The sequence below is a fragment of the Thunnus albacares genome, chromosome 10, assembly GCF_914725855.1.
Source record: "Thunnus albacares chromosome 10, fThuAlb1.1, whole genome shotgun sequence".
Classification (NCBI taxonomy): Eukaryota; Metazoa; Chordata; class Actinopteri; order Scombriformes; family Scombridae; genus Thunnus; species Thunnus albacares.
The window spans coordinates 11,328,396-11,472,574 of record NC_058115.1 but is presented as its reverse complement, the minus strand read 5'-3'; the positions used below and the strand labels follow the sequence as shown (position 1 = coordinate 11,472,574).

Below are 144,179 nucleotides of genomic sequence, written 5' to 3'. Positions count from 1 at the left end.
ACAAAAAAAACAACTTTTCTATAAAGGTCTGTTACCAATATCCTGCCCTCACATTATACTAAAATATCCGAAAAACTGATTTGTTGTACATCATGATTAATGGTAAAAAATGGCAATGATTGACATACTCAAAAAAATGCAATAAGCTATCAAAAGGACCATCGCAGATCATGACAATGTCATCCACATAATGCTTCTATAGTTTGATGTAGTTGTGGAGGAGATTTTCAGAGGAGATGACATAATCATTATCAAAACAGGCTATATATAGGGAACTGAAGTTAGGAGACATTTTGCTGCCCATGGCAGTCCCTTTGCATTGTCTATATTGTATAAAGAAGACATTTTTAGAACAAGAACAATCTCAGTCAGGTCCCTCATACAATGAGTACTTGGTAAAGTCCCAGGTGGTCTTTCATCCAAAAATTGGGTCAGAACATTTCAGCCAACCTAGTGGTCGACATTGGTAAATAAATTCTTTATGTCCATTGTCACTAAGTGCATCAATACTTCAATCTTCAACTTTCAGATGTTAATCATGTCCATTGAATCAGGCACATAGGATGAAAGGGAAATGACAAAGGGCTTCATAAAAAGTCAGCATAGCTGGAAATGTTTTCAGTTAATGGCAGAAACAATTGGTCTACCAGGTGGATTTTCAAGACTTTTGTGAATTTTTGGTATGGTATAACTAACTAAGTGATAGGATGTGACACCTACATGAATTCACACTCTTTTTTTTGTAATTTCTCCTGCTTCCAAAAAGACCCTAAGTTTCTTGTCAAGCTCTTTTTCATGATTGAGAGTTGGATCTTTTTCTAATTTTTCATAATAGATGGGATCTGACAAGTATTGTTCAACTTCTTTGATGTTATCTGCACATTTGAGTATGCAAATTGCACCACCTTTATCAGCAGGTTTCATAACAATGCTGGTGTCATTCTTCAGTTCTGCCAAAGCCTCACGTTCCTTTTTGGATAAATTGTTATACACTTTATACTCTCTTTTCTTATTCAAAATACTCAATATATCTTTTTCCACATGTCTTCTGTAGATATAAGTGGAAGTGTCTCTAAATTTTAGGGGGCAAAAGGTGGACTTAGCCCGAAATGGAGTGGAAACCTTGTTAGGGATAATGTCTTGTTCAGAGTGGGGCAAGAATAGAAGAATTTTTGTTAATAACACTAGATTCAGTATGCGTGTCACATGCATTTATTGAGCTTTCATTACAAACCTTTTTGCATGAAAAAAACTCTCAGACTTTGAAAGGGCCACAGTGTGTAGTGGGGACATAATTAAGGTCCTTACAAAGGGCAGTTTCACATTCTGGGGATATTTGTCTCTTATTTGGATATTTGTCACTTAAGAAATCTTGCTGTGGGTGTTTTATTATGTTTTGTCTTTGGTCTTCTCTTACCCCGCTGGCACTTTTTCTAGGCTGGGGGCCATTCTCCACCTGACTGCCCATCCTCCCCTTCGACCTTTGCCTAAAAAAGCAGGGGAGCTTTCTCATGAGCTTCGGCTGCCATCTCATTTGCCATCCAGTGATGATGCGCTGGAGGTGGCAGGCTGTCTGGAAGGATCTCCTCTGACATTGGATCAGGGATCCCCTTTGTTCTCTGCATGACTTTTCCCACTGCGCCAGGGGTAGACTTTCTGTAGTTTGTTGTCATCCGAATCCCTTTTGAACTTAATTTTGTTAGATTTTATCTATTTTTATCTTTTCTATCTGAGCAGATTGTTTTCAGTAGCTGAGAGTCTTTCCTTATGTGAGGTTTCAGCTTCCAGCTCAGTTTTTACAGTTTGTATGTCTTCACGTATCTTAGACAGTTGATCAGTAGCTCCTTAGATTATTAGTGCCATTAGGTCTAGTGAACATTTGTTTGAGACTTGGCAACATTTGTTACAAAACGTCTCATTTTCCTGTCCAATAGTAGGTAAAAGTTTTGCAATTCAATTATTTTGTACTTAATTGAATTGTTAATAGTTTTGGTTTTATCACCTTGGGTGGTTTGGATGGTTAACCACACCTGCCATCATAGAGCTTGTCAGCCTATTGGTGTGCATGATGTATAAATATGGGCATGTCAGGTCAAACATTTTGACCTGACAAAGATCCAAGTAGGATCGAAATGTTGTCATTAAACTTTTGTGGCTCAGAGTAAGTGTGCAGGCGTTATCTTTTTTCATTGATGTGGTTTTCCTGATAGCCTCACACCTAGGCTACGTGATATGTGTATAATTACTCTCCTTCAACAAAACATTTGGTCCAGACAGTCATGGTTCCCAGACGATGTGACGTTGATGATCCTCTGATTTTTCCTCTAACACCACCATGAGGTTGACTTCTGGTCAAATTTTCCAATACTTTGGTTTATGATCAAATACCTGCAAAACAACTTATGAGATTTCCATCAGCCACAGCAGTACTGTGTTTAGTGCTAATTAGCAAATGTTAGCATGCTATCCTATTAAAGCACCACGGTGGAGATGGTAAACATTATACCTTCAGTGTGCTAGTATTATCATTGTGAGCATTTTGCTCTAGTACAGCCTCACAGAGCTGCTAGCATGGCTGAAGGCTCTCTGTCTTGTTTATCAGCGCTTGAAGACTCATGTATAAAAAGTCATAGCAGACTCAAGTTGACAAGTAAAATTGAAAATGTCCTTTTTTCATTGTTGGTCAAGTGCTAATATATTGTAAATAAGTCTGTGATCTAATTTGTGGACAATCTGTCTAATCAAATGAAATGACTGATTTTCATTTTATTAATCTTTTTAATTTGAATCTGCACTCAATTACATGTTTTTGTATCTTTCCCAGCACCACACACAACAGTATAATTTGTTTGTTGTGGTGGGTCCATCTTGGTTTGCTCTGCATCATAAGCATTTGCAGCAGTCCTTGTAATTCACTGTAAATGTGATTGATGCTTGCAAAAACACTCCAAGACAGAACTGTAATCGATTATGTTTGATTTATTGTCTTTGCAGTATCAGTATGCATTGTGTAGCCATTGTAACAACAGAAACTTTCTGTGCAGCCTCACTCACAGAACCATAATCATTCTTATCCCAACCCTCTATTTGATGTAGAATCAACGCTCCCAAGCTGTGCTCATCATATTTCATTACTGTAATTCACAGTGAAGGTCATTTTTATGAATTGACTGAGGAAAGACCAGTTTTTGTCCAAACTTAATTAAAACTCAAGCATAGCTTTCTGGCCAAGGCTTTTTTTCTTCCTTCATGATTCAATAATCAACAGAAGTAAATCATCTACAGTCTATTGAATCAGTTGCCAGCAGGCTGGAACAAATGCAAAAAATAAATAGACCTACTCTGGCATGCCCTGAGTTACTGGCAGGAGCTGCAAGGTTACTCTGTGAAGCACTCAGAGGCACCTTTAGACCACATGGCTGCAATTATCATAGTCAGACACTGTTCAAAGCACTGTGCCATGATTTATGGAGTGCTGATCAGCTGTGATATCAACTATATATGTTATTTTATCCTGTGATCTACTGCAATCACAATATATCCTCAGTGCTGCTGGTGCCACTATAGCTTCACTAATTACTAATGGTGATTTAATGTAACACCGTGACCATTTCCCCTCCTGTGCAGGCCCCATCCCTGCACTGTTGTCCTTGTAAATTAGGTGTGCACCACTGATTAATGGTTAACAGCCACTATTCCAAGAGAAGCATCATCAGCAAAGCATTTAATTAAATGGTTGTCTCAATTACTTAGCAAACTAATGTAGCTTAAACAGAAGCTAACTTTATTAAACCATATGAAATGTCACCCTCTCAGCTGAGGTTTTACACAAACATTCAAAGACTAATCTAAATGTTATACAGGTGTTATTTTAAAATTAGAGATTACAAAGGCAATAGAGGACATCAGAGACTTATTTTTTAGTTATTTATCTCCCCTAAAACAATTTAAGAAAAAAAGACTGGAAGGCCATGTACTTTTAGATGCCACAGCAATGGTACAATTTGCAGGATATTTTTAGAACCTGTGTATTTCCTAAATCAAAAACATTTCCCCCTCAAATTAATTGCTTCTATCAACTGGTTCAATTCCTGAGCTGCCCTGCAAAAGACAAAGTGCCGAGCCAAACATGGTGCCCCGTGCCATCAATCATTGCTCTGTATTAACTACCCCACCTCCCATTGCAAAGAAAAGAATTAAAGTTAAACTAGTTGATTTGTTATGGTAGACCATAAATCACACTGGTATGTGAAACCTACCATCTCCTGGGGCCCCTTTTCGTGTTCCTCGATCAGTAGGCTGAGGTTAGAAAGTACTGCTTTGAACTAGTCCGATGGTACTCATTTATTTATTTGCTTGTTTGTTTTTAATGAAATGATAGTTGCCTCAGTCACAGTAAAATATGCTTAATTAAAGCTCTTTATGTGAGCCTATAAGCACTGCACATGTACATATAGATAAAGCGCTTGCATTATTTGGAAAGAAAAGGGGAAACACTTTTCAGAGGGGGAGAGATACAGAAGTCTTGAAGATTATGCTGTCTGTATGGCTTTATGTTTCTTCTGACTTCAATACAGCGACAGGAGAGAAGTGTTGTCTTTTTGTCTCAGCTGGATGTCATTTTGAAACGTACAGTGACATATTGTTTTGAACAGCCCCAACAGCTAATGAGCTGTTCTCTTCTCATAATGTTCCATCTTTTCAGGACTGGCTATTGTTATTTTTTGCCCCTACATTTAGTCAATTTTTGTTTTTGTTTTGACAATACAAAAATAACAAATGAAGTTGTCAGCACTCACAAATAAGTGCATATCATTAAAACAGACACGTTTTAGCCCTAGGCTTTAATGCTGAGGAAAGGAAAACATGTCAGTTTTTTTGCTACTGTGCATCACTAAAAAAGTGATTTACACGTAGTTGTGAGTGGTGATGACTTCATTTGTTATTTTTGTGATTTTGGGGTTAGCACCAATTACACTCTAAAGACTGTGAGTTGAGCATGCCAGTTCTTTTGTTTGACAATACAAACATACTATGTGACAAGGGATGTCCCACGAAACCCGGTTCTGAATTGGAACCAGTTCTAAATTGTTACGAACCCGGGGTATTTTTAAGGTTGGGTTCTTTTATCCATATTTTTATACGTTTTGATGTAACTCATGGTACTACAGGCACCTTCTCTTCTTGGTCCTCTCCTCTGCTCTGTTTTGGTTTGACTGAGGGCAGGGCTCAGCAAAGCAGGGAAGCCGCAGCGGAGACAGTTGCTGCCTTTAGATGGAATTCGTGAGCTCATGGTTACGACATGAGAAGTCATGTACACGATATGCTTGGTGTTCAAATGGTTAAGTCATGAGAACACCACTGCCAGGCAACACGGATGCCAAAAGGCTCTTATTAGCGTTACCGTCAGCGTCTAGAAGCCGAGACTAACAATTCAGCTAACTAGCGAGCAGGTACTGTAATGCAGGAAATGCACAAGCATAATGAGGCTGTTGGGAATATCAACATTTTCCTCAACATATTTTAAAATTGCTAAGAAAAACTCTATATGACTAAAATTAAAATTATATTAATTTATATTATATGAACCTCCATGGCCTCCGCAATTTCTGAAAATGTTAACAACACATCACAACTCGTGAATTCAGAGCTTTCAGAAAATTTCCACTTCCAAATGTTCCATGAAGAGAGAGGGGGGCATTTATATGGACTCTTCTCGTGACACGGTAAACACGACCCCATTTGAAGGCAGCAAGTGAATCAGAAGATAACGTAGGCCTGCTTGAGTTAAAGACAACTATGCTCATTACTGTGACTGCAATAAAACCTTCACAGGTAAAAAGCCAGCAAGACTAATTCATCAAAACACCTGTTCAACAAGCATAGATGTGGAAAAGCGTTGTTTTGCCCACATTCTCCCATCCACCGCTGGCATGTTTTACACAACCACAGTGCACTGGTTAGGCTAACAGCTAATTGTTTTAGCTAAAACAAGCTAAAATGAAAGCCATCTGTATGTAGCCTAACTGTTTAGCTTAATTTGTAACATATATTAAATGGTGGCATATTCTTGTAAACTCAGCTGCTAGCTGAGACGGCAGCCTTCCCTCCAAACCAGCCCTTCCTCTCTACCAGCGGTACCTGCAGGCAGGTCTTCTTTCTACTCAGTATTTTGATGTCAGGGATATTAGTTATTTTATATTTCCTACATTTTAGATTTGTTTCCAGTGAGATATTACTGGGTTTATCTAGACTTCCTGAGGTAAACATTACTGTTTCTGCTCTAGAAACATTTACTTATGTTTAAAATATGAATTCTAATCCTGTTCTGAACTTATTATTTTTTTATAAAAACATATTTTTTAAGAAGAACAATTCTTTAGTTATGAAAAAGAACCAATAAGAGTACTAATAAAGAACTGAACCTAAAAGTAGTATGAGTAAGAGTAACAGTATCAATAAAATCCTAACAAAACCCATCCCTACATGTGACTGAGACTTTTCCATCAGTCTTGGCCACTTCTCAGAAAGCTATTCTGGTACTGGTGGTGCCTTCGTCTGCCAGCATAAAAGAGGTGGGCATTGTGATAATGTCTGGACTTTGAACAGCTGACTAGGAGTGAGTCACGATTTCCAAGGCTTTGTCTTGAAACATCCACAACACTAAATGTTTACTCCTTGGCAGCTTCCAGTCATTGTAAGCATTTGGCCACTGCTACTCGGTGTATACTCCATTTTTTAACAGAGGAAATGAGAGGGACCCCTTACCATGCAGCATAACTGGCAGGCTCATATCCCATATCCAGTGACATTCAGGGATCATGCAGAGAGCACTGAAATCCTCAGCATGCTACGTTATAGGACAGAGGAGTAAGAAGGGCCAATTTGATAATGAGATACAGCACAAGGGCTGTCTGTGGCCACTCGGCTTCAGCAGCACAGGAGACCTTGTTATTGTCCAGGGCAGGCCACGGGTCAGACAGTTCCTGTCTAAAAATTTTATGGATGGAAATCTGTCTGAAGAATATCAAGTACATTGTGTCTGCACAAGTAATGAGACCTCAACACATCATCAACTGAAGACACATCAAAATCTGCAGACAGAAGCCTCACCTTGTTAAATTGCACGACAAATTAAGTTAAGACAGCAAATTACAGGACTCCACAGTTTCTGGACGAATTACCATATCTTGTTAAAATCAAGCCACAACACTATTGTCTTAACTTTGATGTCAACAGTTTATGTAGTCTCTTATGGAATTCCCTTTTATCCAGTAATTGAATAAAAATAATATGCTTATCACCGTTTTTTGTACGCAAAGCTAATCTATTACTGGCATGGTTAGCTCTCGGTGGCTGGAAAAGCAAATTAAGTTGTTGACACAGGATATTCATGACAGCCAACCGTTTAAAAAACGTCACTTGTGTGGATTATAATTGTTTTGCTGGTGTCTATTAATCGTAAGGTTCACATTTGAAATAAATTAGATTCTGTGTAACAAATCTATTTGTGCTGAGAGGAAAACAAGATAGGAAAGTCAAATCCATTAAACAGCCATTCATACTGCTGTTCCACCTAATTGAGAAAGCAGTACTGTTTTCTGTTTACATAACTTTACAGTGGGCACAATATCTACAGAATGACTTCCATGGGTACTGGCAAAATCTCATCTCTCAACAATGCATTATTCACGCTTTACCAAAGGAGCAGTGTTGTACAGAGTAGTGGAGTTCACAATGTCGAGAATACTCAAGCGACCCAGAGGTCACAGAGACGGTGAGAAATTCTCCCTATCATCACTCAGAGAGAGACATGTAGGGTACATTTACAAAGCTATGTAAAGCTGGAAAATATACTTAAAGGATATCAGTATGGATTACATTCTCCCATACATACTCTACATCTACAGTGAATCTTGCCAGTTTAGCTGGAAGCTCTTACAATTAGGCGTTGAGCAGAGACACATTATTCATATCTAAGCCAACTATCATGGTGTGAACACACATACTGTATAGCCTGTTGCCAGTAAAGTCACATTGGCTGGTCCTGACTTTGATTTTTGGCACGTTTTCAGAGCTCCGGCTCTGTCTGGCTGAGGCAGCTTAGTTAATGAGCTAACCATGAGAAGTGTAAAAGCCTACCTGCTGGCTTTCAACTAAAAGGCAGGACAGCTAAGAGCCCTGCCAAAATGCATTTCTTTCAATTAGACTTTGAAGAAGCCCCGACTTGCTTCCACTCAGGCTCGCTTAGTTCACATGGCTTGGCTCAAAAGGATTCCTGGTTAATATTATAAATAACCACAGGTTTGATGTTTTGTAGATGACAAAACAAAACTGAGTAGGTTTTTGTTTGAGGACTTTGATTTGTTCAGCACTTACTCTGTGCTCTGAATCATTAGCAGCTAGCAGTATTTGTGTGCCAGCATCACTGCAGCTTCATCAGTTGTACATCAAATTAAGTGCTTTGTTTGCTTCAGATTTTACAGAAAGTAAAATCCTAATGACCAACTTCTTGAAGTTTTAGAGCTCTACAACCAATTTAGATCAGAAAATGTGTTGATATAAAGCCATAAAGCTTTGATTTGTGGTGAGACATTGGCACAATCTTTATGTACTTTTGGCTCATTGATTCACTATGCTGCAGGGGTCTGCAGAGAATGTCGACTATTTGGAGCTGCTCAGCACTACACAATAATAAGGACTGACTGAGAGAGATTTGTGCGAACAGTTCTGTTGGTTCTGGGAGTCTGTTTGAGCTGGGCACATTCAAACAGTGTTACCCAGAAGGCTTTTTTTTGTCTCAGTGCAAGCTACAAATCACAGCATAGTATATCTGCTGCAATTTTAGTAAAGAGAAGAGGAGGAGGATGGTGGGGGGAGGGCAGGAGGGGAAGCAGGGAATGTAGCCTCTTCTGTCAGACATGGGGTGAACTCAAAGAGGGTCATTTCACAGTGAGGATAGAGAAACCGCAAAGTAAGTATGATGAACTTGAAACTTTGATTTTTCTCGCATCTCTTCTCTGACATAGCTGACAGATACGTCTAAATCACCTCCTGCTTTAGGGCTCCCTTTACGGAGTGAATGTTGTACAATGTTGTGGCATAACTTTTTTTTGTTTGTTTGTTTGTTTTTTGAGGAATATCTGTCTGTTGACCACAGTCTCCTCAGTAATATCTAATTCAACTTAAATTGCATATAATTGCAGCAAATGCTACGGACAAGGAAAGCTGCATTTTTGGTAAATGTGGTAAATTATGTTTGCTTTGTGGCATATTGTTGTACAAGAGCCTCCTACTCATAAGGCTGGACTCTGGATAAGCTGCAGGGAGCAGAGCAGCTCTGCTACAGATTTATACAAGAGATTATACTTGTCTGCTGGAGAGTACCTATACTACCTCTTAACCATCCCCTCTAAATATGTGTGTGTGTGCATGCGTGCGTGCGTGCGTGCGTGCGTGTGTGTGCGTGCGTGCGTGCGTGTGTGTGTGGTCTATTCATAGATACACTTGTTGGTGCATAATTCTATATGTGTGAGTGAGGAACAGACTAAATGTATGTTTACACTGTAGGAATAGCTAGTCACTTGCTAGCAAGAGTAAAAAAAGCAACAAAAATTATACATAATTTACAATGAGGTAGTTAAGTTATATCAAGTTCTAAAGCAGATGTGATGCTGATTGATTGATTACATTTGCTAACATCAAGGTTGTTTAAATGTCTATTTTCTTCACAGCATCCACTGCACAGTAGGTGATGTCAGATTCCCATTGTATTTGAAGCAAAAGTCTGTTAATTTATTTTTCATGATGAAGAGGTGTATAAAATCAATCAGAACACATACTGGAGCCATACAGAAAGAAATCTCTCCTATCCAACATCTCAATATGGAGGCTGTTTCAAATGCACTTTGTGATTCATTAATTTGAGCTGACGCTTTCTTCTTCCATCCCAGAAGGAAGCACAGTGATAACCTGAAAATAATGTGTCAATGCTCTTGTCTAAGCCCCACACCATTTGGGTATAGGCCTGTGTATTGGCAGGAAACCATGCTTTGACAAAATAATCCGTCTCTGCATAGCGGACATTATCCACCTCTGATGCTTTCACCCGTTGAGCCGTATTCTGGGACTCTTCCATGTTAACCACCGTGCAGGATTGCCCCTCTCACAATTTTCTGGGATTCCTTTCTTTGCAAATTGAGCATTGCATGTGGTTAATGATCATTTATATATCATGAATGACTAATATTCCTTTTCTGTTTTATTGTGGAAATAGATTGATGATTGATCACTGTGTATCAAATCGCCAGTTACAGATTAGTGAAAGTATCCCATTAATTAAGTGACAAGCCCATAGTGAGTTTGTCTAAATTAGCGGAGGAGTTAAGTCTGCAAATGACTTATCCTGTCTTGTTCTTAATTACATGAACTATTGTATACATTATAAATTATCCTGATAACTAGACCCCAAACTGCTGATACCACAGATCTGTCTCCAGAGTGGTGAAACAGCATAAGATATGTGGATGAAATTATCACCCACTCCTGTTAGAAATCTAATCCCTGAAAGATATTTGAGAAATCTAGATATTCGCAATGGATCGTGGTGGAATGAAGCGTGTGGTTTAAAATTAATTATCTGTGTGTTCTTGGGGCATGAAGCCATAAGCTATGAAAGTGATATGATATAACTCAGTCATTAAGAAATAACTGCTTCATGCAACCTATCTCCTTGGTCTGCCCCCTTGGTGGTAATTTCTCCAGTCAAGGTCGTGGCCATCAGCAATCAAGCAGCCATCAGTCATTTCCTGACAAAGTAATACATATAAGGGCTAATCATTCATTACTATCTCTTGACATGGCCTGCTTTTTTGTTATAATTTGTGACAAAGGAGAAATCAATAATGTTTCAATGAAATAAATTGGGGACTGTAGGTATAGCTGACAGTTCGTTTGCACAAAGGAAAGTCACATCAAACTTTAAAGTGGCTCTATTTATCCACAGGCTAGGTGATTGAATATGATTTGCCCACTCCATCCCAGCGTTTTGCTGTTCTTTCACTTAATCCCTGGAGTGCAGATGTTGTCAACTCGATTACAACTCCTGGCATGAATGAATACACATGGCACGGTGACATTTTTTAGATAAATATCTGTGTACTTGAGAAGACACTTTTAAGCCTGGGGCTCCAACAAGATTAAATGGCCAGGCAATCGCTTGTGAATCTGCAAATGATTTGAAATAAAAGCAAAAAATGATGAAATATTTCTGTCCTCATCTTGTCCTTCCGAAGAGAGAGGTGGATTCATTCGGGGGAAAAGATTGGATCACGGAGCTCTTCTTTAATGTCTCTCAAAATATACAGCACATTTCATATTTCTGACAACTTAACATAAATGTATTCCCTTAATTTGATGGCCAGTTATCTTTTCAGAGCTACCCAAGGATTAAACACACTGAGCGAACAAGAATCTGTGGAATGACTGATGAGCTGACGTCAAACTCACTATCGCTCGCTGGAAAATCGCAGGAAGAAAAAAAAAAAGAAGAATGTCCTGTGTCATCAGACTCCCATTATTTTTTTTTTCCATCTAACAGCAACCTGATAATTCTCTTGTGTGGATAGCCCTACTAATTATACCCTGCTGCAATATGAAAATGCAATGGATGAGAAATAGGTGCAACAGAAAGAAGGTCAGAAGCTTCCCGTGCCTTGTTGCTAATGTGTGTACATTTTATTTCATGTGGTTTTGGGTGAAAAAAGGAGGGAGTGGAGGGTTCAGTATCGATTAAAAATCCAGAACAAATAGTGGCAGACGGACGACAGAAAAGAGCATGAGGGATGACGAAGAAAGAGGGAGTGAAGGAGAGAAAATGGGTGTCCACCAAAAGTGAAATGGTGGAGCAAGAGGAGGAAGAACTTGAGAGAGGGTGTGTGAGAGAGATGAGAGAGAGCAAAGAGGAGAAGCGGTGATGAGAGAGCGTATTAGTACGAGAAAGAGAGGGAGGAAGAGTGAGGAGTGATAGAGTCACAGAACAAAAGGAAGACAGAAAATGGGGAGGGAAAGCTGAGGGAAAAGTAGAGATGGAGGGAAGAGAGGGACGGACGACGGGGAAAGTGCTGGAGTGCCCCCCACAGGCTTGCTGACGTACCGCCATGGCAACACACACTGATCCATGTATCATTGCAATGCATTGCCTGTGTAAATTGAAACATTACACAGTGATCACCTGAATGGTTGCAGTCATTTCCTAATAAGTGCAGTGAATGAAATGAATGCAATTGCTTTCTTTCTGACAGACTTGTTTTCTCATTACATAAACTACTTCAAATTTATATCCAGCCAGAGAAAATGGGGAAACGCAAACACCGACAGTCGATGGCTTTCTATCACAGACAGTGAAAACTGTTGCTGTGCAGACATCCAGAGACTTACCTTGCTGCTAAATTCATGTGGGAAAGGAAACTCCACATACCCAAGGTCAATCAGCACATCACATCCTACTTGTGTTACCATGAGAACAAGAGGCCTAGCAGTCTTATTTATATTCACAGTCACACAGATGGACATTTGCAATAGCAATTAAATGCCATTTTGCCTTTGTAGGCAGAAACAAAAACATAGACGGGGTGATTACAAAACCTTTGTGATGCATCTGCAGCAAATTGTGATTTTATTTTAAGTAACTTGGCTTTTCATAGATTTTTCATGCAACCCTTAGAATACACATTTTAAGTTGTTGTGATAATGCAAGTTTCATAACTGCCATTCATTTCCACCAAAAAGTGCAGTCAAATTGAAATTGAAAGTGGGTGTTTAAATGCCAAGAGCACATTTTAAATAATTTTATGAGTGAACACAACTTGAATCAAGCTAAAAGCTAAGGAAGCTATTTTTTGAGTGTGCAAGCACTAAGTCCCCTCCATCTCTGCTCCTTGTGTGTGTGAAGTTTGCTCAGCACAGTGGGGTCACTGCAAAAACCTGAATATATGGATGGTAAGGTTCAACCCTGAGGGTTCAATCAGAGGCAGAAACACAAACATAACCCTCTGTTTGTGCTGCAGTCTCAACTGCGAAGGAACGGTGCCAGGAGCTGGAGGACCTTCAGGGAAAAAAAAGGTGTATTTGAAAGAGGGACAGGAGAAGAATGTGATGAAACGCTGATGAGAGATAAAGGTGAAGGTTACAAGGACACATTTTAGAATCCACATTTTTTCCTCACCTCATTTAAAAATTTCACTCCCCTCATTCTACTGCTGCTGCTGTGAGGTCAAAAAATATGATAGAAGCATGTTTGCAATGCTCAATTCAGTAGGCTCTGATTTAAAGGGTCAGGAGTTTCATGACTAAACATGCTAAGGCGCTCTATAAATAGTGCCGAGCAAATGCTTATAATGGCCTTGCAGAGCTGGGGAAGCATGACTGACATTTAGCATGTCCATATATAACATAAAACTCCCAGACCTGCCCGTAAGTTGTGCTCATCCTGTGGGTAGCATGGCAGAGTACTTATTGATCTGCAATCGCCTCATAAAGGCATTTCTCAGCAAATAAGGGACAAGGCGCAAATGGCCATGCATTTATTCATCCTCCTCATGACCCCACTCACCCAGAGAGGAGTGAAAAGAGAGCATTTGACCAAGCAATCAGAAAGAAAGTAGACAGAAATTTGTTATGCGTACTTGGTACAACTTGAATGTTGATCTTTTCTACTTAAATATTCTTCATAACCCTGAGTTGAGGTTTTCCATCATGCAGCTTTTTATTGAAGAGTAAAATGTAATGCACCAAAGCAACAATGTTAGTGTTTTCCACAATGCCTATGAGTTTGGCAGCTTAACATGATTGATAAGTATGTGCAAGCATCGTTTAACATAAAGCATCAATGCATTAAAATGTCCAATCAATCATTAGTAATAATGAGTAGAAAAATAAATCGAGTTTCAAAGTAGCTACTGCTTCACAACCCGATGATTAACTCTGCAAAAAATAGCACCACCGTGCCTGTGCAGCCACTGCCCCGGCAAGGACTTGGACAACAAAAGCCCACCTGGACTCTGCCATTCCAACTCAATGTAATCAAACGCTGTGTGCTCAGAAAATGCAGACATGTTAAAATCTGAAAGGATGACATTAAGGATGAGAGATGAACAGGATGACAGAGGGCTGTGTGAGACAATAAAATCAAGGCCATCCAAGAACCAAGATGGATTGATGAGTCCATTGAGTGGAGATGGCAGGCAGCCAGCTAGCACAGAGGTCAGTGCAGAAGGATATCTCTTGGAAGAAATGATGCATTTAAGAGGGCCAAGGCTGCTAGGGTGGGCTCACTGGCGGGGAGAGAAAGCGAGAGATATGAAGTGAGCGATGGATGAGGAGGCGGAGAGAGGAGGCTGGTATGTAGATGAAGTGGGGACGTGAGAAATATTTAAAATGAGAACAAGAAATGATGGAGAGTGAGAGAGCGATCGATTTAACAGGATACAGGTAAGTGGACAATGGGAGGGGAAATATGGAAGCGGGAGTGAAGAAGAGTGATGAAGGGTTACGACTCGATGACAAAAGGCGACAGGTGGAGAAAACATGATGTGACGAGCCAAGTTAATTTGAATTAAAGCTGTGAGAATTACTGATAAATTTGTCACATTAGCTGTAACAATGTCAGAGGATAAAGAACAATAAGAATTCATCCAACACATGAACACATACTGTACTAGAGAGACCCGCTTTTTCCATTGAGACACAAGGTTTCATACCACAGCGGGTGCCAGAAACATTATACCCAGGGAGACTGGTTTTATTAATCAAACTGATTATTCAGTGAGTCAGCCACTCACACAAACAAGGAAAAATAATGGGTTTGAGCCTTAGCCACCAAAAATGAAAAATATCACCCATCTGCCCATTGTGATTTGCTGCGATGGATCCGGCTAAGTGTCTGCTAACACCCCGGCTGGCTAATTGTGTTAGGGTTTATAACGGTGAGGTCCACAATGAAATTCATGCAACCCATCTGCCACATAAATAAACAATGCAGATGGAGATGAAGTGAATCAGTCGGAAGTGAACTGTATGACTTTTCAAAAGGTCTCCGCTCTATTCACTGTTTGGCATGCCATCTCAAGACCTTGACTTTATTCCCCTCCACTCTCCCCTTCTTTCAAATTCCACCCTTGACATTCCCCCCTTAGACAAATAGCTGCAGAAATCCATCCTGTAATGTGGACAGCCGTGGAGGTTGTCTCCCTTCATATTTTCTCTCTCCTCACTTGTCTGACAAGGAGCTAAATGCTGCACGAGGTATTAGTTGACTATGGCCTGATTGATATCCCATATGGAGGTGCTAAAATGCAACCCTTCACTTCCTGTTACAATTCAAGGTCACCAGACTAATAAATAGAAGTATTTCCACGGGGAAGTAAAGCAGAAAGCTTTCATAGATTTGTGATAATGCTGATTTAATATCCTTGTTAAAGTGAAACATGAGATCTTAAGAAGAAAGAAAGACAATGATCATTTGATGGAGGACAGTCACATCAAAAGGTACCATGAATGAATTCACTGGAAGGGTTTCAACAAAACTTCAAATCAGAGAGGTAGACATAAAGAGCTTAACTCTGCTTTTAACTTACCACGATAATGTTTGATGTGTCAGCTCATTGCATTTCCTTCTATTTAGAAATGCAGTCAAAGAATGAAATGAATCCCCTTAAGATGTCCCCAAGGGAAGTTCTTCAGATTTTTTTTTCCCTCCTCCATCTGTCAAAATCATACTTTCACTCCAATACACAGCCCGCGGAATATATAAAACGAGAAGGTTGTCGTAAATGTATATTAAGCATTTTAGAAGCACAGTTGACAACTACCGAGGGCTAAATCGCTCAGTTGAAGCAGAACCTGTTCTCAGGCAAAACATAGCATCCTCATAATCCAGGTCATATATATAGAGAGCTCTCCAAGCCACGGGAGTATCATACATACATGCATGTGCACATATTAGGAAAAGATAAAAAAGGAATTTGCTCTCAGGCGAAACTGGGTAGGTTAAACTACAAATGATACTTTAGCAGATACAAGTAACTTTTTACATTAAGGGAGTTCTATTCCCTTACCAAGAAAATACATACTGTTGCAGATGAAAAGAATTTGATTTAGCCAAAATGTAAAAACTTGTGACACATTGATCAGTTTTTTTTTCTAGCATTGTACAGCTCTGTGATGAAGTTTCTACACTGCAGGAATATTACTAGATTGAGTTTGGTTTCTGTTGCTGACCTTTGTTACTGCAGGTGCTCTGCTGTGCTTGGATGCTAGCTGCAAGCCAGCAATGTCATTTTGTATGACTCGCCAGGCAGGCAGCACTAGTAAGTTTAGGCAGCTTGTGTTCAGGTTGTTACTTCAACCTCTCCTCATTGGGCACACTCTCCATCTGCCTGCTCTGTGTCAGCTTGGCAAATGTCCAACAAGCTGTGGGTAACCCCTCCTTTCACTGCCACTGCATCCACATGGGAAAGAAATACCTACAGCAGTGCTTTGATATTTTTTTCTAAAGCACCGAACAGCGCAGCTGGCATTCTCTGGATGAGCGGTATGAGTGTGGTGATGCACAAAGAGCTAGCTCCCCTTGTAGTGAATTGTTGGACAAGTTAGACTCACCTCTTTTGACCACAGTAGCCTCTGTGCAGCCCTCAGCCTGTTTTCACTGTGACAGCTAAGTCCCATCCCATTTCAGCTGACAGGACCTGCTTGTACCAGGTTGTGATCCCTTTGACAAAAGAGCTTTAACCTACCTCAAGAAATATCAGAGTCCAGATAAGTTGCAGCTCAGCCCCCATCTTATAATTGTGCTGCAAAGGTGTGATTTCCCTCGAGGTAGCTCGGCTTGTTGCACCGTCGTGCGCAGCAGCAAACATGACTTGCGCTCACTCATTCCTCTCGTAGCTTCACTCTTTGTTGAACTCTGCAAAATTCCAACTTCCTGCTATATTTCATGCCCTAGTGTTGTCATTTTAGAAACCTGTCAACTTTTACCATCACAGCTAAAGAAAACTTACCATGTTAAAGTACTCATTGCCTCAGTCCTGAAAGGCATACCAGGCTTCTTGACATATAGAGACAGTCTGGGAACAGACTCCTGCTCAGCACACTATTAAATCAAGATGTAGAAATAAACACTATAAATTTTACATGCTATTCGTGACTCAACATTAGAAAATAATATAAAAATAATAAATAATATAAAAAATCTTTTTATTCAGCAGCTATCTGTGTTTACATCATTGGTATTGATTGTCACCGAGGGCACATCCTGGATGAAAGGTGCACATTGGTTAACACTAGTCTTGGGCGGTATCTACCTTTTCATATCTTCATACCTTCCTACATTTCACCGGGGTATACAGTATATTTGTATTTAAAAAAAACCTGTAAAAGCTGAGCTGCTGGTGAAAGAAGTCACTATAGTGTATTATTTCACATGTGTGTTTAGTGTTTTCAGACAATTTCCACAACAGTAGCATGTATGACATTGTCTATTGGATGCGCGGGTCAGAGGTTTTTTAATTCTTGCACCCACCTGACCCGTTATGAGAGCCAATCCGCACTGCCCGACCTGCAAAAATCAACCACTCAAATCTGACCTGACCCAGCGCCACTCTGCTGTTGCAATCCACATTGTGGTCAGAGGGGGGATTACATGCTGCCTTCAAGTGCTCCTTGTAAACTCCAGGTATACTCAGAGTTTGAATTTTTGAGGGTATTGAAAATCATACCTTCATGATTTCTAAATACCCTGACATACTGTAATACTGTGATACCGCCAAAGGTTACTTGACACCAGTTCAGTGTTATAGTTCTCTGCTGGGATCTGCCCTTATTGGTAGATGCACAATATGAGCCCCCTTATGAACTACAGGATTCAGCAGGTCTTCTTGTGGTATCTTAAACTGCCCTGTTCTTCACTCTCTGCTTGCTAAGATAATATTTGACTTTCATGCACTGTCGGTTCATTCCCTCTGTACTAACTCAACAGTAAATGTTATCATATATACTAATTTTGTATGTACTCACAAAGCTTTTGGCCTGTCTAACAAAGTTGTTGCTATTAATACAGATGTCTTCTTCACTCTTGTGCTTCTAAGGAGCAGAGGAGACTGACTGCCCTCTGCATACATTGCACTCACATACCCGGCTCTCGACTCATGCAATCAGCTGTTTGGTTGCTGTTTAAATCCAGCTCAGGGCGAGCACTGTCGAAACAGTCTTTGTGCATACTATTACCAGATCCTTCACTGCTAGGAGGGTTGATTGCTTGGCAACACTCAAATTCGCTCTCTCCCAGGAGTAAAAATGCATCTTGGAATTATTTAAATGACTTTCATTGAGAGATGTCATTGATGATAACTGTGTTTCACCCTAACACATCTATTAGACACTAGCATATTATGAGGGGTCCATATTATGCGTGGAGACTGCAACTTGTTTTTTTTTTCCTTTTAGCTGAACTGCAAGGGTTTGTCAGGGAATTACTTATATCCTCCACCCAGCTGGTGTTACACTGGATGAACCGACCAAAGTGGAACGCAAGCTTATCTGCATAACCCCACTTTCCTGAGAGAAAAGAAGTAAGATTGGCCTTACAGCATCCCTTAGGACTTGGTGAAGTGCAGAATTAAACTCTGGTAGTAAGCATGTTACATGAAATAATTATGCACTCCAAAAGGACACACATATATTTATCCCTCCTAAGGATGTTCTCCCACTCACACTGGACTTAAATCCTCTGGGACACAGAAATCCCAGATGATTTAACTTGTACCTTGTACCTGACAAGTACAATATCAGTGATATTATGCTATAAATAACCTCATGTACCATCTTTGGTATTTATGTAGTAAAAGAAAAATACCTTGAACAAGCAATAATTGAAGAAGATAAATGTTTTGTGTAGAAGTAACACTATGAAATGGAATAAATAAAACCATGAGGTAGTTTCCGGCCCATTCTAAAGCATTTATTTGGCGTCATAGCGTAGTAGTCAGGTTGTGTCAGGTTTCAAGGATTATTAGGTGATTATTTGTGCTGTCAGGGACGTGCTGTACTCAGGCTGTTATAAATGGTGTGTTTCACTCAGGGACCAAGTATCCTATCAATCTAACACTTTAGAGTATCATCAGTAGACCTTGGTGTGCTCTGCAGCTCAAGAGAATTGACTATCTTTTCAACAGGCTAAGTCATATTAATGCGTCTTTTAATTTTTTATTAGTTCACCAGCAGTTAGTTATAATTATGTACATGGAATCTGTTGCTTTGCCATATGTTTTCCCAGTATAGCCATTGTGGAATAACTCGTGTAATTTAACAGTAATGCCATGCATTGCTTAATGTCTTAATTTATTATACGAAATTTCCACGCTGGCATTCACAGATGCTTTACACTTGTGTTTGTTGCTGTTGAATCTGTTTACTGTTGGATCTCAAAATAAATATTTCCTTTGAAATGCAAATCATGGCATGCACAAAAGATAAAGAAATGTGTATAGCCGTGTTTTCTGCTTCTCTCCTCTTGCTGAGGAGCATGTAGTGTGTATCCTGAGCTTAAACATAGGGTTGTGAAGATGCTGTCATCATTTGCTATGATGTCAAGCTGTTTGCTCCTGGGAAATAGACAGAACGCTATGTGAAAGAGTATCTCATGATTTTCTAGCATCTTCTGACCACTTCCTTCATCTTCTGCCACTTAAAAAAACAGCATTTGCATCATTATTGCAAGTCTGAATAATAAATAAATTATGCTCAGCATTTCAGGATGAAATAGATAAATGCTAAAATCTGACTGTTTTTACTTGTATAAAAATGAATCCACTGTCCATAAGGAAGGATCCCTGCATAGCTTTATCAGCTTATTGAGACTTTTGATCTTCCAGCTGAGCTTTGAGCTGGTATCTCTTTGTACAATGACACTTGAGAACCTATTCATCTTTGGTGCTCGACGTTTCAGATGCCTTTTTGAGTGTTAAAAAGATGTCCTCTGAGTGTTCATCAGAAGAGCGCCTGATCAATTGTGAGAGAAATGTAATAAAACATGTATAAATGTGGTAAGGGGATCCTCACATTGGCTACCGCACTTCGTATCTCCCTGCAGATTGATTTCTGTCCTGCGCAGCAGCAGAGTCAACTAAATATGTAATAGGCTGGCTATCTGCTCAAGCTCAGGAAATTACGAATGGATATTTAATGAACTGGGTGGACTTCAATATATCACTTCAACATGTGCACATACTGTATGTGGGAGGAAGAAAAGGATGTGGAAGGCAAATTCTGTTGGTCAAGAAATGAATGTGCTTTATCTCATCATCGCAGTCTTAAATTAGACCATCGAGTCTATGATGTCAACTCCTGCGAGGAATTTCGTGCAAAAGTACTATACATCTTACATTTTATCAGACATTACCATGGAGGGTGAGATTAATGTCATGCTGCTACAGTCTGCAGAGATGCAAAGATAAGATTGTTCATTTGTTGTGGAATACTAAATGCATGGACACGTTCTAAATGACATTATTCTAAAAGTGGAAAATAAACAACCCATTTCAACCAAGATTCACATAATTTTATACACTGTAGGCTAAATTTAGACATCTCTATTCCTAGCCAGAGGCAAAAGAGTCGAGATTCTCTTGAAAATGTCAGCGAGATGACTCTGAGGACTGGTAGCAACAGTGACAGCTGACAATGAATGGATGGCTGACATTGTGCACAAAATACCAGTATCTCATATTGTGATGATGGAAAATGAAAATAAAGATCTCGGGGAAAAAAAAAAACTATGATTCATCACCGTGAATCTACATTTCACTTGTTTCACCAGTTTTGTCTCTTGGTGATGTGACAGAATTGTGCCGCAAGATTTTGTTCTATAGCTTTTGGACTAAATTGCTCATAAACATTGATTATGTGTCTGAGATCACAATTGCAACCCATTTTTTGCTTTAGAGAGCTTTAGCTAAAGCTGAGCTGCATTACTGTCGTTGAATGGATGGCAGCATTAGGAGTGTTGAAAGCAAGACTATGTTAAGGAATGGCATCAAACAAACAAGGCTATGCCAAGAGAGAAGATTAATGCCTCTGCAGCTTCATGTACACATAATGTACATTTCACTCAGTGCAGTACATGAAACAAACTGTTCCTGCTTTAAGTAACACTAAGCCTGATTGATGAATCATAAACTTAGTTGCCACTAGATGCTGTAACTCCCTAAAGATTCAGTTCTTTGTTATATTCACAACAGTCTATGGACTGCGCTCCGTCACTGGCAAAGGTCCGACAGAAAACAAAAAATATCAAAGGCAGACCAGAGTGTTTTATGAATTCCTCCTCCACACTCAAGTGCTTTCCCTTGTTGCTGAATAGAAATGCTTTTGATCTAAAACTTGAGGCCACTGTGTTCTCAGATGACAATGAATATTACATGGAAACAGCCTTGAGATGCAATTCTGCTTCCTGTCCTCGACAATGATGTAGCGTTTGTCAACAGGAGCTAGACCACAAGCAGGACTGCAGAAAAAAGAAAAAAAAAAAAACAGCCCGAGACTCTCCGCAGACTTTCACAGGATTAGTAGCGCAAATAGTTTAACTAGCCTCGGTGACAGCTGCTGTCACCTAATTGAATTCTGTAATTCATCATTCATTCTTGTTTACTGTCAACACAACAGGTGACAGACTGATGAGACATCTCCGAAGAATTTAATGATGAATGAGACCTACTGCTACTATCAGCGTGTGTTGCGGGCTCGCTGCCTACCAAATGACAGGACGTCTGTTTATTCCGTTACATCAAAGTCAGCATGGTAGTTTTCAGCTGAAATCGTGCTATTCTTTTGAAACTGGTAAACACCTTATCATGTCCTTTTTATGCAGTGCTCTATTATCTCCCACATTGCAAGAGAAAGGGTAAGGAGTAAGACATAACCATTATAAAATGCAATTATAAGTTGCTCAGGGGTCCGAACACCCACGTTGTGCATTACATCAGGCCAAAATTTCTTTTTGCCACGGCGAGTGGTTGCTCATACATATTGCACCAAGGAGAGATTATGATTATTTCCGCCAGGCTTTGACATCATTCGGCTGTAACACTCAAAAATTGATGTACCTGGATTCCAGCCGAATCCAACCCACAAAAAAAAGAAGAATTCAGAAGATAATTTCATTGTGTCTCTGTAAAATTAGGATTTCCTTTGAGTTCTAGTTAACAATTAGGCAATAATACATGAGAGGGAGTGCCATTCACCATGTTTTCACACAACAGAACAAAACAGTGACGCTGGTTAGTTTGCGCTGCCTTGTTGTCAGATGTGTTGCTGGGTTACATATATGAAATGGTAAATAAGGTGGAGTGACACTGGATTGATGCATATTGGCACTTGTGTTTGTGGCACATGATCTAACTGTGGTGTAATTCAATTTTTAAAGTGATGATGACAGTAAGAGTAGAATTCATTCTTTAAATTAAGCATCATTATTAATATTCTCTCTGTTCAGGTTTTATGTTGATTTCTTCTAAAGCTCCGGCATCTTGAAAGCATCTGCAGATGCAGTGGCACCTGATTACTTTGATCAACTCTTCATTAGTTATGCCTTAATCACAGATCATAGCAGCTGATGCACCTGGGAGTGAAATGGTCTTAATATGGCTGCTGGCAGAGATGAGCTCTCCAGCTGTTTGCTGCCCTCCAAAAGCTGTCAGCCCTCATTTGAGCCAATTGCCCTGTGGAACTCAATAATCAAACCTGTAATAACCTCACACAACCTCAAATGCACCGGGCCAGCCGCTGCACATCCCATTTCCCTCTCTCTCGCCCTTTCTCTCTCTCTCTCTTCCTCTCTCCGTGTCTTCTTTTGGCTCAAATCGAAGTGTTGTGCAGATCTGTGTGTAAATGGCCAACCGAGTACGATTCATTTCACACTCGCTTATCTGACTTCAGAATATGCCAACCTGAAACTATATTTTTCAGGGTAGAGCACATGGCTTGGCATAGTGGTAAAGTGTGCCTCTCCGTTTCTTGAAATTAAGCGAACATATAAAAAGGAGATCAGACTTTAATCGTTGAGTTGTATTATTTTCCTTCTACACATACTGTATCTTGAATTGTTACCCTTTAGGTTGCTTCCTTTGCTGGACAGTAAATAAATTACATCATTTTATACAAAATGTAACTTGCATTCTCTAGATCAAGATTGTTCACAACAGCAGTAAAGAGTAACAGAGATGAGGAGCTCTTTTATATGCAGATTTATATTTCTCTACTGAAAATATTTTTTTTTGTAAATCAAGCATTAAAAACATTTGATTATCCTCAGAGATGTTTTCCAGTAAAACTTTACCCATCAGCTTGAAACAGACACTAAAATGTGTTTTTTTTTTCAAGCAATAAATTTGACTGGTTCCTCTGACAGTGGAGTGAGTTATAAAAAGAGAGTCTTTTTTTCTAACAAAGTGTTTTCATGTACTCGGATGAAAATGAGAGTTTACTGTATAGAAGAGTAAAATGTCATGTCCTGCAGGGAATGTTTTGCAAAGGATTTGCTTAATTATGATTTACGTGCAACAGTGCTATAGGGAAGTCTCACTTTGGAGATCCCACGTCTCATTACATTTAAAGGATGCTCTCATTAACACACTTGATCTTTGTGTCACTTTGTTGTCTATTTCAGTTATAAATGTTTCACAATAAGGATTCCTGTAGATGATATTAAACAAGTGAGTGAATAACATAATGCAGTCTGTTGCTCTCAAAGAACTGCAGTCTTTTCTGTCACATGACAATAACTTGGAGGCACCGCCTGCCTTGTCCTGTAACGTTGTTAATGAAAAGTTTAAGGCTTAAACTTTTCTGGACGGCTTCCCTTTTCTACTTTGCCTAACAAGGTAGATATTCCATTTCACTTGGGAGCTTTCAGATACGTTTTAGTCTCCATGGTGTGATGAGGTGCCAAAACTACCAGGGGAAGGCAACTCTGTGGAGAGTCTGTCAGTGTGCTAAGGATCAAAGGCATTTGCAAAGAGCACACACACATCAAACACTGCCGTGCAATGTGTTACCTAGCAACCCCAGACCAGGTGTTGCAGAGAGTAGGAAATATTAAAGCCCACATTCTTCCTGTTTTCTGCAAATACAATTTTAAAGGAAATCGATAAAGCGGCGAATGTGTGCTGCATGCGAGAGGAGAAGTTCTTTTTTTTTTTTAATGCACTACGGCAGACAACAGGGGCGCAAAGATAAGAGTGTAATATCAAAACCTGAGACCAGAGGAAAGAAAATATGAAGGAGTGACGCATATCCTCTGATGAATCATCCTAATAATGCCCATATCCTGTCTGTATAACAGAATTCACACCGACGTGAGCACCAGAAAGTTGTGGAAGAAACTCACACACATACATACATACATAAGCTTGAAAGGCCCAATTCCACTGAGTGGCCATGTCAGAATGGAGTTAGGCAATTATGTGTGATGCAGCAGAGTACTGAAAGGGAGCAACGCTTTGAGCACTAAGGTGAGGCCACTGGGTCCTTATGCATCACAGGCAGCCCTTTATCATGATTACAACACAGCTGTCATATTAGTAGGAAATTAAGCAGTGCTGTAGTCCTACGGTTTAACAAGGCTGAGCAGCAGGTATCCATGCCTGCTGTTACTGGCAACAACAGTATCAAACCGCTGGCAACATGTGAGGTCAGATCCCCCCACAGTGAAGTCAAACATAAGTCAACCGTAAGAGATGACGACGCTGTTTGAATGTTTTTCGAAATGCATCAAGATGCAGGTGAATTTGTGATTTACGGTCATTAATAACAACCGTGTCCTCATTTGCTCGCTTCTTGTCACGCTGGGGCAGGTTAGCTTTATTTACCTATAAATGGTGATGGTCATTACGGGGAGCTAATGCGAAAAGCATCTGCAACAATATGTGCGCGTAGCCCCCTCAGGAACACTTGAGAGAGTACGGAGAGTGATGTGGCACTGCTTGTCTGTCTTAGCCAGCAGAAACAGGTGTAAGCTGTGAAAGTGCTTGATGAATGTTCTCTTTAGTGCCGGTGACTGACTGCCCTTATTCACACAGCAGACAGCTCCTCTGGCTAAGTACTCTGGGAGCAGATACTGTACATGGCTGAAACAGGCATATAGAGCAAACCAGGCAGAGACACACATACACATAAATGAACATGAGTAAAAATGTAAACAAATAAGAACATTTTTTCACACGCAGCCCAGATTGCTCCACTCGGATGAGAGGACACTCACCGGAAACATGACCACTGATTGATTTTGTTTGTTGATGATAAGAGACATGAGGACCCCACCTGTAGCCTCCCTCGGAGTGGCATATGTGGGCGTGTGTGTGTGTGTGTGCATTAGATGCATCCATTCTGATAATTATTACAAGGATGGATAGGCTGCGAGAGGATACAGCCCCACACATGACAACTTAATCAAGCCGCACAAGGACAAAAATAGGATTAAAGAGGGTGAGAGAAACGTGAAAGACAGCACTCTTTTCATGATCTATGAATAGGGTCTGAAACAAAAGGACAGCAGTGGATGGAAGGCTTGCGTGATGAAGACAGACTGTTCCCCTCTGGGTTAAAGGGATGACTGACAGAATAACAGGGTCGCGATCTGACTTCCCCCTGACAAAGGAAATAAAGCATCACATTTAAACAAAGAGCTTGCCAACGAAACATAGCTTTCATCGCATCCAGTCTGACTATGAGAAGCATGATAGGAGAGGCACAGAAAAAAACATGCACACACACAGACCAATAGCACAAGCAAACAAATCAGCAGACACGTACTTTTAGAGCCGTGCATCCTTTATTACTTTTGGGTTATTGCTTTTTCTTTTCTTGGCTGGCCTCTGACCCTTCCTCTGCACTGAACTGTTATTCTGTTTCCTTTTGGGTTTTTTTTAATGCTACATGCAATTATATGAAATATAAAAGCTAAAAGTGAAAGAACTCAGTGCAGTTACTGTAGGAAGAAGATGTTTTCACATGTACAACATCTAAAGAGGTTACTTTCTCCAAGCGACCTGTAAGGATATTGATGAAATGATGAACATGATGTGAATGGTTGATGATGAGGGATTCTTAAAAATTGTCATTGGTGTCGTGGTTTTGGGAGCTGCATGTCTGATGGTCTCCTGTAACCTTTCATTTGACACCCCGCCAGATGTCCCACAGAAACCAATTACTCCACTGTCTGAAGCTTTTCCACAGCTCGATATGCCAACTTTTATCCAGGCATGCTTTGGTCCATGGCAGTAGTTATTCACTATTTATTTCACTTTTTTTTTTTTCTTTAATGTAACTCATTTGTATGGAAGCAAATCTGTCTCACTAGATTTTGAAATTTAAAAGCTATTATATTTCTAACACTGAATTGTTTTTGCATTGAAATTACAGTATGTATCTGATTTTTTGCTTCTGAATGCAACTCTTCAAATTTTCAATAACTCATAATCACTCATTCCTAACAGCAAGCATCCAACTATCGCGTTGCATCGAACGCTCTCTGTCCACACTGAATCCATTAAATATGCACTTCTGTTACGTCATGTAAACAAACCACATACCTATCAACCATGCCAGTTTTTCTATCGCCGAAATTTAGCCCAACTTTAGAGTGTTATTTAGTCCCTTTCCGACAAGAATGACATGGTCAGTCCCAATGGATTCCTTAGGTTGCCTAGTTTCATATGATACAGGTATCTTCACTAGCTTTAAAACTGACTAATCTTCTGTAAGCTGTTGTGCTATAGTCAGTCATTTATCCTGATGACTAGTAAAGTCAAATTAGATTTTTTTTTGTTGATGATTTGATTCCTTGTAGCTATTTTTTCAATCCATTTTAAACTACCACACAGCAAATCCAACCAAATTGACCAATCTGGTCAAATTCTGGACTGGATGGGAGATTCTACCAACAAGTCTCTCCGTAGAGGTAGTCAAGGGCAGATACCCCACAGCCTCCACCTGCTTTGAGACCTTGAACTTTCCAGGGCATTATAAGGATTACACATGTGATATCCTGGCCTGTATTTGCACTTGCCAGACAAGATTTGATCTTGTACTAAAAGATGTTGCTGTAACCTTTTAAGCTTGTTAGCTGTTAAAACTGTTCTGTTAAAAATGTGAATGTTTAAAGAGTCATTGACTGAGTTGTTATACTTGTAAAACTGAATGGAGGTGTCACTTGAGAGGGAGTGCTTCACACGCCGTCCTTACCCTACCAAATTAACACACCTGATTAGTTAAGTGATTTTGCTTAAGTATGCATATTTTTGGCATAAGCTTGAAACATCTGAAGTTTCTTATAAACAATCTCTGCACTCAAAGAAACCATTCAAGCAGGAGTTGAAGGTGAACTTCACTGTACTGGTTTTATTTTCTCAGACTATTACAGCTGAAGGGGATGAAAGTGTTTGCAGTATTACTAAACATCTGTCAACTTCAGCTTTCACATAAAAAAAAACTGGTGTGGATGTAGAAGTTATTTCTTTTAGGTGATGTAAAACAAATCAGAATAACAGAAAAATTCTGGACAGATGTGGCAATCAGAAGAACTTTTGAAGGTGCAAAATTGCTGCAATGTCTTCTTGAGGCAAATATTTTAAATCCCTTAAGGAATACAATGTTACTTCAATTTTTCCATTGACACAGGTTTACTTATTGAACAATCTAAATATGTGATTATAACATAAATGTGACATACACAGTAGGCACATTGTCAAATACTATGTGCTCTTTGCTGCTATTTGAATTGCTTAAACATGTGAACCACACTATTCATTAAAATCACATTATATTTGCATGTATCTCTGTGTTATCTGGTCCAGGAGTTGTACGACCCTGCACCCTCAGCTGATTAGGGGTCATGACTGTATCTTTGGTTCTACTATTTGAGATGCGTGCATGTGTCTACCCACAATTAATTAATATGAGTGTTTTTCATGAACTTCACAACATATCAGAATACAATATACACTCACTACACGCCACTTCATTAGGTGCACCTGTGCTATCATATGCAATCCAACAGCTCTGTCAGTTTTGTTGATATTGTCAGAAAGGTGATAATGCGACTTTGTGTGATTATTGAGGTCATAGTGGGTGGTGCTGGTGTAGTGAAGTGCATTATACTGAAAAATGTTCCTGATATTTTCCCTTCCTCATGTATGTAAATGGAGTGGACAAAATCTTAGAAACACCATTCAAAATAATGCACTGAAAACAGAAAATGTACAAGCTTTGTAAATGTAGAATTTACAGCAGAGCTGTTCTATTGGATTGCATTAGATTGCACAGGTGCACCTAATGAACTGGCCAGTGAGTGTACAATATATGGATTCTCGTTTTTTGTACAGCTAGCCTAAATAACTAATTGCATGTTATTACCTCCTCATGTGTAGTGCTCTCATCTCAATGAGCAGTCCTACGGCCCAACCCTGCCTGCATATTGACTATTTGCTCCTGTTCTTTTAAAGTATTTTCACACTGCTATGGCAGCAAATAGAGAGCCACTTCAAGTGGTTTAAGTCTCTTGGCAGGAACAAGATTTGCTGCAGGAAAGCACCTCTTTCCTCTGCCCTTGGTAAAAATACCTGGAAAAGACCTATACAAAATAAGAGTGTTAAAACATGAACTATCACTACTATCACATTATCTGTTTTTTTCTAATTATATTAAAAGATGACAATGTTAAGCGAGCATATTTGAACATTGTCTTGCATGATATAGATGAATATAGAAAAACTTGGCACTTTACTCCATACTCTCACCAGGTTCCAATAAAGTACAATAGGCAATCATTTAGGCCTTCAAAATCCATGACTTTTTTTTTCTTTTCATAGACAAATTTCACATTAGCTTAAAGTGAAACAAGTCTTTATTCAATGGTCACAAAACATCAAATGATTTCTTCCAACGTTTACTTAGATTTTAATGTCTGCAATATTGGTAAGAAGTCGAGCGTGCAACAAAATGCTATGACTATCATTACTTACTGTAAGTAACCATAGACTGTAAAAAAATATGGACGTAGTCACCGTGACGTCACCCATTGGTTTGCGAACTGCCTTTTTGAAGCCTTGAGTGTAGCAATTTGACCATTGCCATCTTGGATTTGGCCATCGCCATGTTTGATTTTTGGAGCCTGAAGTGACCATATTTGGACGAGAGGGTGGAGCTGACTATGGCGCTAGCTGCTAGCTTGGTTAGCGCGGTGTATTTACAATCTATGGTTAACAGTGATCATGACAATGCTAATGCTAATTTTTGCTAGCGAAAAACAGGCCTAGAACCATTAAAACAAAATGCACTCACCGGAAGAAGTGATCATCCATCTCATTGATGGGTGTTTTATTACAACCAAACAAGACTGAACACACTGTGAAATAGCAGCAGCTACGCCTATATGCAATGGTTACATTACATAAGCAACGCTGTCACTGTGGTAGCGCCTTGTCAATCATAATGTCGCCACGCCCTAAAGTATACGCTGCCTCATCATCTATTTTACTCTAAATGGGACTATAATTTACAAAATGAATATCATGCTGTATTGAAGAAGACTTGAAACTAGCAATTGAGACCATAAAGTCCTTAGGAAACAGTTTACAGAGGTAATAAATCGAGAAGTAGGGTTATTTTCTCATAGACGTCCATACAATCAAGCTTCTTTTTGCAGCCGGTAGAGTCGCCCCCGGATGGCCATTAGATAGAATGCAGGTTTTTGGCACTTCCTCATTGGCTTCATTTTTTAGCCCTGGAGGTTGCCGCTTGTAAGTGGTGGAATTTTGCCTGTACAAAAAATCTAAATATTTGATTTGAAGTTTGCATTTAAAATAGCAAACTTATCCTTTAAGTTTTTACCTGATCATCTCCATTTGAAGTGATGGTCTTTCTAGTTTTCTTTCATTTCACTTATTCTTAATTTTTGCAGGGACAGTGCCCTGGGCAGGTAGTTGAAGGGCTGAACTGTCATTGTGACCTCCCTGCCTCTGTCCTCTGCAGGATTGTACAAGGATATTTATTAACCATCAATAAATCTAGAATCGGTAAGTAAAAATAATTATATATATATTATATATATATATAATTATTTTTACATGAATTGAAGTTTAACACTAAACCCCATGTCTTGATTTGTGATATCACCACTGGCTGCGCCCCGTTGTCTTTCAGATGATAGTAAGTGCAGTAAGCACCTGGCTGACTGTACAATATCAGCCTGACTACCCTATCATCACAAATACAGCACATTACAAATCAGTAGCACAAAGATGAAGTTTTAAATGGCCAATAGTTACTAAACTTTGGTGAGGATGATATGAAGAGGTTAGGTACAGCTACATTATTGCATTATTACATTTGTGCTTTTTTAAATAGTTTTGAGTAAAGTGAAACAGCCAGTCACATAACTACCCAGCTGTTAAACATCTTTTTTATTGCTTTTTTTGTCAGTCAGATCATAAACACTGCATCAGAACTGTAAGTAATGTTAGTGACAATGAACCATGCTCGCATAACTCTGTGCTAACAAAATTTGAATGAACGCCACCTCATTAAAAGTTCTGCATATATATTGTCCAGTAAATGCTGTTAATGTGCAACATGTCAGGTATTACCTGTTACTGACTTTTACAAAAACAAACAACACAAAAGGCAAATAAAGGAGTTAATACACTCACTGAAGTTTGGGTCGTGGATGTCTGGGTTTGTTGTCGTTATAGCTGGTAAATGCTAGATTGGATGAGCCTGAGGGACAAACTCTCACAAGTGCAGTTAGGGTTAGGTTAAGGTTGAGGTAAGGGTTAAGGTTAGCATACAAATCTCGCAATAGTTTCGCAAATCGTCCCTTTGGCCCATCCAATCAGTTGGTGCTAGATTGGATGGGCCAGAAAGATGATTTGCGAAACTCTCATGAGATTTGTACACTAACCTCAAGTTCAAGTTCATTTTTATTGTCATGTGTATTAAAAATACAGTGAAATACTTGTGCTCTGGCTCTCTCTGTCTTAACACAAAGGACAGACCATCCCAAAACAGCAAAAAAAAGACACTACAGACATACATAGACTCTGTACACAGTGCATTCATATGTATACATTATAAACACAATATACAGTGCACAAAGTGACATGTAACACGAAAACAAACAAAAAGATGAGAGATGATCTTCCATAAATCACCACCTGAACCTTAACACAAGCCTAACCTTAAAGGTGCAGTGTGTAGAATTTAGTGGCATCTAGCAGAACGGACTTGGCAGAAATGGAATGTAATATTCACAAGTACGTTTTAATTAGTGTATAATCATCCGATAATGACAATTGTTGTATTTTCGTTACCTTAGAATGAGCCCTTTATATCTACATATACACTGGTTCTTTAAGCCTACCCCTAACAGCACTGGTGAGAGTTCGTCCTTCCTGCCCATCCAATCTAGCACCAACCATTATAGCTGGCCTTCCTGTAATTTCAAACATCGGTGTCACGTGACCAATGGAGCATAACTTGCTTGGCTAGATGTTGGTTCGATATGAGACAGAATCGAGTGCTTATCCTTGGTATCCTGTATGTTTAATCTGAATTTTTTCACTCAAATTTTGGGATCTGAATTTTGCCTATTGAATTTGGGCAACTTGAATATATATTGTTTGATTTTTTTTTAAATGTGAAATTTTGATTCTGAATTTGTTAACATTGAAAAATAAAAGTGAAAATAAGTTATTGAAAATTTTAATTTAAGTTGAATTCAGAGGCAAAAAAAAAATCAGATACATACTGTAATTTCAATGCAAAAAAATCCAGTGCTAGAAATTCAGTGGCTTTTAAATTTCAAAATCTGGTGAGACACACACATATGTTGCTTCCATACATTTGGTAACACATGCATAACATTTCTTGCTTTTGTATTTAACTTTTGCACTGACAAATATACAATAATTTCAAGCACAATTGGATTCATGAACATAATGGGCAATTAGGCAACATTGAGAAGGTTTGTCATGTGCATTAATGTAAAAGTAATTTGTGTGTGGGGCAGTGAAGCAAAGACAAACAACTAACAGTAACATAACTGGTTCACTTGATCCAGCAGGACATCCACATACAACACGTACAACAGACAGGAGACTGCCTCTAGTACATGATCCTGCATACAGTAAATACATTCAGCATTGTCACGCTATGTGTATTCATGCAGCGTGTTGTCTGACAGGATGGTGAGTGTTCAGCAGTATGGCTGTACTTCATTGATCACAGTTGTATCAAATTCATTCTTGATACAAAGAAAAAGAGTTTGGCCTGCAGGTTGGAATGAAAATACAATAGTAGTAGTATGAATGTAGAATGAACACTATACACACACCACCTTTTGTTTTGTTCAAAAGCTTCTCATGGTCTCTAGCCTTAAACCCTTTGAGGAAAAGAATCTTCTTGATCTGTCTTGATGCAGCCAAGCTTTTCGCTCAGTATGCTTTGGTTATGACAAAATTCACACTTTAGAACTAGCTAGCAGCATGGTGCCTGGCAGGACCGTCTCAGTGTATGTGTGTGTATGTGTGTGTGCGTGTGTGTGTGTGGATGATAATGTTTCTCAGTATTGTAAGTTTGTAGCTAAATAACTGTTTTTTTAAATAGGTATTTGTAAGACCTTGAAAAGAATACATGTATTCTCTACAGTATATTTTCATATTAAAGCTGAAATGTAATGGGTATATTCAACCCATAAATAGTACATTCAGCTTCTTCTCACAAGTAAATTATAAAAATGACCGCTGATGCCACAAACACAAATCAAATCTTACATAAAGCAATCTAACTAGGGCTGTATATTAATGCTGTGTTAATGAATGTACCTTAAATTATGATAAATAAAAGAAAACATACTACATTCACAGGCTATCTTAGTAATATGGTTCCATCAACTTGAGTCCTCTTTTTCCTGGTTCATTTGCTCTCTGTCATTCCTCTTTTTCTGAAGTATTCTTCACCTGAAGTACAACATGATTGAAAGCAGTTGAGCTAATTCTCAAACCAACTCCTTATTCAAGTACTTTCTGCCTCTTTTCCCTGCAGGTCATTGTATGATATTAGATCACTTGAAAAATGAATATAGGGATTAGCAGTGTTTCTGCTCCATATATCTCACTTTAATACATCTTTTTTCTTCTTTGTGAAAGAAAAACACTAGAAACTAGAAACATGTTTTGTGTCACTTGGGTAGAGTAACCAGTGCAACAACTCAGAAAAAAAACATTTGAAAACATCTGTGAGCAGACACATGCTTCATCAAACTTGAATCACTCCCAAGTGGTTTCCTCCTTTAATCAAACACACTCATTCCTCTGCCCAGTTTGTCACTGAGAGGGTGGTTAAAGTAGAAAGGTGATGGTTGGCTCTCACAGATGTATTTTTATTGAAAAAATTTTAAATGATTTGACATAATCTGTAATGTACCTTATGACTCCTTTGTCATAACGACATACTTTATGCTTTCCTGTCATAAGCTTTCATCAACTAATGGCAACATTACAATTCATGGTATAAAACCACCTGGGAAATTTGTTCTGAGAGACTGTGTATCTTAGTTTATGAGATTTGAAGACAACGAATAACAATAATACTAGCTAAGCTCATCAGCTGAATGAGAAAATATTTTTTTTCTTTTTTGATATTCTGGTATTTTAGTATTTTCTAGTTTAATTTTTGTACATTTAGATTTGAAGTGCTTATTGTAGCATTTGGTTGCATGTATTTTTGCTGATCCCTGACTGAAAAAATTACATTTAACCTCCTAATTGGAGCATCCAGTGGCCTACAGGTTAAGACATATAGCATTTAACTGTGGCTGGGGACCTTTGTTGCATGTCTTTGTCTACACTGTCTGCTTTTAAATAAAAGGCCAAATGCCAATAAAAAAGTTCAACTGCGACTGTAAGACTGTAAAAGTGCATCGAGGCAAAAATGTTTAGAACAACTTATTTTGCCTGTGTCTGTTGTTGCATTAGCACAGTGTTTAGCTTTGTCTCCTCACAGTAAGAACCCAAACCCAGCCAGCTGGGTCCTGTTTGTTCTCCTCAAGTATGCGTGGGTTTCCTCCGGGTGCTCCTGTTTCCTCCTACACTCCCAAAACATGCAGGTCTTGTGAATTGGAGAATCTTAATAGCCTGTAGCGGGTGTGAATGTGAGTGTGAATGTGTTTGTCTATACGTGTTAGCTCTGTGATAGACTGGTGACCTGTGCAGGGCATATAACACCTACAGTATATGCTGCCGTCCCCTGAGACGCATGTGGATATAGAAGATAGATGGATGTTACATGTCAATGTGCATTGATTTGATACATCAATGAGATCCTAGTGAAGGAGGAGCTCTATCATGTTTATAAGAGTCACATAACTCAGACACATCAGATAAAAGCATAGTGTCAGTTGTAAGAGAAATAGACAGAGAATGAAAGTCAGAATAGATATTTTGTGTTTATCACCTTTAAGCTTGCACATGAAATATCACTCAAATTATCAGGTATGAATAAATCTGAAACTGACAAAACATGAGACCTAAAAGCAAATTATTCTTCCTTTCAGCACCTGTTGAATGCCTTTTAGCAGTGTTTATAATACTGAATTCAGAGGCTTTGACACATAGTAACAAAGACAGTGTTCATGGAAACTGTAGTATACAGAAGGCAGTGATGGAAGGATACATGATTATTTACTCAAGCAAATATAATGTAAATATATTACAAGTTTATATTGAGCATTCAAAATGTAACTTAAATGAAAGTACAAAGCATTAGCAACAAAATAAGTATGAAACTAACAGTACTTGTAATTTTAGGTATTTCCTTTTTAAGTGTTAGATTGATGCACCTTATATAGTGTTTACTGTATAAAGTATTTTGAATTTCATAATAATCATCATAATGTGGCATAATCAGCATAATATTTTTAAGTGTTTTACATATAAAACCTTTACCTGCAAAGTAACTATACAACCATCACATAAATTTAGTGGAGTTAGAGCCTCGAAATCTGAAATACTCAAATAAAGTTGCAGAAAAAATTACCTTCTACTTCTGGTAAAATGTCATTTGCTTATTCTATTTTGTATGATTGGCCAAACCTGTGTACTGTATTTGCAGGAAATTTTAATTTTGGCTAGCCTCTAAAACTCATTTTCAGGATAATTTGGGTGAAATGTAATTTTCAGGGAAATGTTTAGTCACAAAATGTATTACTGGCACAAGCTGAACTTACATTATCCAGCTGCATTCAAAGGAATTTTGTTATTTCTTTATAATACAAAACATTTTCTGAAAAATACTGAGAAGTGTTTCCAAATTTATGAGTGAATTGTCATTTAACAGCAGAAAACTGGCTAATTTGCATTAGAGATGTGTGACTGCAGTGCGGTCAGTGGGTTTCCTGTGGCTTCTTGATCTAGAATGGCAATTAACAGCCATCTAAAGAGATGGCTGTTAATTGTGTAGCGGTTTTAATTGCAAACGGTTGAGTGCTTTGGACACAAAGAGACACAATTGACACACATGTGCCTCCCCACACCAAGAAAGCCCTGCTTCCTGCCACTCAGGCTACACCAGGAAAATAAACCAAATGGCCACTTGTGACCATGTAGCGGTATCATACAATGTCAACAATCACGTCTGCATTATGCAAAAAGTGGGTAAACAACAGACTGAGGGACACAAATTGGCTCAACACCAGCTGTCTAATTAGCTTTGTGCTGATCTTGAAAAGCAAACAAACACTGAAAGCGGGACGTCTGAAAGCCGGCCAGGCATCGGTTCTAAGAGTTCTGTTCCCCCCAAATCAGACGGGGCGCTCCAGTTCCGCTTGCATGGAGAGAGAGGGAGATTTTAAATAAGACACATGGATAAGATCATACGTTAAGTTCCCAGAAGATCTTCGCTCGGTTATTTTGGAAACATTGTAAAGACTCACAAGAGGCTCGGGTAGAATTTACATTTTAATGAAGCCTTAGCTGATTGCTATTATGCTGAGTTCCTTGCAACTGCCTAGTTTAAGGTTATGTGAAGCACAAAAGAAAGCATATACTCTCTCTCACACACACACACACACACACACACACACATACAGAAAAACAGCCTGATGCACATGTGCCCACACAGGCCTGCAGATACACACACGCCCCACTAATTTAACACACTCCTGCTGAGAGGTTGTTGCAGAAACAAACTGTCCTGTAAACATAGGGAGAGAGCAGAGAGGACACCCAGGGGTGCATTACATTCTCTCCCAGCACAATGTGGCTGGAAAAAAACATTTGCAACAATTTTCCTGCATTAGAAAAGGTACAAAATAGAGGCTTTTTATATTATACAGGACACAGGGAGAGCCAGTCAGAAAAATATAGGGGAAGAGGGAAAGTGGTCTTCTTTTTTGTTGTAACATGAGAGTGACAGGCACAGCGATGAGTAGCAGGAGCACCGTGACAAGTGGCACGGTGACGAGTGTTACTGACGAATTTTGCTCGGCGAAAGACAGCATGTATCATGTCAGATCAGAATCGTCAGGACTCGTCACTTCGCTGTCATTCAGCAACAGCCTGTGTGGGAGTGTAGACAAATCCGCATTCCTGCGTCGTTATCAGGCACACTGCAGTCGGAGGCGTGAGTAATGATTAGTCACATACAGTGGTGGCTGCTATTCACCAGTCATCACTTAAAAAGATGGCAGTAATGGCAACTTGAAATTCCTGCCGTTAATGACATTTTTGGGGAGTAACATCAGGCACATTACAAAGACTGTTTCATACTGTGAAAACCAAATCCAGCTTATGCTCTGGGACTCCTGGCAGTCCTGACGCTGCTTTAAAAAACGATTCCCTCCCTTGTTAAATGTCCTGGCACACCCAGAGTAGGAGACATCTTATCTGCAGCACCCTTCTTATCGCTCAGCCCCAGTGGAAACTATTGCCAGGTAGCAGGTTGTCATATGACACACAGCGCTGTGACAAGCCACAGCTCAGCATAGTTTGCCACACCGCTGGCAGCTCCTATGTGATAATACATAACACAACAGTACTGCAGGGTCTCAGATAGCGCCAAGGGGAAATATGAACCCAGTGGTGATTTGTATCTGCCTTATTAAAGAGCTGACCTTGACCATGGGGAAAACTGGATTAGTCTGATTTTTAACAAAGAGGCGGGATGATGTTATGCTGTTGAAATGAAGAGCTTCTTCCTTTTCATGCTCTCCTCTTCTGTTCCCCCCCCTCTCTTCCACCTCCCCCCTGCTGTCTGTCTTACTAACATCCAGTGTTCATTGTCCTGTTAAACAAAAGGAAGGGCTGATGCAACAGTCTGTGTCCAGGCGTCTTCCTGGCACAACATAAACACAGAAGACACCAGCTCGCTGTGGGGTAACACTGCTCAAGCAAACACACACAAAAACGCGCGCCAGCCATGCTACTTCCATCACAGACAAAGCCTGATGAGAGGATCCTTGAGGTGATTGAAGGGATAAGTACATCCTGCAAACTGCAGCTCATGGCAGGTATAAATCCATTTTTCTCCAATAGAAATACACGAGCATGTAATTTCAGACTTTTAGAAGACTTGCGTGAGACAGCTTTCTGTCCAAGACTGTAATCATTTTGGATAGGCCTACATTTAACTACTTTTATGGACATTTCATAAACATAATTAAGCTTGGGTGAAAGTACCCCTTGGCTCTTTTTATCCAAGCAATTTGTGACACCTTCAGAATACGAAGAGCTCTGAAGCGAACGGAGAGACAAATCCTGACTAGCAATAACCTTGGTGATGGTGACCTGGGGTTCGGTTAAAATCCATTTTGAACACTGGTAATTGTAGAATGAGAACTGATAGTCCCAGAGGATGAAGGCCAGTTCTTGAATAAATGAATTGAGAGGTATTTACATCATTGAAGTGACTGTGGGGACATTGAATTGACCCTACATTATAGGGTCACTTCTCTCCTTTCTCTTCTCCCACATGGAACATTAGTGCTCCTTTTTTTCCCCCCTCTTCATCTCCTCCTCTCCTCCCCTTTCCTTTCTCATTTTCTCCCCTGCTCCGGTTCCTCTACACGGCACGCTCCTTTCCCTCACCGTTAGACATTATCTCAAAGACCAGATCACCATGGCAACATTTAGTCACATCGTCATCGCCCACACTTGTATTTGATGGCTGTTTTTATTTTGGAGGGTTTGTCGATGCACCCATACCTCACTGGCAGATCGCCAAGTAACCTGTTCTGGTGAAGAAGGAACAATGTTGCCATCTGTTGGTTTGACGTGTTTGTACATAGCGAGCGACAATGAAAAACATCCAGCCTTCCTGTGATGACTCATGACAGGCAATCACATGCCAATTAAGACCTTCGGCTCCAACCGAGATCTGTATGGCTTGATAGTATTCCATAAGATTGAAACACATCTAAACTATAGATGTCCCTCTCTGAAAAGGTCAACATGCACCATAGAATTTCTTTCCCTTGAAAATAATAGAAATGGAAAATAGGTTTTGAAAACAAAGATGCTGCCTTCCTTTAGTTTCCGGTATAACAAGCAGCTGTACACACATAATGGTGGTTTGATTCAAGCACAACTCAGGTCAAACTTGATGGCAGCTTGGTTAATTAAACATGGAAAATATTTGGGCATACAACCAGGACTTACATTTATTCAGTGCCTGCCATATTGTATATCTCTAATGAAAAGAGTGCTCTGTTGCAGCAGGGTACCAACTAATATGAGAGATAATATATTGGCTGAGATTTTGGCTGAGTGTTACCCTTGAAATCTTGGATCTGTTTCTGTTCTCTGGAGGCGCTAATTGAGTTTTTTTTTTCCCCCCTAAGTCTTACCGTTAAGTGATGTAATACTTCATAGTCACAAATAATTTTCCATGTGGGACAGATCATTGCTCATATTATTTATTCTGCTCGCTCAAGTCCGTGCCAAGGAAAGGATGTTAAAATGTTTACCTACATTATCAGGATTTCTCCCACAGATAGTGCGAAGAAAGATATTCCTCAGCGCTGAGATGCTGGAACAAAGCTGCTTCTTCAGGGATCAGATAATGCAGTATTGGAGGTAAATAAACTCAGGTCTGCTGGAGGCGTTTCTGCACTGGCACCATAGGAGGGGACCCCTGTGAAGACACAAGCCCAGGGCTACGTCTTAATTATTATTCTGCAGAGCTGTTTAGTGAGAAATCTAATTCAACATCTTTATAGACAGATTTTACAATATGGATTGTGCTCTAAAGACAAATGAGCATGTCGCACTGACCAGTCACTGGCACACAATTGTGTTTGCTTTCAGGTCCCCACCAAGGAAAGACAGCAGCCTTCCAGTTCTTGGACTGTAAAACTCTGCTATTGCTTGCCAGACAGTTGGAAATAAAAGAGCCAGTTGGCCTGCAGATGCTCAGTGGTCTTCTGTAAATTGAGTGAGTATTGTCTTCATCAGCCCTGCAGCAGTGAAGTGCCATATAGTGAATTCAAGCAAAGCTGTCGTGTATAAATACAATGTTTTTACAGTTATAAATGTGTATCTGATTTAAGGAAAACATATACTTAATATAGGTAGATTCAGGAAAAGGTAAGATATATAGATAAAGAATTAACTGCACGGATTTCTTCAATATGTTTCTTACATTTGGATTCAGGACCAAGCCTTTACTAAATAAAAAGGTTGTGCAGTGTTTTCCATTTCATTTACTGTCACTGCATTTTTAAAGTTTCCTCACCAAAGCATCGCTATATTTGGCTTCATATTGTAACACCCTGCCGTGAGGTAAATGATCCCCCCCAAAAGCTTGGCTTAAAACTCAGAGAAATTTTCTGCATTTTATGATTTGCAAATTAATGCAAGCACCTCGTTTCCTTTCATTATTTATTCATTGAGAGCAAATGTTTTTCTCTGTATCCGTGCAGGAGTGTCTTTTCCCTTCAGAGGACAAAGATACAGTAACCCAGGTATTATTTTATAAAATAAAAAAAAGACCATAAGAAATACGGTTTTCATATACCCTCCCTACAAACACCAGATTGAAAACATTATCTTAAAACAAAGGGATAAAAATAGTTTCTGAATTGTTTCTCCATTATTGCTGTGTTTTCCATGTGAGGCTAAAAGCTTTTCCCTTTTTTTCAGGCAGATTTGCATAAAGTTTTATGGAGATTACAAAAAGCTTCAACTGTTGATCCTTTGCCAGTCAGTGTTACTCAGGAATCGGACTCAGATATCCTCAAATATCCTGAGTATCACTGTAACATTATGTAACTGTAATGAAAACCAAATGAAGACTGCTTTGAGTTTATTGTGATTTAGGACCCCTTAGGTTGCAAACATTCATTATACTGCCTGTTTTTCAGAATGTATTGAACTGACACTGATCTTTAGGAATATGTTATGAAAAATCTGTAAAAAATATTGTTTATGTGCTCTTAATGAGCTCTTGGTTAAATTTGCATTCCTCAGAACAGTTGCTTTTGCCAATAATTATCTACAGTAACTCATCACACCAGTCACCAGACCTTACACAACCCCATTTAATTAAGCTGGATTGAGATCCTAACATAGACAGACTGCACTCATTGTTAAAGCCTTTCCTGAAGCTTTAAATGTCTGTTGTTCTAGGCGTCCTCAAGACTGCATTGATCCTCTCGGGTACATTAACCTATCAATGCAGTAGGCTCTGTGCATTATGATTAAGCACATGGAAAACATCCACGTTCCTCACTCAGAGGTCAGAGAGAGGCAGATACAGTAAACCACAAAGCACAGCATGGAGCAAATCCCGACATTAATATTGATGAGATGGAGTTCATGCTATGCTATATCTATCATGGAGCAAAGATATCCTGATTAAGTGCGGCCGACAGTAACGTGAGAGCTATTAAGCCTATGGCACATCTGGACTATATAAGTGGGTCCGAGGTATTGATAGGGACACATGGTTATATAAGGGATGTGAGGGGACGAGGAAATAGCCAGCCGTTGAGGTGCAGTGTAATTAAAGTGCAGAGGGCTCTTTTGACGTTGGCGGGCTCCTTGCCACGTTTCCCATTGACTTTCAACTGGACGAGGAAGGTCACCAGCAAGGTGTTTAGAGCAATCTCCACAAATTGTTGGACTGAGGCTTGATAATCTCCAAGGCTTTAATGGATCTCAGATCTGTTTACCAAGTGAGTGCACCTTACAAAGTCATTTGGCAATTGTTTTACCCTCTAACACAATAATAGAACTGGAATTGGCTTTTTGATCAATGACATCAGTGGTTAAGTTGATATATTCAATAAGCACGACAACCTTGAGCCTCATAGAATTACTGTGTGCGTTTATGTGTGTGTGTGTGTGTGTGTGTGTGTGTGTGTGTGAATTACAGCGACAGTTGGGTGGTCTGTGTGAACTGTACTCCTGAACTGTACAAAACATTACCAGAGGAAATTATACTTCTATACTGAAGACATTGGTTTTAAATTTCTCTTCAATATCTCATTAAATTGTTTTGAGGGTGTTTCTCTTCAGTAGTTTGACCTATAGAATATTTGTGTGTAAACAGATATTTACATGCATAAAGTGTATAATGAGTCTGTTCAGTGCTGGATGTTTATCCCAAACTCCCCAGACATTATTACGTTGAAGTAGCTATAATTAAAAAATTAAACTGCTGAGCATACAGTAGTTTAAAATAGTGAGGAGGAAGATATGGAGAGTGTGCTGTACTGTCTTGTCATGTGTAAGAATTATTGAGTTTGGCTGGGCAAAGGGAGCAGTGAGTTCGAGGAGGAAAGGGACCCTGGTCTCTCTGCCTCAGAGTTGATCTGAGGGCTGTAATGTTTCCTCTGGTCTACTCTCAGGCATTAATGGTTGAATGGATAGGATTGGACATGCCTGAAGACTCAACCAGCCTCTAGATTCGCTCCCAGCAAATCTCAACAGCCTGCATCTTAAGCTCAAATAAGCACTGTGGTCACTGCCCTCCCAATAATTTGAACAACTCCCAAGTGTAAAACCCTTCTCTCATTTGTAGCTCATTTATCAGATAGTTATGCGGTTTTGTTAAGACAGAGGCAAACTGAAAGAGAGAGGGAGACAGGGAGAGTGCGAGATGACTACCACACAACCAAACAAATAATTTCACTTCTACGGCAACAACTCTAATATGCACATTATTATTTGAGGAGCCAACAGCTAATAGTTACAGATGGTTATTGCCCATAAGATTGCAGGAGTTCAGCCTCTCAGACTGACACAAGGAGAGGAGGGAAGGAGGAATGAGCAATATGGTTTCATAAGTCTTTAACAAGAACTACTTATGACTTGTTACGCCGCATTGCAGCTCAGATGCAGTTGTGAAATATCCACCCTTTGGAGCCTTTTAAGACAGGATTCTTTTTTTTTTCCTGCCATTTCTTTGTCATCTTAATTTCACTGCAGCAATATCCATAATTCACAGTGATTTTCCCGGCCTCCTTGTCTTTCCCATGTGAAAAAGTTGGGAGATGGATTCCCCCAAGTTTCATGAAAAAGTGTCAGATTCTCAGGCGAACAATGAGAACACTATTACAAGACTTGGCACAGAAAAGCCTCAAAGGCCTTGACACAAAAGCCTGTACAAATTGAGAAGATAGAAGTGCAAACTCATTAGCTTACCAGGTTTCCAATCACAGCATTTTTTTATATGCTGGATGTCTCTGTCTGCAGAGCTCTCATCTTATGAGAGCCATTTTGCACGACTTCAAAGGATTCAGTTCTGCCTCAGAACTCGTGGATGATGTTTCCAGCACTGATATATTTTGTCAGAACACATATATGGCAAGATATGTTTCACCTTTAAAAACTCCTCTGTTCTTGTTAATGAATTTGGCCCAAAACCTCCATCACCAGAGCATGACATCCTGCCTTCTACTTCCATTTTAGTGAGCACATAAAATGCAGCATTTTTATCTACGGCCATCCGCTGTTCCCAGCCTATTTTGTGCTTTTGCTACAGTGTGACAAACTTCCTTCACCACACTTTCTTCAAGCACTTTTGAGAGTGTGAATCTATCTGCTCCCATCCAATATAGAGCTAAAAGACAGCCAAGATATTTCCCAAATGGCATGCAATACGACACAGAAACAATACTTGACTTTGTGTTTAGGGGCAGAGGCAATTGGAAACTTGGATGAAACAGCCAGTTTGATCTCACTTCAACATGCACTTACTGCATGGCAAATTTGAAAAAGGCCAAATCTGAAATAGCAAAGTGATTCAGTGTTGTAACAGGTAGAGAGTGCTTTGTATTTGACATCAGAATACCTATGAAATCATATGCCAGCACTATGCACAACAAAGCAGCGTTTGATGACACAAAAAGTCACAAATCCCTCTGTAAAATATGCTCTTTGTGATGCAAATAAGCCACATTTTTGACTTATCACATGTAAGCACATTTGACATTTGCTCTCCTCCTTGTCTGCTTTCTGTAAACCCAACTGGATGTCTCTGCCCCTGCCGTATCAAGTATTTAGTCTGCAGTTTGAATATTATGATTGCACTAAATCCTGGATTCATTTACGTAAATGACTGGATTCAAAACTGCAGCCATACGCACATACATTCATTGCACCCCAGCTATCAGTGTGCTCCACTTTTAATCGTCCCCCTGGGTACACCATATGGGAGATGCTGAAAGATATACTGCTGTCATTCCTGATTCTGTCTTTTTTTAATGTGCTGCCTTGCACAATAATGGTGTAGGTAAGATATTACCCTATTATCCCATTAAGGTTCGTACCTCGGAATCTGCAGCGTTCATTTTCAGACAGCTCGTCTCCTGCACCATTTTCATCCTGCTCTGAGAGATGCTCCTCTGCGATGCTGCACTACCATCTGGTGGGAACCAACAGGCAGTCAGTCGCAGCAAATGTTCGACTCTCCTTCGCCCTCTCCCTCATTGTAACAGAGATTGATTTCTCTGTCTGTCACTGATGACATTGTACGACTACTGTGTTTAAATTAGCAGTAGTCTGATAAAAGAATATAAATGAATCAAATCTCTGTGGACTAAAAATCTTACAATTCATTAACAAAATATACTGAAGTGCTGTAGCAGTCACAAAAACCCCATTGATAGGGCTTAAAATTGACAATGACCTGCGATAGCTCCCATTTATGATTAAGCTGTTGTCTGGCAGTGTACTGGAGGAGAGTGCTTGACTCTGTGCACAGCAGAGACAGCCAATAGCCACAGCTGTTTGACTCCTCTAAAAGACAGCACAACACATTATGTAATGCAATTATGCATCAACATTAATAGCAGGCAATTGTGCAGACAAACCAGCCAGCTGGGATGGGTTTATATAACTGCCAAAAATTGACAAATAAAAGAAAAATGGGCAGCGTTTCCTGTAAGGAGCAAATTCACAGAGAAACATGCACACATGCAGGCAACCCATAAGTTATCCTTATGTTCATGCGGTCAGCCTTGAGACAGTTTAACAAATTGCTATGACATAATTGTAATATTGCTTCCAGTATGTCACATTGTTAATCTGTATAGCTTGGCTTACGTTCAAGTTCTGTATATCGAGTTCAATCATTGGTGAAAGTGCTCTCACACAGATTCATTGAATTAAGCCTGCATGCATAAAGAAGATGGAGAATAGCTCTAAGCACTTTGTATGTACAATTTGCATAATGTCTTTAATTTTAGTACATCCTTTATTATACCCGAAGGATAGTTCGATCAGCAGACTATAGACATGCACACAGTATGTATAATGGATACAGTGGATAATGGATTACTAAAACAAATATGTTAACAGCAAATGCTACATAAATTAACACACATTATCAAAAATGTGGGTGTATTCTTAAGAGATAATGGAAAGGTCACAGCTACATTTTTTATGACAGATAGATACAAGGGTGTGTAGCAGACAAACAAACAGAGTGCAAATCCTCTCCAGAGATGTTAACAGGGCAGATTATGAAAGTCATGGTGAGATAAGGTTACAGTATTTGTGATGAAAGCGGCCCGACAAATATGTGTTCTTTTTCATTTTCTTCCTCTATCAGTGTCTTGATTGTGAGATGAGAGTTCATCTTGAGCCATTTTGGATGTCGGTGCTAAACTTGCTGGTCATACACACATGCAAAGACACACAAAGAGCGCAGACTGTTCAAGGTGATGACAGCAGCATCCTGTTCTGTAATAACAGCTACACTCAAGCTCCGCGGAAGTGTCATATACAAGTAAATATTTCATTCTCTGCAAACCGCGGGTATACATTAACCTGAATCGATCCATGTATGTCCTGGGTTGATATGTACCCTGGTTAGTGCTGTGAATAGTAATCACGCTCCTCCAGAAGATAGACAGTCTCTGCTGCCACCTACAGGTGTTGAGGGCTACTCTGCTGGATTGCTCATTCTTAAAAATGTCATGAATGTTTTCTACTAGAAAACCTGCAGCTAGCAGCCCCCTCCCTTTTTTTTTCTTACAGTTGATGGCAGACTAAAGAATATTCATGCAATCTGATGCGGTAAATGTACCCAATCATTTCTGTTTGCTTCAAAGAGGGAGTAAAACTCAGATTTGAAATCTCTCACAGGCAGGGTTTTATTTCCACTCAGCTGCAGAAAGCAGATGCAGTGTGTATGCAGATGCCACGGGGAAATGACTTGCAATCTAAACAGCTGTAAATTTCAGCTGTAGCGCGGCGTCGGCCTATGTCAAGATTTTATAACTCAGATTGATTGGAATTATCTGCTGTGACTGACTGAATCCACAATGGATCTGTAAAAGGAAAAGCATCATGCAGGAGCTCAGCTCATAAAGAGGCCATGATAAATAAAGGTGGATTCACTGGGGGCTGAAAGGACCACTGCTCAGACTGAGAAATCAGACTGTGCTAGCCATTTTGGAAGTGCACACAGGGAGCATTTTATTTCACTGAATATAACGCTTGAATCACTTTTATTTTTGCCTGCTGAGTCTGTGGAACCTGCATTCACTACTACTACTACTACTACTACTACTACTACTACTACTACTACTTCAGATATGCTCTGCTTCTCAAACAAAATGTGCAACCATCGTCTTCTGCTGTGGGCCACTGGGCATATGTTCTGCAAAAATTGGAAGTTAAGAAGCAGATATTATTCAATTTTCATGATTTTGATTTCAAATAAACTACAGCTCAGGATGAGAGTGATTTGCTTCAAAGTGTTGTGCAAGTTAATGTAGTGTAGTAAAAGGGTGTTTTGTTAAATTGATTGGAAAACAGTCCTCAAAGGCTGAACACTGGACCCTTATTAGCAGCAAACAGCAAGCTCCTCTAATTGAAATAAGGTAAACCTGCCTTACAGGGTGGTATTCATTAAGATGCTGTTAACTGAAAGGATTTTAGGATCTTTTCACTGCAGGGAGCCAATCAGGACCATATCCAACCGTGATGTGTTTACTAGGATAAGTGATTCCCATAAATCTGAACTTTATTCAAGTTGCAGAAACTTTAACCATTAAATCTTAAATTTTAATTGCTTAGGGTTATGTCTCGCAAACATATCTATAATAATTACCTCTAAGACACTTGTATAAGAATACTTTGGGGGGCATTTTACCTTATTGGACAGTAGAGACCTCACAGGAAATGTGGGAAGAGAAAGACAGAGGATGACATGCACAAAGGTCTCTGTGGGCCGGGGATAGATTATGTGGCTAGTGAGCTAAAGCCTGAGGCACCCAGGATGCCCCAAGGCAACTTCAGTGATGTTGTCTGTGAAGGTGTGTGAGAAAACCGTTACAAATGGGCTAATATGGACAATCCCAAGTAGGTATTGGGGTATTGATGTAATTTGATACGTTTATCAGCTTTAGAACCATTTCATAATGAATATGCACATATATTTAAATTAGAATAATAAAGACTTTAACTCATTATTAGTTTGGAAATTGTTATAAATGTGAAAACTACAAATCATAAGCTTGACTGACAAACTTATCAATTTACATGTTGGTTTTGTTAAATTGATCATGTGATTTAGTGAATGATCAAATGAGCCTTCTTTCAACTAATTTAAATCACAAGATTAGGACTCAAGATAATATTTGCATATTTTAAAATGTTACCTTATTTGCATGCAGTACCTCTTAGCATGCACTGCAGCTTTCTTTCAATTTTAATAAAATTACATGATGTAGACTTATTAGATGTCTTTCCGTGTAGGGATCTCAGCTGAGTCATGGGTCTTAGATCTTAATATCCGTTTCAACACCAACTCCCACATTTATTAGTCACCCCAGCCGCAGATGTGACATCCACCTTTCATCACGAATATTGATCTGAATGTGGCTGCTAACGTTACAGCAAAAGATGCACTGATTTGAATGTCAGGCACACGATAAACTAAACCTGAAAATTCTTCTTGGAAGAATTAAGGTAACTGGAATCCAAGTCAATCGATATGATAAAATGATTCTTGTGTGGCAGTGGTTGTAATTAATGGTGCACTCCACTGCTTTTACATATGAATTCATTTTGCTTGTCATAGGGAATACTACTCAGCCTGTGAAGCGGGTTGTATTTTGTGTTGTATAATGTCTTTTGTGAGCCAACAAGAAAGAACAACACAAGATAGAGACCAAGTGTGGCACATTTGAACCTCCCCCACCATTTTGGCCAATTTAGCAACTGTATCACTAGATTTGTCAACTTTTAAGTTATTTTAACAATGGAGCCTGTTGAAAAAACTGCCAATTTTGTGGCCATACAACAGCTCCTTTCCTTTTAAGAGAGTTGCATACACTTGATGAATGTTGATTAATCTGCAATCTCCTGCTTGCTGTGTCTGTGGCTCAGCTGCATCCGGTAGTTGTTATAGAGTTGCACGTAAAGTCAACCACACAGCAGCCAGACTGAAACAGGTAACTGACTGCAGAGTATCAGAGGCAAAACTGCACAGTCACCCAATGTATCTCAGCAAAGGGCTGGGCTGGATTTGTGTTTTAATAATAATTTTAAGCTCAAATAACTCCATATTTTTTTACAGAGAATATTTACTTAACCAGCATGGTATCACAATTGTAAGCATCTTATTTTCACAAGACCCTGTTGAAATTAAAATTAAAAAGAAGACAGTAAAGTGATGGTCTAGTTATAATCTATGAGTAACATTATCTGCAATTTTAATGACATTATTTTAAAAGTTATAACCAGCTGAAATTCACTGCTTCCCAGCTTTACAAAGATGATGGTTTAAATTGAAAAACTATATTTAGTACACAGTTGGACTGACTGAGACCAATGAAATGATAGAAGACTTCCAGGATTTTTAAAAAAAACATTCAGTATTCCTAAAGTGTAATGCACAGAGTAGTATGAGTTAGACAGCTCCTCAAGTCTGAGCTCAGCAAGTTAATTTTGACAAAGAGCTCTCCCTGATGAGGTTAAACTGAACATAATTGTGTTGTTATAATTAATGGCATGTATTTGGTGCATTAGTAATATTCTTACAAATGCTCAGGTGGAAGAACTCTATGTTTGCTGACAGCTAATTGAGGAGTGTCTCTGTTGTTATTATAAGAACACAATTGTGCGCTCTCACAAACAGCTCTTGCATTTAATTTCCTTTACAGCAGTTACAATTTCAGTAAATGCTGCTGTAAATACAAAATGGTCGCCATTATTACAAATGACCACAAGAGGGCAGGTGCGGTTTACAAGTACAGCAGTCAGTGATGAAACAAGATCATCTGTTGTACATTTAAGCTGAAGGTACTTCCTTAAAAGACGACTGGATTACCTGTATGTGGAGTTTTCTTCCACTGTGTTGATGGAAGACATCACCTCCCCTTTTACTTGCACCCCACCCTGCAAGGCTGTCTAACGTTGGCTCAACAGATCAGCACCATGGACAGAGACACACGTTCAGCACCCTGGACAGCGCCTTATTCACTGCTGAAGGCTGAGATAAGATGATTCAGTGGTAAGGCACGAATCACACATAGTATGTAACTGGTGGAGGGATAAAAAATAAAAAAAAAAAACAAGCTCAGTAGGCTGTTTGACACGATGCTGCCCCACAACAGCAAAAACATGTTTCCTCTTCTGATTAAACTAATACATGGGAGGTGAGTGTTATAGTTTGCGCTGTTACAGCACATAAAAGCTGTATTAATTTTTTTGTTAGGACAATATGGTGGTCATATTTTTTGTCACAGTAATGAGCAGAGCAACAGCCTGCCTACTCGTGCTCGCAGAGACCAGATGAGACGAGACAGGACGATTCAAGGAGTGGTAGCTATCTGGGATTTCCTCAAACTGGAGGGGGGAGTTGGGGGAAGAAGGAGGATTTCGCAATCACTCGCCCACTACAACCATTGATGGCGTCACTACACATACGTCAGACAGTGGGGGGGAAGAGGAGGAGGAGGCGGCGGTGGTGGTGGTATTTAACCCTTAGCTGAGGCTGTAAATCGGCTCAGTGAAAGGTGGGGAAATGTGTAGTATCCAGTCACAGCACAAATAACGCAAATCGGTATGTGATGGTCTTCTCAGGTTCTAGTTTAGTCCTTATCAAAGCTACATAACCTGCAGGGATGTTCGATCTTCTACCAGATGGAAATCGGGACTCGATCTGTAGTCATCCTCTACTCTGATTGGCTGAGACATCTACGTTCGCTGCAATCGTAAAATACACGATTGCAGCAGTTTCAATTAACTACACAACTCAGAAATCATCTGGTGTTTCAATAAATGGTCTGGAAGAATATGTTAATATTTATTTGCTCATCTAGTATTATAATTAAGGTTATCAATAATTATATCGATCAACAAAATGCGTGCTTTTCTTTTCAAACCATCAATTTACTCTTCTAGCTTGTAAAAAAAAAATCAATATACAGCAAGCTTCATGTGGCTTCATGCTAAACCAACACACCCCCATCTCCTCCACAAAATGGTATCACCCTTGGATCACAGTCATGTTTGGTTAAAGCAGATCGTAGTATGTCAGTATTGGCACACCACATAGGACTCAGATGTCTTTAATGTTCACTTCCTCATGAGAATAAAGTCTATAAGAGGGCAGAATTAATGAGCTACTGGCTCATTGTAGCAGTTAAGAATAAAGGCCCAATAAACTATGGGACATTACAGTTATTACATCTACTCATATCTTATGAGATTCATAACAATGATAGCAGTTTTCAGTACAATACGGGATGACAGTGGTAGTTAAATTCAAAATGGGGTCCAACAAGAATTCATCTGGTCATAGTCAAGTGGATCAAGTACTGAAAGACATATTTAAAAAACAAAAAACAACCCTCATAGCATTATTTTGATTATTGAAATTTCACAATCAGTAGAACCTATAGACACAGTAATAGAATGTAGTGTTCATGAGTCCATATCATTGTAATCAATGATATGAATAAATAAAGTATTTATTATCATGTCATGCATACATGCCCAGCGTGCAGTGGCTCACAAGACACAGCAAACTCATGTAAGCCAGATCCATAGTGCTGCATATTAATTTTCTAACAACAGCCTATAGTGCAAAAAAGTCAAAATATTAAAGGAAATCTACTTGAGCAGCTTTCACAATCAAATCATCAGGACATTGTCTACACCAAAATCCATAGGTCACTGATTTAAACATTTAACACTGCAGAAGTCATCAGATTGAATACTAATTAAATGGCTAATGTTCCCTTATTTTCTAGCCTTTTGAGACCAAGTTACAATAACAATAACAATTCCACAAATTGATCGTCTGTACACCAGAATATTTTCGGATTTTATCGAGCAATTTCATGCAAAATTTGATTCTTTGATCATCCTTGTGTGTTTAATACAAAAGAAAATGGCAGTCACTTCCCATATGTGTATAACATATAGTCCAATTACATTTTTCGTTATGGACACTGGGTCTAAACTGCAGCAATAGAGAAGGAACGAGATGTCTGCTGTGGCTCTGTTGAACTCATTCTGCTCGATGTACCAGTTGACATGTGGGGTGATCAATAGTGGAGGGAGCCAGTGATGGTGGAGAGAGTGGAGGTGGGGCGGAGGGGAGGTGAGGGAGGGAGAGAGAGGGGGGGGGGGGGGGGGGGGACGTGATAGTCTCAGCCGAGCTGTGAAGGGGGCCGTCCCTGTTGGTGGAGATCATCCCGAGAAAGGCCCACCTAGTGATCATTTGAAGATATCTCCCCATTTAGACGATACTTTGACTCGACTGTGCGACAGAATCATAAGGGGACAAGTCGAAGGCGATTTGTAAATAGGTAAGGACTCTATTTTCCCCCTTTGCATTATATTGTTATTTTTTTAAGCATATGGAGGTTACTACCATTTGAGGACCATGCAATCCATGTAAGCGTCGTCATTGGAAGACACTGGTTTGCACCGTGCGTAAAATAAGTTAAAGCTTTTAACTCACATTCATAGAAAAAGCATCTCAGTTTATCACCAATTCGGACTGTGTCGCAAAAACTAAGAAATTCAGTCAGAGACGGATGCAAACGTGAGAATCGTTCAATTGGTGTGTATAGTAATTAAAGGTTTGACCTGAAACATCCAGGATGGGACTCTGATGGTTTGGTGTCTAATGCAAGAATACCAGCCGAGCTGCTGGGCTGCATCTGGGGCTGATTTACGAAAATGTTCCCTGTGTGTGTGTGTGTGTGTGTGTGATCGGACAACCTCAGATTACATCCACATAGTTCTACGTAAAAACCGTGATGCGTGCAGATATGATAGTGTAGATCGTGCCTCCCTTCCCCCAGCAACATTGTGTAGCTCTTGCAATAAATGCCACCTTCTAGTATATACTGTGTAGTCCCTTAAAAAGGCCTGTGCTTTTTTTCTCAGGCGCAGTCCTGTCAGCCCGCTGCCACTGAGAGTAGCATTACAGGCGAGCAATAATTAATGAGCGCCTCCACAATTAACCATTTCATTGAAATCTTTTCGCTTTTGAATATTTAATGCATTGAGGAGGTTGTGAAAAGGGGGTTGAATGCATGAGTGAACAGCGCGTTTTTACTACAGCCTGATGGCTGGACTGCAGCTGTCAGGATCAACCACAGGAGGCGTTGCTGCCTTCTTTTACCAAGACGTATGGTCCTATGATAGACTGAAATATACAGATGTTTGTAGAAATATATAGAAACAATATACTTGAAGCTGGCTATGAATTACATGAGCTATTTAATGACATCATCCCCTATAAATAAGCTAAAATCCACATGTGGACACAGTGACAGCAGTGATGGTGACTGACAGCATGTATGGTCCATGTCTCCACAGTAGCTCGGCCAAGATGGATGTGTTTATGAAGGGTTTGTCTAAAGCAAAAGAGGGGATGGCTGTGGCTGCAGAGAAGACCAAGGAAGGAGTCGCAGTTGCAGCAGAAAAGACTAAAGAAGGCGTTATGTTTGTAGGTAAGATGATCACAATTCTCTGTTGGCACGTTATGTACTGTAAATGCATATCACAGGCCCAGTGAGATTGCCTGCTTCACGCAGGAGCAGAGAGAATATTTTATGACTTGGGCTCATGCAGCATTCCCATATGTCCTGAAACAAATGGTTAAATTATACAGTAACTTCCTTTAATGGCTGAATAAATAGCAGAATCCTGCTTGTCTTATACATCAAAGAAACCAGCAAGCTGTAGCTTTAACCTCTTTGTTCGCTGTTGTAATACAGTTCAGTGACAATATTATAGCTGCATGGCTTCCTCTGTATGACTACATTTATTTTATTGGACTATACTGTGCGGCACAAGTTAAAATTACCAATATTTAACCATATAGACTGTGATATAGTGAAGTCAGTGTAGGTTATTACAGCAGCAGTAAATCCATTAATCACTCAGCCCCTCAGTTGATCAATATCTTTGTTTTACTTATGCATGCTGATGCAGTATGTCATTAATTATATCAGCAGTTTTACCCAATATATCAAAATTATAAGCATTTCTGTACTATTAATATGAATAGTTTAGATAATAATGCAGTTAGGTAGGGAGTTATCTTTGGTGTAGATGATGTGATTCGAGGCTGTGAATGTCCTTCTGCCCTGTCGCCTGACTTGACTGGGTTACAGGCAAGAGATGGGAGCAGGGTTGGGGGTGGGGCAGCAGGATGGTGAGAGCAGCTCTTGCCACATGTCTGTGCATTGGACGGCAGCAGATTGTAAAACAGCCTCATCCCCGCGGTCACCTCCTGGAGACAAACAGACTAAAGGCCTCTGCTTTTGTCCTTTTCAGTGCAGCTTAATTTGTAACAGACACCATTACAGATATCTGCACAGATTAGTGACTCTATCTCATGGTTTGGAGTGTAGTTGCGAAGTAGACAGTCCCATCAATTGCTCTTGATTTACTTTGTTGTTTGAATAACCACACGTGACAGACTTCTGTTAATATTGAGGGAAAATGATGGTAGATGGACACCTGAAAAAAATAGAAACTGGCAAAACATAGTCTCAGCCTCTTTGATCATCTTGTGTTCATAACATTAAAAGAAGCTAACTTCCACAGTTGTCATATTCCAGTTGAATATCTATAATGCTTTTAAAGGCAGTGCTATAAATAATTTAATTATCTGTAGTAGGGCTGGGCAGTAATTCAGGATTGTTCGTTAATGGTGTCAAATCATTATGGAATAATGAAAATTTAATGTCATGATAACCAGTGATAACCAGTTCTATTGTCTAAATAATTAATACCAAGCTCAATAAATTCAAATGTTGAACAAAATTACATCGACTGTGTTTTAGAGAACCTGAATGTGTTTTAATTAGGACCCGACCGACGCTGGATTTTTGGGGTGCTGATGCTGATACCAATATTAGGGAGTAAAAAAATTCATATTGTCCGATAATGTTACACATACAGAATATATACATAAATGTACATTTTTTGCAGTGATCCCTCAAATGTTGTTATCAAACACTTATGACAAAGATATGTAATGGAGGCATGATATTTTACAGTTTAAGAATAAACTTTATTGTATAAAATGACATCAGTGCGCTGAAATAATAAACTGGGAATTTAATAATAATATTTAATATTTAATAATATTTAATTATTTATTATTTCATAATAAATAAAAAACAAAAAAGGATCAAATATACATGCCTATATAACTTTTATATATATATAGGTACATATCAGACAACATATACGATACGTCAATATCGATATATCTGTAATAGGCCAATATCACCCGATAACATCAGCTGACCGATATATCACGTCAGGCTCTAGTTTTATTTTTAGGGCTGCAACTAACAATTAATGTCATTATCTATTAATCTAAATATTATCATCTTGATTTTTCAATTCATCATCTGATCTGTAAACAACTGTCCAAAAACCAAAGATTTACAGTTTACTGTTACATAAGATAAAGAAAAGCAGCAAATCCTCACGATCAAGAGGCTAAAACTAAGTAATGTTTGGCAAAATGAATTAAATAATAAATGAATTATCAAAATAGTTGTCAATTAATGGTCTGTTGATTAATTAATCCATTAATCAACTAATTGTTTCAGCTCTAAATATGCACCATGTCATGCACCGTGCGCTCAAGTGTAATGAACATCACTATTTTATTTCATGTGATTTCATATATTTCACCAACTCTATATCTACATTACAAACATCCCCATGATGTTTGTGGTAAACACTTTCATACATATCAGCCAGCTCTGCTCGTTAGCCTACAGTTGGTCTGTCAGGGGTGAGTGAGGGGGAGGGCTCGGTGACTCAGGCGACCTAGAGCTGGGCTGAGGCCCTGGAGCCTGCCAAGCATTACAGAGGGCCCAAATTTCCAGTGACACCCCTGCTGGTTTTACAGTCACCAGCTCGTACCATTGATTCATTGACGGTGTGTATTGGATTAATTCATGAGATGTTGGGTGTTATCAGGAGAAGTTATCAGATGTGTCTGCAATAAGATGAAATCTAATTACCCTACATACTGTATTTAGCACTGTGTCCCTGTCACTCATCAGCAGAACTAAACATGTCAGGCTGCAGTCAAAACATGTGCAGGCTCATTTAATCTTCTCTATCATATGTCTCGGCTTGTTTTATGCCTGTGGTACGCAGAAAGGGAAAGGAGCATAACTGTGGCATCTCTGAGCTTCTGCGTCCTGCTTGTTGAGCGTGGTCGGTGCCCTAGAAAGCTGCGTATGATTTGCTTGAAGGCCCCTCTTGGAGGAGGGGTAAGAGTGATCTGATAGGTCTGTGACCCACCTTTTGACAGCTGCTGCTGCTGCAGCCCGCCCACCCAGCTGAGCTAAGCAGTCAGCCTGACTAAGGCAGGAAGGAGAAAACCCTGTTGTACAAGATGCCATTTAATGTCACAATTAACAGTCTCATTCATAGAGTATCTAATCTACCCCATTATGACACGGTGAAGTGTTACAGTGTTTACAGTATACAATGCTGCTTTAAAAACAACATTATTACTTTTGTGAAACCTTGCACTCAAACCATATCAGTCTCAGTTTAATTTACACAATTATAGATTTTACTAATATTTGTCAAACAATAGCTACAGCCTAAAATTGCATTATAAATAACAATCTGCACATAATCTGTTTCAATCACATCATTATCACTGATGCTAATCAATGTTTAGTTCACAATTATTTATATATATATTTAACAGAGGAAGTTACATTTGAAATTAACTTACATTCATGTGTTGTGCATCACGCTTTTCTGTGTTAATTTAAAAGTCGATACCACTGAAGTGATAAATAGCAGCTCTGCTATTCTCCTAGCAGGCGCCAGCTAGGAAAAAAGTAATTAACTTTGAAAATGGAACATTTGTTCTAATATTTTTTAGGTACTTTAATAGCCACCTAAATGACTTAAATCTTTTTTTCTCTTACACAGGTTTACACTTTCACTTAACACTTACATGAGCCTGAAACAATTCTCAAAAAATCTTGTGTTGAAGGAAAATGTTACAGACAATCATTTGTCAGTGGGAGTTATGATTCTTTTTCTGGAGAACACAAAGCTTAAAAATAGGAACTGTTATTTGTAATTAATATAATATTAATACTTATAATTTCCTTTCACAAAGAGAACCATATAGTACTATAGTTGTAGTTCAGTTGCTGCACTTCACCAAAGCGAGGCTTTCAAATGGATGCATCTCTTAGATGTATGTTTTTTCCTTTGAGGCTCGCCTTTTGTAGAGACAGTTCTGCACTTCATCATCATTTCATCTCTCCTCAGTCTGCTTTTAAAGGCCCTCAGGGACCAATAAAGCATATGACTGCTGCACAGTAAAGAGGATGACAAGGCTTGAGTGACCAGGACCAGTGGGCACACAGTAGATTGCCCAAATAGCTCGATGGAGTAAAGTGTAGATGGATGAGGTCTGCCAAAGGTCAGAGAATTGAACAATAACGTGGTTGTAGTTTAAAGCAGCTACAAAGTTTAATAACCTTTGTCTAGAAAAGTACTACGAAACTCAAATGCAGCAGACATGATTGTTCTCTTGTGCCTCTATAGCTGTGGCAAACTGTGAGTAATAAACAAAATCTTTGAGAATCATCACAAAAGGAAATAATAAGATCCTTATAAAGACATCATCTTACAGATATTACACAACCACAGTGGTCAAGAGTTCACTTATACATGTGACACTTATTCAGCTGATTTTCTTGGACGTTACCGCTTCACTACCTATATATAAAACTAATTGGTTGGTAGTGACAGTTCAAAGTTAATCATGTTAGTTATATCTGACAGTTTATTGTGTGAGCTGTTATGGACAGGAGGCTGTAGTCAGGATCATGCAGTTGTACTTTAATGATATTAATATTTTTATAATATTTTATTTTATATTCAGCTGTATCCAGTTGTTAACTCAGTTTCCGGTCTATTTCATGTCATCGTGTTATATTCTGTCAGTTTGTAACTTCACATGAACACTAGTCCCTGTTATGTCTTAACCTGGTTTTAATCATGTTAGCTGTGTGAATATTTTGTTTTTCTATCATATTTTATAGTTTCTTTTTATAGTATTTTCTACAATATCCACACAGAGATGATGTCATTGTGGATCTGTTGTGGCAGAAAGGTTTGGACATGGTTAAGACAATTAAATCTCAGCATCCTCATAATATTGAGGCTTTCAATCAACACCATCACTTTAGAAGTTTGGTTCACAAAGTGTAAGATGACTGCTCTGCATGTAGTTGACTGCTTGTCCTGTAATTAATGTTATGACAGCAAGTTTCAGCTCCTCATAGAAACATAATCTGCCTGTAGTCTCCTCTCAGCATCAGGTGCTTAGTGCAGTGTGAGCAGCAGATTTGTTTTAAGCAATGAAATGTGTGTGTTGCACATCAGTCTGACAGACTTTTAAAAAAGTAGGCATCTGAAATTAATTATAAAACATTCTTTCTCCTTTTTGGCGCCTCTCCAGCTGGTGGTGCCTTAGTCGACTGCCTAGCTCACTTATGCCTAAAAATAGCCCTGTCTGTATTGCGTTGTCTTTGAATTAATTCTGTTTTTCTTCATGTTGGCATACATAGATGATGTGTGATGTGTCAGGTTAGAGAAAAAAAAGCAAGTCGCTCAGAAATTGTGCATTTTAAGTACAAGGCTGCCTGAAAATCTGACTGCATGGACTTTTTGTTTGTTCCATTCAGAGTGAATGATAGTAGTGCTTCAGCAGTTAGGTAGTACGTTTCTGTATCTGTATCACATATGAAAGAAGAGTAATCTTAAAATGCAAAATGTTAAATGGTTTATTATTTTCACAACCTGCACCTTTTCTAATTAATTTCTTTTTTGTTAACTCAGGTAACAAGGCCAAAGACAGTGTGGGCACAGGTGAGTTTTTTTTCCATGTTTTTCAAAGCTAAACATCATTAATTGTTGCAAGAAGCTCAGTTTCATTACAGAGACAAGATATTTACTGCTGACTGGAAAATGGTAAATTCATTATAGGGATGGGGGGGTGGGTGTAAGTGGTCATTATGCACAATAATCAGTTGGGAAACAAAAGAGGGCTAACATCATGTGCATGCTTTTAATCTGTCTGCAGAATCTGCAGAGATAATGTTACATGTGTGTGTGTACATGATGTTTGTGTGTGTCTCTGCAGTGGCTGAGAAGACCACAGGAGCGATGGGGAACATCGTTGCTGCCACTGGCCTGGTGAAGAAAGACGAGTTCCCTGCTGACATGAATGTATGTACAACATTATATTCACCATCAGCTCCTGATAGTTTTCACTGTTTCTTTTTCTTCAGTCTGCTCCTGTTACCAGACCATAACATATTAAAGCATGTTCACATACAGCTGCAGGAAGTCAGATGTCCCTTAACTGTGAAATCATATGAGAGGTGTTTCATGGTACATCAAGGATTGCAACTACTAATGGTTTTTTTATTATCATTAATCTATCAATTGTTATTTTATGATTGTTCAGTCTATAATACGTTAAAAAATAGAGAAAAATGCCCATCACAAAGTCCCATAGCCTAAAGTTAAAGTCTGTGTTAAGTAATAATAAATATGTGTTCTGACTTTTTTTCAAAATTTAATGATTAAAAAAAATCGCCAAGTATATAAAATTGGGTTTCAAAATTGTGTAAAAATAAGCAGTATTCTCTGCTCTGAAATACTGGAGGTGTGTCTGCTGAAGGCGCTGAAAGCACGGCCCATACCTAACTCCTGTATAAAAATACACAATTTAAAATAGGCCTTGTTTGTAGGTGTAAGGCAAGCAACATGGATGATGTATTTAAAATGAAGTAACACCAGGAGCCACCGTATGATTCGGCACCTTTTTATAGGTAAATGTGGACTTATTTCAGTAAAAATGTAACTTAAATGACTAGTTAACAAGCGATCCATCACAATCATCATTATGTTAAATTATCATTTTTTTCAATGTAATTTGCCGCACTTACGTTATACTAACATTACTCACTTCTCTGCTGAAACGTCCTTAGCAGCTTCATTGTGGCTGTCACCCTTGGAGCAAAAGCCTCTCAGGCTGTGCTTTTTGGTGAAGTGCTGCCCTGCAAATGCTCTTCCTCTGGCCAGAGACGCCATTCACCAGTAACAGCAGATCATCCGAACTGAATTTAACATGTATAATGTATTTAAAAAGAAATCTCTGATTTTCCTTTACACAGACTTCTTCAAATTGTTTGTTTTGTCAGACAAACATTATAAAACTATCCTGACTTTAGACCCTAACACTGTATGGATCGCCTACATTTCCCATAATGCAATTCAATAGTGTCTTTCTTCAAGCCCTCCCTGCTTGGTAAACACCCATGTGATACCCGTCAAACCCCACACCTCCACTTTGTAATGCAGGCTTTCCGTAAAAAAAAAAAGCCCAATCTGAAAAAATCAGAAAACCCTGATGACATTATCAATATTTTATTATTTCATCTATTTTCTTATTCTGCTGCCAAGACAAATATTCACTGTACTGAGGGAACCTGATCATGCTTTTTTTGTGAAAAGCTGAATAAATGTGTTCTCTTTCAAGAATATAACAGAACAGAGAGGTTAAATGCCTTGAACTTACTTATTTACTTATCCTCTTCATCCAGGCTGGGACATAAGGCCGCTGACCCTAATGCCTTTAACGCTCCACTGTAAATCAGTGAACTTCTAATTGGCATCTTTTAAAATGAAAATAAATCTTTGTTAAGTGAAACTACGCTGAGGCCTCGGCTTGGCACACAGAGCTGCGTTCACTCTTTCAGATCTATAGTAAGGCTGTTTCAATCTTCAGGTGTCTCTAAATGACTATCAGCTCCCGTCAACACACAACTATTCCATCATTGCACCCTCCCCCCCTCTGATGACCTGAGTCAGATTTGACTTCCCACTAAGATAGAAGATGGGCAAATCTACATATAACCAAACTCAAAAATTTGAGTGGGTAATGTTGGGTCTCTGTAAATTAAAGAGTCTATACCTGCTCTATGTGAATAGTGCCCTGAGATAACTTCTATTGTGATTTGGCCCCATATAAATAAAACTGACTTGACTTAAATGACCTGACCGTGCGTTGTCAGCATGCTGTCATTTTGTCTATCTCTGTCAGACTGTCAGTGAAGCAGGGGGAACCTCATCCTGTCCAAAGCCTTCATCCCTCAGAGTTGGACCCTCTCCACTGACTCACTAATAGTAAATTTGACAGCCTGCTCTAACAGGCTTCTTGAAGGCACTATCTGAGTGATAAGGCTACTCATTTCAACACTCTGACAACAGACTGTTAAACTGCTGGCATTGTTACCAAGTGTGCAGAGCCATTTTTTTTATTCATTTCTAGCTTGCTGAATATCCACTCTTTGTAACTGTATCCTGAAGATGTTTTAAAAAAGAAGAAAATGCATTTGTTTGTCTTTAAAGCCAGTATGTGGAAATTTAAAACAGCGCTCATATGTTTTCTCTTGTGTTTGAGTCTCAACTGAATTCAAATGTGTGACCAATCAGACACAGAACTTATCCTTCTCGTCTGTTAAAGCCACATAAACAGTCCTTCTCATGTTCACTCTTTCTTAGGCAATGATCCGTCTGATTACATGTGTCTTTATGGCGGTGTCCCACTGCGCAGAGTTTAAGGCCATGCTAATCGTGTTGGTGGGCTTACAGCAATAACAGCAGCTCAATACAGCGCGCAGGATTATGGTCTGTTCTTCTCCGACCTAATTGACTTGATTAGTGCTGGGTTTAAAAATAAATGTGTGGTGACCCACTGGCTTTGTTTTCAGGGCTCGTACTAGCAGGTGCAGCGATGATGAGCACTGTCTGCTTTATCAACCTCTCAGAAAGACGTAGAATATGTTTACACCGACTGTGTCGAGATATCAAGTTATTAGATTTTCAGTGTGGCCTCAAATATTGAAGGATAAGAGGGTGATATTATATGTTTTTCTTACTGTCAATAAATGCCACAAAAAAGCCAAAACCAACACTGAGCTGAAGAACTAACAAGTATTGTCCTTTTGGCCAAAGCTTGATAGAGATTATAGGCCTTTGTCACTGTAGACATTGTGACTTGTCATTGTCGGGAAAGTACAGGTGTTTCTAATAACATTAACAATGGCTCTGTTCTTTTTAAGTGTCCCAGTAAGTCATGACAGTGTGACAGTGAGCCAGCATGCACAATATCCAGGACTCTGAATCTGAAGCAGCTAATTGGAATAAAGCCACCGTTAATTTTATTATTTACATCTGTACTTTTCCACATTGACACGTCAAACGGTCTTCTGTGTAAAAGGCCTACTCATCTGTGTGATAGACCTCCCCCCACACACACCCCTGTTGTCCAAAAACTATTAAATATACATCAGTGAGCCAAACTATTGCACTCACTTTCATTCTCCTTCACTATGATTAACATCAGTACTGCAGTTTATTTTGAGTCAATCTTATATAGTATTTACATCCTGTTGTCATAAATACTAGACCACTAATAGAACTATATATTTGTGACCTGTTTTTAAACATTTATATCTACAGTAGGAACCAGTTAGCTTGGGTCTGAGTGCCACAGGCAGGGTAGGGAGGTCAGAAAATATGAAGAGAAAGAACAGATTATTGGTTTTGGTCTTTTTGTGGGATTTGTGTGATTTATTCTGCAATGTAGAATATAACCATTCTTATCTGTCTGGTTTTAAATCCCATCTTAAAACACATCTTTATTCCTTGGCTTTTAATTCAGTATGAGAGTTGCCTTTCTTTGTCTTTTTGTCTGTTAAACTGGTCTTTGTGTTTCTATTGTGTTGTTTTATGGCTTTTGCTTTTTTGATCGTACAGCACTTTGGTCAACTGTTGTTTTTTTTCCAAAAAAAATGTGATTATAAATAAATTTGACTTGACTTATCCTTTAAGTTCAGGTCACTCTAAATGTGTATCTGTGCTTCTGTTACTGTGCGTATGATCTTTCTTCATCTCTCTGTGTTTCTCCCTGTGTCTCCATGCAGCCTGAGGAGTACGGGCAGGAGGCCATGGAGGGCCAGGGAGAGGGAATGCTGGAGCCAGAAGGGGAGACATATGATGAGACCCAGCAGGTAATCAGCCTACACGACACAAAGTGCATATATGTCTCTGCTCTACATCGGTGTATGTCTCACTGTGTGAATTTAACAATATGTTTTATTGTAAATATCTTTTTGCATGTTTATTTTAAAGCCTGTAAAAACTGTAAAGGCTTGGAGTGCAGTCATGCATCAGTCCATTCATGTACAGTAGCTGTAGCCCCGTCAGTATTCAGCGGCTCATACACATTTTAACTGTATTGCATTTCAATAGCACTCTACACTTGCCCTCCACTTCTGTCCCACACAAACACTACAGCTCATGCTGAAGCAATTCTTCTTTTCTCTGGAAATGAAAACAGAGGGGCTAACAAGCCAATTGCCACATAGCGAGTAGAGTGAATATAGCACCACCTACCTACATTGAGCTTTGGGTGTGTGTCAGTGTGTGTGCGTCGAAGAAGGATGCAAGTCTGACACAGATGGGTATTTTTGGAATTTGGCTGTTAGGGGCGAGACAAACTGTGCAGAACCTATTGCTTTGAAAACAGATTTGAAATAGCTAATGGAAAATAAAGATATTATACATTAATGTTGGTTTAATTACTAGTATATATAATTATTTAAAGCATTGCAACAGTTATGTTTTTATCCAGAAACCTATTATGTTCTCTTAAATTTTGCTCTTTGGTGAGTATTAAAATATCCGGCATCATCTTCAGTTAGAGGAAAATTTAAGACAAGATTTTGCATGATCACTTACAATGTTCAATTTATTTAAGTCCATTTGGTCAGATTTTCTTTTCATTCCTGTTTCTCAGATTATTCCATTAATCAGTTAAAGGAATATAACAGGGACTTTCCCTGAGATGCAAATTAAAAGTGAATTTCTCAGAGGCAGTAGCTTGTTCCATCCATCCTCCATCTCTCTCTCCTACTCCTCCGCATCTCTTTCCCCTCCCCCATCCTTTGCTACACCAGCGATGCACGAGCTCTCTCTGTCTGAATGGGTGTGGTGATGACGCTCACTGCTGCCATGCATTGTGGGTAATGTCAGGGTCTCCCTGCATTGCTGTAAATATGGAGTCTCAGTGCTGCGGAGTGAACAAGCCTTCTCAGGGAGGATTTGGAGATAAAAATCCTTCCAGGTCCATTATCAGGCCAGGTTTTGTGAATACATCAGATGACCTGAGTGTACTGCACATTCCTGGAGGCTGTGATATTTCTTCATGATCATGTGTGTGGAGGAGGCGTGTGCAGGGTTACAAGGATGCTGGGAATGTGCTCACGACATGTCCTTGAAGCTGGCATAGGCTTGTGCTGCCCTCTGCAGGCTGGAGAGAGACACTGAACCGGCACACAGCTGCGATGGAGTGACATCATTACCTTCAGCAGAAAGATATCCTGTGTTACTATAAGCCCTCTGACATATATGTTCTTAAACCGATTTAAGTCTAATTTAATACGATTAAGTTTTAATTAAAGTCTTACTGTTGAATTTAACCTGAGGTGTCCTCTGGGCTGCAGATGTGACTTGCCTGTCTCTTAAAATCTGTTCTTTTTTCTCTCCCCCAGGAGAGCCAGGACTACGAGCCAGAAGCATAAAAGCATCAGTCCAAGCCACCATCCAACCAGCAGCACAATAATATTTCTAACAATAAAAAGGACAAATGCTGAAACTATTACAATTATACCCCTGTTGCAAAAAACAACAAAAAATCAAGCATTCCCACTGAAAAATGTTCTTCCTTCAAGACAAATCTTTTATTATTATATATTGTAAATGTCATGTTATTAATGTAATGTGTTGGGTGTAGGTATTTATTGAGATGTAGGATCGTCCGCACAGTCTCATTTCCTTGATTCCCTCCCAATGAAATGAGACCAGAGCCAGGGCTTGTGACTTTGTACTTGTGTGTATCTGTATTTAGAAAATGTGCAATAGATGTTCATCATCTTCCAATGAGACGTTGGGAGTGGAAAAAATAAATATGTCCGGTTGCAAGCAGATATTAATACAATAATATCCTCTTAAGTGTCGACAATGCCTGTTTGTGGGGTTTTTTTTTTTCCTTTTTGCATTTCTTTGGAAAATCCATTTTTGAAGTAAGAGTTTTTTACATTGTATCTTTATAGTTGCTTGTGAAATCATTCCAGTAAACTATCTGTTAGAAATGGACAGAGTATACATGTTTGTGTGTGCGTGTGTTTGTGTGTACTGAGATTTTAACAAGTTAAAGTCAATATATTACGTCTTGAAATCATAATGGTTGTCATATCAAAATGTGCTTTAAATTGCAGGACTTGTCAGTATAAAGGTTTATGTGTTAAGCCAGACATACAAATCCTCTGTAAATAAAAAGTAAAAAAAAGAAACCATTCCTTAGTGTTGTTTGATAATGTTGAAAATCACTTTTAGCATTGATCACTTGTTAGATTTTCAACCACTTGTAACCAAGTTTTTTTCCGCCTGTTGATCTAAATGAGTATCCATTATGCATCGTCCTTGCATGTTTCCCTTTTTGCTCGCTCTTGTCTGGGGGGTTTGATTGCAGGATGTGTAGAATCTGCTGAGCGGGCTCTGGCACTTGGCAGGACGCTGCCATAGCTGGGATGCCAGTCTGATCGGGCCTCTTTGGGCGGGTTTTGTTTGGATTAATCCGGCTGGAACGTGCAGGCTCGGTGCTGTCAGGCTCAAACAGAGGGTATTAAACAGCCGCTCCAGACGCTGTCTGCTCAGATGGATGTGTGGACGCTGCAGGGACAAAGACAGGAGCCATGGCCTCATTCAAGAAGTCCTTTGAGAGCCTGAAAAGCACGAGCCAATCAGCAGCAAAAGGAGTCACAGACACCGCAGGTACGGAATTAAAGCTAGAAGATGACACAGGGCCCAATGTGTAGTCTGGTAGATAGAGAAAGAGACAGATTCATCTCCCCCAAATGATTACAATTCTTAAATGCGTAGCACTTTAAGAGAAGTTTAAAGCATTTAGAAAAAAGAATTTATATTACAAGTTAAAGTCTTCCAAAGCAAAATGTGAAGTGCAAGAGCTTTTTCCTCCTGAGGTCAGTCACTGTAAGCTCTTGTGGTGTGTTTTCAGTGCAGGCAGCTCAAGATGCTGTGCAGCAGGTGGCAGACTCCTCCAAAGAAACCGCCAACACAGGTACAGTGCACACTCTGCTGCTTTGTGAAGCTTCATGAGTACTTCTTTTCAGCAGATAAGTGTTGACACAAGCAGACAGAGGACATAAATAACTTTGTTACCAAATTAAATGTTTGACGGTTGATGAAAGATAAGCTCCTAAAATCTCATATCTATAATATGAAGAGGTGATAGTAGATTTATTAGACCGAACTTGTTACAAACCTGTTATTTGACTTATGCAACATTGTGTGTGATACTGGATGACAGAAATAAACTTGACTGAAATAGAGCTTGGTTGAATCTGGTTTTAGAGACTGAATCCTCAAAATGTTACAGGAGTAGAATAATAACCTGAAACGGCTTCTTCTTCGAAATAGACATTTTTCTGGTAGTAAAAAGACGCAGCTTTTTACAGATATGTACTGTTGATACATACTTGCACTAATAAGTGTATATGTGAGTTGATAACAAAAGGTTGAAAGTTTTGATGTTTGACTCCCTGAATATGTCTTCTCTGTTTCACTCTGACTCTTTGAAGCTGCTCAAGAAGCCAGCAAACAGACTCAAGCAGTCTTAGGAAAAGCTGCGGACAAGGCCACAGACACCATCAAGGAGTTTGGACATAAGCTGGAGAGCAAATGATCCCTAAAATACAAACTGTTCCACCTGAAACTGGAGCCAACTTGTCTGATTTTAGACAAGTAAATTTGTTTGAATGGAAGCATGTTGGCATCCAATCACCTGAAAACGAAGATATATCCAGTATATATCTCCACACATTCCAAAGAAAACCTCTATAAATTGTCCTTTTTTTCTTATTTTCCTCTCACCTTTTTTCACTTGTGTTTCTTGATTTATTATAGATTTCATTATATGTGACTATTTTGGGAAATAAAAACAGATACCAACTTGTTTCTCAGGCTTTAAATATGTCATACCCTGCAACATACAGTAGAGATAACACTGCTAGTAGCTGCAGAAGCCCTCTGTCTGTGATGCATCCTGTTTTGTTCTGTGGAGAGCGCTCATCAATGAATCACCACGGTCATTATTATCAACACATTGCTGAGAAGATGGCCTTTGGCAGCCTGATAGCTCCTGATGAGAATGTGATCAGAGCTGTCAACCTTGGTCCTCAGCAGCACACCTCCCTCCATCACACTACGTGGTTGCTAGGCAACAGAACTCTGTGGCAGCCAGGGATTGGTGGAGGTCTTTGAATTAATGGTGAGAATACTCAGTACAGTCAGTACACAGTGTTCTGGCCAAGCTGCAGCCCACCGTTACAGTACTGTATCAAGAAAGGCAAGATTCTCAAAATAAGAGAAATATAAACATCCTCAAGCCCACACAATTACTCGAGGCAAGCAGAATTACTGAGGCTCTAGAGAAATATGTGTCGCAAAAGCGGAAAGGTTGGAGGGAAGAACGAGTATGAAAGACGTGGTGGTTTACAAGTGTGTGTTTGTGTGGGAGGCATAGATCTGCCTCCTCCAGGCTCCTTCAGCTGATATCCCCCGTTGTCTTTCATGCACTTTTACAGTTGCAGCAAAGCACTGTTGTACTAATATTTCACAAATTTCCTCTACAAGACCTCACTTTGCATTTTACATACTTTTCTGGTCCTGTAATCCAGTGGTTCTCAAAGTGGGGTCCCTAAGGGTCCTTGAGGGGGTCCCCAGCAAAAAGGGGAATCATTTATTTTCACTATAATGCTATCCATAAGTAACACAATGAAAGAATGTACAACTATTTTGGTCATGGGTTTCATACACTTTCTGTAATAAAACATCTAAAAGCAAAATATCTTATCAGATGGGGTACCCTGGGACAAAATCTCATCAAATGGGGGTTTGTGTCAGTTTAGGGGTCCTTGACATGCAAAAGTTGGACAATCACTGCTCTAATGAGCCTGTAATGTCCTGCCTCCACAAAACAAATTTTGGTGTAGAGGAAGTGCCTTTTAAAATCTTTTCAACCTGCTTTACATTTGGTCCTCAGCATTTTTACACTGAGCGTGGTCAAACAAATGTGACCCTAACAGATTGTATGTATTACTTAAAAGCGGTGATCCATTATTAAAGTGAAAATCCCACCTCTGCATATTTCACCCTCCCTCCAGAAGCCCTCATCCCGATTACCTGTACTGACATGAAAGCTTTTATCACCAACTAATGCCTTTTCAAAAATTTCTTTAGCAAAGCCAGTGTATCAATTCACATGTTTATCTCTCTGCACACAGTTGCCATTGTGTTGCTATGAGAACCTGGAGTTAATTACTATGATTTACTGATGATTAGAGGGCTGAACATAGATTTTGTCATTACATTACCACTCACTGCCAGAGCCTGACCGTGGTTTCCAGGGAAACTAGAAATCTGAAGCTTTTCAATAGACACAGCCACAGCTTAAAGAGCGAGGATTGCCTGAGATAGATTCTTCTAGAGACAAACCTGTAGCCACTGCAATCAGTACCAATCAACAGGGGGGATATACGGACAGATGAGGGTCTCAATCAGCAGTGAGATTTATGATGTTTGACCTAAATCTGAGAGAGAGTTATGGAGAGACTTCAGACTGACTTGGACTGCTGAGGTATGTCTGTGGCTCGTGATCTCCCGCAATTTGATTTATCGTGTTTGTTTTCATAGTTCAAATTTGAGAGGTACACTGAATTCTTGTGCATGATCTTGGTTTCTTGTGATTATGCTCTAAAACAGAGGTTAAATATAAACTATGTGGATGTATTTTAGGGTAAAGTGCAAAGAGAGAGATCATTACAATATGAGACATAATCACAGTAAAATGTTGGAAGGAATCTAAAAATTTGACATTTAAAATGCAGTTAAATCATGTGTTTGATTATAGTAAATACCCCAGTTAACAGTGATCTAATATACTAAATTAAGCATGTGATTAATTTCACTCAAGTAGTAGCAGTGACGTAACTTGGTTACATATCAGTGTTTGGATACTTGACATCCATATCGTGTGAGAGGATATTTTTATCACAAAAACAAACCATCGTTCTGTCTTCCACTCATGCTGGGGCTGTTTTTGTAGTTACCGATTACAAACAGTATGTCACTGCTGTGTTATTCCCTGCAGGTACGTCTACCAATTTTATGCAGAGACAGAATGGGAAGCCTTAAGGATGAGATGAGAGGTCTCAAAGAGGACCACCAGTCTTGTGAGAAGACAGATAATGGAGAGCATCCAGGCAGCTCAGATGGCAGCACTGTGCCTCAGGCACCTCAGATAAACACCAGTCAAGACTCTACAACTCAAGGGGATTATCAGCCAGAAATACACATGAATACCAGCTATGTTGAGGAGAGTGATGGAGAGCCGATATCCAAAGATCAAGTGCTTTCAGGAGGGGTTTGTGACAGCAATGACCAATCAGACTCTATACAAATTAAAGACTGTACGCAGACTGATGACATCCCTCTGATGCAACAACCTGAGACTGATAAAACAACAGCAGACAATGAGACGACAATCTCTAATAAGTTCCTGAGAGATGGAGAAGCTGAAATTCAGAGGGGAAGGTCTGAGGAAAAAAACATGGATCAGGAGAGTGAAAAGGTGGCAGAAAATGAGAATATCTTGGAGCCTGTGCTATCAACTCCAGACCCCTCTGACACATATTCCCCTGCACCTTTCGGGCAGCACCACATGCGCACACAGGTCAGTCTGGAGGTGGTCCAGTGTCGCTCTGCAGCCACTAGCCCCATGACGCCTCCTGAGGGAGAACATTCCTTCTTCTTCCCCAGCTCTTTTGGGAGATCCGAAGCTAAAGATGCTGAGCTGCAGGTGGGTCAGCAGGTTGAGTTCTGCTCTGTCGCCACGTCCCCCATGACCCCAAAGATGCCTTCGACCACAGCTTTCCCAGAGCTTATCGGCAGAGAGACAGTGCAGAAGGAGGAGAAAGTGAAAAAGATTGAGGGGCAGGGTGGGAGCGGCCGACAAGAGAGTTTCCCCGCGACAAAAAGTCCAACAGAGGCTGAGTCAGAGATAACTGGAGCTTTGAAATTTACCACATCAAAGGAGCTGACTGAAGTCTTCAGCTGCCCTGCTGCTGGGTTAAGAGATTCACAAGTAACTCTGGAGGATAGTAATCACCAGTGTAAGCAGCAGAGGATGGGAAGCATGGACCAAGACATTACTATCCTGGTGACCCACTATGGCAACACTGAGGAGGAAGAGGGAGAAAAGGCTGAGTCATCTTTTTATTCCATTGAGCCAGAGATGGTCAAGATAGATGAGTTTGAGGAACTCGGAGAAAATAGCAGTGATTTAAAGAAGGAGGATGGGAAGGAAAAGATCTCCTCAAAAATTGTTGACCCTGATCAGATCCAGGACACCTCAAACAAGATCAAAACTGAAGAAACCTCTGTTTCTGCAAATGACCAACCAAAAACAGATGTCAAATCCGAAAATTCAGAGGTCAAAGAAGAAAAAGAAGCATGTGAAGAGTTGAAAGACATTTCAGTGACAAAGCCTCCTGTGCCTGAATCTCCAGCTCCCTTTGGCTGCCACAACATCCGCACGCAGGTGAGCCTGGAAGTGGTGCAGTGTCAGTCTGCGGCCACCAGTCCCATGACCCCTCCTGAGGGGGACCAAGCCTTCTACTTCCCTAGCTCTTTTGGGAAATGTGGGGGTGTGAGTACAGAAACTAAAGATGCTGAGCTGCAGGTGGGTCAGCAGGTGGAGTTTCGCTCCGTTGCCACAGCACCAATGACCCCAAGAACACCCACGACTACAACTTTTCCTGAGATCAGAAAGGAAGCTAGCATAGAGGAGAAGATAGTGGAGGTGGAGGAGGATGAGAAGGAGCACGTGGGTACAGAGAGAGCTGAGGAAAAAGAGGAAGCAGTTAAAGAGGAGGAGAAAGTAACTGAAGAGAAAAAGTTGGAAGCAGCTGAGGAGGAAAACAGTGAGGAAAGAAATTGCAAGGAGAAAGGTGAGGAGAAAAGTGAGGAGCCGGTGCAGGAGGTGACCTGGGATGAGAAAGGGATGACGTGGGAGGTGTACGGGGCAGTGGTGGAAGTGGCCGTGCTGGGCTCAGCCATCCAGAAACACCTGGAGAAACAGGTGAAGAAGCAGAAGAAGCAGCCTTCCTTGCCTCCCCCGCCTCCACTCAACCCCACTGCCATACCTCTAATCCCAGAGCCCACCCAAGGATGCTCGGGTTCAGGTAAAGGACGGGCGGGGAAGAGGGGGGAGCAGGATGGCAAGGTGAGTCGACGCAGAAGAAACCCCTTCCGCCTGCTGATGGAGAACGTGCAGCAGCCACACTGTTGCTCCAGAGCTCATACCACCGAGTGAGTCATGTCAGAAGGCAACAATTAGCTGCCTTGGAGAGAAAAATCTGTGCTGGAAAATCATATGACAACTACATCTGATCTACAGCAACCTGTGATACAATGCTTTCACTGGTTAACTGGTGTTGAAAGTGTGAGACACAAATCCTCACTCAAGACAGAAAAAAAAGGACAAAAGTTGAAAATCAGCCATACAAGATGTTTATGTGTTTCTTTTTTCTTGGCTCAATCTTTTTTCATAAATTTCCTGTGACTTCTCGCCACACAGACTGGCAGTTTAACATGTCCACATATGGAAAAATGAGGGTGATATATCAATTTCATCGTTGGCTCTTCCCCTTTAATGTTTTTCACTCAGACCATTCAGATGTCCACTGAGTCATTTTTGCTGTTGATGCTTTTTTTGATGCACCTCAGACAATATGAAGCCATGGCAACAAGCTTATCCTCCTCTTGGTTGCTAAAAAGCTTAACGCAGCTCGGACAGAGAAAGATGATAGTAGAGTTACAGTTTTTGATTGTGATTCATGACCTCATGGTTAGTCGTTACAATATGGAGGTCGTTTTTTTTAGGATGTGTGGGAATTAAAATGGATCTAAATGTTGCCTTGATGTGTGTGTGGAAGGAGTCCCTACCATTAGTGCAGGTGTTTGTATGTCTCATCTTCTGCTTTTAGATTTGGCACAATGCTTTGACTTGTTTGTATTGTGAAAAGTATGAAAATGTACTTATGACAAGAGCACAATCATGATCATTCTACTCCCGATAGGAGGGTAGTTTTAGTCATTCCTAGTTAGTGTAATTTAATGCCATGATTAGTGATTCAGTTGTAAATTACATGATGCAAATAATTTCTAATGTGTTTTATCTCAGAGGTTGTTACAGTTTCAGTGATGTTGGTGTTCACACATTAATTCCATAAAATTGGGATCAAATCCACATTTTAAATTTTGTTTATTCACAGATTGCACTTGTGATACATTCATTTAGATGTCAGTATATTTTCAATCTGCTGCTTGTACAAGCTCACAAGCTCAAACTGCATGAAGTTTTATTTCAGCAAACAAGAATCTCAAACCCAAAGCAAACACTGACAACAACATGCTTCATGTTAAACCTTTTGGTTGTGATTAGAAGTAAGGATGTTCATTAACAATATTATTTTCTCCTTGATTTTCTTTTGAAGAGTAGAACAGGCTGCATTTGTAATTAGCATTGTATGTTGACTTAGCTTATTTATAATTTATTTCAAAGCAAACCAAACAGTTTTTAAAACATTGCTTCATATATTAACAAAAATAAAGTGATTCATGTGTGCAACAAAATAATGTTTTGCTTGTTTTCCCATAGATGTTGTCCAATTTTTATAATCTTGATTTTGATTTGATTGAAGTTTAAGTGTGAAGACAGTTTTAAAGTTAAAAGTTAAAGTTTAAAGACACTTTGGGAAACATGCTTATTCGCCTTCTTGCAGAGGATTAAATGAGAAGATCAATACCTCTCTCGTGTCTCTGCACTGAATATGAAACAACATCCAGCAGGCAAGTGGTTTCAATTTTTGTCATCTAAGTCTCTGCAAGTGGATAAACATATTTCCCAAAAGTATTCCTTCAATTGTTCAACAAACAAAACAGTTCTCGATCAATAAATCATTACATTGTTATTATCACAGAGTAACACCTTCCATTTTGGTTTTCCTTTTTGCTTTACTTGAACTGAATTTTTAGACAACTCATCATTTTAGATGCCATGAATATTGTGCATAAGCCATACTAGAAGCTTAATAATACATTGGTACAGAACAGAAGGCTTTTTAAAGACGTATGGTCTTCATCCAACACCATCAATGCTTGATTGGCAATTTGGTTAACCTGACTACAGAGAAGCAACATATGTCCATCTGAGGCCTCTGGTCAGTGTCTTTATCATGATTATTTCCATTACAGGTCTGTAGTGCTGAATGCAGGGTTAGTAAAACCCATATGCACATTGTTGGAGCCTTTCTTCTGGCCCTGCTGAGCCAGCGCAGCACCCAGAGGCTCAATGTAATCTGGTAGCTCATTGTCCTCTTCCTCCTCCAGGATCATATTCTAATGAGCAGCAGACAAGTTTTAAAATTAGACCACATTCTAATATTCATAAGTACAAATGAAGATGAGTTGTAATTCAGACTCACCATGGTGGGTTGTGAATTCTTTTCAGACATGGCTATGTCATCACTGTAGTCCAGGGAGTTGAGGCTTCAGTGGGAAAGGGAGCAAAGTACATACAGTATGTACAGTTAATCATTTGAGAAGAAGAGTGTTCAGGTTTTTCATTTGGATAAAGGTCACATGGCATTGCTCAGAGCCTAAAGACAGCTCTCCATCACAACACTATGATAAAACGTTCACCTGGAAACAATCCAAGTTTATTAACCAGTACTGCTACAGCAGAGAGGAGCGTGAGCCACCACCTTCTCAATCTGTGGCCAGCATGAAAACAATCACCATCAACAGATGGTGAAGATAGTCAAGGGAAGGTTTTCTTTACCTGACTTTGTCAACATCTGAGCACTCCTCATCTAAGTCCAGGACCATGGCTGTGTCGAAGTTGAGGTTGAGTACAGGGTTAGCCCTAAAGAATAACATGGAGTCAAAATAAGTCCTATTGTTCATTCATTCATATTCCTTTGTTACTGGAGAGGCTATCGTCTTCTCACCCCTCCATGGTGTACTTGTTGGTTCCAGGCACCACAGCACCGCCTTTCTGGTTGTCAGAAGTCACCATGGATGCAGAGTTCATGGCTTTAGCTGCCTTTAGCTTCCTCCTGTAGCTGTAGAGTGAAATGAGAGTGAAGTGAGTTGATTAATAAAACCTTTCATAAATGTTTTTATATTGACAATACTTTGGAAACAGGAACGTGGAGCCACTGGGATTAACAATGCGTCCTGTCCCGTCCTTTCCTGTTTATTCCAAATGCGTTTCTTACTTTCTGCGAGTGCACACCAGTGAAGTGGTGAGGACAGCCATCACGATGACGAGGCCTCCCACTATCCCCAGCAGGATGTACTGCAGAGGGTCTACTTCTGGACTCTGCACAGAAGACTGCCCCTGAAACACAAGAAAGAAATCTTTCTTTAGTAAAACAAAACCACCTACTATGATAATCATTTATTTTATCTTTATTTGTCTATGAACAATTTGACTATATTTCAAACATGAAAACAATTAACTGACACCTTGCTATTCTGTAAGTCCACCTGCCCTCAACTGTTAATAAAGTCTGATTATTGCTGAAGGACAGTATGATTACTTTGTGCAAATAAACATAAAAATGTTTTGACAGACTAACAGCTTTGTGGATGTTGCTGAATCAGAGGCTAATTATATCATCAATATGTTGCACATTTGGAGCAATCTCTCAATCTAATTACTGTTTTTTCCACAACTCACTTGAGTGATTGATCACTGCATGGAAGTTTGTATACTCTATTTTAAATCAGATACAGTGACAATATCATGAATCTAGGCTGTAAAAGGGACTGCTGGCTAGAAGAAACTACTGCAGTTAACGGCAGTCTTACTCACTTTGATTTAGTTTAACTTGGAGTTCATTTTCAGAGATTCACTGTCTCGGATAAAACATAATCTCTTCTGGTAAAATGCAAAACTAGGCAGCAGCGGCAGTGGGAGAGGAAATGATAGATATCTACTCCAAAAAGTCACAAGGGTCATGTACATACTGCTTTAATTAAGTTATTGAATGAAGTGCAGCTAGGATTCACTACAGAGAAAAGACCAAAGCTTTCAGAAAATGAAACTGCTCGTGACTTACAATGTACGTGAGGCCCAACTGTCCCAGTACAGGAAAATGTTCAGGATCAGAGAGCATCTTTTCCACTTCATTGGAGGCGAGAGCACTTCCGTTGGAATAGACAAAATATGCCTCCATGATGGAGCCACCCGCTCTGAGAGAGGAGAACAACTTACTTACACACTTAAAAAAATGAAGCTAAATGAACAATTTCAGCTTTTTAAAAATCTAAATATTACACTGCTATAATTATCATCTACTATTATCAGTAAATATTTCACCCTCAACAATGTGATTGTTTAAAGGAACACTGGCACCACCTAGTGAACAAAAACAGTCCATGTATGCTAGTGAAAACACCAGCCAATAATTTATTATCTGTATTGGTATTTACAGACTGTGTAATTAAAATTTAGAGGTAATCTTAAAAGTTACTTGCCTGGTTTCTTCAGAAGAGTCAGGCCCAATTGAAACAACTTCAACAGCAGCCTTGGTGGCAGCAGTAAGCGCCCTGGCAATGTATAGATGAGAGAAAATACCAAGTCAGGTTAGATTTAACTAAACACGTTAGAAAAACTTCTTTCAATTCCCTGTCATCAGATGCAAACTCTCAAAAATAAAACCAGGTTACTAATTTACAGTATAGCATGAAGATATGTACCTGATGATGGTACCCAGGTTTTTTTCAACTTCAGCTTGGGTTGATACAAATCGAAGTACAACTTTATACGATTTGTCAACTGTGAAAATCTGCAATATAGAAAGAACAGAAATATTGACAAACGGTGCAGTCTTACTGTCCGCCTGCTGTTTTCAGCTGCATGATTTCAGTCACTCACCTCCAGTACGGTGTTGGTGGAGAGGTCACCAGTATCAGTTGCACTAACTGTTACCAAATACTTCCCTTTTAGTTCCAGGTCAAGCACTTCAGTAGTTCTGTGTGAATGTGGAGAAACCATGAGTGCAGCAGTAAACAGCAAAGCTCGTGAGAAAACATAAACATGTGTTTAGACCAGAATGAGTTATGGCAGCATGATGCTGATGGATGACTTTGTACTCACTGAATAATCCCGACATAAACATCCCTCTGCTGTGTGGTGACGGCCTCAAACAGCATCCTCTGGGTAGTTGTTTGATTCATGGTGTTTTCAAAGAGCACTGATGTTACTTTAAACTCAATCTGCTTATTTACTCCAGAGTCACGGTCTGTAGCCTGAGAGCAGCAAGAGACACGAGCAGAATGTCCAGACATCATGTCACGTACAGTATATCAATGACAAGCTGAAATCATGTCAGGCATTTGCATTTCACTCATACTCACAGTGACTCCTGCAACCGATGTCCCCTTACTTGCACTTTCTGACACCACAACTTAATTCCAAAAGAAGGAAAATCATTATTAAACTTCAAATTTAGTGGAATAAATCTTAGATTATTATGTTCTCAAAACAGTCAAAGTGACAAAAATGATGAAATTCAGCCCCAAAGTTGTATGATTTTTACACCTGTTCAAAAAGAAAAAGTTTATTTATTTAAATGACTTGCTCAGAAGAGAATTTCTTGTAAATTTGACTAGTGTCACTTTAGATCAGCGGTTTGGGACCCTCCCAAGATTAGTGTGAGGGGTCACCAGACAATTTATAGGACAGGGGGAAAAAAACATATAAACAGAACTATCTTTTTTGTGTGTGTGTTTTTAATAATTATTATTATATAACATTATAGCACATCAACAGATCTTTCTCTATGACAACTGAGCAAACTCCATCCAATGATGAAGGTCATGTGATACGATTAAAAGTTTGTAAGTGGACCATGAGCTAAGATTGCTTTGTCATAATCCTCTAATTAGTTTTTTGTTTGTTTGTTTGTTTTTTCTTGAGAATTCCTGGATTTTTTCACAGGACAAAACATTATTAAAATAAAATGTGTAAAAAAAAGAGAGAGATATGCAAGTGCAAGGTGTCACAAGGTTGGAAACTGAAAAATGTTACTTACAATCTCAGATATACACTCACCATACACAGAATCTGAGTAGATAAATTCTGGAGCGTTGTCATTGATGTCTTCAATGATGATCTCCATTCGTTCTGAAATGATCCGAAGAAAAACAGTGAAACAGCTTGTGTGTGGGATGTGTGTTTGTAGATCTGTATTTGAGTATTTTCATGCTTTCACTGATTATACTTGATGCTCTAATGTTTTTGTTATCTGTAAATAACCCAGTGCTGACCTGTAGTGACACTGTTGTTCTCTCCTTTCTCTGTGTGCTTGTCTACCACCTGAGCCTCCACCCACACCTGGTCACATAGCTCATAATCCAACACGTGCTCCGGGTTGAGTCTCACTTCCCCTGTCGGTTCCAGGATAACATAGTCGCAAGGTGCCAGAGAGCCGTTGCATCTGCAATTGATGGATTCCAGCTCGTAGATCAGTGAGTGGTTCCCGTCTTTGTCCTGCGCTGTGAAATTCCCAATAGCCTCGCTGATGGTGGTGTTCTCTTTCACTTTCACAACAGGCGAAGGCGGCTTGAACTCGGGCCTCTCATCATTCACGTCCAACACTTCCACCTCCACGTCCTTTACAGCTGTTTTCTGCTCCAGATCTGTGGCCTCCACTCGCAGCTTGAAGTGCTTGCGATTGCTCTCATAGTCCAGCTCAATGTCTGGGTCCACGGTGATGTTCCCCCTGTAACCCCTCTCCTCTGCAAAGGTGCGAATGATAAAACTGCCAAAGCTTCCCTCAATGATCCTGAAAGAGATGCGGTTAAAGTCTGTCGTTTGGTCCAAATCCTCAGCATAGACAGAACCCACAAATGCACCTGATTGGATGGAAAAATAAAATGAATACCTTAACAACAGTTATGAAGACTTGAAAGCTCTTTGCAAAGTGAAATACTGACCTTTTACTCCTTCTTTAACAGAGAATTTGTAAGAGGAGGCTTCAAATTCTGGCTTGTTGTCATTGACGTCCTGGGATGCATTAAATGGAAACATCAGTAGAGGCAGCATCAGTAGCATCACAGCACCAATAATTGGTTACAAGACTTACCTCTACATTGATGATAACTTTGACCATGGTGGATAAGGGGGGAGTACCCTTGTCAGTAGCTGTAATGTTAAGCTCAATCCTTCCATCCATATCTGGGTCCAGAGCTTCACGGTCCAGTTCACCGCTGTTTGTCAACACACCTGTGTCAGGGTCTATGGTGAAGTTATCGCTGTACTTGCTCGGCACAATTGCAAACACAATTTTGCTGTTTTCCGTATTGGGTTCATCGGCATCAGTAGCCTATCCGAACAAGACAAGGTGGAAGAAACAGTAAAGACAGGAGTATATAATTCAGTCAAGTTCTTCCACACCAAACAACTGTTGCCACAATGTTGGAAGAGCATTACTGTCCACGTCTTCCATCTCCAAAATCATGAAAATTAGTCCACAGTTTTGCCTTTCAAATAGCTTTTTTGCAACTTTTACTATTTCCATCTACCAAAGTGAAGACACGCAATCACATATTTTTCATTAAAAATTTGTGTGATTTAGGTTTTTATCAATGTATTAATACAAAGAATCAAGGAAATAAGAAGTTACCTCTATCTTAAGTTTAAACTCTCCACCCTCTTTAACAAACTCAAGGTAAGAGTCTCTGTTGATGACTGGATGCTGGTCGTTGATGTCAGTCACGGTGATCTCCAGCACTGTGGTGCCGGGTTTGTCGTCAGTGTCTATGGCCTGCAGAGTCGCTGAATACAGAGATCTGACCTCACGATCCAACAGAGTTCTGTTTTTCACATAAACTGCACCCGTTTGTGGCTCCACATCAAAATACAGAAGTCTGGAAAGCAGATATGGCCTGTTTAGTGGTGTGTCTTGATATTCAAGTAACCAGAATAACTGCAGTTTGGTTTAAGTGTAGACATACATGCTTTCTGGAAGAAGTCTGTAGGTGATGTTGCCTTGATCCATCGTGTCAGGATCCTCTGCCTATGAAAGAGTTTTAAGAGTATTTAAGAGTTTCTTACATACAAGTTCAAACTGTCTGATTAAAACTCAAGGCTGTAAAGGACTTACAGTAATGTTGGCCACTATTGTCCCAACTGGAGAGTGTTCAGCCACCTGCAACTTGTATGTATTTTGTGGGAACTTGGGGCTGTTGTCATTGGTGTCCTTGATCTCAATAGTAACTGTGGCAGTGGAGGGGGAGCTGTGAGTTTCTTGATCTTCGGCAATCACCTGCACCACAACACAGAAAACACCTCAGACTAGTAAAGCACTTTAAAAATCACAAATGTGACAACGAAAAAGATAAAAGATGTCACTAATATTATTATCACAGCACCTGCAAAACCATTTGCTGTTTTTCTTCAAAATCCAGCTTTTGGGGCTGCTTGACCAGAAGCTGAACAATGCTATCTGACGAGGTAAATTGAGGTTCCACAGAAAACACATCCTTGTCAGGCCCTTCCAGGGTTAGTTTAGTATGTGCAACCTGTGAAAAAGCCAAGAAAGATTCTGGATACTTATTATACATACATTACAAGGAAAATGCACCTTTTAATTGAAGAATGTTCTCCATTTGTGGAGTTTCTTTTGTACCTTATCCAGATCTCTGACAGTCATGTTGATGGGAATAGCCCCCAGCGAGTGCTCAAAGACCTCTCCTGCGAAGTTATTCGCCCTCACACAGGAGAGATCATCGTCTGAGTCTCGGCACTTGTAAAACTCTGGCTTTTCGTCGTTGACATCGATGATGTTAATCTGTACATGTGCAGTGGTCTTGGCTTCGACCCCGTGGATGTTTGGTTTAGACTCAGTGGCCTAGAATAGAAGAGTTTCACCATAACCAGAGGTTTTGTTCATTTCCCATATTCCTTTTCTTCCTCGTCATGGTTGTTTTCTTTTTCAGTAAATATTTTGTCATAAATGCTTTGAAATAAACAATGTCTACATGTTTTGATATCCTCAATGAGGGCAGTAATTCCAGGTGATCAATGTAAATCTACAAGAGGGATTTTGCTTACCTTTACAATCAGGGTAACAGTATCACCAGTGGATTCTCTGTCAATTGGTGACAGTACAGATATAATGCCATTATTTGGTGAGATTTGAAACAGGCCATTTACTGTGGAGTCTGTCAAACAATGGGAAGAAAACAAAAACCTTTCTTACTCCCTCACTGCAAACAACTTATTGTTTATCATTATCGTTATAATTGTTGAAGCTCACTTTCAATGCTATAGATTATTTTATCATTGACTCCTATGTCCTGGTCCATGGCGGTCACTTTAAGCACTTCAGTGCCCTGCCAAAGAAAAAGGAGATTTTCTGATCAGATGAATGAGATTAAAGTCTCCTTATTTACACATAAACATTATAACAACTCTAAGCAGCCTTACTGCCTGCAGATTGTAGTAAAACTTTCATTTCCTTTTCATTCACACTTTGAATATTAATATGAATCCATCTTTTCCACTCTGATTAAAATCCATCAGCACTCACCACAGCAGAATTCTCTACAACTTTCTCAATGTAGGGAAGACCGAGGAACTGTGGGTCGAGGTCTGGGACATCCACAACGGTAACAAAGGAAAAAACCGAGCTTGACTGGAAATTAGTTACGTTGTAATAACACTGGCCTCCACCATCCTGTTGTGGGACACACAATGTTGTTGAAATTCAAAAATGTTGTCCTTCTTGTAAAAGAGGATTTTGTTTGCCACAATAATAACTATAGATTGGTGAAGTGATTATTATTGATTAATCATAATATCAGTTAAAATATAATGGATGATATTACTAATAAACAGGACACTTATTTCTAATTAACTTAAATGTATAAAACCAGTAAGTGAAATGCAATTAAACTGAAAAATCAGTGTGATTATTTTTAACATTTGATTCTGTGTGCATGACAGTGTTGTTTGGTAAATACAAAAAGTAGTGTTTAAATTTAGCTCCGCATTTGGTGGTATAATCACTGAGTAAAGACAGAATGAACTTTGACATAAAATATTGATTGACTTGTTCAAATACTATTTTTTCACTGTATCAATTGAATAATTAATATCAAATAAATTACTCGTGATTTTCATATTAAGATCATGGTAAATGTAAAAACAGCTGAATTCAATACTCAACAAACCAAAATGTTGGCTGTAAATGTTATAGCATGCTCCTCAGTCTACCTTGAAATTTAATTATTAGTTAACTTAAGTGAACTGTCCCATATGGAGTAGTCTGCAATTAAAATACACTAGTTAAATTTCTTGTTGAGAGTCAGACAAGAAGATTGATACCACTTTCACGGGAGTTGGTTAGCTTAGCTTAGCAGAGAGGGCAAAACAGTTGACTAGACCTTGGAAAGTTCCAGGCTAGCTGTTTTCCCCTGTTCTCAGTCTTTATGCTAGGCTAAGCTGCTTAGGTTTGCTGGCTGTAGTTTCATATTTGACGACAGATTTGAGAGTAGTAATAATCTTTGCAAGAAAGCAAATAGCAAAATATTCAACTTATTCATTTGGCAGACGCTTTTGTTCAAAGCGACATACAAATGAGGTAGAACTATTGCTCTAACAACTGGTATTTCTTTACAACTATTGCTTTCAAGATTCAAGGAACCCTGACATTATGTTTATGTGTTAGTATTGATTATCAAGGCATCTTTAAGGGATTCTTTCCCAGTAGTTCCACTTTTCTTGCTTGTGCAATGATTTTTAAAAGTTGATTAATTTTTTTTTTTAATTATTTAAAGATGCTGCACTTTTGGCAGGTTTTGCACGTTATTAGCAATCCATACTAAATATGAGAACAAGCTGTTATTGAAAGCTTCAGAGGGTTTAAGTGGCAAGAAAACTGTATATTCACTTTCAAATCAGCTCATGTTTCACTGCACATGCTGCATTGTCATTCAAACTGTGTTTAGTCAACAGCTGCCTGGCAAAGCACTGTCAGGTCGGTATCAATGTTATTATTAAGAGCAAAATTATAAAACCCAAAGTCATCTATAAACATAATACTTACAGTTGCGTTAATCTTCAATCGATAGAAAGTGCTCAGTTCAGTGTAATTTAGATTTCCATTTAATTTGACTTCCCCAGTAAAGGGTACAATACTGAATAGATTGAATCCTTCACTTGGAGTAACCTAGAAAACACGTGTAAAAGATAATGTTAATAACATTCATAGAACATCAGAATGTAATATTAATGAGTTACATGATTTAAGAAAGAAACTTACTTCATCTATGCTGTATCTAATCACAAAGGCGCTTCCAGTGTCTGCCTCAGTTGCCTCCGCCTTAAATAGAGTTGTACCTATTGGGGCATTCTGATAAATTGGATGGAAAAAAAGAAGAGAACCAAGAAATCAAACGCAATAATCCTGCTCAGTATTAACAATTGTTTTGTTGTAATTTTGACATCACAATTAATGCTTTTCTCTCACAGAGACTTGGAGTATATGGTTTAACTAAAGGAATTTATACAGGGGATTTAACAAGACACACACACACACACACACACACACACACACACACACACACATACATACATACACACATGTCTATATAAAAGTTAAAAGAATTAAGTAATGAAGGAATTTAAAGATGTTTGACTCACTTCTGCGATCTCAGTATCATACTCAGCCTTCACAAATATAGGTTTGTTGTCATTGGCGTCATCTATTACTAAAAGTAACGTTCCAGGTGTCTGAAAGACAATTCATGATGCACTCTGTGAACATAATGAACAAATTGATGGGGAATGGATGATTAAAGCTGTCTTAAATGTGACTTACATCATTGGAACCATCAGAGACAATAACTCCAAGTTCTATTGATGGAGTACTCTAGAATAAAAAAATGAATTGATAAAACACACATGCAGAACCAAAATGAAGTCAGTGACAATTGACGGGTTTCTCCACCACATCACACCATACCTCTCTATCCAGCTGCCTCTTGACTGATACGTCCCCAGTATTTTCGTTCACACTGAAGAGTACGGCATTGGCCTCAGTGAGTTTATAGGTTAGTCTGTCATTTTCTGGGTCTGATGCATGTATAGTAAACGCATAGGCACCTATGAAAATAACATCAGTGGAACATATAAAAATGTTTGCTGTAAACTGAGGCATAATATCACCAAAGTGAAATAAAAACAGTTTTCTGTATTTTACACATAGATACCTATGGGGGTGTCTTCGCACACGTGATAAATTTCTGTATCGATTGAGGGACTTTTATTTGCTGTAGAAACACACAATATTTAAATGTTAAGTAGTGATACAAAGATATAATGACAAAATTACAATAAAAATAACTAAATACTCACCGCTAGTTAAGCTGATAAGACACAACAGTAGTATGCTTCCTGTGATCCCCTCCATGCCTGCAAAGAAAAATACAGAGAAATCTTATAGCCAATAATCAATTCATTTATGAGGTCAATCGACAGAAATTAGTTGGCAACTATTTTAATAATCAGTTAATCATTCAAGAGTCTACAGCAGTGCTAGTGACTCTGTGAGGCTGACACAGAATGCTAACATGCTCACAGTGACTTAAGCTTTGCTGCTTTTCTGTTACTGTAAGTTTAATATTTTGGGGTTTTAGGACTTTTGTTTGGACAAAATAAGCAACTTATAGAAGTCACTATGACTTGAATGGACATTTTTTTACTACATTTTACAGACTAAACGATTAGTTGAAACAATAATTGACAGTTTGATTAATAATGAAAATCATTAGTTGCAGCTCTACGTAAAAGGTAAAAAAAAACCTATTTTAGTTATGAAATTTTAAAAGAGAATCCAGGAATTTTCATCTTTTGGCTTATTTAGAAAATTTGGTGAAATAAATCAACACTGATATTAGTTCCAAAACATTTTATGGAAACGTTTTAGATCACAACCAGCATATAACAGTGTGAATATTGTTTATATACGAGGTAGTAATTAAGTTCTTACTGGATACCTACTGGTAGGTACAAGGTAAGAAGCGCAGGGATATTGATATTATGGGATAACAGACGTTGTGTTCAGGAGGGACATAGAAATAAATTTCAGCATAAGTACTTTTTAATTACCTGGTTCATATGAAATAATTACAGGGTACAACATTCTTAGCCTATATGTACTTTCACAATAGCATAGAAAAGGAAACAATCTACATGTGGCACTTTTACTTGGTATAAAAAACTTTATTTTAAACCTTCATATAAAATGTGATATATTGACTTCTGATGTCATGTTCACAAATGAAAAGGTGCGTTATTGCTGCATTATTCTTTATACTGTATGTTGTCCAATAAACCACAACGGGCTTGTTTGTGACTTAAATTATATTTTTTCTGCCTCACTATTGTTTGTGATCTGACAGGTCTAGATTCTGCTCTAACCTGAGGAATCCTATATTGGATCCCAAAACTACAGTACTTGTCTACAGCATTATATAATTTTAAAAACATACACAGTGTACTTTTTAGCTACAGTTGCAAAGGTACATACCTCCCAGACTTTCAGCAATAAAAATGACTCCATATTTTAAAATGTTTAACAATATAATTTCCCAAAGAAAACCTTTTGTAAGTCTATCATAATGTAACAATATTTATGTGCTCTATAATCAATGAATGGACATTTTTTCTAAAGCATTAAACATTTTTATTCCTTTTGGTAGAATTTAACCACATTGAAGTTACTTGAAGGGAATCACAAAGGGAGAAAACTGCATTTTGCCCTGATTTCTATGGGTTGAAACTGAACAGCACGTTGCACTTTGTCTACACCCAAATTATAGCAGGTGTTCTGCCTCATGTGAAAACACCTGCTGTGACATCACTGGGTGGAGTGGCGCCAGAGGTGCCATAACATGCTTGGCAGTCTCAGTACAGAGAGAAGAGCAGTGTCAGTTTTCTGCCCTGCATGGTTTAGTGTTGATTTCAACTTTGATACTCATAAAGCTAGAGGTTTGCTGTAAGAGAAGCAGACGTAGACCTACACTGTGTAAAATGATGTTAAATTGGATAATCTGTCGTGTTTTCCAATGTGAGCACAATGAAACCAGCAATTGCTCAGGAGCAACATGTAGTATAACATGAGTAATTCTGAGTCTGAGGACGTCTTTGAAATTTTGCCTTATTTTCACTACAGCAACAAAGCAGAACCCTTTTATTTCACACAAATCTATTTAAGAGGTAAAAACAACTGAAGTTAATCTTCAAGTTCAGTCTTCAACAGTCCAAAATCAAGTCACACACTTCACAGTATGCATCTCAGTCTGATTTTACATTCATGATTCAGTTCCCCTTTAAGGATTTAAGGAACCCTGAATCTATATGAATGAGGGTTTTGTCACTAGTCCATTGTTTCTACTTAAAGACATAAAGTTAGAATCTGGCTTTTGGTTGGTTTTATCTTATGCAGATATTTTACTACGTCGGATCAAAGAGAGCGGCACATGTATTTCCTATTTCTAGTTTTTATTAGCAGATTTAAGCACACATATTTTAAGGAGAACTGCATTTGTTCTTTTTGAGATTGTCACTACACAATCAAACACCACACTAACACTTTAAAAAGGTAAATAGAATTAAAAATGCAGCAGTCAGACTTACCTGACGACGTTGACAAAGGGCTTCTCACTGACTGATGTCTAGATGAGACCTTTGACTCTTGGTCCTCCTAGTGATTATCGTCTCACGGTTGTAAATATAAATGATTAACACATGCAAGAAACGCACATCCAGTACAACGTGACAAAACCTTCTCCCTGTGTTTGTTCCTCATAGAAACCCAACAGCAGTAAAACTGTAAAAAGTGAAATAGATCAGCTTTGCAAAATTCAAAATGTCCAACTGTTTGCTCTCACACATGGCTACATTATGGCTGTGTAGTAGTGAGAGAAAAACTCCTCACTCTGTCATTGGCTGGCCGGCTCTGTCACCAGGACTGCATAGCCCCATGCCATAGTGGGTCACCAGTGTCCATACCAGAACCCCAGAAGCATCTGAATTGCTCTTTTGTTTGAATGGGCGCTTCTGTTGTCATGGCAATAACAGTAGTCTCTTTGCATGAGCAGAGGCCTTTCTAAAACGTGTCTCATCAGAACCAATCAGTGGACCGATGCCTTTTTTCAGAAAGCACAGATCCATGCACCTCCCTAATGAGCTCTTCCCAATAAAGCCCTCCTCCCTTTTTGGCCTGCTGTCCTAATTAAAGGGTTCCACACAAAGGATGATCTTCTCTGGTGCTCACTGGCTTCATTCACAAATGATCACTTTTGCCTCAAAACAAAAGCACAGCAATCCACTTCAGACAGAAAACATTTGTTAGTATATTTTATTAATTTTCCACAATTTCAAATGAAGTCTTACACGTAAAAATACACTAGGAAATCATTAAAAGTAAGCTACAAGCAAAGTGGTTGTTCTATAAAGTAGGGTCCAAAAGTCTGAGATCACTTTCCCATTCATTTGAAAGTGGTCTCAGACTTTTGGACCCTACTGGGGGTCTTTGGATTTTGAAAAGAATAACTTTTGATGCCATAAAATTGATTCTTTCTGTTATAAAACAAATAGAAAATCTAACTAAAAAGTATTTTTATTCATTGAAAGACACTCAGCTGACTTTTCAAAAGGGACGAAGAGTCTACCATGATAGTTAAACGTCAGCTTGCTAACGATGACATTGTGAACATGCTGATGGTATGTTTACCATCTTGGTTTAGTTTAGTGTGTCAGCATGATAATTTTACAATTAGCACTTTACACAGAGTACAGCTGAGGCGGATGGGAATGTGGTTTTGCAGATATTTGCCCAAAAACCAAAGTATTGGAGAAATTTAAGTTTTGAACTGATGAAAACTGGTGAAAAGTAAGGGGATCACTGAAGTTATTACAATTTTTCCTGAGGGGAAAGAATGTGTCGGTACCAAAATGTCATGGCAATCCATCCAATGGTCGTTAAGATATTTCAGTCTGGGCCAAGGTTTGATATCCCTAGAGCTGTGTTGGTTAAAAATGGTTTAGGCTCATTAGATTGAATTAGCAACAGAAGCAAAAAAAAGAGGATATGACTTGCTACAGTTTGGACCAGGACTTGTGACATCTTGAGTTGCTCTCCTGTGGGTATGGTAGAGCTTGGTCTGCTTAATGTGGTCCTTGAAAGCTCATTTGACATTTATTTTAAAAATATCAAATAACTACTCAGAAGCCCATGTAGTTCTTTATAATCTGTAACATTTAAAACTTGAGCAGTCTAATCAAAGTACATTACTGAAGGAGAATAAAACTATGAGTTAATTTGAGTCTTTTTTGTGCATGAAAGCGGGATCATGATGCCAATTTGTTGACTTGGTCTTTTAATGTGTCACATGTCAGAAAAAAAGTAGAGCGGTGAACAGAAGGCTCAGGATTAATAGAGAAATAATTCAGTTAGTTGAAGAGAATATTTGACTTTTTATGAGACAACCAAAGGTTAGTCCACAGTAATATTATCATTTACTTATGATAACAATCAGTGTAGATATATCACAGCCGTACCAGGCAACTATTCCCAAAATCTTATCCAATTAGACTTTGGTTTATTATGCAAAGTACTGAACACACCACTGCACTCTTGATCTAGCAATACAGCTATATCAGTGGGTGGGGATGTAATAAAACAGTGAAATTAATTCCAGTAAACAGAAACTTATATATGAAATAGATCTAGGGTCAGTCAGGGTGTTGTCTTTCCATAAACAAAATGATGTAATAAATCCTGATAAAGTAATGATGCACACTGACTCATCAATTAAAAAACATAATTTTGTAATGAGGATGACAGAAGACTGTAATTATATTGCACACACACTTGTGCCAACACAGCAACATGTTGGAAAGTTTTGGAAGGCTCTTTTACTACCTTACTTTTTAGGGTTATGAGTTCCTATATTTCATACATTTTTGTCTATATTTCCCCCTTTTTTTGTTCACTTCTTTATTATTTATGCATTTGTTTTTGTCTTTCAGTACTCATGAATGTTATCATTTTGTTTTGGGGAGAATTGCGTTTGTACTGATGTGTGTTTTGTCACTTCCTCAGGATTGAAGACGTCTGTCTTTCTGGCTTTTTTTGGGAGGGAATTAGTGTGTCTTAGGGTACATGATGTTTTCACTTATTTCATTTTAATACCAAAATGCAATAAATAACTGGCACACAATATAGGTAAATTAAAATCTTTTACATGGGTTAAATCCGTACCCAACTGATTGCTAGCAAATACTTACTTATGATTAAATGAGGTCACCACACAGTCAAATGAAGAGAGAATCACAGAAATCACAAGACTTGCTGTAAAACAATCCCTTAACATTTAACCTCAGACTGAATACTGCAAACTAACAGTTCCAGCTGTTGAACAGAAGTGAAAAATAAAGGAAGTGTGTAAAAAAAAAAAGTCTCTGTAAGGTTCCTCTTTATTTTTATTAGTGTAGAATCACAAATAGGATCATAAAGTGAGTTAGTATTTAAGTAGGTTTCTGTTCCCATAGAATAAGAAGTTAGAGAAGTTGAATATAAATAGATGTTATTTCAACTCTTCATATTAATCCTTCATGGCGTTTACTGTAAAGTCAACATATTCTACTACACAGACATTACTGAGGAGAAGATGTGGGGTATAGTGTAATTACTCAAGCCTGTACCAAGGAACAATTTGGGGGTATTTGTACTCATAATTACTTTCATTTCCAGCTACTTCATATTTCTACTCCACATAATTTATGAGGGAATTATTGTACTTTTGACAGCACAACATTGATCTGACAGCTTTGCAGATGAAGATTTTATTTAAAATAAAAACAAAATATGAAGCATTATGGATTAAACTTCCCAACAGTAGTATATAAAGTAGTTAAAGTTAGGTCCACCTCGACCAGCTACAACGTTGCATTGCTTATTTATATGTGACAACTTGTTGAATAGTCCATTCTGTATAATGAGTACTATTACTTTTGATAATTGAATATTGTCGGTAATACGTTCCGTACTCTTGTAATATTTTGAATGCAGGACTTTTACTTGTATCACAGTATTTTTACACAGTTAAACATTCTGAGTACTTCATCCACCAGTGCTGAAGGTTTTTTCTCCTCTTTTCACCAAATTCCCAGAATACAAATGAACGCTTTTCATAGGCGACGCTGAACTTTCGAGACAGACTGACACTTTTTCTGTCCATTACGGTAAAAATGGCAGCATGGAGTGTGCTCTCTGCTCTGGAAATACGCAGAAATGGGGGTGTAACAGGGAACCGCAGAAACCCAAAACAACCGTGGGGCTGGATTGCCATTTCCAAAACGAGAAAGTGGCGAGTACGGAAATAATCTGGAGGGGTTTCAAAGCCATAAACCCCCTCAGCACACAGACAGAGTGCGCTCATACTGTACGGATCTGATGTTTAGCACCTTTTTTACAGCAGTGGTGAAATCCACGGAATGTTCCACACGGGAACAGCTGACCAGAGGATGCCGCACTTAGCCTAACGAGATGTGAACATTACAAGGAAAATAATCAGTGATCAGATGTTTGCATATTAACAATCAGGTAACTCCACTGCTCCTCTTGTTGTTGCTTTGTCTCGGTTGATTTTCGGGAGATTTGCGGCGCATGTTTACGGGAGATGCTTAGACGGGTTATTAGGGCTGTCATCTAGCTCAGCCTCCAGCCCCTCCTTGTTTTGCTGCTACCGAGTGCGATGTTGTAATGTTTACATTTAGTCTATGTTGCATACCACTGCTCCTCTCCTTAGTCAGCTTTTCATTAGATGCACAGCTTCGGATGCATTCAGTATGTTCTAATGCTTTGCAGTGAAGCATCTCACACCCGGCGAATACATAATTTATTAACTCTTACTGGACAAATTGGGCCTGAGAGGGATATATTCTGTATATATATACATGTATACAAGGCCTAATAATGATTGATAATCAGCCTAGTGTAACATCGCATGGCAGCTTTTACAGCTGCATTATAAAAACATTGTTTAAACATTTCAAATATCAGCTGATGAGGGATGTGTCCTCACTTGATCATGCAAGTGCAATATTACATAACCGGCTGGGTAGTCTACAGTAGGACACTGTGGCCTCCAGTGTGAAAAAAACAGACTGTGGCTCAGTGGAGTTAACCAACTAAACAGTGTGTACTACAAAATAAACACTTACTGTATGTTTTCAGTGGACAGGGTCTTATTTGTTTTAAATGCAGTTAGTTAAAATTGAACAGATGATAATGTTTGTGTTTTTGTAAGGAGTCAGTTTGCCACAAGAGAGATGCTTTAGTTGGGAGATTGACAAAGTGTTCAGGTCGGTGATGGCTGCTTAAATGGTTAAGTATTATACCACAGTCCTCGTTTGGAAATCTCTTTTGACAAGATTATTTAAAGTGACTGTCTGTGTTGGAAGAAGTATTTAGATTGTTTACACTACTTAACTAAAAGTAGCAACACCGTGTTATGAAAGTCCTCCTTAATTTATTCAATTAAATGTATCAGCAACAAAATGTTCTTCAAGTATCACAACCGAATGTAATCATGTCATATTACTGAGTATTATTGGATCATTACTATTGATGCTTTCACATGTATGCAGTATTTTAATGTTTTATTTGCTTGAGGTGGAGCTAAATTTACTGTTTTATATCAATCTATAACAATGCATTATATTTTATAAACTGATCATCATGTTTAGTATGTAAAATCTTAGTAACTATGGCTTTTACTGTAGTATGTATAGTTTCAAGATTCAAGATGTTTATTGTCACTCCAGTTATAGAAGTACAATCATGGGAAATACTTTGGCTGGGAGGTTCCATCACAGAAGAAGCAGTAAATAAATATGTATAAAAAGTATATATATAAATATATATATATATTTTGAAAAATATATATAAAATACTGAATCAGTGAATTTAAACCCTATAGAAAGTATGTAAAAAGTACATTTCCCTCCTAAATGGAGTAGAAGTATAACATAAAATAGAAAAAAAAGAACCTAAAAATTGAACTAAAGTACATTACTCAATTAAATGTACATGGTTATTTTCCATTATTGGTGACTAACTATTATCACAGCAAGTACTGTTTAGCTGTCTATAGAAAGAGTAGGCCTACTTTTTCCTTTTCTCATTGGGTTGACAATTCATGTCATAAATGTTTAGTTAAAGTCCTCCACTAAAAAAGATGGGTTTTTTCTTGTTCTTACATCTGAATGTTAGAGCTTCACTGTGCAGAATGATGCGTGTGCAGAGTTTGACACTAGAAGGCTGTTTTTAAGTCGATCTGCTGAAAGTTGAAAGTTTCTCTGTGCTCATTGAAAATCTGAGTTGAAGGGGTGGTCTACAGTCATGATTTGTGACATCACAAATAGTTTGGAAGCCAATCATGGTCCAGTATTCAACTTGCATACACAAGTGTGATGTAGAAACTTGAAGCCTCTAGTGCACAAACACTGAGAGTGAACCTTACAGTGAAGTAGGAGACATCTTGTGTCCAGCAGTTAAATGTCTGAAATGAAAAATATTTGTGTATGCACAGATTTTACAATGAGGGAGAGGGAGGAGATGTTATTTTAAGATTTTTTAACGAGGTAACTGAACTTTTTTTGTGGGAAAAAACCCCGTATCAGACACACATTATTGTTCCAAGCAGAGTATTTTATATGTCTTAATACATGTCTGGAGGGGATCTTTAAACAATGTCTTTCACTAGTGTTTGGTGACCCTGCGACCTCTCAGGAAGCTTTTTGTTTATAAACTACAAGTAACAAGCTGCTTGTTTTGATACATTGTAGCCATTGTCTGGACGTCTGCTGTCTGTGTTTGCTGCGCGCTGATTGGTCACTCAGAGACGGGGGGCGTGGCTTCGTCATAACAATGCATTTCAAGGAACATACACGCGCCAAGGAATGTTTTCTATCGCTGGTTGCTAACGTTACCTTTCAACCCTTTTAACGGTATAACCTGCTCCGGTAAACGCCGCCGTTAACGGCCAGGTCCACTGAACAGCTTCTGGAAGAGATCGGACTATCCTATGCAGCATCTGGAAACGTGTGTTAGCTGGCTAGCGTTAGCAAGCTAATAGCAGCTCCGTCGGGGACATTGTCAGAAATCTGTCGGGAGGAAACGGCAGTCGATTGATAGTCAGGTAACGTTAGCTTGTGTCGGGCGACAGTAGTCCGTTACATGCGAGGATAACTTGATGGGACACGACATTTCGGAAGCTCAGACACCTGCCATCCTCCCCCTTCTCACCGAGCAAGCAAACTAGCTAAGAAAGTAAGCTGTGGGGCTATGTTGTTGTTGGCCAACTCACACTTGCGAGCTAAACCTATCCACACAACGCGGGTCTCTCTCTAGCATGTGAGCTATATGGGTTGAATATTCTGTGATTATTCAGCAAATGTCTTGACTGTGTATCAACACGACGGCTCGCTAACAACGGCTGTCTGAAGCTGTTGAGTCCTGCTCTGTTGGGACAAAGCGTTAGCCTAGCGTGGCTAAAGTTAGCTGCTCTCCTTCAACAGGGGACGTCGATTTTGCCCCAACAGTAAGGAACCAGCGGCTACCACCACGATAATGTTTCTCATGTGAGCAGTGATGTGAGCAGAGGTTTGCTTAATGCTAATAAGAAACAGCGTAATGGTGCAGTGGCCTCTTGAGTTGTATGGTAGCGAGCGGTCCCGCTTGCCTACCACATCTTTTGTTGTTGCTTTGTCTTTTGAGCACATGGCTTTCCATGTTTTTGTTCAGGCAGGCTACAGCGACCCCTATTTATGCTGTCTCTGACCATACACTAATTACACTGCCACTCAAACACTTGTGAATACACTGTATTTGAACATTTTGGTTAAACTGCACACACGTGTGTAATATTTAATAACTATAACTAGGGAATATACATGAGTTTAATTAGGATACGTTTGTGACTTTTCACTTGACTGGAAGCAACATGATGTTAATTAGTCACCTGTAGCAGACACCTTACTGTTGTGTTGGTAATATGGTAATGTTACAGTTGGTAATGTGTATTTTAAACATGTACAGAGACTTTTCTAGTGTATTTTCCATTTATAAAGAACTAATGAAAGTACATCTGAGTATTTGTATAGTTTTCACCATTAAAAGGCATCTAGAAACTGGAGTGAATTGGTCTTGCAGACCTACAGTATGTTAAAAACATGTAGACCATGTAATTTATTATTTACAATAAAATATAGGCGGCCAGAGGAAGGTCAGTGAAACAGAAATATTGTGCTTTGAAATAAATTATTCTGCGAACAAACAATACCTGATATCTGTCTGCTTCATTAAAATAGAAAGTCAGAAACATTTCTCAAATCACTCAGACATCCATTTTTCTTGTATTTCTAATTTTAGGGGTTATACAGCACATTATCTTTAAAATTGATCACTTGAGATTTAATCTAAACTAAAGGAGTTGTTACCAAAGTTTGGTCTACAAACCTAGAGTGGCTATCAGAAATGACTAATAATTTAATGTTACTATTACTTCAACCCCTTTTTTAGTAGTTTATAATTACATAATTCTGTCTTATATCTAATCTCACTTGGATGTGTGGTATAACACATCTAATGGGGGAATTATATGAAAATGTTTGTGAATTTTTTGATATACAGTGTTAAAATGTGACACATTTAACTTGATATCAGGTAGTTTACTTTTGGAAAGTGAGTAAAACTAGTCACCTTAACTTTCTATAATGTCTAGATTGTGTACTCAGTCTGATAGTCAAAAGGGTACAATGTAAAAATCAGAGTTCTTAATTTGTCAATTGGTGTGTTTTTTGCAGGGTTAAGACAATCAGAGGCAACATACAAGTGCCTCCACTGTACGGTTTCCTTTCCCAGAGTGTGACTCGTCTGCACGACGTCACCAATGCGACCATGGGAAATAGCAGTAAATAGGCTGCCACCAACAGCCCCCTTAAACCCGAGGAGGTTCCTTGGAGAGCCCTGCAACGCTCCAGTGCATCTCAGGAGAAGGTAAAAACTCTTCCTCTGTCTTTCCTCAAATCATTTATCTTAAGAGACAGCTTTGGATAATTTTACAGTGTATATAATTAAAAACAATTCAAATTAGGCTTTGGATGCTTTCAACGTGAAACAAATGTCATCTTTGTGTGTGACTCATGTTGTCTTACCTGCAGGCATAAAATAAACCTCATGCACCTTCTTTTTTTTTTCTTCCTTTTTTCTGAAAGGAAATTAAAAATGAAAACACTTGTTAGAGCTGACAATCTGTGTGTTAGTAATCATTACAATACAGATTTTTTTGCTCGCAAATGTATCATTATCATAATGTATCATTATAATATTTTGACAGGATCATAGACACGCATTGTAAACAAACATTTATAATAGATTAAGAGTGCAGCACTTAGCTAAGCATCCAGGGAGTGATAGGGGTAAGGGATCATTTTGAATGTTGTAGATTTATTAGACTGATTTATTCATACAGTTAACAGGGTACAAATTAAACCATTACAATGTGCACCTAAAACAGTTGTTGTGATTGTAGTTGGTTTGTAGTTGCACTTTTAGTTGTACTTGAGTAAACTGACTGCAAGAATGTTCATATAAATACATTGAAATGAACTATGTGGAAAGGCAGTTGTACACCTACACCTTCCATTGAATAATTCATGTTAAATATCATATCTGATAAAGGTCTGGTAGTGTAGGATAGTGTATCAAAATATATGTGGCAAAAAATATATATATATTTTATGATCTTACAGCCCACCAGTGAGACGCCAGTGGGGGAGACGAGACAGACCTGTACTGCACACTTCTCTGGTCCAGGATGAGAACTTCCATCATCTGCTTTTCTCCCAACATCACCAACAGGTTCCTTTAGATGAGTCCAGACAATACAGCCACACCAGCACACCACCACGCATGCTTCACCCTGCTGCTCACCTGCCTCAGCAGAGCCCCATCATGGTGGATCTACACGACCAGGTAACAGTACAAGAACAACTCGACTGGTTCAAGTGAAGCTAGAGCATTTATTAAATCTGGTTTATCTGTTTTTCCCAAATGTAAGCAACGCACAACTTTAATATGATACATGCAGGGTGCTGTATAAGTGGTGTATGATGAGTTGTATTTGGCAGACAGGCTTCTGTTGTAGGCAGATTGTGGAATCACCTCATCTCCCCCTCCACTTCTCTTCTCAAAAGATGCACCAGGGATCGGTTCCAATATCATACACTGTTACGACGGTGACGACCCATGGATTTCCTATCCACACCGGGCAGCCCCTGCCAGGGTGCAACACTCAGCAGCTCCCAGCATGCTCGGTAATGTTCAGCGGACAGCTCTCTCTGCTCTGCTGCCTTCCTCCTCCTGTGAGTTTGAAAAGGAAGAGCCCAAATGTCAGTGGCATCCATGTAGCACACCATACCAGCCATGCAATCTGTCACTGTTCATGACTAACAAATAAGCTGCTGCTGTTACTGTGCAGGATTTGTGGTTCAGTCTTTGATGGTAGCACACTTCATACGATTCTGTTGTACATTTAGTTTGTTATTTGTGGAGACAAATAGACTTCAGATTGATGTGTGATGTTGCTGGAACATATCTGACAATTGTTTTTTATCAAGTCTGGTGTTGTGGCAGTATTGTCAGTGCTGTTTTATGTAATGCATCGCTTCCGTTCACATGCTTACAACATGCTTTAATTATAACTGGCTTACTGTGAACATGAGGAGCAAATGTGCTTTGGTTAGGCAGAGGCTGCTTCAAAGAGAATTTAAAAAGAAAATTGTCTTACTTAAAATTTGTGTCCCTTTCTGTGCTTCTTCTCTGTTCTCAGCTTATACAGGCATGTACCATGCAGCATATGCCAGTGTCTTATCAAGCCTTTCCACCCCTGATCTCCAGCGAACATTTTGTATTGCACCCGACCCCATCTGTACCCCCCCACCAGCCGCCGCACCTTACTCCTTTGAGCCAGTTTGTCCCTTTACAGCCTCAGCACCCACGCATGGTTAGTAGTCTACAGTTTCTACATGTTTACCAATGAAAACACACTACTGTTCATGCAAAATGTAATCACTAGTTTGTCATACACATGTGTCTAGTCGAATAGCAACTTTTTTTTTTTCTCCTCTCAGCCTCTACAGAGGGTAGAGAATGAAGTCGACCTAAGAGGGGACCAGCACCCATTAGGGACCTTCTCCTACCCTCCCTCTCATCACCCACCAGCGCTGCCTCCTTCTCTGCCCCTACAGTATCTTCCTCAAGAGCCTCTGCATCAGGAGCTTCCCTTCGGAGTGGTAAGACAGCCTCTGGGACATTTTTAAGACCGTTATTTCTCAGAGAAAATGACAGAGCATATGTGACTTTTTCATCATGACATGTAGGGCTGGGCGATACAGACAAAATTCAGTATCACAATATTTTTGACCAAATACCTCAAAATCAATAATGCCACAATATTGTAGGGATGACTGTTGGTGCTTTCACAAAATATTTACACAAGATTTTTGATAATTAATCATCAGTAATGTGGATGTAATGACTAAGTGGGTGAAGGCAAAAAACAGCTAGAACAGTCTGGAAGTTCAGTAAATTACATCATTTTACTATAATGCAGCCTTTAAAACCAGGAAAAGACACTTATGCCATATCATGATATTACAATATCCAAAATGTAAGACAATATCTAGTCTCATATCATGATATCAATATATTGCCCAGCTCTAATGACATGCTACAGTGCTTTAGAAACTTGGGGATGTAGAGCCACTGCCAGAAGGTAAAATATTGAGAAAACAATAAAAAGAAGTTAAATAGACTTTTTTTTTTTTTACAGTAGAAATGCGCACCTGTTAAACAGCAATAACATTAATTGCCACATTGCTATCTTTTCTTGAATGGATCATTAATGTTGTAATTAGTTCCATCTGCGACAAGTGGAAATGTCTTTTATTTAAAGGTATATAAGTCTAATTCATTTTGGAACACTAAAGAAACGAGAGTTCTGATTTATTGTACAATAGTGTCAAATTACTGTAAAACACTTCTCGCATGTGCTTTGCATGTCATTTCTCTATCCCAGAATTTTTAGCTTGTCTTTATTTTCTTAACAGTGTCCTTCTAAAGTCGTCACACATCTCAACAAACGAAGATAGTACACTTGAATCACAGACTTTGATTTTACACGATTCCATACATTTCCTTTCTTTTCTTTCCTCCTCAGCCATATCCCCACATGCTGCCCCGGCGAGTGAGTGGACAAAGATACCGGTTACAGCAGCCTCTCCCCCCTCCTCCACCCCCTCCATCTTATTACCCAGGCTTCCTCCCTTACTTCCTGTGAGTACATGCAGCCTGTCTCTGAACATTTTTTATTGTGCAGTTATTTACTAGAATATAACATTATAATAATATAAGCTGGTGGCCCTGTGATTGACTGTTCTACTATGTGTGTCAGAACACTGAAGCTGGTTTAGGGGTTAATAGAGCACCGTAACAAACGATTATTTTCATTATTTATTCATCTGTAGATTATTTTCTTGATTAATTGAAGTTGTCTGGTCTATAAAACGTCAGAAAATGGTGAAACATGTTGAATACCAGAAAATATTCACATCTGAGAAGCTGGAATTGGATAATTTGGACATTTTCGTTGCCAGTCAGTTGATATTTGCAGAGACTGTGCCGCCTATGAGCACAGTGAAGTTGCAGTGATTGTGTTAAAGTTTGCTCAGCAGGTTCTGTGTCTCTCCGCTTTAGGTCGATGCTTCCTGTGCCTCCAACAGCAGTGGGCCCAGCCATCAGTCTAGACCTGGATGTGGATGATGTGGAGATGGAGAACTATGAGGTTAGTGGAAAAAAACTAATTGGGCCACACGCCCTGAACTTAATTTGAAACATATTGAAGTATTTGGAACAGTAAACAGTACAAGAAGCACTACATTGCTCACGTTGTGTCCTAATTGAATGCGAGCGAGCGTCAAAGAGCTGATTGACTGATTGCTTTGTTTTCTGTTGGAATGTTCCAACTGGCCACGAGCATCACAGCGCTCAGCATCTGTTTTTATTTACTTCCTGTTGCTCGTGTTGAGAGCGCTGTAGGACACGGTGTCATAGACAGGGAACGACTTCTCTCTGCTATCTCCTCATTTCACTACAAAAACCTAAATAAGGTGGCAGCTGGCTGGAGGGGGATTTATATTGTGTGTCATTTCCAATAAAGAAACATCTAAATATCACAATATAAAACTTTTTCTGTATAAAAAAAGTACAAATGTAGTAAGATAAGTACTCACCCATCTTTTACTTGAGTGGTTACATCTCCAGTCTGATCTCGAGCGTACAGCTGATAGGTACGTGGTTTGTTTACATGACGTAACAGAAGTGCATATTAAACAGATTGAGTTTGGACAGAGAGCGTCCAATGTTACGTGATAGTCAGATGCTGAAGGCAAATTTATTTATATAGCACCTTATCCTGCACAAGGCAACTCAAAGTGCTCCATGGAAATACAGAAAAAACAAGACAAGTAAGAACAAGCAGATCAAAACGCACATAGAACAGCTAGAAATCATAAAAACATGAAAACAATGGAAACATAGTTTATATGTTGACACAGTATGTAAGAAACAGATAAGAAATTAATTAGTTATAAGCAACTGTAAAAAGATAAGTCTTGAGTTTAGATTTAAAAATGCTCAGTCCTGTTTCTAGTCTCGCTTGCTGTTCGGACACATTGTCATTGTACATGAATTCTGATCTCGCAGAGTTTATGTAAAAGTGTAGCGACTCACATGTACAATAAAGTTCTCATTTTTGTAAATACGTGGTCAGAAATTCTAAAAGCTATAAATGGCAAGACATCCTTTAAGTAAAGGTTACCTCTTTCCTTTTTTCACCATATTATATCTCCGAAGCTAAAGGTGTGACTAAATAATTTGGTTGCTGTGTGGAGCACATGTCCCAAGTAATAAATGTCCCGGTGGAGCTAAAACATCATCAGCTGTGTCCTCTGTCTCTCTCTCTCTCTGTAGGCATTACTGAATCTGGCAGAGAGGTTGGGTGAAGCAAAACCACGCGGACTCACTAAAGCTGATATAGAGCAACTTCCGTCCTACAGATTCAACTCAGAGAATCATCTATCTGAACAAACGCTGTAAGCCTTTCCCTTCACTTTACCACACATATTCATTCCATTATAGATGGATCTACATCCTCGTAACTCCTTTTCTTCTCCACAGGTGTGTTGTGTGCTTTAGTGACTTTGAGTGTAGGCAGCTACTTCGGGTATTACCTTGTAACCACGAATTCCACGCTAAGTGTGTGGATAAATGGTTAAAGGTAAGTCGATACCAGTTTAAACCAACCCAGAGTAATTTAATATGCAGCGTTTAACGTCTTTATACTTAATGTTGTTTCCGCTTGACTTCCAGACCAATCGCACTTGTCCTATCTGCCGAGCCGATGCCTCGGATGTACACCGGGAGGTGGAGTGAGAACTGTCTCTTAAGTGCTGAACTGGAAAGCTGCACACACACCAGAGTTTGTCCCAAAGCTGGGGACACCTGCCACCTAACCTGCGTCCTCCAGTAAATATAGCTTACCAACCCACTACTCCTGCCCCTCCCTAAATAATAAGCAATCCAGGATTGTTTCTGGAGCCTGTTGTACCTCTGCTGTGCTTCATAGTCCGAGTCACATGAAACCCACTGCCTACTGCAGCCTATAGCCAGAGTTCTGGGATCGCCAGCCAGTTCTTTCTCTGCCCCCTCGTCGCAGATTCCAAAGATTTTCCCTACAATGCATTATTTGCTGCTTTTGTTTACAGGGTTTCATTTTTATTTAGTGGATTTGGTTGTGGTGTTCATGAATAGTGGGAGTCCTGCATTGGAAGAGGTGAGTCAGAAGCCTGGAGGATGATAGGCTGGACACCTTGTGCAATTAGCAGAAAAATAATAGGAGTACTTCAACATGGGTATCTGTGTTTGGAGGCGACGCCTGACCATCATAGATGCATGTTTGTGTAGGTGTTGGGCAAACTGACTTGTTAATAATGTATGTTCTGCAATAATGTATTGATCATTTCAACAGTTTTATCCCTTATTTGTTTTAGATTTGCCAATGCTATTGTGAAAGTGTGACTTGCTGTGGTTAAATGCAGATTCTGTTAAGCCTGAGGTTATGGACTGCAAGTGATGGGACATGCAACTGCGGGGTATCGTCTACCCCAGATAATCCACTCTGGAACACACATCTGTTTAAAAAAAAAAAAAAAAAAAAAAAAAAGCAGTCTTGGATTAATGGACTGCACCCTTTTGAGGTCATCCGGCATAACTGCACAAGTGCTACATCCATCCTCCACGTGAGCATTGTTCCTCTGGCAAGTGTGTGTGCGTGTGTATGTGTGTGTGTGTGCGCATATTGTGTGTATGTGTGCGTGCGTGTGCGTATGTGTGTTTGTCCTGTTCACAGAGCCAATGCATTGTGTAACCACTGGATACAGGGCAGCATGCTAGGATTTGCATGAACTGTTGATTCAGTTGATTCAGCAATATTTTAATCAAGCATTGCCACCAAAATTTATCACATTTAAGAAAAAGAAGAGACAAAGAAGCATACTAAAAGAACTGCTTGCTTATTCAGAAAGCGCCATGAGGGAAGACTAGCATGCGATTCCACCCCGACTGCGTTAAAGGATGGGAGTCCTCGTCTGAAATCTATGCCGACGTCATAGAGCTCTGGAGGCCTGTGCAGAAAGCAATATGTGCATTGAGTGGCGAGTTTTAAATGAACATTTTCTTCCCCTTTTAGGAAGACTGGGCTTTTTATTTCTTTGTTTGTGAGCCAAATCCAATATACAGATATAGCCTACTGTTCAAGATTTCAGATCTGCCTTCTTATGACCTTGACAAGCACAAACCTATTACTAATCCTGAAAATACTTTGTCATTTTCACTTGTTTTAAAAGTATACCATTTTTTTAAAAAAAAAAAAAGGTTTATTTATTGGTTTTATCTTCTAGAGAAAATACATTGAAGGAAACAGTCGGAGCACTAACAATGTTTGTGTATGGTATGTGTTATATTCTGGTAACTTGGTCAGGTCACCGTCTTAGGCCATGGTAATGGTGTTGTAAAAGAGCAACTGTATGTATAGCTTCAGCGTGAATGCTTTTAGAACGTTTTGAAGACAGAAGAATGTTGAAAACCCTTGTAGAAGTCACTGGTGACACTCCACGTTACGCCAGCTGTCCGTATCCCAAAGTGATCAGGACGGGGTCCAAATGACACGGGAGCTGGAGTGTTCAGTAGTGTAGAAACACTGTTAGACTTCTAGTTCCCTGCCTGTGTTCACATACACACACACAAAAAAAACAAAAAACAAACAGGATACATTTGGGGTGGGAGGGAAAAGAGCAACTAATGAAGTTTTGCTTTGGATTCACTCTTGTCACTTAACTGCCCCAGTAAGCACTAACTGGCAGTTGTAACCTTTGCTTTTATGTGTAAAGGGATCTTGCCTTTTTCTTTACTTTCGTGTCTTAAGTAAATGTGAGTCTTTGACGTGTGTGCCACCTTCAAGAGAGAAAAAAAGAAGCCATTTAATGAGTTAAACCCACAGCTTTGAGAATTAACCTATGTGTACATATCTATTCGCTGGCATATATTGTAAGTTTAAAAAAAAATCACTCAGGGCCTCTCAGTATATAAAAATAAAGGACAACAGTCCATTTCAAATGGAAAGGATGCCATGAAAAGGGTATATCTGAATTTAGTTCGGTCGTTTTCCTCAGACCATAAATGATTTAATGTAATCAATTATAATATTGTTTTGTCTGAAATAGTAGATATTACATCATTTAAAGACAGGCATGCAAGAAAAAAGATCACTAAATATGTTATTCACTGAAAAAGAGGCAATGTACACTGCAACTCATTACAAAGTGTATTATTCAAACCTGTTTGACTTTTGTTCTTGTACTCAAAACCATATGTTGAGACATAGCGGTTCATTTCTAAACGTGCCACGGTGCACTCTATCCCACCTAATTCACTCCCAAATCTACTTCAAAGATGTTTGCATGACTTTAAAAAAAGAAAAAAAAAGTAAAACCAGTGTGTTATAGTGGAGGATATCTCAAAAATCTGGTGGGGACCTATTTAATGGTGCACAATATGCATGCTTGTCAACCAGATCCCAACTGATTTTTAGCTCTAGTTGGCTTTGGGGTTCTGGGGGTTTGGATCTTAACGCTCAGCTGATAACTGCCATGCATTGTACTGCACACATTTGTAATAGAACTGAATGACTACAAGATTTTATTGCGCTAACTTCATTTTATAGAAGAAAAAAAAAAAACTGGTCTTGAATCCAGAAATTCTTACATACATTGTGTTACTGTTATTGCCCTAACGACTGAAAATTACATGCTCCGAGACTACTGTAGTTTATCAAAAGCCATAGTGAAAAGGTGCTAGATGTTCTGCTTTTAGGTATGAAAACTCACTTGCGTGAATGCAATAGTTTGTCATGGATCCCATGTATTCTTAAAGCATGTTATACTAATACCCCTAAACAATGTCAGTGAAAATCAATATAGTTTAAGGGATTTAAAAAATGAAAGTGTTGTCATACTTATTTCAGTGTAGTACTGTACCTGCCTATCAGGCTCTTGCTCTGTGTATCAATTTCTTAAAATGTATTGTTCACATATAGATACCTTAATTCATGTTAATGTTAGCACTATTCTTTTTTGAGTAAATATTTAATTGACAATATCCAGCTACCCTATTAAATAAAAAGAGAACCTCCCATTAAGGCATAGGTAATGAGGTCATTTTTTAAAGACAACTGAGAATAGAGTCTTGTAGTCTTTCTGTTAAGAGTTATTAAATAATCTCACAGCTTGTGTGGTGCAAAAATGTGTTCCAATAAGCAGCTAAAATTTATTTAGGATTTGTGATTGATTGCTCCGTAGATGCCATTTATTGTTTACCAATGATTTTTGCTGTGGTGGGATAGTGGTTTACTGTTCTTACTCTCCCTGGCCTCTAGGGGTCTTTGCCTGAACACCAGACTACCCACCCGCCAACAGAGCCAGGGGCATGTGTTCTGTGTTAGGCAGATATTTTGCTTTGGTACTTGCACATTTACAGTTACCTCATTTTTTCCATGTTTGTATTGAGGGGGGTGGGGTGGGGGGAGAAAACAACTAATATATATTATATATAGGAAATGGTTCTTATTAATGTTATAATTTTTCATTCCATTGGAATCATATTGTTTGTAGCATTTAACATAACTAGTTAGTGTATTATATATACATCTGTATACTGTTTGAAATTTTTAAGATTTGTACTTTTTTTAAATGAAAGTTGCTAGTTATGCTTTACCAAGTAGTGCAATCATATTTTTTTTTAATTGTTGTGGCTGATTTGAGAGGGTTGTTCACTAATAAATGTATGATGTATACCAATATCACACTTGTCTTATATCTTAAGCTACTGAATGGTTAGAAAATGCTTCAAATATTGTCATCCCATTGAAAACAGTTTAGTCATTCTCTAACATACTATCATCACATAGAACAGAAAACATCTGCATATCTGATATACCTCATTTCCACAGGAAAGTGTTGTACATTCTCAATAAACTCACGTTTTTAAAATGTTTTTAATTTATAATTGGAAAATTACATCTTTACATGAGCCCATTTAGATGTTACAGGCAGAACAGTCATCTATGAGTAACCACAGGCACACTATGAGCAGACTTGTACTATACTAGATTAAGCCACATGTAAAAGCTGTGGCCAATGTTAAATATTGTATTTTTTTTTTAAACTTCATGAGCTTGAGGCAGTCTGCTTTACATAGTAACCAACCTGCATTTGGTCATTTTATGACAGATGAGTCAAAAAACAGAACAAAAAAAAAAAAAAAAAAGCACGGTAAATTTGGGTTTTGTTTTTTTTTTTTAAATATCTAACTTATGTACAGGTCATGGCTCATTTAAAACAGGGTTCCCATATTTCCTTTATGTCCAAATCCACCAACCCGCTCCCTGAAGTAGTACATTTGCTCTCCTCGCAACATGGATCAACAATCACAGCAGTACCAAACCAAACTTAGACCAGGTCTGTGCTTGTCAGTCAGTGTGGAGAAAGCATGTGTAAACTTAAGGCAAAAGAGTGTTGAATTAGGACAAACGGATCAAACATGGAGTCTTTGACATTACAATAATAAAAAAAAATGGCCAAGGCATTCACACAACATAGAAATCCATACTTATCCATGCTGCATCCTGTGTGTATCAACAGGAATTAATACAACCTGCCTTCCTCAGTTGCCCAGACATTAATTTGGGATATGGTTCTGGTTTAGCACGAAGCTATGCTACCGTTTCAGTATATTTCAGTAGATGATTAAATCGATGCTGCGACAGTTACTGGTGATGAAGGACAAGAGTTGACTGGTAAATAGTACAGAGATAATGGAAAAAACAAACTTCTTTGTCCGCGTAGATACAAATATGAGTTCAAGGAAGGACTTTAAGAAATATTTGATAAAATTCAAGACTTTCCAGGTTATTGGGAACCCTGTAAACACAACCAAACAAGGACTGGATGCAGGGTGGTTTAAACTTTTCCAGGTTAGGATTTTATTTCAATGATCCCTTGTGCATAATGGCCATTTAACAAAAGAAGAAAAAGGGAGGGGGAGGGGGGGGGGACTGTGTGGGTGGGCATCGAAGGAAAATGTTTCCACATAGAGGAGGTATGTCATCTATTAATCGTCCGTGAGATCCTGAACAAAAAGGACCTCAGAGCGGCTGAGTCCCGCCTCTTTCAGTGTGGGAGGGTTGGGCTGCTCTTCAGTCGGAAGGCAGGGCAAGACTCGGCGAGGGAAGTTTGTAACTATCTCAAACTTCTCTGGGGTTTCTTTCAACGAGAAAAGGAAGTCGTATATTACCTGTGAGAGAAGAATTAGATGTGTGAATTAGCAAATAACCACGAGTGAAATTCTAAAAAAAAGGTACAGAAAAGACACTGTCATGATTCGACAGTGCAGAGTTTTGTTCCAAATCAAGACAATCATATGTTGTACATGGTTTGACACCCATAGATTAAGATTAATCATAACAGATATCATTGTCAAATCTACTGTAAACCACTGGGTAAGAATATCTAACCAGTCAACCGGTTACACAGGATAACTTGATAACTGTGGTACTCACCGTCAGAGACTGCCCAAAGAGGAATCGTCTCTCTACTCGTGTATCATTAGGCAGCTTAAACACTATTTTGACACTTTCTGGATCATCTGAAGGCGGCTCTGGAGGAAGACATTCTGACTTCCTCTCCTTCTCCTCTTCGAGTGTCTGGAGTCACACAGCGAAAATTTGCAACATGAAAAGAATTGATTAGTTAAGGTCTCCGTGTGTAGACTAGTCATGTACGACATGAATTAAATGAAAAAAATAAGACTCACTCGTCGTCTCCGCTCCTCAGCAAGAGCGCTCTGTCGGACCTTCTCCTCCTCTTGCCTCCGCTGCTCCTGCTCCTCTCTTTTCTTTCGGTCCTTCTCCTGGTCGGCGCGGAGGGAGGCCAGGTAAGCCTCGTCCTGCTGCTGTCTTAGCACTTGGGTCTGGCTCCTCTCCTCCCTGAAACAAAAGCATTCATCTTTACTTGTACAATATGAAACTAATCTGGTATCAGAGTGGCATTAAACTTAACATGAATTGGTTTGTTTTTTTTCCCTTTAGTACATTTACGGACACACGAGTATCCTGGTTATTTCTGGGTTTCACAAGTGTCCTTTTTATGTCTGTTTCATGTAAACATCATCTCCTCAAAATGATCAAAGTCAGGATAAGACCCATAACTTGGATACTAGTCTGATTACAGATGTGCTGTTTCAACACCAATTAACTAGATTTTGATCTAAAACACTCTTGACCTATCACTATAGATTGAGTGACCTCTTTAGCAAAGCCAGACTTAATTCAGAGCTGCAGTGCTTTATATATTAAAGTAAAATAACAATAACAAGTCAACCTCTTTAACACCAACACACTAATCAGGAAAGCAAAATTACTAGGTACACCAAATTAATGATACTTGAGAGACATCTGTATGTCTCTTTTAAAAATCTTTCCAGGCAAATCAACATCATTCCAAAAAAAAAAAAAAAGAGAGAGAGCTAATTAACATGGTGAAGCACCAGTGCTGTCCCAAATTCATGGGATGATGCAGAGGTTAACAGTTCAAGTAGAATTTCAGTCACATCAAAATTTGTGTAAAATTTAATCTAATAAGCACTTTCCACAATAAGGCCTTTGGTTTGCCTCAGACTGACATGGGAGACTGAAAATTGACTGAATTGCCTCATAAACAAACTCCAGGCTGTCACGCTTTGAGCTTCAATACCAACCGCCTTCCCAAAACCCCCCCCCACAACACATAATTAACAATTTTCACCAATGAAATAGTCATTTCCCATACCGTTCAAGGCGCTCTGACATCAGATATGTTTGGTTGGCATCCATGATGAAGGTGAGCTGGTTGATGAAGTCCTCTGGCTGAATGAGACCCTCGAGCCTGCCCACCACTGTCATCTTGCGGTCCTTCAGCATTATCATGGCCAGGAATGGGTAGGTGTTCTCCCGCAATGCTTGGGACACTAAAACAATATTATACAGACAAAAGTCACTGTGTCAACAATGCTGCTATTATTCATTTTGTAAACTTAGTTAGAAGGTCAGTTCACTCAAAAAGCACACAAAACAAACCACTTAGCATCTGCGGTAGCTCCCATGCTAATAGTTTTTGTTCTCCATTGAGACTTCTGCCAACTCAACAAACAATAGAGGTGAATATCATGTTGTTTGTGCCACTCAAAAGCATCAAAAGATTACATTCAAAAAACTCAACTTGTATGGCTTTCCAGAAAAACAATGTTGTGGTTACTGAGGATAGACTGCAGAACTTGCTGTCAGTTTAAATTTTTCTATGCTTTTCACGACACAAACAAATTCCTTTCAAGTCCTTTGCTTTAGGATGGCGACAGAAGTCTCAATAGACTCAAACCCTGGGAATAGAAAACCAAAACTACCTGCATGGCCAGATACCACAACAGGTATGTTAATTTATTATTTAGGATGTATTGCTATACGTGACTATAAACCAGTCGTGTGCAATAAAAGATGAACAATGAATTAAGTTCCTGTTCAATGTCTTTTTTTTCTCCCTATAACCAAACCATTTCCACACAATAAAGGAAACACTTTTCTTTGTCTTGTTCCTCTTCCGCACACAGATATTTTTCATGATCACTGCAGCCTATTTCACATTTACAATAACAGCCCACTGACAACAAAACAGTGGGTTAAATAAGAAAACATTTGCATACCTCTGTAGCCCTCAGGCTTGCTGGTCGAGCATGCCCAAAAGAGCATTCGCGTGTTGAGGAAGGCTATGACCTCTTCTGTACATAACGTGGAGCTATAAAGTAACAAAACAAACCACTTAACAGGAATCACCTTTTTCATGTAGAGATGATGTTCATTTATAACATGTGGCAAAGACCAAGCAGACAAAACAATCTCAAGTAACTGCATGACACACTGCAACAACAAGCACTACATAACTAATTCTGATGGCAGACAGATGTAGGTATGAAATCATGGAACATACCGGCAAAACTCGTCAGTGTCTTGATGATCCTCCCCGTGAAGGTACACTAATAGGTAGCGGAGCTCCCGTTTGGCATCATTCAGTGCCTACATGTTTAAGGGTAAACAAAAGAAATGCAACAAATTGCAGGTTTAACTTATTAAAGCAAAAGTTCTACATATTGAAAAACATGGTTATTGGCTTTCTGGCACAGAGATAGATAAGATGATATCACTCTCAGATTTTCTGTCAAATACGAAGCCACAGCAGAGCCTGGTTAGCTTAGCTTAGCACAAAGACTGGAAACAACTAGCCTGGCTTGCTGTTTTATGAGAAGTTATGAGCCAGACCATGAGTAAACCCCAATTCCCTTAGATTGCATCCAAATTTCCTTCACTTGCATCGTAGTCCCTCCCACTCAAGATGCAAGGAGAGATGAAACGAGGAAATATGTTTTTAGAGAAATGAGACGTCCTTTCCTCTGAAGCACATGTGAAGCAACGTCAGATTCTGATGAAAGCAGCAGCTGATCAGTTGTCCGTCGGTTTGAACAGCTGTAGTGACTTTTGATGAAGTTTGTGTTTGCACACTCACATGTATTCTGTATTTCTACTGTGTCCCACTCAGGGGTACATGAACAATTTCCACTGGCAGAATGCCTTTATATTAATTTATTAATTACTTGTGTTTGTATTTATTGATATTCTGATTGTGAATTAATTATCTAATAACCAAGAATATGATCAGAGTGTATTTTGAACACTGGAAATAACTTATCTGGCTAAATGATTCAGGGAAAATAGAAATGATGTAACTCGTATCAAACCTACCAATCAGAAATTTTCAGCCTCACATGTGACTGAATGGAAATGACTATATATGATGCAAAATATAAATGTGTTTAAAATGTGTTTCTTGCTGACAGACAGATTCTCTCTGACTTTAATTTTATCCCTGATAAAAGCTAATGGGGGAAATTACAGATCATGAAAAGGACAAACTTTCTAATAAATGAAGACAGTAGTTTATGGTTCTCTTGTTGATCAGACCTAAAATTAACACAGACGCACTATTTTTAACTAGATGGTGACTCAGAAAACAAAATAAATATAAAACTTGGGAGTGACACACTTGAGTATAATCTGTAATCTGTCTGTCCACTCAGTGATGTTGTGATATATCACATTAGTCTGATCAGCTGCAGCGTCAAATCAATAACTGCTTTCCACTAAGGGGGTCGTGTTGGCCGACTTCTGCAAAGGCTGATCTCATATATCCTTGCTCATGGTACCTCAGAGATCCCTCCTCGCTCATCAGAGCAGAAAAAGCACTTTGGACAGCCTTCAAGAAGGCGGACCAGAATGGCTTCCGGGTCAATCAAATAAGTGAATTGGGAGGTACCCCATTTCTTGGTTCTGAGGAGTAACTTCCTGATATATCTGCTGGTTACCAGGCAACAGCTCCCAGTCAAGAAATAGTCCGGCACATGACTTACCCTAAAACAACATTATCATTTTTATATTTCAGATAATGTGTGAATTAGTAAGCTTTAAAGGCCTTTACACACTGGACGCGATTTTTTTGTGCGATTGATTCACAAGTCAATATATTTTTTCGAACTGTTGTTTGTGTCATGAGTACTTTTGCACAGAACGTGAATATTACGAGGCGAAAAAGCGACGTTTTCACACAGCGAATAAAAGCATCAACCAATCACAAAGTGTAATCTGCACAGACAGCTGTTTCTTGCGACGGCCCACGTGGGGTGTTGAGTATCCTGCTGTATGTGTTTTGAACTTATTTACCGTATCTATATTGATTGATCAGCTCCAGGTCTGTCTGTGAGCACTGCAGGCAGACAGGTAGGTTCACTCGCTACAGTGGGCGGAGAAATAAAGCCAATGAATCAATACATTGATGTATCATGTATCATATGAATCATCACCATGTATTTATAAATACAAACACTGTGAATTTCTTCCCGTGGAGCCGACATGCAAACTGTTTTGGTTCAGTAACTCCCTGCTGTCAGTCAGCCAGGTGAAGGCAGTTTGTCCTCTCAGCTTCCAAGGAGCTGCAGCTGACAGGTGGCTGCTTCTGTGGACATGAGACGCTGAACGTAGGTCAGAGATCATCATCATCATCATCATCACTGGAGGATGTTGACATCATCCTCCAGTGATGATGATCTTGTCCTTCTTCTCCTCACTCGACAAATGAAGAGGAGAGCGTTATATCCGCTCAATCCACAACGGCTCCGACCTGCGTTCAGTGTCTCTGTCCACAGAAGCAGCCGCTGGACAAACTGCTTTCACCAGGCTGACTGACAGCAGAATGAGCTGTCGCAAATTCCTTCGCAAATTCGTTTTTCTGTGGTTCTGTCGTAAATTTGTATCGCTGCCGATGTGAATAGTTTTGATGTGAACTATTCACAGGCGATTATTTCACAATTTCGTGTCGTTTATTCGCATTGCCCCCAGTGTGTAAAGGCCTTTAGAAGTGCTACTACGTACATTTTGCCAGGCTTATTGGCTGCAGCTTTAAATTTTATGGTCATATTATACAAAATGCACTTTTTCATGTCTTTTCTACATAATTGTGTGTCCTTGGTGTGTCTAGAGATCCCCAAACTATGAGAAAAGACCATCCTCTCTCATTTTCTCCTGCTCCATCTTTGAGTAAATGTGGGTGCAAAAACACCATTTAAATTTTGCTTCCTTTATGATATCATAAAGGGATCTGAACATAGACCTCCCCCTCCAGCAGGCTGATGGTCCCCGCCCACTGAAAACCTACTTAATCAGCTTTTGAACTGAATCACAGTTCTGTTGTTGACTGAAGGAACCAACACAACAGTCTTTATGTCCTTCCATCATCTGAGGAAGTGAAGACCCATTGGATTCACGTTATTTTTGATGGAAATGTCCCCCCAATGACCGGAAAACTGTTTTATGTGTGTGTGATGGATCGATACTGGCTGTCCTTGTCCCAACTTCAATCTTGGAAGCTGTAAATTTTGCCATGCTTTATGCTGTTTTACTGTTTGTTTAGCAGGTTAGCCTGTTGAACTTGATGTTAGCATGTTGGACTTATGTCATATTGAGGGACAGTCAAGAGAAACTGTGTGAACATTAAGCCTCATTTGAAGCCAACTAAATGACAACAGGAGTAGGTTGAATGGTGGTAACTGTTTTTTCGTGTGACTTTTTGTGGAACTTTTGGACTGCAGCGCTAGCTCAGCTAGTTTTGTTGTTACATGTTAGATTGTTCTGCTCCATGATCCTCGCCGGTAGTGTGTGTAGCTGCTGTTACGTTATGTAAATGTACTTGATAGACATGCCATGAAGGACACGATACATGTGTGAAAAAGCAATGGTCAAACTGCAGGAATTCCTTTGCTAGGCAACGTTGTGTAACTCTGATTAGCACCCAGCAGCTAATTTACTCAGACCATAGAGCTGTAGTGATTCACTGTGACAGTGTGTGTAAAGTCAAGCTGAGGTTAATACGTCCATTCTGGTCCACAGATACACTTTGCGTTACTGTAATATTAGTATTAGTGACGCTACTGCAGCTCTGTTGCAGTTCCAGTATGAATATGAATACTGTCAACAGCCCTCGTTCTCTTCTGTTGCGGTCATGTAATCTCAAAATGAATCACGGCCAGAAAGCCACAGCCAGATCTGGATTGAAGTGTGGGGAGCAGCAGCTCATTTGCATAGACACAGAAAACAGCCCATCCAGAACAGCAACAAAGGCGAGTAGAGGCATTCTAGAATGCATAATCTGTGGTTTTTTCAGCAAAAAACTTCAAAGACATGTTTGGGGACCTAAGAGACCGATATTAACTTGAACAGGAGTATAATATGTCACCTTTAACAGATTTGAGAGTGGTATCAATCTTCTCATCTAACTCCCCCCCAGAAGGAAAATAAATGTATATCCCAAAGCGAAAGCCTAGTACTTTAAAGTCGAGATGAAATGAAAAATGCCTTTTTAACCCTTTTAGATCACATCCCTAAATTGTGCACCTACTTTACAATATATGCCAAAAAATAAAAAAGAATCAATTTGTTTGTATTCTTGTATCAAAATCCAACAGGGTGCAAAATGAACTTTTTTGTCCACCGGTCAAATGGCTAGTGAATGTTCAAATTTTACCAGCCACCCAGTACATTACCATTGTTTTTTGGGTGGTGAGTGAAGTAAATCTACCAGCCACTTGCCTATTTTACCAGCATTTGGCTGGTGCTAATTCTATGCCCTGAAATCCAATCATGTTTTCCTTCTGAAAAACAAAATATGACATGTGCTTACGTAGGCTTGAACCAACCAATTTCACCCAATAATATCATGACATCCACCCATCAATCAATCTTTTAACAGCACAGAGCTAAGAGTCATTATGACACGCCCACTTTTCAATGTTTAATCAAATTCCTGCCGACATTATGTCCCGCCTGTCTATCCTGTTTCACTCAGAAATATGTCATGATACAGAAGTTAGATACTCTCAAAATGCTGTTTCATCTGGACTTTAAATGACTGAACTTCAGTGCAGAAAAAAAAACATGTTTTCAAACTTAATATCTCTGAACTCACCTGGCTGTATGTTCCCTGGTAAAATACAGGGTGTGACCGACCATACTTCTCCTCAAAACTATGAATGAAGGACACAACATCTCCAACAGGGTCTGTCACACGACCACGAGGATCTGGCCTGATGAACCGCAGGGCGAACCTTGAATAAAAAGACATTGTGGAGATTAGTTACCGTCCTCAAGGTCCAGCAGCAAGTATAAATAAATGTGTTTGAGTTACCTGAATATGTCCAGAAGTGTGTAATATGTAAATCTGAAAGGTAGCATTATCAAGTAGTAACTCCATCCTAGTAATCCCTGAAAAACAAGGCAGACAGTCAATCCTGATGAAAATAGATGAACAGAACACAAATTTAAGATATAAGAGCTAAAAAGATTAAAAAGTGAGGCAAAATCAAGTAACAAATGTATTATGTCACAACATTAACTGAGTGACACCATTACACACTGTGTTTAGCATAAACAATAGTATTGCAGATTATAACAGGAACCCCATATCCTCTGCTGAGCAGCGACAATATTCAACAACTATGCAGAGATATCATCCTAAAGCACATTCACGAAAGCCTGCAGACCTACCCTGGGTTGTGGCCTTGAGACGATGTAACTATATACTCTATGGTCTGCCGTATTGACCTGTAATGGTCTGGATGGTGGAGGGTTAAACACACTGGGCACTCCTTCCTGCTCATTAAGTCTGTCTTGTACTGCAGCCTGAAACACATACATTTAATCCCATCACTCAGGTCTTTTTTTTTTTTAATAAACCAAAAGAAAACATAACAGATAAATCAAAGCAAGGCAATCAAGTTCACAGGATCTGTATAGGAAAAAAGTGAACATTGCCATGAAAAGCCAATTGCAAAGCCTCTGTGATTCCTGTAATGTCCATTTGTGCAGTAACTTTACCTCTATGTTCCAATTATGCTGCTCTAATGTTCGACGACATTGGTCCATTGACTCCAAACCAGTCAGGTCCTGTGAGACATGAAAAAGAAATCACACTGAAGGCCTCAAAACCATCGTTACATTTTTTTTAATCTTATATACTCAGGTTTATCTTCGGGTATCTTACGGGCTACTGGTTTGCCCTGTCAAGTCCTTCATTAGCAAGTAGCAAAATTCATACAAAAACTACATAAGCTCGGTTATCAAATAGTCAGAATGAAATCATTAGATGAACTGATAAGCTACCAGTTAGTTGTGCAGCTATCAAACTTCAAAATCAACGTCAACATACACACAAAAATCCGTCAACATCAAGCAGGATGACGTTAACGGTTAGCTAGCTAGCTCTCGAAAATATCAAGGGATTTTGACGGTTAGCTTAACATTACTAACTGTCGACTAAGACAACTTCAGCAGACTAAAGATTAAAAAGGGGAGGAAACTGGATCCCTCTTATTGTCATAAAACCAACAATTAACTAGATACAGTGGTGTCGAAACTTCAGTGACAGCTCGATCATGACTGCTGAGCTAACGTTAACTCACTCACGTTAACTGTTAATCTGACGTTAGCTAAATTTAAAGTCAATAATCACATGAAAAATCCAGCACGGGCAATGTCGATTAACAAAGGTGGATAATGTGTATGTATTCGAATAACATACAACTAACTGTAAAATATATATCAATCCGCCCATGGCCCTTAGAAGTCTGCTAACTTGTTAGCTAGCTGAGCTAACGTTAGCTACCTCTGCTAACGTTAGCTCTGACTCAAGTTGACGGGAAACGTTATCGAAGTTGACTGTGCAGAAAGCGTTTGAACACGCACGTTAACCGCCTGTTAGCAGTAATTCAGCACCAACGATAGCGTATTAACACATGAGGTTTCAGATGGACTCGTGTTAGTGTTAAAGTTAGGTTGTCTACCTGAAACTGGAGGAGTTTTTCAGTCTGCGCCTGAGATAATTCTGGTTCCTCTGGCGCCGCCATCTTACCTCGCCAATCATCTAGCAAGGCGTAGCAACGTCAACTGTCTTTTCCTGATGCCGGCTGCTGTCGCTGCTCTGCGGCTGCTCTGCGGGCTGCTGCCGCCTAGTGGTCTGGATGTCAACAGGGACTTGAGCTCATTTGCCTGGGTTGTTATTATAACCATGGTCCGCATGCATTACTTGCATGGATTTCCATTGATTAGTTATTGTAACCAGGGATTTACAGATAACATGGATATAGATTAATGTAGTCTGTATTAGGGAATATTTGTACATTATGTATTTTATTTGATTTCAAAGTTCTTAAACATCCCTTCCAGACATGTTTTAAGACATAAAAAAAATCTACTTTGGATAATGTGTCTGACATGGCTTTTCCACAAAAAAAGGTAAATTACCTTGTTAGAAATTACTAAAATTACATCTACTCCGTTTCCCTCAGTAATTATTATTATCATTATTAATTAATGTATGAAAATATAAATATTGTACATTTCAAAAGTTTTAACTGCCGGACACAAGATGTCGCCTACTTCACTGCAAAGTCCATTCTCAGTGTACGTGCACCTAAGGCTTCAAGTTTCCACATCACACTTGTGTAAGTTGCATACTGGACCAGGATTGGCTTGTTGTGATATCACAAATCATGCCCGTATGGCCCGCCCCTTTAACTCTGATTTTCAGGGGGGCACAGAGAAACTTTCCTCCACCGCAAGATTAATGTGAAAACAAACTCTGCACGTACATCATTCTGCACAGTGAAGCTCAAACATCCAACTGAAGTTACAATAAGAAAAACACATTTTGTGGAGGGGGACAGGTCTTAAGACTGTCTTAATACAATAGTCAGGTGCCCAATGAACATTGAAACAGGGTTTTCTTCATTACTCCTGTTCACACTGGCCATTAGCAGATCCCTTCATAATGCACTTATAATGTAAGTGACCATACAATGAAAGGACCAAAATGATTGAATGATTACTGTGAGGAAAACCTCCTTCTGTTTTCATTTAGGCAACTGACTTTTGTTTTAAAACACACTTGAAAAATTGTGAACATGTCCTTTAACTTAAGTGTTAAAATCCGAAGAATATTGCTACATGAGCTACCTAAATTATGCATATTATTGAGTGCTGAAACAATTAGTTTGATAGTTAGACTATTCGACAGAAATTCATCTACTATTTTTATAATCTATTCATCATTTCAGTTATTCTTTAGGCAAAAATGCCAGACATTGCCTGATTTCAGTCTCTTAATTGTGAAGCTTTACTGCTTGTGTTTGTCTTATATGATGACATCATCTTGGACTTTAGGATATTGTGAAGGTAAATTTTCACTGTTTTTTGACATTTTATATCACAATTATTTGAGAAAATAGCCAGCAGATTAATCGATAAAATTAGCTTGCAGCAGTCCTCAGTAACCACACTTTATTTGTAACAGTATTGATATTATATCTCATATTTTCCAACTATAACTGATAATCAGTCCACTTTTTTGTTACTACTAACAACTAACTGTAACTAATCCCCAGAATACTGAATAACAGCAACTTAACAAGTAATTAATTTATATTTATAGTTTTGAAGTGTTGGTTTTGCAGTCATTAGAAATATGGGTTATATTTAATTTCACTGTAATTAATGACACCACCTTCATTTCTGAAAGACTTTAAAGCAGTAGTTTTTAGGAGAAAGGGTTTCTTATTAGGCCAACTCTTCTACTTCTATCAATTCTTTTTTTGCCTAAAGATCATGTCTCACACACACAGACCTGATGAGTGAAAATGAATTTAATTGAAAAGGAAAATCCAGTGAATTATGTGAATGCAAAAGTTAAATATTCCCTCAGGTTGACTTGTCAGTGTGGTAGTGTACATTTAACAGAGACAAAGCTGACAGTATTCTACACCAGGATCATTTAATTTTTTTTAGCATTCAGAAAAATATAAAGCAAACATTGCATCGAGGACGTAAAATCAGGAAGTCATCAGTTTCAGAACATAGCACACTGTGGAATTTGAATGTCCTAATTTCAAGTGTTGAGCCCACCCTCATCACTTTTTCCCCTCTACCATAATGATATGGTACCCAAATTTGGTCTTGACGGGAGGGTCTGTGTAGACAGGTTTATCCATGGAACTGACAGGCAAGGCAAATGCTGCATCTTGAAAAGGTCCAACCATCGACCCTCGGGTCATCCACCCCAGATCACCCTGTCATGAACAAAACAGTCATGAACAAAACATGGTATGCACCTAATATGAGTCAGAAACAAGGCAAAAAGCTAAGATGTGTTCACTGCACTGAACATAAAAAAATATTTTCACAACTGTGAGCAATGCAGGAATTTGAAACTACTGCCTTTTACAGCTTCAGTTACCAAGCGGTAGGCCACAGATAAGGAAATGAGATAGAAGCTTTGTTGCAAATGAAAAATATCAACAACTCAAAAATTAGGTGGTGCCCCTGAGTAACAACACATTGGCCAAAGAAGTTTCCCAGTAGCTGAGAATATATCAGTGTAGGTGTTCTAGTGGGTGAAAAATAGCCAAGTTTAGTAAAAGAGCTGTAAAGAAATTATCAGGTAGAAAGACTTATTAGTCATCAGTCTGGATTTCATCACCCATGAAGAGTCATTATGAGGTTTAGGCCCGTAGATCATATGTGTATTCATCATTACTTATATTTGTCCCATATTTATCACCACCTGTTCAGATGTATTCCATCTTGAAGAGCCCACTGCTTTCCTTGTTATGTGATAGTTAAGTGAATATCTTTGGGATGTGGACTGAAAAAACAAGCAATTTGAAGATATTATCTAGCGTTTGGCCATTTAGCCATTTTCTGATATTTTACAGATGATTAATCAAGAAAATAATAAGCACAATAATCAGTAATGAAAGTAATAGTTGCAGTGCTAATTACTAAGGTAAAATAATGACCTAGAGCATACAGTTAATACTGTGGGATCATTTGAATCAGTAATGAGGTTGAAAATGACTAGAATGAATGTTCTTACTCCTTGTCTAGCTTTGTCTTCACTGTATTGTGAGGCTACTTCGCTGAAACGGACTCCGGCCTTCAGTTTCTCCATTGCCTCCATGCATTTTCCATGTTTCTCACAGAGGATATGTCGAACCTGGGGCCACACAGATCACAAAAGCACAGTTAATACTACCAGGAATAAACAATGGTTGGGATGCAAACTAAACATAGCACAAAAAGTAAGGAAATTTGTGTTTGGTAGATTATTTCTTTGTTGTAACAATGTTTCTTGGCAATAAATCTTATACCGTTGGAAAGCCTGTTTATTTCCCTTTTAAATGGTGCCACATTTGTAAGGAACATGCATTTGTGGGATGAGCAGCAGAGCTGAGTATGTGGGTTGCACCCATAAAAAATATGCCAAATCTTCTCTGCCAATGCCTAACAGCTTAGTCTGCCATTGACTCTTGTTTGGTGTTTGGTGGATTGGATAATTGAGGTATGAAGAAACAAGACATATTGGCAATTTAACAATTTCTTCAACCAGCATTTGTCACAAGTCAGCTAACGTGGTTGTGTTGCTCAGTATGGCACGAACAGCACACCCAAGCTGATCCCACAAGTGTTCAATGGGGTTGAGGTCAGGACTGCTGGCAGGCCATTCCATCCTCTCCACTCCCAAATTCTGGAGGTAGTCCCTGATAAACGCCGCTGGTTGAAGAATGGGATGCCATCCCACAGCAGTGGGATGTGCGTATTAGATGCATTACCGCCACCTGGTGACCAGCATGAGGAGAAGGTGCCAGGCTGTTGTGTCTGTGTATGGTTCTTCCACACGCTTCATACTTCAATCATCCAATCCACCAAACACCAAACAAGAGTCAATGGCAGAATAAGTCATTTGGCATTGGCAGAGAAGATTTGACATATTTTTCATGGGGGCGCAAGCCGCATACTCAGCTCTGCTGCTCATCCCACAAATGCATGTTCCTTACAAATGTGGCACCATTTAAAAGGGAAATAAACAGGTTTCCAACGGAATAAGATTTATTGCCAAGAAGCATTGTTACAACAAAGAAATAATCTACCAAAAACCTTTCCTTACTTTTTGTGCTATGTTTATAACTACTTAAATTCACTGCAGTCATTATGCTTAGCAAGCACTGATAAAGCATCCCAATAGTGGATCAAAAACCCCTAACTCATTCATGCTGTCCAGCACTGCCAGCACTTTTATGTAGGGATGCACGATATTATTGGCACGTCATCGGTATCAGCGTATTCTGCCAATAATGAAAGGCCGATATGTCGCCTTCTCCTCCGCCGCCTAACTGTGCTTCCCTTGATGGACTGTATCACCCTGACGGTCCCGGTGCTTCCTCCTCAGGCTCCAATTCACTCAAGCTGCCTGTCAGTCCTGCTGCTTCTTCCCACTTTAACCCGAATAACAAACTGGGGATTGGTGGAGAAGCACAGCCAGCAAGCCTTCTCTAGCCTCCCAGCTAACGTTATCCCCAGCTCTCCATGTGGATCAAACTGGACCACTGATCCCCGGTTTGTTATTCAGGTTACAGTGGGAAGAAGCAGCGGGTCTGACAGGCAGCTGAGTGACGTGGAGCCTGCGGAGGAAGCACCGGGACCGTCGGGGTGATACAGTCCATCAAGGTGCTGCGGTGTTCAGCTGCACAGATAGGAAATCCCTCGGCTGACAGGATGTACCACACTGTTTGAAAAATAAAAAACTTCATCTTCTTCTTTTTGGTTCATAACAGCGGTTGGCAACCAGCGTATTAGATGCATTACCGCCACCTTCTGCTCCGGAGTGTGGACCAGAGATTAAATCCTACACATTAATCCTGTCTGTCTAATAAACTCAAAGAAAACTCTACTGCTCCACCCACTTGGAAGGTTCATTAAAGTTTTAATGCTGAGCTCCTGAATCCAGTCTTCCTAAATTCGTCCTTCATATATTGTCTTTCTTGATCATACTCAGTACAATCTATGCTTGCATGCATAATAGTCTCCTCAGCCAGCTAGAAAAAAATATGTGCATATATTGGTATCGGCCACAATGAGTTGGAAATATTGGCAAAAAATCCAATATCATGCATCCCTACTTTTGTGACCCAAAGCAGATGTTGGTGCAGCAGTGATGGAAATTTTTCCACTAATGGAGAAAAGACAAACTGCTTGAAATACTCCCTAACATGCAGGGCCTACACTCTACGAATTCAACAAAAACATTGCATGGGTTGTATGATTCAAGGAGAAAAGGGCAATATTTGTTAAAAAAAAAAAAAAAATCTCTAAGATTTAATCATTTCAAAGGTCACAACGGGTTGTACATTGCATGTTGTAGTCAAATCAAGTTGAAATCAAGGCTCCTTTTAAAAGGTTCACCTCTCATTAAGAATAATTATATCTATTATTATATTAAGTCTAAATGTGGCTCCCCACACCGACACACTCAGCTCTTTCCGTTTTCCTTCAAGCTCCCTTTGTGGTACAAGGAGGAGAGCAGTAGCCGTTTGGCAAAAAGTCCCCAGTAATGACTAAGTAAGTAAAAATGTGTGTGTATACAAAATGTGGTTTTGTTGCGTGTAATGTTACCTTAACAGCAGTGCCTCCCTTCGGTGCCTTTTCTTTCTTGTCAGCGTCTCCACTTCCTGAAGCGGCTCCTACACACAGCAAAGACGTTCATCACCAGGACAACAGCCGTGAGGACAACAAATACCAGCAGTAACATTGTAACAAACAACACGATGAGCTTAAACCTGGCGAGCAAGCCATCATAAAGCATGTGAAGTGCTCTGGCAGTTGTATGCTACTAGCTAGTAAATGTGGCTTTAAGATAAAAGTACACAACACACAACTGACAGGACGTAACTAATGGACCACTGACCTTTACCACCCTTGCCACCTTTTCCCTTTGGTGGCATTTTAGATTACAGTACACTGAAATTCAAGCAATTATGAGAAAGGAAAGCTGTGACAGCACGCTTTCACAGTGTTGTGAATAACGTGCGCAAAAGTCTGCGCAGAAAGCGGTTCTTCTTCTTCTTCTTCATGTTTAATGGCGTATTACCACCATTCAGAGCACTATCGCCACCAACGGTTGAATTACATAGTTCTTAAATCCTATTATTAAACCAGTGCTTTGAAGATAAGTGAAGACATGATTTAAAATATAGTTTCCAGAATCATTTGGAAAGAGTGTTTCCAAGTCCGTGTGTTCAACCCCTTTATGTTCCAGTTTATTTTTAACAGCTGTCTTTGTCTTGTATATTTGAGACAATGAAACAAGACTTGATTCACACTTTTCATATGATTACAGCTTTCACAAGTTCCAGTTAGATGCTTCCCAATGGGGTGCAGAGATGGATTTAGTTTTGTGTGTCCCAGTCTTATTCTGCTGATCAGGCACTCATGTCTCCTGTTTTTCCCCTGCAACCTCTTGTTGAATCTGATATAAATGCCTTCCTTTAGTATCCCTGTCCCAAAGCTTTTGCCACTGTGTCTTTATCCTGCTCCATATAAAAGCTTTTGCCTCTATTTTTCTTACTGCTATTGCAACTTCTACTTGATTTCTATCTAATCCTTTCTTGGCAAGGTGGCCCACAACCTCATTTCCCTGAATGCCCACATGTGCTGATATCCATACAAACTGTACATCACTTCATAATTTACAAATTCTATATAAAGATTGTATAATGTCACAAAGGATATACTGTCTGCATCTTGAAGAGGTATGCTTGAGATAAACCAGGGCTGCACTTGAGTCTGAGCAAAGCGGTGTACGCAGTGGTTTGACTTCCTCTATCTATCGCATGGTTAACAAGATTGCCATCATTTGAACTGTATAAGCAGATATGTGGTCTGTAGTTCTCTTGTTCAATTTCACTTCTAACTCTGGGACATAAAATGCACTACTTGTTTTCTCATTCTCTGGATTTTTTTGACTCATCTGTAAATATCTGTACATATTGCCCATATCGCTCATGTAATACAGTGTTCACATAAGCCTGCAGATTAAATGCTTTTATACTTGAATGAACATGATCCAAAATTGAGAAATCAATAGATAGTTGAGGCAGTAGCCATGGAGGAACAGCTGGCATTAAAACAGTTTGACTAATAGCCTAATCATTGACATCCAACTCCTTAGTTATAGCTGATATGATTGTGCTAAAACTCTCCTTTTTGATTTTGCTACTTTCCCCAAAACTATCCACAACCTTTTTAGTGGGGTGTAAATCTTTGTGACTTTGTAGATTTGCCCAATAATTGGCCATTAATTGTTTCCTTCTTAACGGCATGTCCCCATCTTCCACCTGGAGTGCTGACAACAGTGTTGATTTGACTGCCCCACAACACAACCGCAGTGCTTTAGCCTGAATTCGGTCTAATTTTCTTTAAAGAGGTTTGAGCTGCTGATCCAAATAAAATGCACCCATAGTCTAGAACTGATCTAATCAATGCTATATAGATATTTTTCATAGCTAGCAGCTCCCCAAACAGTGCCTGTCAAGCATCACATAATATTTAAGACTTTCTTACTTTTATCTTCAATTTTGTTTATATGAGTCTTCCATGTGAGCAATGCATCAAACCACAAACCTAAAAACTTGAACACTTTCTTTTTTCCTAATCTTTGATTATAAAGATTCAGGTAAACATCTTCATTGACTCTCTTTCTCATTAAAAAAAAACAGTTTGAGATTTTTCTACAGATAATTTAAATCCCCACATTTGAGACCAGTTTTCAACTTCATTGATAGCTTCCTGAACTTTTTTAACAACATACTTTACATTTATTCCTCTTGTCCAAATTGCCACATCGTCTGCAAAAATTGATTTTCCAATATCTGGACTGACTTGCTCATATCATTTTTTCATATTATTTTTTTTCATCATATCATTTATTATGATTGAAAATAACAGAGGACTTGCGCAGGAAGCTAAAGTCTTTCTTCTTCTTTGGGTAAATATTGGCAGATTGGAGCCTGCTAATATGCACACCTCCACCCAGTGTACAGCCTCCAAAGATATGTAGTACATAAATGTAGTAAATAACCCGTCTGTTAAAGTTAATTAAATCAAATTAAAATGTATCCTTACTTTTCTCATATATCCTCTCTATCCAAGGTCCATTTTATGCAGGAAAAGTTTCTCTACTTTGTCCAATAATTTACTCAAACTTAAAATGTATTTATTCAACACAGACATGTACGTACATCAGTAAACATTGTTAAACAAAAGGTAAATTTTCACCTGTAGTCCAGATGTTTTTAACCCCAGAGAATGTGAAATTAAAACGTTATTGAAATAATGCAGAGTGACAGGTAATAAAAAGGAAATAGACCTAAAGTCAGCAAAAATCCAATGCATCATACCAAAGGTATTAAAAAAGTCAGGTAGTGAATTAGTTAAGCATGCAACACAGAAACATAATACACTACGGAAGAGGATTAAGGCTATATTTGAGTTCTGAGTTTAAAGTCAGGGTGGAAAGTAAGAGAAGTCGGTTAAATCTGATAAGCATAATCATTTGAGTTTATTTAGATTTTGTATCTCTTTTTTCTTTTTTATAAAAAATAAAATGCAAACTCTGGGGTTAGCCTATAGCTTAATGTCGTATTCGGTTACATAATTGCAATAAATTAAAAATATTTAACACATTTTGTTGCAACTGATAAAAAAAAAAAAAAAAAACTTTCCGCCCTATCCAATTTCACGGCGTCAATGGTTACCATGGCAACAACACTGTACACATACGGAGGCCAAAGTGACGTACAGTTTATTGACAGCTGGCTTATATTGAAGTGGTCGTTAACCTCCTCGATACCGTCGTCTTTCTCTCATTCTTTTCAATAACACCTTTTATTGTGTTATTGTGAAATACCAGGTGTTGTGTTTGGGCCGGAGAGGAGCCGCGGACGTGTTCCTGATGAGGCACGCTGAGCGCAGAAGCTTGCACGCAGTCAAGAGGATAAAAGTAGAGGACGCAAGGACAGCAACAACACAAAGAGCTATCCTCCAGGAGGCTGAAATCATAAGGAGGCTGAAGCACCCTCACATAGTGAAGTGAAGCGATGTTTTTGTGAACTCTGACGACGGATTCATTTACATTGTGATGAGCTACTGTGATGGTGGGACATTAGATGACAAGGTTAAACGGAGGAAACGAGTTTTTCTCAGAGAGTACTGTAATGGGGTGGTTTATACAGGTCACCATGGCTGTTTATTACATACACACGGCTAAAATACTTCACAGGGACATCAAAACCTCAAATGTACTGCTAATGAAGAGAGGTGTGGTGAAGTTAGGGGATTTTGGGATATCCAAAGGAATGACAAACACAGCTGACATGGCTTCCACATGTGTTGGCACCCCCATCTACCTCAGCCCTGAGCTTTGCCAGGATGTCCCATACAGCTCCAAGTCTGACATCTGGGCTCTGGGCTGTCTGCTGTATGAGATCTGTGCTCTCAGGCCTCCGTTTGCAGCCATGAACCTCCTCAGTCTGTTCTACAAGATCACCAAAGGAGAGTATGATCCTGTCCTTAGCGTTTACTCGGAAAACATCTCCTCTTTGATCCAGAGAATGCTCTGCCTCAAACCTGAGAACAGGCCAAGTGCTGCCTGCATACTCAGCAGTGCCTGCGTGCAACATCAGCTGGAGTATATCAAACACAGAGAGACTCAGACTGACTGTGTTCCTGTGACTGAACCTGAAGAAGAGATCTGTCCCACGTCACAGGTTCACTGATGAGGAGCAGTTCTGCTGAGCCTTTGGGTAATGTGGGAGTGGAAATATAAAGTCAAACATCTTCATATTAGTGGTTGAAGAAATGCTCAGATCCTTTACTCAAGTAAAAGTACTAATGCCACAGTGTAAAAAAATTCAAAATTCTACACAAGTAAAAATCAGCAATCTACTTAAAGTACTCATTCTGCAAAAAAATGAACCAAATGTTATTTTATTACATTATTAGATTCTTATTGCTGATGAATTCTGCTACACGCTATTTATTTTCAGGAATCCCCCCCATTTTTTGCTTTTTTTGTGAAATATTGGATCATTTTATTTCTCTGAGTCTTAAATACATATTTAAATGAAACTATCTGTGAAGTTTAAAGGGGAAATGTGTCAAATCCAATGGTTTTTTTTAATGTAAAGTCTTAATCTGAAAACGTAACTAGGAACTATAGCTGTCAAATACATGTAATGTAAGACAAAGTACAGTATGTCTGTGAAATGTACCTTGAACTATATAAGTAGCATGAAATGAAACTACTTCTACTAAATGAACTAAGTTCCTCAAAACTGCACTTGAGTAATGTGTTTTCCACTACTGCTGCTTATACAGTGTGAGTGTTTAAAGAGAATTTCATGTCAAAGCTGATAATATGAAACTAGCTGTGATACTGTGATCTTGCAGAATTTAAATATTAGATACCTCAAAATGTCCTAAGTTGGGAGTTTTTGCTTTTTAACCAAATCGTAAGAGAGTTGTTTAATATTGTGCTCACAATTTTAGATTGAAATTTTCCTACAAGCACCAAAACTGATACACATGAATAGCTTTATATTCTAGACATAGTCGGGAAATTGTAAAAAAAAAAACCAAAAAAACAAAAAAAACCCAAAGGAAAACATAACTATGACAATGTGAAGCATTTATGCCATAAAAACATTAATGGAGACTAGTGCTGAAACAGTTTGTCAAGGAAATTAACCAAAAGCAACTTTTGTACTCAATTAGCAATTTGAAGAAGTCAATTTAGGTTGTGGGAAACTGACAGGCACTACTTTTTGACATATTATAGAGCAGATTAGAGTATTATAGAGTAGATGAAAAAAAATCCACTATCATCAATGGGAAAATATTCATTCAAAATATTCAGGTGTTAAATATGTGAATCCATTCCGTTGTGGTTTATATATAGAGAAGTTGTTTTGTGATGTATTTATGCAGAAATGATCCAGATGACTTTGAGGAAGAAGGAAGATTATGAGGATGTAGCAGGCTTAGTTCACACCATTGGTCTTCAGCAGCCACACGATGAGGCACTGGAGGAGTTTCAGCTGTGTGATGCTGGAGGACTGACCATCACGCTGAAGGCACTGAAGGAAAACGGGGTAAAACTTTTGCATCCTTAAAAACCGCGATGTGAAATATGTTGGAACAGTAAAATATCTGTTAAGTGCCTTGTATGTTAAGTGTTTTATATGCATTTGTCACTAAAAATGACATTATATATATTTGAGAAGATTAGAGGATCCTTTGAGAAAGGCCTTGGTTGAAAACATCTGCTGCCACAGTTTGAGCACAACGTAGAAATAGACCGGCTGCAAATCTGCTGTCTTACATTTTCATTGTTTTGGTATGTCATGTTATTATGCAAAATTTCATAATTGTTTATCTTTATCTCAAAATGAGATGAAAGGCTAGATATTGCTTACAACTATGACTTCAAAGAACGTATGTGGTATATATTGCGTCCGCAAAGATGTTTTCCTGCTATGATATCTAATAATGAACAATAATGAAACTAAAGATGAGAGAAAACCACAAGCTAGACACATCCTTGGAAACCAACCCACAGTAAACAGATTTGTCCAAAATAAGCAAAATGAAATAAATATGATTTTTAATTTTTTTTGGCCTTAGATGCTGCATTTTTGTTGTTGTTTTCTATTGTCTCTGATTACTTCAATCAAGGTTTTAAAGGTCATTAAAAAAGTAATTTCTAACTCTTATTGAGTTTTTTAATTTCACTTATCTGACTTAACTGGAAGAACTGCCACACAGCTGAATTTTCTTCCTTCCTGTTACATCAGTTTCAGTTAGAAGCAGAGTACATGACAGTGTTCAAAACAAATAAGTATTTACTACTGTATTAGCTAGTAAAACTTGAACTCACTGTCATTGTAACTGAGGATAAGCAACAACTAGGAAAGGTGTCCCCACAGCTGAACATTTTAAACAATTTGAAAGTCTTAAAATATTGAGCGGGGCCTTTGAATTTGTATGGAGGTAACTAATGAAGTTGAAGCAGTTAAAGGAGGTAAAGTGTCAAGTAATTCTAAGCAGGAAAATTCAACTGTCAATGGAAGTTAAAATGTAGTGCTGATTTTGAATTGAACTGGAAACTGCTGACTGTTGACAGACTGAAAGTCTGTTGAAGTGTAAATGCTGAAAGCAGCTGAAGAGTGAGTCAAAATGCAATTGCTGAAAAAAGGTGACACATCGGTTTAAGAGCAGGACCTTTAATGATTTGAAGCATATATTTGAGATCAATACATAAAGCAAACACCCCGTAAACATTAAAGCGGCTGTAACCAATGTTTTTTTTATGATAATGTAACAAATGACAATGTGTAAAGTGAGAGACGTCGGTCATAGTGATGAACCTACAGAGAATCATCACCTGATTCTACAGCTCCTCTCGACTTTCTTGGAGTTTTGTAGCGAGTTTCATCTCATTGTTTAGCTGTTCAGCCTGCAACTTCCTAGTTGAGCTTTCAGATTAAAATTTTGCATAAAAAACCTTGTGATCCCTCAGAAAAAAGGCAATGTCTAGTTGCGGCTCCTTGTCAAGTTTCAGACATCTATGAGCTGTCAGCAGTTCTCCCAAAGGGACATTTCCCCTCTAAACTTCTCAGATAGATTAATTTAAATAACAGACTGAGGCTCAGAGAGGCAAAATTGTCCAATATTTCACAAAAGAAGCCAAGTATCGGGAAAAGTCCTAAAAATGAATACAGATCTGTGTAGCAGAAACACAGTTAGTGACTAGCTTTAACATCTAAAGAGCCAGATATTTCGTTCAGGATGTGTAAATAAGCAGCTGTTTGCTAACATGTTCGCCATATCAACTGAAAAGGTTATGGTGTTTCAGTTCAGAAAATCAGTAAATGCCGTTTTGAATATAGAGCAAAAACAACTGCAGCATATACCACGAGTCTAGCCAGTGGCGTGCTTCAAAGCCTCATGGGAGCTGTAGTAGCAACAGTATCTTTGCTTTATACTTTTCTATCAAGTAGCTCATGCTGACCATAAGCTTGGGTAAAACTGCTGATTTGAACACAGCCTTTGCTTGTGTTAAGAGTCTGTGGTATTAGCATGGTGATAAACTGCAAGGTGTTATGATAGCGGCGGTAATGCTATGTAACTTCCACTTCCCTTTGCCCATGTAAGGACGCCTCGTTCATCGTGCATCATTTCTCATCAAATATACTTAAAGGTTGAACACTCATTAGCTTCTTCCAATCATTATTAAACTGTTCGTCATTTAACGCTGTTTACTTGAAATGACCTTGGAGTAACGTTATAAAAAACATGAACACACACATACACATACAAACACACACATGCACAATCACCTTATCAGTGACATCAAATAGTATTCATGCACTTTGTGACATGGTAGATAAGTAAGGTCTGAAGCAGAAGTTACAAGAATCATGTTTTTGCCATTAACACATTTACTATCCTATACTTTCAGGTACACATCTTAAAGATGCATAAATTATGGGTTTTGAAGTTAAGCTTTGAATATGATAATCTCAAGATGAAATGTTGTCTCAACGGAAATGTAAGGTTCACGTTTTATCAACACACGATCTATCATGACTTGACCAAAGTTTTCCGTGCTTCCAAGTCAGCAGTCTCGGGTTCACTCACTTACATTACATTTACAAGCAGTAAAGAAGTTAGAATGTACAGTTTATACTCTGAGGGAACACGCACACATTCATTTTTCCATGAGCTAGCTGCCTAGGTAACCATCATTTGTGAATTTCTAACATGCGGGAAATGCATGAACAGTTTCCTGTATGAGCAGAAAGTCTACCTACATCATCATCAGTTTGTACCAGCTGATCAGTCGTTTGTCCGTGTTAACAAACATTGTTTAAGCCTTATAGTTAGTCCACATCCTTCACTATGAATGGATTACTGACCGAGCCCAATTAGATCAAAGGGCACCTAAACCAGTGCCTCTGTGTAATATGACTATTTCCTACTGGAGAGTCAAATGTTTTAATCAAAAGTCTTTCAACGTCTTCATTTTGATGTCACAGCAAAGTAGCCTCATAATTTGTCCACAATTAATTTAAAGCTGATATTTTTGAACTACACTTTATAAGGTCTGAGAGTGGAGTTACGACTAGCTAATAAACACTTGTAAACTCAACATAAGCAACACACGCATGCGTATATTTAACAATAACTTGTGGCACTGGATTTTTTTCTCCATTTCCTCTCCGTCACCACCTTCCCACTATGCAAAGTTCCACCGCTGTGCGCAGAAGAGGTATGATGTTCCTGTCAGTCCCCACTGCACACTCATCTGAAACTTTATCCACTGATGGTGTCAAGACAACAGTGTCACACTAGCTTTCTTTGATGACAGCTGCTAAATGTTGCAATCCCCACATTAGAGAGTATGAGTCATAAAGAAAGTTACATCTCCACAATCTAAAAAGACACTATAGGTAAAAAAATTAGGAGAAATGCATTTAGTAGATAACTTATCATAAATTTAGAAAGTGAGGCCCTAAAAAAAACTGCAGGCAGCATATCTTATTTTATTTTTTATCTCTTATATCCTGTGTTATCTCTCTTCACTACAGCAGCAAGAGAGAATTTATCTGACCTCATTTTCTGTCCAGAGTCAGATTATTCTTTCATAAAGGTTTGTTGATATTTGTCTGGAAGAGGCCAAACTTTGGTCAATCCACAGGGGCTTCAGAGGATTGGAAATTAAATGTAATGACACTGCTAATATTTTTATACATCTACTTTCTGTATGACTCAATGTGATACACATTTTTGGCCTTTTTTTGACTTTTACTCAGACAAGTGTTTTTAAGTTTCAGTCATCTCATTTCCAGAGAATGAATAAAGTATTTCATAGAATTTCTTTTGAGAGTGTTGATCCAAATTTCAGAAAACATTGTCGTTTTAGGCAATTAATGTAAACTCTGGGATGTGTCTCTTCATAAGATATGATTGGTCAGCCTGGTTACTAACAATATTCACTAATTAAGATCATATGCAACATTGTGATACCTTCATGGAAACTGTGAAATGGTAGCAACAAATAGAAACAGAGAGAAGAAAATAGGAACTGATATATATGGGAGAGTCTACCAGGTTCAAATCATCCCTGGATGGTTTACAAGTGGTCCAAAATGCTGCTGCTAAACTCTTGACCAGGTCTTCCAAAAGGTCCAAGAATCCAATTCAAAGTTCTTGTCAGACACCTGCCTACATTAAAGATCTGCTTCAGCCTTACTGTATTTCACCAGCAGGTCTCTGAGGTCCTCTGATTAGGATTTACTGGTTGTTCCTCGATCTAGGCTTAAAACTAGGTTGTGGCTCCTAAACTTTGGAACTCTCTCACTTTGGATTTAAGATCTGTGAACACTGCGGACACTGTTAAAAAGCAGCTCAAGACCCATTTGTTTAGACTTGCCTTTGTGCATTTTTTCTATTTATTTCTGTTTTTATTGTGTTTTATGTCTGTCTGTATGTTTATGCTTTATTTCTTCTGTGAAGCACTTTGTGACCTCTCTGCTCTTGAAAGGTGCTATATAAATAAAGTTATTTAATTACTTACTCATGTCACTAGTGATGACCATATCCTTTTAGCTATTCTGGCCAAGTTTCAGCGTGCCAGTGCCAGTGTTCAGCTGGGGCCTGGTGTGGCAGCCATATGACTCTGAAGTCAAGCACATATCAGGCAGGAATAATGTGAAGGCTGATGCCCTCCAGAAGCTGAAAGAATTACATGTCAAGGGGAATATCACGGTCACATGGTTGTCATTTTCCCTAACACTGGTTGCCAAATGTCAAGTTCCGGTCTTATCTAATATAAGCTTAGGAAAAGGATGGACAAACAAACACAATAAAGCTGGTATGCAGCAGAGTAGCAAAATGATTCTTTTGTTGAGACAATGATAATGGACACTAGGTTTTGTCCTCATCTCTAAAGTAGTTTCTGTTTAGTCTCTGGACTCACCAGGGCTCAGATAAGGCCCATCATCCTTATCTATCAACTGATGGCATTAAGTATATGTCATGCCATGGGATTAGCTGGTATAGAATCAAGGTTTGGCGTTAATTGAATTCCCTCGATATAACAAAAGATCATCTTCAGTACTGTCTGTTCTTTGTGTATTTTCACCACTACACTTATCTTGATGTTGATTTGTGATTATGATAAGATACGGAACATGTCAACAAACAAGTGTCAATGCATGCTGTAGTACATTTCAACTTATCAAATATATTCACTCAAATAATGTTGATCAGACATTGAGCACATTATTTCCCAGAGAAACTCAAAATCAAGTAGACAGTAGGCGCCGTCACTGGTACACGGTCTGTGTGAGAGATCTTCCCACGTCTCCCTTCCCCGCCAACTCTGTAGCAACTCTGCAATAAAGGTCAAAAAGAAAGTACCACGAGCCATGCGACAAGTATAGTAACACGGAAACTATGATATCTACCAAAGTTAATGGTAAATTTGGTCTGACCACAGTGAGTGAGGGCATTTAGTAGTAGTGTAGAGGACTTCTATCATTAGTGATCCTTATGTTATCCATAAAATATGGTACATTTATAATATTTGCAGAAAGACCTCACAGCATTACTAAAGGGATCACCTCCAGCTCTAACTAGTGAACAAGAGAGGGTGTATAGAGATGTTTTCAGAGATTTGAACTGCTCATGTGGTCGCTATATATATGTATATGAGCTCACAGACCATTTCTTGGTATGATGTCAGCAGATGGAGCGCCCGCTGTTTTACCACAATCTATGTTTGAAAAATGACAGCAATTAACAGGAAATGTACTATACTATACAATATAACACTATAGGAAACTGCCAAACCTACCCTGAAAATTCAACATTATATGTGTCAAAATGACAAAATGTAGCTATTGTATTCAATTGCATTTTAATTTATGGGTTTAATAATAATAATAGTAGTAGTAATAATAATAATAATAATAATAATAATAATAATAATAATAATAATAATAATAATAATAATAATAATAATAATAATAATATTAACAAAACATTTCATCTGTACCGCACTTTTCATTCATAGTGATACTCAAAGTGCTACAGTATTAATAACATAGAACACACAACAAAAAGAAAACAGTAATAAGCATAAGCATAGTGCAACAGAGCAGAGGGCTCAAGTCCCCATGGTGCAGAGCTTAGTACTGGGGGCCCGGAGGACCAAGCTGCTGGCAGACCTGAGGGTGTGGGTGGAGGTTTGTAATATGATCCATTCCTGTAGGTAGGGAGGCGCATGTCCACTCATGGATTTGTATGTTAGTAGCAGGACTTTGTATTCATTCTTGAAGGAGACAGGGAGCCAGCACAATGAAAACAGAACTGGGGTTATACTGTATGTTCATGTTTTCGCACTCTTGTCAGGATTTTGGCAGCGCTGTTCTGAATGTACTGGAGCTTCGGGATTCTCCTGCCAGGGATCCCTGTGAAAAGTGCACTGCAGTAGTCCAGTCTTGAGGAAATAAAGGCATGGAGAAGTTTCTCTGCATCTGACAGGGTGAGAGAGGGGCTGAGTTTAGGGATGTTTTTGAGATCGTAGACAGAGGTTTTGCATAGATGTCTTATATTGTCATTAAAAGTCAGGTGAGGGTCAAACCTAACACCCACATTAGTGACTGAGGAGCAAAGGGGGATGTCCTGGCCGTCAAAGGTGAGATGAGGTATGGGGGATGACTGAATCCAGTGTGGAGTGCGAATATGGAGAACTTCAGTTGTGCTGCTGTTTAACTGGAGGAAATTTGTGCTCATCCAGGCCTTTATCTCCTTAAGACAGGTTCTGTGGTATGACATGGCTGCAGAAGGGCTTGGGACAGTTTTGATATTTTGTGATAGGAGGCCCTTTCTATTTGGCATTCATACTCACAGTTCCAGTTTGGTAGCTCTGTCTTAGTTTTCTTTGAAAGGATTTAAAGTACTCTTCAGGTAATAACAGTAGTTTCAAAATAGGTCACTATTGTCTCAACAAGACTGTTAGCATGTAGTGAAACAAGATTGTTTGCTTTCACTCATCAGAGGTGGAGCAAGGACAACCTTTCTTCTTCTATCAGTTTCTAAATCCCTTACCATAAAGCATTCTTTTTTAAAAATTTTAAATTACTTTTTTTTTTTTGCTAACTTGTGCATTTAAAATTTTGAGTGATTTCCACGTAGGTGTATAATGACATCATCACTTCCCTTGCCGGCTGACTTGAGTATATAAAAATAATGGGCAGACACCGATCATATCATCATCATTTCTCATACTTAAGACAACAAAGACAAGCTGTTGAGGAAGTGAGAGAGACGACGCTGCAGTATGATGAAGTGTGTGTTTGTCCTCGTTGCTCTGTTGCATTTGTCCTACAGTGCTACCAATGGTAATGACATGAACAAGAACAGGGAGCTTTTGATCGGACTGCAGAATCTCACCAAACTCTACAAAGACAAAGAACTCAATATTGAATCTGTAAGTATGAGACACTGGTATTATCACATATAACTTTGGGGTCAATTAAGGATATTAATCATTTTTCCCCCTGCAAAATGCAGGAAAATGAAAACATGATGGAAACATAATCATAACTTGCTTTGCATGTGCTGCAGGTGTTTTAATTTTTTTGCTCAAGTATCAAAAATACAGGTTATCTCATGCAGTTATGGAACACCAATACTAGGTGTTCTGACGAGGTAGGGCAGAGACATCCAGTTTAATAATCAGTTTCAGCACAGATAGAGCAGAAAACTCTACACACAGTCTGCTCCTGCTGTTTGGGTTTCTTGACAAGACATCAGCCTGATATGTGCAGACTGCTGGCTAGCTAGTGTTAGCGACTTGGCAGGTACAGACAGAAAGATTGAAGTAGAATCTGCACATTTTTCAGTCCATAATACTGAATCGAAAGCCCCGATCAGTATTTATTGTCTTTTTTCAGTCTGTCTCTCTCATAGATGAGAAAGGTATACATTTTGTAACTATTCATGCCACAGTTTACAGAACTGTTGTAACTGAAGACAGCTAATGTTGCCAATTATCAGTTACTTTTTGACTAAAAATAACTTTTTTGCATGTTGTAATAACTTGATTTTTATGATGCAGACATTTTTGATTGAGGACACATTGAGGAAAAACAAAAAATTGAATTAATCAAATTAATTTGATATGTCTCCGAGGCCTGCTCTCAGTGACTGTTAATGTCATGATCTGCCACTTAAAATAGTCTTCCTGTGCTTAATACATTATATTAATTACATTCATTTTCTGTCCCTATAGCTAAACACAGTGAAGGTGCCATCTAAACAAATGAAACGACATTTGGTAAGTATTGCATCTTTTCACCACCTACATTCTGAACAGTTCGATTGAGCTCAATTCTTGACAGCAAATGCATTTTGTTTGCCATGGTAGCCTGACCAGACCCTGTCCTCTTTCCATTGCAGTCTTCCTGTGTAAATGTCTTTAAAAAGGGGCTGGAGCACCTTCTACAACATGTGAAGATGCATAGAGACAGCAAAGTCCTAGATGAACTTCGCACCAACCTTGAGAGTCTCACATCTCCTTCTGTACAGGTTAGCTAACAAAAACATGAAAGTGTGATGTCTTCACAGACACTGAGTTCTCGCTGTTAACTTCATGACTGCTGCATCAGTAGCAGGTATCCAGACAGAAAAACTAAACTCACTCTGTTCTGCTTTCAGATGTCAGACACCAAATGCAAAATGGAAAAGCTCAGGAACATTTCGAAGCCTTTCGAGTTGTACAAGGATTTCCTCAGGATACTAAACTCAAAAAGAAGATGAAGAAACTTCAACAAACAAAACTTGTTTTCAGTTTTATGCAGGGCAGCTTCTACCAATATTGATTAGAAAATTACTTTCCGTCAGGATTAAATGTGAACAGTGAATGTATTGCACATATATTCACATAAATATTATTTATGTATTTATTAGTCTTATTTAATTTGCTATTTATTTATTTATTTGTTCTTATATGAACATTCATTTTCACAGACATTTCATATAGATGTATTAAACTGAGTAGATGGTGCAAAGTAATAATCAGATTGTGAAAAACATTTTGGCTGAGAAATATTGTGCTGTTGTCTTCAAATAAATCAACAACTTTCATACTTACTGAGTATTTGTCGATCATTTATTGAACTGCTTTAACAGCTGAAGAGTTGATGTCATAGCAATTGAGAATTTATTCACATGGTTTTAATCCCATTGTGCTGTGTATAGAACACAAAAATAAATAAATAAATAAAGCAGTGAGGTTTCTCTTGTGTCTGAAAAAATTCAGTCTTGAAAACTGAAAACAAAAATGCGGAGATGCTAATACCTTAGACTGCAAGGCCTTAGCGGGTGAGAAAGGGGGAGGCGTAAGTGTTGGAGGTGATTAAGACAGAGTTCGAATTGATTCAAACTTCCCCACCTCCTGTTTGACCTAAAAAGTGTGAAGTGCGCCATGAAAGCATGACAGAAGCTATTTTAAAAGCAACAGAAATAAATAAACAGGCTGAGCAGGAGAAGGCTACAGAGTATGACTCTCTCTTTTATCTATTCTACCCATCTGGAGAGCAGAACGAGGTGACGTGTTTGCGTGCTGGCACAAAAAGACCAAACACATGTATTCACATGAACCTGCACAACTATGCGTGACTGATAAATATGCAGGGCCGTGTATTCACACACAAACACACAGCAGACAGAGGGCTGAGGTTTCTTAACATTTTGATTCATAAAACAGCCAGTTTTGCTCTCGGCTGTCTTACTCATAGCACTTGTGAGTTTTGCGGGTGGTTTGGTATCTGTCATCCTGAATCAAACAAAAAACACCCAGGAGTTTTGTCACGAGATCTTAGAAAATTTAAAGCCCCATAAGCCAAAGTCTCCATCAGAGCATGTGGTTGGCAGATTATGTGAAAAGTGTCTGCAGATGAGGATTGTCTTATCTACTCTCACAACCTCACTAACATCTCTTTGATGTCTTTAATAGTGCTTGTCACTTCCCACTGTCTGAAGACAGAAAATGGCTCGGTGACTCAGTACACTGTTAGGAAAATAAGATTCAGAGGGTTTGATAATCAGCATTTTAGGAAACCCTAACCTACAGCGGTTCAGTACATGCAGCAGTGGCCCGTGTGTGGCACGAGAGCCTTTGAACTGCATGGGACATGAGTTAGAGGGGCAGCAGCTGCACCTTTGAACAGAGGAAACTAGCAGAGCAGGAGGCAGGTGGAGAGAGACACTCTGAAGTAGGCCCACACACGCGACCTCCGATCGCCCGTCTACCAACGCTCTCACCTCTGACCTTTGAACTCTTGACCCTGCCCGGCTGCTGTGTCTTTGATGTCCTGGCAGCAAGGCAGCACTCTGAGGTTGAGTCATAGAAAAAGACCGGGGAAAGGGTATGAGCATACACTCTCCCCCCGAAAACACTCCCATGTTTGTGAGTTAAATATGAAGCTACAAACACCAGCTCGTTAGCTTAGCTTAGCATAAAGACTATAAACAGAGGAAACAGCTTGCCTGGCTCTGTGTCAAGGTTACATAATTCACCTTGATAATCCATGTTATATCTTCCGTACAAAAAATGTAACCCCAAAATGTCTAGAGACGATAACATCCCCATCTGTATCCATCCCTGGTAATATGTGATGGGTTCATTGACTGCTTCAGTACTTCACTAAAAATAAGCCTGATATCTTGGTGCTCAATATACCTTTTTGATAAAAATGAATTGTAAAAATTGTATACTTTCCTGATTATACCATTGGCAATGTTTTCCTGTGTACAGCAGCTTTAGTGTGAGATTTGCAATCAGTGATTCTGCAAAAAATGGTAATTTATGACCACAATTGACAATTATCTTCATTATACTTCAATACTCAGATTATTTTTACAATTAATACATTTTTTTTCTATAGAACACCAGAAAATTATTATTTTAATTTAAAATGTACGGTATCATTTCCAGGAGACCAAGATGACATCTTGAATTATTTTGTTTCATCCGACAACAATGTAAAACTCAAAGATATTCAGTTTACTGTCAAATATGACCAAAAAAAGCAGAATAGTCTCACATTTGCGAAGCTGAAGCTCTGAAACCGCATTAATCAACTATCCAATAGTTAAATTTACTTTTTTTTAATTTAAAATCAATATAATCTAATTAAATTAATGGACAAATTAATTAAATTAAATTAAATTAATGGAGGTGTTACAAAAAACAGGCACCAATACTGAAACCGTAAAAATAAAAAAAAATATTAAGGCTTAATCATAATTTAATAATGAAATATCCCCCATGTGTTTACTGGTTTTTTTTGCTGTATAATTTGGATTAAGGATTAAAGAGCAAAGTGACAGATGGAAAATATGGCATATGGCAAACATATAGTATGTTTTTTCTTATTTTATTCACTTATTTGCATCATTCCTTGGGTCTCGTGGCTTTAGCCCATCTATTAATGTACTTCTAATGTGAATGTATGTGAAGGAAAAGGGTAAAAGCTGTTTCTTTTCCTCCTGTCAGAAGTACTTACATCACTGTAAGGTGACAGCTGGCATGTCACGATTGTTTCTGCATCCCATGATGCTCTGCATGCAAGATACCAGCTTGAACTGAAAAAAACAACTGGGCACTAGGGGTATGCTGACAGATATTGCCAGGATTTTTACAAGCACTGCACAATTTATCAGTCAGAGCAGACAGAAATGATGACTGCGGCTGAAGGTGACATTGGTCTGCACATGAAAACTCTGGCATAATCTTCTAATCTTCTGTCTGGGCATAAACCTGTCTTTCATGAAATCTCTATTTCATTCATTAAAACCCTTCACAAGTAAAATCCCTCACAGCGAGGATTTATGTTTCTCTACCTTTATTTCCATCTACAGAAGCAATTGTTCTCTTTCTCCATTAGGTGGCCTCAGCGACCCACTACCCTACGTGTTTGCCCTCATGTCCTGATGGAGTTTTGTAACCTGCATCTTAATTTAATTAAACTAAACCACAGTGCAGATTGAATAAAGTCAAATTAAGAGAAATCACTGGGTATTAAAGTGGCGATATGGGACGGTTTAATCGGAACTGTGACACTTTTAACCTTTAATCTCAGCACAAGTGGACACTCAAGATAAATCTAGTGTTACCTGCTGTATCTTACTGTACATTAGGCAGTATAGCAAGGATGGTAACCAAAGGCCACAGTCACGTGCTTTAATTCCTACTTCACTTACTCTTGAATGGGACAACGTCAGAGCGCCGATGTGAAACTGAGCCGCGGGAGCGCAAAGACTCCGGGATTTGCCCGCAGACGCGCGCTGAAGCTGCAGGAGGACGCAGCCAGAGCTGTGATGGTGATGATGATGATGTTGTGTGTATTATTTAATCGTGAACAACAGCCAGCTATGTGGAGCCACCGAGGATATAATCGGACTGTTTGTTTTGTTTTTATCTGACATGGAGACTTGATGCCCTTCAGACGGACTTTGAGCACTGAAGTTTTTTGATGGAAGCGATGGGAATTTTTTTTTTCTTTTTCTTTTTAAAAAAAAACCAGTATCAAGCAACAGCTGACCACGTCTCTGTGAGTAAGACTATGATGGAAAAAGAGCATTTTGTTTATGTACGTGGGAAGGTGTGACTCTTGATAATGAGTCATGCTTTAGTAATTACAATGCGCTCATGGGAAGATCCTGGTTTGACAGTAATAGCCTATGCAGCATGCTATTTGAAAATAGGATTATTATAAATATATAATATGCTCTACACAAGTAAGTATCATCAGAGCTTACATAATCAAGAAACCACAAAAAAAGATAAAAAATGTAAACAATGTTGCACTTTGATGGTAACAACTATTATCTAAATTAATACAGATATATCCAATGTTTTTAATTCATTTCTTTAATCCACAGGGCTGCTGGTGACTTGAGTGAGCAGACAGAGGATTCCTGAAATTGCAGAGATTTGGGACTTACAAACTGAGCAGACAGACATCTGGCCATTCCACTTAAGAATTAAGTTACCACTACCTCTTCAGCAGTGCTGCTCAAACGATGTCAAATCTAATTTACAAAGTCAGGGGGCTAATGTCTGGCCCCAAGAGGGTTTGCCTCAAAAAACTCATCCTTCATCGTTTATTAGAAAACACAATGATGGAGATTTTTTGCATTTCAGGAGCCTCCTAGATTCTGATCCTGTGGATATAATGTAGGACGTCCTCTCAGCATGACTTAAATGAACACTCCCCACATGTACAGGGATGGATCTCATGAACTTTACGACTGTCATCGACAATGGGTTTTTGGATGAGGCTCCATCAAGCCGCGTCCTAACTGGTTGTTTCCTCTCACTGCTCATCCTCACGACCTTGCTGGGAAACACGCTCGTTTGCGCTGCTGTCACCAAGTTCCGACATCTGCGCTCCAAAGTAACCAACTTTTTTGTGATCTCGCTGGCGGTGTCAGACCTCTTGGTTGCCATTTTGGTAATGCCGTGGAAGGCGGTGACAGAGATCGCAGGGTTCTGGCCATTCGGATCCTTCTGTGACACCTGGGTGGCCTTTGATATTATGTGCTCCACGGCATCCATTTTGAACCTTTGTGTGATAAGCCTGGACCGCTACTGGGCCATCTCCAGCCCCTTTCGCTATGAGAGGAAAATGACACCCAGAGTGGCCTATGTGATGATCAGCGTGGCCTGGACGCTGTCTGTCCTCATTTCCTTCATCCCGGTGCAATTAAACTGGCACAAGGCCCAAACAAAGGCTTCTCTCCTCCCTCTCACTGGGTCCTCTGACCCTGTGGGATCAAACGCTTCTTCTTACCAAAGCTCAGAGAACTGTGACTCAAGCCTAAACAGGACTTATGCCATTTCCACCTCTCTCATAAGCTTTTACATCCCTGTGGCCATCATGGTGGCCACCTACACCCAGATCTACCGCATAGCCCACAGACAAATCAGGAGGATCTCTGCACTGGAACGAGCTGCCGAAAATGCCAAGAACAGACATGACAGCATGGGTGGGGGCTCCAGCATCGCAGAGTCTGAAAGCTCTTTCAAAATGACATTCAAGAGGGAGACCAAGGTGCTGAAGACGCTGTCTGTGATCATGGGGGTGTTTGTGTGCTGCTGGCTCCCATTCTTCATCCTCAACTGCATGGTGCCCTTCTGCGAGCAGTCAAGCGGAGGGGAGGCTTTCCCCTGCATCAGCCCCACCACGTTTGACGTGTTCATATGGTTCGGCTGGGCTAATTCCTCCCTCAACCCCATCATCTATGCCTTCAATGCAGATTTCCGCAAGGCCTTCTCTATCCTGCTGGGCTGCCACAGATTGTATCCAGTAGGCCACAACATAGAGACGGTCAGTCTAAACAAGAAATGACTCATGACTCTCTAACAGTAATGACTCATCCTTAATGCTAAGAGTACAAGCGTTCCTGCTGAGGCCGGTCTGATCAACTTCAAACTAGGACGCTGCTCTCTGTGCTAACTCTTACTGTGACTGAAGGATATGATGACCCTACATGTACCCATGTTTGCATTGGGCGAGTGGCCCGGCTGTGTGCAGACTGTCAGAGTGAGCGTGCCGTGCTCAATGTGGTCGATACAATGTCTTCAGATGGAGGAAGCTCCTAGATGAGGAGAGGGGATTTGGGGATTGAGATTAAGACTCTCCGCTGTTGTGCCAGGGAGCTGGGAGCGCAACGGTGCTGACACGCCCGTGGGTTAGATAATCCCATGACTGGGCAGCACACACCCTAATGCTGTCAGACACCGCTCTCTTCAGTACCATCACACACACGTACACAAACACAAACACTGTCAAAACATGCTCCTGCAAATACAGCGTAACTGCAGCACACAGCATGCACACTACACAACAGAAATATGTTGCATTACGAAATTACGTTAACATCCTGTGCTCTGCAAGGATTCCAGTGGTAAAGCGTCAAACCAAATCATGTTTCTACACTGATGAACATGTAGGTAAAATACATCCAAAAGTGACTTAATATTGAAGCTAGAATGAAAACAGATTTGATTTTACATCCAGCTTAATCTGTTAATGTGATTTTAAAAGCGGACACTTAAAAATGTGATCTGAATTTCTGTTAAAAGTGCAGGTTGTCAAAGAGCTGATTGTATCTTATTGTTGACATTGGTTCACAAATATTATTTTACATCCCATCCAAATGTCAAATCCTTATGACTTCAAACCAAATGTACTTGGCAGACACATTGTTAATTATTTCTGCCTCAGTGCTTGAAGTTGTTTTATGGATGAGTGTCTCATATTAGTTTATGTGTCCTGTGTTCATAAACAAGAGATGATGACTTCTTTTGAAGAACAGGCAAAGACCTGAACAACAGTTATGCCCGACTTGTGATGTCTTTGACTATTATGCGTGTTTAGGGGCTGATAACAGAATTATGATTGATTGTATTATGTTTGAGTAAATCCGTTTTAATTTGCTCTTTAAACTGAATAATTAAAGGATAATTAATTCTGGTTTAACAACTTTGGTCTTATCTTCATTGTTTTAGACATCATTTATAATGGTTGTAATAACATTTTACTTACCAAACTAACTGCTGAGGTCTGGGCACTCAGTGACATCACTGAAATTAAGTCCGACGGGTCAAGAAACACAAGCAGCCAGAAGATAAGACAGGTTGTAAATAAACAAACAGTTGATCCAGATTATCAGCACAACTTCATTTGGAGGGAAAACCAATGTGAGCGCAAGAAAATTGTGAGCACACAAGGGCTGTCACAAAAAAAGTGATTAGAGTTTACACATAACTTATTTGAAATAATTCAAACCTATGTAGTCCAATGCTAAACTAAGTTGCAGAGAACACATTTTTCCATTCATTCACGGTGCCTCTGTTTCCTTGCTTGAGTTACAAGCTAACATTACTGCAATCCAGTTGCATTTTACAGTCAGGAAACAACCCTACCCCTATCCATGATTTTTTAATCCAAAATGCTTCCTCACATTACTCAGGTGGTGTGGTGACATAATTAACCATTCAACACCGCTTCTTAGTTTTCTCCACTTTGTGTTGGGCAAGAGAACAACATTAGCCTAGTTTACTGATAAGGCAACAGAGCACACAATGAGGTCAGATGGACAGGGCATTTTAGGAACACCAACTGCTGGAGTGCAAGGTACGGACCTGTGCTGTTACACACTGAAATTTGAATTCAAACAGATAATTACAGATCAAATATTCCTATATTATTTTCCATGCATATATCAATGGTACTGTAGTACAAATGTTGAATTCTGAGTAGAGAAAGAGAAAGGCTGACTTGAATGGGGAAGTTGGTCTGTCATAAACTGTGATGGATGTTTAAATTAGACAGTTTGGGTGACTTCATTTACTCCTCCATACAAGTTTGGTGAAGCTGTAATCTGATTAGTGGTGTGGTCAGATCTAGTTTTTCTTGTCTCATCAAGCTTTCCAGATCTCAGCAGTTGCAGAAATAGTTTGAGACTTTGGAAAGTACACTTTAACTTTCTTGCCTGACTTCCTGCAGTGGCTGGCACCCTCATAGTGATGACAACACTCCAGGTAATCACCGAGCTCGATCCCTCATATAACCCACCATAAAACCACAGCTTGTCATGTTTGCACTTGGATTAAACAAGTAAGTCATAACAAGTTTATTAGTGAGCCTTAGAGGTGCTGGTAGGCAGACTGGTTTTGGACAGAGTCAAGCTAGCTGTTCCTCCCTGCTTCCAGTCTTTATGCTAAGCTAAGCTAACCATTTCCTGGCAGTACCTTCATATTTGCAAGACAGATGAGAGTGGTATTGATCGTTTCCTTTAATTCTTGGCAAGAGAGAAAATAAGCACATTTCCCTCAATATTCCTTTAACCTGGTAAGTACAATATTATATTTATATCTTTATATTATAAATGATAACCAAAACTATGAGACCCAGGTTGCAAAAAACCTCAAACAAATGAAAAAACAATGGAATCATCCTTTTAAATGAGCATTGTATGGGGTAATACTCTGAACGGGATGTGTTGCCATCATCATTACTCTAATTTGGTGAGCCATAGCTCTTATTTATGTGCTAACTTGCTTCATCAGTTAGCTACAGTGATTATTCATTAAGCAAACAAAAGTCATAGATATGTGTACTTGGTTAAAAACGATCTCTTTAGAATATGCAGATGTTATAGAAGGTTGACATGATGTTATTTCACATTCATAACAGAATAAACCATCAGACCAAACAGTTGTGCAGTGTGTGCTTCAGCTATGTGGAAACATCTCAATGCACAGCTTAATAAAAGTGTATTCATTCACTTTCATGAAATCCACTGTGTGTTATATCTGTGTGTGATTGGCTGCAAAGCTTTGACCTCCACACATCAAACTTCCTGAAGCGCATTTCACACCAGAGTCTGAAGGGCAAAACCTACCGGGACCAGCTGTGTCTCACTTCCAAAATTTCACTCTCACATAACTCTGGTGTTCATGGGTCACTTGTGTCTGGTGATGTATTGCTATCATTAGCAAAGTGAAAGGCCCAATCTGGAGTAGTGAATAGCCTGAAATAATACAGCAGAGCACCCACTGTGGCATCCCTTTATCTCTATTAGCTTTATTTCTTTCATTCATTGCAATAAAGTTGTTTTTCACCGTCGAATGATTGACTGAACTCTTGAAACAATGCCTAAAAGCTAAATATGAGTGTTGGGTCATAAGACGAGACAGAAATAATTATAAATGGTAGTTTTCAGTGGCCCAGTAACTTTGTATATTAAGGATACACCTGTCATGAGAACTTACACGCCCTAATATATTCAGATGGGGAGTGAGAGGGGAATCAAGGTAGTTGAAGTGTGAAGGGAGAGTAGAGTGGTGACAAGGACATGCGATGGATTTTTATTTAATAGTCCCAGATCTGCCTCAGCACAGCGGCTACTTTTTAAATGATAAATTAATCAAAAAATGAAGTGGATCTGGTATTACGTTTTTGTTTATTAAAGCTAACGAGTATCTCTGTAGATGTGCCTGGTCTTTCATAACCATAAAAGTCAGAATGAGATGAATCTCAGTAATACTTGCTATGTGCTGTCAGAAGAGCATTTTAAAGTGATTATGTGATAAAATCACAAACGACTCTCATTAAACAGCAACTCTCAAAAGATTAAGAGGACAGATCTTTTAATCAAATTAAGTTCATGCTCATTAGAAATATGAAAAACTGTAATTACTGTGATGATAACTCTTTCTCTCTCTTTCTCTCTCTCCTATAAACGCTCACACACATGCACACACACAGAGTTGTCCTTTAAAGCCTGCTTTCTCTGGGCCCAGGACTGTCCTTGCCTCTGTGAAACCTCCTCAAGCGTGCCACAGGAAGGGAACAGCAATTAATTTGACTGACATCATTCAGAGTGATGGCTGAAGTGGCAACAAGACAGGGTGTGTGTTCTTGTGTGTGTGTGTGTGTGAGTGTGATGCAGCGCTACTATCACCTGCTCCAGCGCCCATTCCAGAGACCCTGCAATGTCAACTGCTCTCTGTAAACACAAAGAATTTGTTTCCTTTTGCTATCTTTTTTTTTTTCCAGTGGAACTTGTGAAATTCTCAAAGCGATACTGTCTTTTTAGATTGGCACATTGGAGAAGTGATGTTAGACATGGCAACCTCAGATGATGCTAATGACTGGCCCTTAGGAAATGATTTACTGAGACAGGGAGAGAGAAAGAAAGGGGCAAGGAGAGAGACAGCGTCTTATGTAAGTATCAAGCAATGGCAATTTAAAAAAAGACTCAAATGATGCTCTGTAAATAACACATAACCCACAAGTATCACCAAAGTCAGACTGCTGTTACATCTATAATAAAGTGTCTCCTGTGGTCACATGCTGGTTGCTTATAGACAGGCACACCTGGCCATGAGAAAGTGGATTTTTAATGTAGTCAATGATTTCCTTGACACCCAACTCTCTTCAGGCCAGATGGGGTCTTAGGGAATTAAAATGCAATTAAACAGTTTGCAATAACCTGTATTACTCTCTATTAAATATGTATTATTCACAACTGGCAGAGCTATCATAATTGGGCTGGAGCCTAATGCATTTTTAATACCTCACACGACACCAAGATAAGCATAATTGAGAATGAGCGTGTTGGTGACTCTGATCAAAGTGCGTCAACGCAGTTACATGCTGACAGACATGAATGCGCTTTGCATGTTGAAAATTGCTGCCACTCTGTTTGATCATGTCTGGTCTCTTTGGTGAGGTGAACAGATGCTATATATCCATTTTCAACTGACAGAGTGGGAGGACATTAACAAAACAAGCACACACACACTACTGCAACACACACACACACACACTCATCTAGTTGAAATTACTTTATTTCACGGTTGAAAGAGGCAATCGTTGTAGACCGTTG

At 39.1% G+C, this 144,179-nt stretch overlaps 8 protein-coding genes across 15 annotated transcripts; 5 read left to right on the top strand and 3 right to left on the bottom strand.

The window, feature by feature from the left end:
* The first annotated feature begins 39,078 nt into the window (after nt 1-39,078).
* Nucleotides 39,079-64,519, top strand: sncb (synuclein, beta). Of its 2 annotated transcripts, XM_044363442.1 has the most exons (7): nt 39,079-39,176; nt 39,408-39,534; nt 52,395-52,528; nt 57,930-57,959; nt 58,234-58,319; nt 62,087-62,173; nt 63,716-64,519. In XM_044363442.1, the coding sequence occupies exons 3-7, from the start codon at nt 52,408-52,410 to the stop codon at nt 63,743-63,745; spliced, it is 354 nt and encodes a 117-aa protein (XP_044219377.1). In that variant the 5' UTR covers nt 39,079-39,176; nt 39,408-39,534; nt 52,395-52,407; the 3' UTR covers nt 63,746-64,519. The 2 variants fall into 2 exon arrangements, with proteins under 2 accessions (XP_044219377.1, XP_044219376.1); XM_044363441.1 differs by lacking the exons at nt 39,079-39,176; nt 39,408-39,534 and adding an exon at nt 51,216-51,373.
* Nucleotides 64,520-67,701: 3,182 nt separating this feature from the next.
* On the top strand, nt 67,702-72,413 carry LOC122991059 (G protein-regulated inducer of neurite outgrowth 3). The gene is made up of 2 exons (XM_044364664.1): nt 67,702-67,881; nt 68,395-72,413. Exon 2 carries the CDS (start codon nt 68,425-68,427, stop codon nt 70,615-70,617), a length of 2,193 nt encoding a protein of 730 aa, XP_044220599.1. The 5' UTR covers nt 67,702-67,881; nt 68,395-68,424; the 3' UTR covers nt 70,618-72,413.
* cdhr2 (cadherin related family member 2) lies at nt 71,959-85,400 on the bottom strand. Of its 2 annotated transcripts, XM_044364663.1 has the most exons (32): nt 85,322-85,400; nt 85,021-85,213; nt 82,738-82,794; nt 82,593-82,652; nt 82,346-82,485; nt 82,202-82,252; nt 82,024-82,113; nt 81,644-81,733; nt 81,428-81,550; nt 79,910-80,056; nt 79,637-79,712; nt 79,432-79,541; nt 79,007-79,228; nt 78,750-78,899; nt 78,482-78,643; nt 78,333-78,394; nt 78,002-78,245; nt 77,462-77,701; nt 77,313-77,382; nt 76,644-77,231; nt 76,429-76,500; nt 75,732-75,781; nt 75,472-75,623; nt 75,250-75,346; nt 75,072-75,160; nt 74,850-74,921; nt 74,432-74,564; nt 73,586-73,707; nt 73,316-73,429; nt 73,147-73,230; nt 72,791-72,854; nt 71,959-72,704 (listed from the first exon to the last, which is right to left on the bottom strand). In XM_044364663.1, the coding sequence occupies exons 3-32, from the start codon at nt 82,790-82,792 to the stop codon at nt 72,555-72,557; spliced, it is 3,879 nt and encodes a 1,292-aa protein (XP_044220598.1). In that variant the 5' UTR covers nt 82,793-82,794; nt 85,021-85,213; nt 85,322-85,400; the 3' UTR covers nt 71,959-72,554. The 2 variants fall into 2 exon arrangements, with proteins under 2 accessions (XP_044220598.1, XP_044220597.1); XM_044364662.1 differs by having other exon boundaries at nt 85,021-85,391.
* A 3,350-nt stretch (nt 85,401-88,750) lies between these two features.
* Nucleotides 88,751-102,929, top strand: rnf44 (ring finger protein 44). 6 transcript variants are annotated; one of them, XR_006405231.1, is made up of 12 exons: nt 91,282-91,723; nt 93,259-93,451; nt 94,207-94,429; nt 94,651-94,818; nt 95,286-95,459; nt 95,587-95,748; nt 96,675-96,790; nt 97,211-97,298; nt 98,486-98,607; nt 98,693-98,792; nt 98,885-99,813; nt 100,095-102,929. XR_006405231.1 is itself a non-coding variant. In XM_044363097.1 (11 exons), exons 2-11 carry the CDS (start codon nt 93,345-93,347, stop codon nt 98,945-98,947), a joined length of 1,323 nt encoding a protein of 440 aa, XP_044219032.1. In that variant the 5' UTR covers nt 88,751-88,993; nt 93,259-93,344; the 3' UTR covers nt 98,948-102,929. The 6 variants fall into 6 exon arrangements, 5 of the variants coding, with proteins under 5 accessions (XP_044219032.1, XP_044219030.1, XP_044219034.1 ...); XM_044363097.1 differs by lacking the exon at nt 91,282-91,723 and adding an exon at nt 88,751-88,993 and having other exon boundaries at nt 98,885-102,929; XM_044363095.1 differs by having other exon boundaries at nt 91,282-91,592; nt 98,885-102,929.
* A 176-nt stretch (nt 102,930-103,105) lies between these two features.
* faf2 (Fas associated factor family member 2) lies at nt 103,106-113,708 on the bottom strand. Its single transcript, XM_044363093.1, has 11 exons — nt 113,600-113,708; nt 112,635-112,703; nt 112,305-112,439; nt 111,946-112,022; nt 111,727-111,865; nt 107,146-107,231; nt 106,862-106,953; nt 105,955-106,132; nt 104,942-105,113; nt 104,688-104,831; nt 103,106-104,422 (listed from the first exon to the last, which is right to left on the bottom strand). The coding sequence occupies exons 1-11, from the start codon at nt 113,660-113,662 to the stop codon at nt 104,240-104,242; spliced, it is 1,338 nt and encodes a 445-aa protein (XP_044219028.1). The 5' UTR covers nt 113,663-113,708; the 3' UTR covers nt 103,106-104,239.
* Nucleotides 113,709-115,567: 1,859 nt separating this feature from the next.
* pin4 (protein (peptidylprolyl cis/trans isomerase) NIMA-interacting, 4 (parvulin)) lies at nt 115,568-119,706 on the bottom strand. The gene is made up of 4 exons (XM_044363651.1): nt 119,554-119,706; nt 119,262-119,329; nt 116,686-116,805; nt 115,568-115,879 (listed from the first exon to the last, which is right to left on the bottom strand). The coding sequence occupies exons 1-4, from the start codon at nt 119,588-119,590 to the stop codon at nt 115,721-115,723; spliced, it is 384 nt and encodes a 127-aa protein (XP_044219586.1). The 5' UTR covers nt 119,591-119,706; the 3' UTR covers nt 115,568-115,720.
* Nucleotides 119,707-122,484: 2,778 nt separating this feature from the next.
* On the top strand, nt 122,485-125,316 carry nek12 (NIMA-related kinase 12; the record flags this gene model as incomplete). The annotated part of the gene is given in 4 exon segments (XM_044364559.1): nt 122,485-122,834; nt 122,836-123,412; nt 124,603-124,656; nt 124,658-125,316. Coding segments are annotated over 4 exon segments (1,140 nt in total), but the record flags the coding sequence as incomplete, so codon positions are not given.
* Nucleotides 125,317-136,641: 11,325 nt separating this feature from the next.
* Nucleotides 136,642-140,266, top strand: drd1a (dopamine receptor D1a). The gene is made up of 2 exons (XM_044362792.1): nt 136,642-137,329; nt 137,661-140,266. The coding sequence occupies exon 2, from the start codon at nt 138,008-138,010 to the stop codon at nt 139,127-139,129; it is 1,122 nt and encodes a 373-aa protein (XP_044218727.1). The 5' UTR covers nt 136,642-137,329; nt 137,661-138,007; the 3' UTR covers nt 139,130-140,266.
* Nucleotides 140,267-144,179: the final 3,913 nt, after the last annotated feature.

Bases quoted from the DNA above. Each gene is read 5' to 3' on its own strand.
- rnf44 (XM_044363097.1), top strand. From the start codon at position 93,345: ATGCGACCATGGGAAATAGCAGTAAATAGGCTGCCACCAACAGCCCCC. The intron at 95,460-95,586 runs GTTAGTAGTCTA...TTCTCCTCTCAG, and splicing joins AGCCTCAGCACCCACGCATG to CCTCTACAGAGGGTAGAGAA. The intron at 96,791-97,210 runs GTGAGTACATGC...TCTCCGCTTTAG, and splicing joins GGCTTCCTCCCTTACTTCCT to GTCGATGCTTCCTGTGCCTC.
- pin4 (XM_044363651.1), bottom strand. From the start codon at position 119,590: ATGCCACCAAAGGGAAAAGGTGGCAAGGGTGGTAAAG. The intron at 119,330-119,553 runs GTCAGTGGTCCA...TGCTGTGTGTAG, and splicing joins AGGTGGCAAGGGTGGTAAAG to GAGCCGCTTCAGGAAGTGGA. The intron at 116,806-119,261 runs GTAACATTACAC...GTGTGGCCCCAG, and splicing joins AGGGAGGCACTGCTGTTAAG to GTTCGACATATCCTCTGTGA.
- LOC122991059 (XM_044364664.1), top strand. From the start codon at position 68,425: ATGGGAAGCCTTAAGGATGAGATGAGAGGTCTCAAAGAGGACCACCAG.
- cdhr2 (XM_044364663.1), bottom strand. From the start codon at position 82,792: ATGGAGGGGATCACAGGAAGCATACTACTGTTGTGTCTTATCAGCTTA. The intron at 82,253-82,345 runs GTATGGTGTGAT...TTTTTATTCTAG, and splicing joins AGAGGCAGCTGGATAGAGAG to AGTACTCCATCAATAGAACT. The intron at 78,644-78,749 runs GTGCTGTGATAA...GTTGTGGTGCAG, and splicing joins AACAGCAAATGGTTTTGCAG to GTGATTGCCGAAGATCAAGA.
- faf2 (XM_044363093.1), bottom strand. From the start codon at position 113,662: ATGGCGGCGCCAGAGGAACCAGAATTATCTCAGGCGCAGACTGAAAAA. The intron at 112,023-112,304 runs GTAGGTCTGCAG...CTTGTTTTTCAG, and splicing joins TCTCAAGGCCACAACCCAGG to GGATTACTAGGATGGAGTTA. The intron at 104,832-104,941 runs GTGAGTCTTATT...GTGTGACTCCAG, and splicing joins CTGAGGAGCGGAGACGACGA to ACACTCGAAGAGGAGAAGGA.
- drd1a (XM_044362792.1), top strand. From the start codon at position 138,008: ATGGATCTCATGAACTTTACGACTGTCATCGACAATGGGTTTTTGGAT.
- sncb (XM_044363442.1), top strand. From the start codon at position 52,408: ATGGATGTGTTTATGAAGGGTTTGTCTAAAGCAAAAGAGGGGATGGCT. The intron at 52,529-57,929 runs GTAAGATGATCA...TTGTTAACTCAG, and splicing joins AGAAGGCGTTATGTTTGTAG to GTAACAAGGCCAAAGACAGT. The intron at 58,320-62,086 runs GTATGTACAACA...GTCTCCATGCAG, and splicing joins AGTTCCCTGCTGACATGAAT to CCTGAGGAGTACGGGCAGGA.